This window comes from Panthera leo, chromosome B2 (assembly GCF_018350215.1).
Source record: "Panthera leo isolate Ple1 chromosome B2, P.leo_Ple1_pat1.1, whole genome shotgun sequence".
NCBI classification, from domain to species: domain Eukaryota; kingdom Metazoa; phylum Chordata; class Mammalia; order Carnivora; family Felidae; genus Panthera; species Panthera leo.
In genome coordinates this window covers 121,166,863-121,311,041 of record NC_056683.1, presented here as the reverse complement: position 1 = coordinate 121,311,041, position 144,179 = coordinate 121,166,863, and the positions used below count along the sequence as shown (strand labels likewise).

Here is a 144,179-nt window from a genome sequence, read left to right as displayed (position 1 = left end):
TGTTACAAGACATGGGCTTTCTTGTTTTGCTTTTGGTATCTGACCCTCCAAAACAAGGATTGTTGCATAGGGATGCTAAAGTTATCAAAACCCAATATGGTCTCTGTGAATACCCACTTTGTTTAAGTCAGCATAGATCTCCATCACACTGACATTTTTTGTAGTGAGTTTCTTAATCACTCTCTGAATGTTGTAAACATCTAATAATACAAATCAAATATCATACATATTGATTGCGAAGTGAAGTTGGAAATCTTACAATAGAGTCAATGAAATCAGCGAAAGCGGTGATGGAAAAAGATTCCAATTTATATATGAAGCTATTGACAAAGGAGGACCTGGTGGAATTAGATCAATTAATAACCAAAGAAGTAATAATCGACAGGACTAATAACACACTAGGTATTTCAGAGACTTATTTGTATATCAGTGTATTAAGAGAACATCTTGGAAAAGTAGAGCTCTTGAATAATTTTTCATGACTCTTACTGTGATCATTTGGCAAAACTCAAACAGGTAGTGAATGGTATATCCTGCTAGCCTTTATTTTTGTCAGAAAAGTTACCTTAAAAAGAACCAATGCTTGATTCATTCTGTGGTCTCATAGTTACTGCATAGCTACAATTTTAACTTCTGTAAAATACAAGATGAGATACTGAGTTTTATAAGTTTTGGTTACATTTTTTCAAAATAAGAAAATCAAACCTTTTATTTACTCAGTACATGACATTTCTTCTCTATTTTAAGTAGATTCGCTTTAAGTGAGCTTTTTGCAGGACAAATAATCCTCCAATAATGAAAACCTGCTGTCCTACAAACCATTAGTTCTGCAGTTGCGGCAGAAACTAGGAAGAACAAATTGAATAAGACACGGGCCCTATGCTAAAGAAGTATACAATTCAGCCAATGTACATCACATTGCCTCGTTTTCTTACATCTTTCATGACTTGTACATTATTTTGAGAAGGAAATCAAGGATTTTTTTCCTTTATCCCCTTTCCTTATTCCCAACAGAGCTAATTGTTCCAAGACTGTGGAGATAGTGAGTTTAACAATTGCAAATTTGAGGTGGAATTTTCAACACTTTATTAGACAAAGGCTGTTTATGTTTTCTTGTTTGCATTGTATAAAGATTCTTATCTATTCTTGTTGCTATGTGACAGAAAAACAATGTTTTCTGCTCAGATTTTTTTTTTCCTCCAAATAATGATGATGTAAACAGAGGAAAGTTGGCTTTTCTGAAGAAGTTTTATTATGATGTTTGAATATGAAGAGTGCATTTGAAGATTTTTCTTTCTCTATTGGTCTGTTGAGTTCCTTTCTTTTCTTTTAGAACTTGTTGTGGGAAAGAAAAAGAGGCTTTTACTATAGCACTAAAATAATTTAGCTTTTTATCTGTAAGAGTGAAAATAAAAGGAAAAATTCTGAATGTCTATGACATAGATGAGTTGTTATATATTTATACACACAACTTAGCCAAGGTAGTTTCAGAAATGATCTTCCTACCTTCCCTGATTATCAGTGCCTTTTAAAATATGTTACTAGCCAGGATTTTATTGCTACTAGTAGAAATTCTACTCTCTACAGAAGCTGTCAAGACGTATTTATTTTATTTATCATCATAATTTTTCTCTCCCCTTCCACGTCCGTCTTAACACCTATGTGAACAGAAATAGTTGTGCAGGTGAAGAGTAGCTATAATCCATGTGCAATACAACTGCAATTTCTAAGTAAGAAATCATGCTTGCAGTCTCGCTCAAAGAATGATCTTTAATTTGATCTTTAGAATCTCAATTAGGACTTAGGATCTCAACGTGAGGACTAGATGTGCTGGTCTGCTTTCTGTACAAAACAAAGTTGGCTAAAGTGAGCAAAACCAGAAAGATTGTGACCCAGGAAAAATACACCAAGTTTGCAGTTTCTGCATGAGATTAAGAAAAATAAATTGAAGAAAATCAAAATTCTATTGATTAGAAAAAAATTATTTTTATGAGACTGTGTGTATCCACCTTTTAGTGGTGAAAGAAGAGTCTAAGGAGGATCAAAGAAGCTTCATTTTTCCTTCTGTTCACTTGGTGACCATTTTAGGTCTTAAACTCAGAAGGATTATTCTCTTTCCTGGCCTTCAAGGCTGCATATTCAATCCACATGTGACTCCTTAGTCATTCTGAACAGAGTGTAATTTTTTCTTAGCCCCACATGTTGCAAACTATCTGGAAGAGTGCTGTCCTCCAAATATCTCCCTCTACAAATCCTAAACAACAGCTAGACAAGGCCTTCTTCTCTCTCATTGCTGCTGTCCTGGTTGTTCAACTGCCCATGTGGCTCCCTTCTATCTAAGTCTTAGAAGGGCCACCTGAGGCCCTCCAGTCCCGTTTCTAGATTCTGGCCACGACAGCCACCCAGCAGCACAGATGCAACATTATCTTGACACTCTCTGGAGCTTCTTCTTTATCCTTCACCAGAACTGCTGTCCCCACTGCCCTCTTTGTTATGAAAAAACTGGTCCCGGCCATAACAGGGACTCTCTTTCAGTGATGCAGCGATGACTCCTCTGCATTTCTGCCTTTGGTAGAATGCTAAAAATCAGAAAGCAAAACAAAACAAAAACAAACCTTTGTCTCAAGGGCATACGCTTTCAACTTACCTGTTGTCTTCTCACAGTTGGAACAGAGGGCTGAAGTCAGTTTTTCCATTTCTCCCATTTTGCCCCATGACAATGTGAGATAGCCAGGATGCAGATGTCCTGACAGAAGTGATTCTTGTTCTCCCTGATCCCCTGCTCGCTCCATGAGAGGAAGCAACGTTTCACAGACACCTTTCAATTCAACCGTAGGAGCCCCGATTCTCTCTCCTGATTCCTCACACCCGTTTTCAACAGTCACAATAGTTCAGCCTTCTAGAAAAAGGGAGATTGATTTTTCCACCATGATGGTCCCTGGCCAGTAGCCTTAGTCTCCGAGAGCACAAGCAAGCCCCTCATGTGATTTTTTGGGGAGTGGGCTGGTACATAGTCTGCTGCTTATGCTAATGTGCATTTTATACTTTAAAAATTTTTTTATTTGAAAAATAAAAATGTGTAATTACTTAAAAAAAATTAGCACAGATTTTTATAGTTCATCAATATTCATTAAACATTTTCTTGTGTCAAGAACTGTGGTATAAGTTTTATTGGAATGCTTTACGGTAGATATCCAAAGAAAAGAAAAGAACAGGGGGAGAAATGTAAAGGAAAAATGAGAAGCAGCAATCATGAGGTTGGCCAATATCTTTGACTTTGTTTTTCATTCTGCCTTATGCTTCTTAATAGGTGGTGTCTCCCTGTTTCCACTTCCCCACGGCGGCTTGTCCCAGATGGCAAGTGGGGGTCCAGGAGCAGGAATTACTCAACTTTGAAAGGTTTTCTCAACATATGGATGAATGGATGGGTGATCATGTGTTTACCTTACCATTTTTAATGTTTTGTTTCTGAAGTTAGATTACAGGCAGCATAAAAAAGTTAGGCAGTCTTTGGCCAACAGATGTCTGTTACTAACTCCTATTATAGGGTGAAAAACAGAAACAATATGGCAACTATCAGTTCTGATTGGTGATGCGACAGACCAAATCATTTCTCTACTTACAAGCCTCCACTTTCTTTCCATCTCAGAACACAACACAACAAAACAAAATGAAATACCAAATCCTTTGTGTGGTCTACAAAGCCCCACATGATCTCACTTCTACTTACTATTCTGACTCTACCACTCTCTCCTTTCTCCCTACAACCTAGCCAGCCACATTAGCCTCCTTGCTCTTTCCTGAACATGCTAGTATACTCTTATCTCAGGACCTTTGCACTTACTCCTCCTTCAGCTTGGATCTCCCTGCCCCCAATAGGCACTAGACTTTTTCCCTCACTTGCTCAGATCACTGCTCAAACATGACCTTACAGAGAGACTTTCCCCAACCACCCTTTCTAAACCAGTTCCCCTTTCCTATTACCATAATAAGTTTTATTTTTTTGTAGTGATTACCGTCTTTGGTTATATGTTTATTGTCTCTCTCCTCAATCAGAATAGAAAACTTCATGAGTTTGGATTTTGTTCTTGGCCTCTATTCCCAATACTAAGAACAGTACTTGGGGAAAAGCAGGCACTCAAACAAAGCAGATGTTATCAGTGTCCTCCCTTGTACCGTTTAAGCCAAACTCCAGCTGTGAATATCTGCATCTTCAAGTCAGAGGATGCTTTCCAGAAACTGCAGAAGGCCATTTTGCCTAGGCATCAGGCTTGAGGATATACAACTCCACCCCCGCCAAAGAGCACCCCTCAATCGATAATTCTCAGCATTTGCTGTACAAATATTACAGCTCCCTTGTCTTTCAGTGGAGGAGGGGTGGGGGTAAGGGGATGGGGGAAGGACCTTCCCCCCTTCGTAACAGCACACTGTTTTATTGGCTACCTTCCCCTCCCAGTATCACTTTCCGGCTCCCCTACCAGCTCGCACCATTCAAGTAAATATTTACCCTCAAATTCTTGTCTCAGGGTCTGTTTGGAGCGACCCAAGCCAAGATGACAGATATTTGTTATCGTTGAATGAATTATTCACAGGGGGTTCTAGATACATGTTTAGAAACAAGACTGGAGAGGGGACAGCTGCAGCAGAGTTTCATGGAAGGTGGAAGGTTAGCTCAGCAACCAAAAGATGCGGCTACCACATCCTAGGGAGGAGACAATATTACAAAAAAGAAAGAAGAAAGAAAGAAAGAAAGAAAGAAAGAAAGAAAGAAAGAAAGAAAAAAGGAAAGAAAACGAATTCGTGGCAGCATCTGAGAATTAGCATCTGCAGCTGAGTCCTCAGAAATCTATAAGGTTGAACACAGAAACAAATATACATAATGTTGACTTCACAGGTGTGAACCCTATGTGGTTGCACAGGGCTCCATGCTCAGATGACCCTGTACTTGGTTTGAAGCTCTGCTCTTGCCATCTTCAAATTCTTAATAGGGTGTTTTTTTTTTTTTTTTTTATTGACAAGGAGCTCTGCACTTTCATTTTGCACAGGGCCTCACAAATTATGTAGCCAACCCAAGGTACACACCATAGTTTCTCATTATAGTTGAGGAAGAGGAATAGAATATCAAGGGTTTAGAATGAGAGAAATAGATTTTATAGAGCTAGGTGGTAGGTCCTAAGAAATTCTAAGGATCTTTTCATAGGCTGCTTTCATTAGGAGTGCTCATTTCTTATTTCAGATCATTGTAGCAGTCTTGAAAGTAGAAATAAATGATCTAGCAATATTTCATGATACTAGTGCTTAGTATAAGTCATTAAAACATTTCTGGATGGACGTAATATACATTACTACTTCCAGTTCGATTTATACAGAGAAAAATACAATTGATACTAATTAGACAAACTATGATGGAATACTTACAAAAAGGTCATATTTGTCATCTTAATTCACCTGTAATATTTTGTTTGTGTGGTGTGTGTTCTATTTGCTGCTGACTTCTTAACTGATCATTCACCTGACTTTCCAGTTGGAAGGCTGCCAAGTTTTTGATATTTCCAGTCTGACAATTGGCACGTAAGATACTATTTTTAAAATATGCCATTTTGTTTCTTTCCCCTTAAAACAGTGAATATTTTAGAGGTGGCTGGGTGGCTCAGTCAGTCGAGGCTCAGACTTCAGCTCGGGTCACGGTCTCATGGTCTGTGAGTTCGAGCCCCATATCTGGCTCTACGCTGACAGCACGGAGTCTGCTTTGGATTCTCTATTTCCCTCTGTCTCTCAGCCCCTTCTCCACTCGTGCTCTCTCTCTCTCTCTCTCTCAAAAACAAATGAACATTAAAAAAAATAATAAAATGGTGAATATTTTAAATGGTACATTTAAATACTAAAAAAAAGCCTTTTGATATAAAGAAGTTACTTGAGAAAAAAAACAATTATCCCTTGTGAGAAATTTTGGTTTGTGGATTTTCAAGCCGGGTGGCAAGTAAGTCAAGTATTGTAGCGTTTTCCACTAACTAAAAACAGATGTCATGTGATGATGGGTGTTACATCTGCAGCTGACACCCACTTCAAAGAACAGGTGCCTGTAGATGTTCAAAAAAGAAAAAGAAGCTCTTGTACCAGTCTACAGCAGCCTTCAGGAAGTGATGAGTGGGAGCACTGGGAAGACTGGCTCAGTGGCAGCTTTCGGTCACTGTGTCACAAAGATGCATCAGGGCGCTTAGATGTTCATTGCACTTTCTCCTGGGTAAGTCTTCAATGTCAGAGGTCAAATTGCTGGGTAATAACATTTATTAAAAAGTAATGACTTCACATGTGAAAGAATGAAGTTGGACCCATACTTTCCATCATATACAAAAATGAACTCAAAATGGATGGAAGACTTAAACATAAGAGATCAAAACTATAACACTCGTAGAAGAAAATGGAGGGGGGAAAGCTTCATGACATTGGATGTGGCAATGATTCCTTATATAGAACACCCAAAGAATAAGCTACAAAAGACAAAATAGATGAAATGGACTTCACCAAAATTGAAAAGTTTTATGCATCAAAGAACACAACAGAGTGAGAAGACAACATTTGCAAATGTACAGAAAACATTTGCAAATCATATATCTGATAAGGGATTAATGTCCAGAATATATAAAGAACTCCTCCAACTTACCAACAACAAGAAATAAACAACTGTTCAAACTGGGCAAAGGACTTGAATAGACTGTTCTCCAAAGAGTATATACAAATGTCCCAAAAACACTTAAAAAGATAATCAGCCTACCTAATCATTAGGGAAATGCAAATCAAAACCACAAAGAGATATCACTTCATACCCATTAATGTGGCTTCTATCAAAAACCAAGAACAAAAACTGTTGCCAAAGAAGTGGACAAATTGGGATCGTGCATTGCTGGTGGGAATGTAAAATGATATTACACTGTGGAAAACGCTATGGTAAAATGTTAAGTAAATTATTATGTGATCCACCAATTGCACTTCTAGGTATACGCTCAAAGGAATTGAACGCAGGGAGTCTAACAGATACTTGTACACCAATGTTCATAATTGCATTATTCACAATAGCCAAAAGGTGGAAAAACCCCAAATGCCCATACACAGATAAATGGGTAAATGAAACGTTATATTTTTATGCAATGGAACATTATTCAGTCTTAAAAAGCAATGAAATTGGCACATGCTACAATATGGATGAACCTTGAAAATACGCCAAGGGAAACAAGTCAGACACAAAAGAACAAAAATTGTATGATTGATTCCATTTAAAAGAGGGACCTGGAATAGGCAAATTCATAGAGACAGAAGTAGAATAGTTGTTACTAGGGGCTGGAGAAGTGGGAAATGGGCAGTTATTGTTTAAACGTACGGAGTTTCTGTTTAGGATGAGGAAAAAGTTCTGGAGATGTATCACATTGATAGTTGCCCAACACTGTGGACATACTTAATGCCACAGATGTGGACACTTCAGTATGATTAAAACTCTAAGTTTTACACTAGGTACACTGTCTCACAATTTTAAAAAAGAAAAGAAATCTGTCAATCGGTCAGAAAAACATGATGATTTTTAAAAATTTTGTTAAAAGTTGGAAAGAATAGTTTTGATTGAAGTTGAGTTGATATACACTATCACATTAGCTTCAGGTGGTATTAGGTTTTTTTTAAAAACGATAACATGCATATGAATTTTAGGCAAAAGAGAAAATTACCAAGTGGAAAACAACAGGTTTTCTAATGGCCTGGCATCATGGTGAATATGTTTTTAGACATCTCTCTTTGCATTTCTTTAAGAGGGTTGAATGAATGAATAAATGAACTGGCAGTTGCATGGGCTGAGATACAGAGCATAAGTAATTTAATAAGAATGAGATCATACTATACATACTATTTTAGAAATAGAGATGTTGTATTTAATTTGACCTAAATATAACACAAGGATAAAAACTAAAATAAAACTAAATAGCTGAATGAATTACTGAAATTCAGAGTTTTGTTTTGTTTTTTTCCGAAAGAAGGTGGTTAAGACTGGTTCCAATTTAGATTAGATCAAACATTTTTTTAAAGCTACATGCCTTAATTTCAGACAACATGTGAGCTGACTCCATGCAGGTAAAGAAATGTCATGTGATCAAGCTCTGCATTGGGCTCAGCGCTGAGCACACAGCCTGCTTGAGATTTTCTCTCTCCCTCTGCCCCTCTTCCCCATTCGTGCTCTCTCTTTAAATTAAACAAACAAACTTTATTCATTAAGTTTGTTGAGATGCTATTTCAAAGACCAAATTATCTGTATGTTGGATAAATTATTTCTGTATTCAATTTACCTAATTCTCTTTGTCCTCTATTTCCCTGTTATTTTAATTTCTTTCTTTATCTTTTGGATCCACAAGGAATATTTCAAGCACCTTTCATTCAAATACCAGGTAACTCAAATTCATATGGATAGCCATGCATACCTATTTAAATATATTCTGTTTCTTGTGGCCTATAGACATTAAAATCTATAACAGTATAATTTTTATTCTTAGCTTATTTCATTGCTTGAGAGCAGCTCAATCTTTTTCCGTGAAGGATCAGAGAGTAAATACTTTAGGCTTGTGAGCCACATACATTTCTGTCGCATATTCTTCATTTTTTGTTTTTACAATCTTTTGCAAATGTAAAAACCAATCTTAAATTGCAGGCACAGGCCATACAAAAATAACTGTAGTTTGTAGATCCCTGCTCTTAGAATCACTTTATCATCTCATTCTGTGGTTTATTAGCTCGATCTTCTGTTCTTTATATCAAATCTATACATTTGTATATTATTTTATGTAATAAAGTGCTTGAGAAATCTGTCTCTTTGTTATTTTTTTCAACAAAGTTCTTCACCTAATTTTGCTGCTAATATACTTTTCCTTCCTCTCAGTCTCCCTCCCTCTTCTCCCTTGTGTCCTTTCTTTTCCTTCCTTCCTTCCTCCCTCCTTTTCTTTCTTTCTTTCTTTCTTTCTTTCTTTCTTTCTTTCTTTCTTTCTTTCTTTCTTTCTGTGTTTGTCTAGTTGCCATGATGTTCTTTCCCTCCTGTTCATGTTTTATTTAGATGACTTAGTTCAAACACTCTGCCCTTTGTAATATAGTGTGGGTGTGTTCTCCCTAATTTTCTTCCCACTTACTGCTGAGACCTATTTATTATTTTCCCTCTGGGCTAATATTTGAGGGTAGTTTTATTCTTTCAAGCCACTTTTTCTGTTGCATAACAACAAAGAGGTGAGGGAAAAGAAAGAGGGTGAACTTAATTTGGGCTTATACAGTCCTTGCTGGGAAATCTTATTCTGCAGGGTCTTTTAGGATGTGAAATGTCCTATAACCCAGTCCAGTTAGCCAGAAACATATTCCATTTATGAGTTTTGGCTTACTACCCTAAGATAGCACAGCACCCCATAGGGTGATAAGTTCTGATAGCCTTCTGCCTCAGTCAGGCTTCTAAGATAATTTTAGGTGCTTCTACTTTTGAGGAATTTCTCTAGACTTTTCCCACAGCTACTAGTAGGCACCCTAGCCCTACTCTGAAAGACTTTTAGTTCATCTTTTTTATTCCTTGCTGGTTATGTCCATGGAAGAATTAGAAGCTAAGCAATGCCAATTGTGCCCCATCAAAAATTTTTGTCCTCCTACTCACCCCTTTCCTAACTTTATAGTTCAATTTTACTTGCTTTTCCTAGTATGTTTGGAAGGGAAATTCTGCAATCCTGCTTTGTTCCATAATTCCCCCCCAGAAGTCCTTTAAAAAAAATCTTTACAGTAAAAATTCCTATATGATCTATACACCAACACAATGCCAATGATTGTAGGCTAATTATAAAAGCTATGATCTTTTAGATCAAATAAGTGTCATAAAACTCAAATACCAGTGCCAAATTATGATGAAATTATGACAATTAAGTTGGTAGCATAATCTTGAGGAAATCAAAACAAAAACATGGAATCACAGGATTAGAAATGGCCCTCAAAGGATACATTTTGACTGTATTGTCTGTGGGACACTGGGCTGATAGAGAGTTTGCAATCTGCTGTAGAGACTGGATACATCTGGCACCACGCATACACACACACACACACACACGCACGCACGCACACACGCACGTGCACACACATCCCCCCACAACAATAAAAGGCAGTACATATCAGGAGATAGTCTGGCAGCAGTTCTCAGTAAAGAGAGGACTCTAAGGTCTGGAGAGAATGGCGAAGTCTTCCTGTAAGAACGCAAATGTGATCTGAATCTTAAAGGAAGCATAATTCCTTTCATAATTTTTAAATAAAAAGAAAATTATTCTTAGCCTCAGACTGCACCATTTTAAACATACCATGATTCTGGGCCTGAATCACATAGGTCTTATTATTAAGTAGAAATTGGTCCAACAGCTCATTTGCATGTTTATCTTCATCTAAGGGCTACCTTAGAATTAAAGTCATGGAGAAATAATTCACAGCTTTCACCAGTGTTGTGTTCTGTTATCTACAACCTTGTTTTCTTCTACTAGTCAAAAGTATTGCAATTTTAAGCATCTTGTGGAAGAACAATGTCTTGCTAGGTCACTAATAGACAAAAAGTGGACCCTCGGCTGTAAAAATATGTCAAAATAAATTTTACATTTATTTGGAAGAAAATCTGAGTTACGCTTGCTAAGAAATTTTAGAAAATGAAAAGCAGGGGCACCTGGGTGGTTCAGTCAGTTAAGCGTCGACTTCAGCTCAGGTCATGATCTCACGGTTGGTGAGTTCAAGCCCCCTGTAAGGCTCTGTGCTGACAGCTTCGGATTCTGCTTTGGATTCTGTGTCTCCCTTCTCTCTGCCCCTGTCCCCACTTGTGCTCAGTCTCTCTCTGACTCTCAAAAATAAATAAAACATTAAAAAAAAAAAAAAAGAAAAGAACGAAAATGAAAAGCAAAGGGAGAGATGTGTCCTATGAGTTTTTAAGAAGTAACATAAGCCCACTTTAATTAAAACAGTGTGGAATTGGTATAGAAATGATCAGACAGAGCAATAGTTTGGAAAGTCCATAACTACAACTGGAAATGAGGATATAGTATGTGAACAAAATGGCATTTCAAGTCAAAGGGGGAAAGGATAGTCATTCAATAAATGGCTATTTGAGGGAGAAAATATAAAATGTGTACTATTTATATCCTTTTATACAGGAGTCTCTACGTATGTGTATATACCTACCTCAAGGTCCAAAAACAATATGTTTTTAAATGTTAAAACTATAACCTTTAAGTGCTAGAGAATAACTGTTAATATCTTTACAATCTCTGGCTAGAGTGAGAATTTCTTTTTTTTTAATTTTTTTTTTTTAATGTTTATTTTTGAGACAGAGAGAGACAGAGCATGAACGGGGGAGGGTCAGAGAGAGGGAGACACAGAATCTGAAACAGGCTCCAGGCTCTGAGCTGTCAGCACAGAGGCTGACGCGGGGCTTAAACTCACGGACCGCGAGATCATGACCTGAGCCGAAGTCGGCCGCTTAACCGACTGAGCCACCCAGGCGCCCCTAGAGTGAGAATTTCTAAGTTTCGTGCCAAAGATAGCAGATTAAATTACATAAAAATGAAAACATTAGTTTTTTTTTGGTAAAAACATTAAAAATTAAAAATCAAAGAAAAGAGACTAAGGAAAATACAGCTGTTTTTATAGTAAAGGACTATTACATAAAGAGTACACAGAAATAAATAATAAAAATCGTTCAGTATAAAAATGATTACATGCATAAATACGCATTTCACAAGAAGAGAATATAAAATGAAAGACAAATATATTTTTAAATTAGGGTATCATTAGTAAGCAAAGAAATATAAGGTTTTAAAAGGCTGGCAAGATGTTATTTAAATAAAAACAACAACAAATGTATAAAGATTGTTTAAAACAATTTTTTTCATGTTTTTTCATTTTTGAGAGACAGAGAGAGACAGCACAAGTGGGGGCAGGCAGAGAGAGGGGGAGACACAGAATCTGAAGCAGGCCCCGGGCTCTGAGTTGTCAGCACAGGGCGCGATGTGGGACTTGAACTCATGAGCTATGAAATCATGATAGGAGCCTAAGTCAGGCTGTTGCCTGAGCCACCCAGGCGCCCCAAAGATTGTTTTTAATGATAATATTTATTGTTGATAAGGTTCACTCACTGCCAGAAGCACTTTGGCAAGCATTAAAAATGTTTAAAACCTTGACCAAGGATTCCACTTCCAGAATTCTATCTTAACAATTAAACTGTATCACAGGAATCTTCATAGCAATATTACTCATAATAGTAAAGAAATTGTAAACAAGCACTTGTTCAGTAAAGTAAGTTATTTTGTATCCATAAAATAAAATCCCACATAGCCTTTTAAGGTGATGTTATATAAGGGTATTTAATGACATGAAAGACTGTTCTATTACAGAAGTAAAATGCAAATTACAAATATTGCATACACTTTATTTTTTTAAATTGTTTAACGTTTATTTATTTTCGAAAGAGAGAGAGACAGAGCACGAGTGGGGGAGGGGCAGAGAGAGAGAGGGAGACACAGAATCTGAAGCAGGCTCTAGGCTCCCAGCTGTCAGCGCAGAGCCTGACAGTGGGGGGGAGGGGTGGGTGGGAGGGGGGTTGGGCTCGAACCCATGGACTGCAAGATCATGACCTGAGCCTGGAGTCAGATGCTTAACTGACTGAGCCACCCAGGCGCCCCTATTGCATACACTTTAGAACAGCTCCATTTTTTCCCACAGGCCTGGGCTTTTCTCAGTGAAGGAATTTCTGGAGATTTTTTTTTTTTATTCTTTTTCTTTGCCTTTGTACTTTCTAAATTTTCTACCATAAACTCTTATATAGAGAAAAATGTTATATTTTTTGATGGTGTCAGAAGTTTTTGCCAGTAAGCGTCTCCTGAGGGAACCGCCCTGATAACATTTTGTGGTTTTGATATAATAACATCTGCTTTCCAGAGTGAGTTTCATCCTGATGTCGTGTCAGTAGTGTTCCTTAATCAGAAAGACCAAATTGCTTTGTTCTCCTTCAGCATTGCAAAATTATTTCCACAATTGGGCTTAAAAACAGTACTTAAAAATGGGGTGCGTTGGAAGTACGATGGTGGTATTCGATGCGTGTCAGTTATTTAATTTAATATAACCCCAAATAACCCTAAATAACCATAGAGGAGAAGAATAAGAGTGAGTGTTTGGACAGGCCGGATTGGAAATCTGAAGACCCAGGTTCTAGTTCCATTTGTTCCACCAGCTTGAGGTGTGCTTTCGAACTAATGAGATAATAATAATAATTACAGGCATTATTATTAAGCCCTTGATTACCATAGATCGCTTTCTGCAGCACTTTACTGTACTATCTATCTCTAATTCTCATAGCTTCTTTCTCAGGGTGTGAAGTATCCCCATTTTCCTGATGAAGAGAGCAGCGGAGGTTCTGAGGGCGGGCTTGCTGACTGTTACCCAACCTCTAAGTTGCAGAGCAAAACTGGGATGATACCTCCAGTTTATTTCATTCACTAACGCCCTATTGCCCCAATAAACATCCATTAGAAGTAGCGGCTTTGGTTTACTTTGGTGCAGTGGCTTGCACAGAAAAGCTCAGCAAACGATACGGACAAAAACCTTCCACTGCTGTCGTGATTCTATCCAGCAAATACTGAATAAATGCTTCTCCATACAACATACCCTGTTAAGTATGGCAGGAAGTGGTCCTCGCTCTGTAGAAGCTCAACATCCAGAGTGCTGTGTTTGGATCCCAGGCCCTTCACTTACTTAGCTGTAAGGCTTTGGGCTTTACTAGCCTCGGGCTTTGACTTCTGTGTATCCCAGCTTCTTCATCTATGAAATGACAACAGTAAGAATACCTGACTCAAAACGTCTTAGGAGGACGAAGAGAGTTACAAGTGATATGCTTGGAATAGTGTTTGGTACCTTTTAAAGTACGAATATGTATTTATTGAAGAATTAATAAACAAGCAGTCTGGTGCCTAATTATGTAATGTTAATGTGTTCGGTGGTAGAACTGCTTGCCTACTTCTTTGAATTTTGTGTGTAATGTCATTCCCTCTAGTTACATCCATTTCTCTTGAGCAATGTTCCTGTGCATACACCGAACTAGCATGCCTTCCTCTTCTTGACTACAGAATCGAAAAAATAATATCAGTAATACTAGCAAAGCCATTGGTTCATTGGCGAGGTTGAAGATATTTGAAAAGATTTTGCACTACAAATATGTATTTATGACTAGTATGGATCAGCCAGTTGTCTTTCTCAGGAGCTTTCTTTAAATACAGAGGTTAAAGAGAAAACTAAAGAACTAAAAATCATAATTAGGGTCAGATATAGAATTCACTCTCATAACGTGATAGTTAATGTCTGAGATGCTGTGCCTGTTAAATATGCATCAGCTATTTCATGACACAATATGAATATATGTTTTCCTAAAACTTGACAGGATTCTGTGAGGAGGTGTTGGTGTACGTCTTGTTTTAGTATTTTAATAAGCTTGGACACTAGCCTTTTAATGAGTTTGTGACATCATACAAAGTTCGGATTATGTATCCCTGCCTGGGTTGGGAGGTACAAATATACATTTACAAAGTCAGAAAGACAGTCCTATTTCATGAATGATGAAGCAATTCTTAAACAAACCAACATGAGGAAACAAGGAGTAAGTGACTTGGTTAAGCACATGGTGCAAAGTCGTAGCAGGGCTAATTGATTAAATAATGAAATTCTTGGCAAAGTAGTTTTGTTCCCACTAAGTCAGATAGATTGCTGAAATACATATGTAGAAATGCACACGTCCTCTCTCAATGTAGTTTATTTTTCTATGAATTCATTGTAATATATACATATATATGTATACACACACGCACACACGCACACACACACACACACACACACACACACATATATATCAAACAACAAATTATGACGTGCCAAGTATCATGGAAAATGTGGAGATGTGCAAAAGAAAACAAGGACCGAGCTTGGGAGGTAAAGTGGTCTTTGGAGAACATACTTTTGCTATTCTTTTGAGCATTTCAGGTTATTTCCTCATTCATAAATTATCAGGCATTTAAAATACACATAAATTCAATTACTTAATGGAGAGCTCAGTTGCATCTGATCCACCCGTCAGACGAATTCACTCATTAATGAACAAATGTAGTAAGAATATCTTGAAGTGGTTAGTATCTCTGAAGATTTTCGGCCTCAGGCCAGGCCATTTTCACTTAAAATGTAACCATAATCATGCACATGTCCAAACTCATTTACTATGAAACTGATATTGGTTTTGAAATAGGTTAATGCTTGTTTAAGTATAGGCAGTAAAAATATCTCAAAGATTTTTTTCTCTCTCTCTCTCTTCCTTTGTTTATCTTTAAGTGCTCAGTGTTTGAATACAATGAAATAGCATTTTTATAATCTTTGTTTTAAAATTCTACTTTATAGCTAACTTACAATTTTAAAAAACCCCTTTTTATTCTTTCAAAAAATGATCTAGAATGGAAACTCAAATACATCCTGTATTACAAAAGTGTAACCAAGTCTCATGTTAGACTTGAAAGGCCTAGAGTATTTAATCTTATTTACATTAAACAATGGAATAAAAATCCAACAAAGGCTCAAAGGTTTTAAAAAATTGTTTTTGGAAATAAGAAAACCTAATTTAAGCAGTAAAGATAATTATCATGCTCAAAAAAAATAAGTAGCAGTGAATCACCAAAGACCATTTTACTATGACTCATAATGATATGTGGTCAGAGTCTTTAGTAGGTATACTTTTTTTTTTTTTTTTTTTTTTTAAGAATACCCTTTGGTGGTTTTCTTCTGCCTCCAGATTTTTCATAATTTGGCATTGCTTTCTGGGGCTGGCAGTTTTCATCTCTAGAAGATTCACTACACTATAAATACAGTTCTTGTGGTTCACATGGTACAACAGAGTCGTTCTTACAGATGAGTCCCCCTCAGTGTCACCTGCTCAGGTCCTTTCTCCACCCCCTGCTGTCGCATGTGCAGACACATAAAGTGTTCAGTTGATAAACAGGATGGCTTAAGGTGAAAGGTGAGAAGGAAAAAAGGATAATACGAACTTTTTAAAGGGCGGATGTATTACCTGTTTGTATCCCCCTTTGTGGCTAGCATAGTTACTCTGCCTGTAATAGAACATTAATAGATATTTGTTGACAGAATGAATGGATAAAAGAGTAATCTTTGAGGAGAGTTTGTAGCCTCTTTTATCGTATTTGGGAAAGTGATTTAATTGAAACAAAATCGTAAATAAAGACACTGGAATACTAATAACCTATGTTAATGGTACTTTATAAAGCGTATAAAACACTTTCACATAATTTATCTCATTTGAGCTTCCCAAAACTCTTGTTAAGGAGGCAGATGTTATTATAGGTGGAAAATATAAGGTTCAGGATCAAAGATGACAGTGTTTTCCTTCAATATCTCACTAACAAAGCACCAACCTCTGGGAGTGTCTGTCTTCTGGATAGCATATCATTAGTTGTGGTCATTGTGGTAAGCAGCAAACCATTCCAAAGATTAGAATTACACCAGCTTAGGGATGAAATAATTAGTCTAAAGAGTAGCCTTTATGTAAATGTGGATGCAGTGGCGGGGAACGAGATGGGATAGAAGCTTATAAACTAATATTATGCAAACAATAAACATTTAATGAGGCCTTACTACATGCCAGGCACTTCAGTAGGTTCCTTCTTACACATTTGCTCTATTTGGCAAATGAAGAAATTGAGGCTTTTAGAAATTGAGTGACTTTCCCAAAGCCACACCACAAGTATGTGCCAGGAGTAGAATTCTAATATCCAAAAAGCATGATAAAGGTTCTTGTCTTAAAGAGTTTAGAATTTTGTTTGCAGAAAAACTGTGAGTTACACACACCACTGGATAGAAATAGAGCACAGAACAGACTCACTTCAGGCAAAGTAAAACGCATCAGTAAATTGCCAAGGTAGACATAAGCAAAACAGAGTCAAGGGACAATACCAAGTTTGGGAACATTTTCATAATCATTAACAACTGACATTTTATGTGACTTAGGGCATGGTGCTAGATACGTCAGAAAATTTGGGGGCCTTAGACACTTGATACAAGGGTGAGAGGGGGTGATCAAGGACTGTGTTGGTTGATAAAGTTCTCATGGAGTAGCTGAATGTTCAGCTCAATTCTAACAAAATCTTAGCACTCAGATATGCGTAGAGGAGGAAAGTGAGACCAAAAGAATGCTTTTGGTATATACATACTGAGTTTACATGCGTTTTGGTAGAGCGCCATGTTGTTATGGGCCTTGGATGCCACAGTAAAGGGTTTATGCTTTTTCGGTCAAAATTTAGAACCATGAAAAGTTTGAAGTTGCCTGTCAAGAAAGACAGACATAGATATGACTTTGGTTTATTTGTTTTTGTTTTTGTGTTTTTGAAAAATTGGCCATGTGCTTGTTTATAAAACTGACTTAAGGAGAAGAGAAACAGCAGTTAGGTTTAGAGCCATTTTTCCAGTCCGTAAAAGAAGACCTTGAAAGGTTACACCAGGACCTTAAAGGCCAGGCAAATAATGCCAGTGAGCATACGGGTTGGTAGTGAGGAATGGTAGGGACTGTCAAGAACTGAAGAGCACAATCCCTCCCCTCCACATTTCATAGCTTCTCTTTGTTCCCATTAGAACATTTCCGAAACTGTAGTGCATCTTACAATTCTGTCACTGTCAGTGAGAGGGCAGTTGTAATACAGTTGTCATTGCCTGTGCATGAATGAACTTGGTCATAGCTGTTTGTATTATGGCCGATTCGATTTAATTACATGCATTACTGATACTACCCGTATTGATTCAAATGGTCATAATAATCTTTTAAAAACGTATGCTATTATTTGTCACTGAAAGTAAAGGTAAGTAGGTACTCCCAAAAAGGCATGTAAACAAAACAGGGGGGCATACGTTTGATATTAGCTATATTTGTTTTCTATTGCTTCCCTAACAAGTTTACACAACCTTAGCGGTTTCAAACAGCACAAATTAATGACCTTACAGTTCTGTAGATCAGAAGTCTGATGCAGGGTTTATTGGGCTAACGTTGAGGTGTCTGTAGGGCTATCCTCCTTTTTGGAGACTCTAGGAGAGAATCTGTTGCCAGTTTCCAGGGGCTACTCACATTCCTTAGCTCATAGCTGTCTTCTTTCATCTTCAACACTAGCAACAGGGGGTTCACTCCTCAAATCACATTTTTCTATCTTCAGTATTCCATACATCTCTCTCTGACCCTGATCTTAGCTGGGAAAGTTTCCTGCTTGTAAAGACTCATGTGATTATGTTGGATCTACCTAGATAATCTTCCTATCTCAAGGTCCTTAACCTTAATCTTTATGTCTTTGCACCTATAAAGTTCCCCTTTTCCATGCAAACTAACATACTCACAGATTCCAGGGATTAGGATTTGGACATCTGTGGAGGCCATTATTCTGCTTACCACATTGGTAAAGAAAAATTCATCTTTTGAGAAATGACCATAGCTCCATATTTTCTTGCAAAGCAGCAACCAATATTTAATGAGACCCCAAAAAGGAAGTTATTGCAAAGTAGATGCAGCTGTTGTATTTTGTTACTGAGAAATAATACAGATTTTATTACAAGCCAACCAGATGAAGGAAAAATTGCCCAGTCCCTCAGAATGAATATGAAATATTTCAAAGCCAAGAGGCTTTCCTGATTAGATACTTGCAGTATCAGAGATATAATAGACTGTTTAAAATCTGAGCCACATAACTTCTCACTGTTTTAGTGCCTAAATTAGCTCAGCATTCTTTGCCCAGTTAAGTTCTCATATATTTAAACTATGTTGATTTTACATATATACATATATAGAATATATTGAACTATATAGAACTATGTCATCCTCTCTTTGCCCCTTGACCCCTTTCTATATAAGAGTAAAAGAACGAGACAAGCTTCACAAGTCAGGGTATGTGTTATTCCTAGGTGAGAGTACGTTAGTGACAATTTCCAGTGTGGGTGGACTTGAGCTTCTGAAGGGTGAATATTTTCCAGTTTGCCTTTCTATCAACATCAAAGACTCTATTGTCATATCTGCCCCCATTTACTGCCTCAATCTTGTGCCTATTATAAATGTTCTCAACCTTAAGATTTTTTTTACAGAGGTCTTGTTTCATAAATTTAAGGTATAGTTAATTAAATGGAAGCTTTTTGAGTACCTACCTGTGCCAAAAACTGCTATTCAATCATTCATTCATTCATTCATTCATTCATTTATTCTTGGCTAATGTTAATCAAAGAAGAAAATAAATAAATGAAAAATTCAGATGTTGTAAGTGCTGTGAAGGAGAGATATGTAGTATTACCAGCCTGTTGAAGAGGATTTGACCTAGTCAGGGAAGGAAGGAAAGGCTTTTGTAAATGATGATTCACAAAGCTTTTAAAGAACAGCAAGATTTAAATAGACAAAACTAAGGAAATGCATAGTACTTGGCACACAGTAGGTAGTCAGTAAAGAGAAATTATGGGTAAATTGTGTCCTGCTCATGTACTGAAATCTCTGTTCAACTTTGATGGCAATTTTCTGGGAAACCTGGTTTTCTTTCCATTTCAAAGCATATCACCCCAGGATGACAGCTGATGATGTCTTTTTGACCCCTCTGTAGTCTCTTTTAAAAACTGGTTTTCAGGGACCGTTAGCACCTGTTCACTGGAAGAATGCCAGCTCTGTTTGAGATCATGTGATAGGAGAGCCATGGCCTTTAGCTACACACGAACCACACAAGTAACTGTGGTTTGCCTAGTACAAAAAAAAAAAAAAATTCTACTTTAGAAACTGCCAGCCTATGGAGTTGTTGTGACGCTGTCTGTCTTCGTGTCTGGCTGTTTGGCTGTTTGTTCCCATGTGTACTGCGACTCATGTTCTGTCCTGTCCCTTTGCCACATGGTTCACAAAGGTTAAACTCCCTCAAGGAAAAAAAAAAACCACAATCACACGATCATTTTAAAGTAGTGGGACTTAGGTTTTGAATCCATTTGTAAGTGGAATGTCAGTCGAATGTCTTTTGCTTAAAAAAAATAAAACATAGTCATAATATAGATCAAAGTGTTTCTTTTTTGATGGTGAAAGGTCAGTAAGGCATGGAAAGGAGGCAGGACACAGGTATCGTTTGGTGAAAACATTGGTAACATGCTAACTGGGACCTGTTTGGGGAGATCCTTGCTTCCCTCATACATGAAGGTACAAAGTTCTCACAAAAAGGCACGGGGTTCTGGGATTTATGGGTTGGGAAGTGGAAGGAGAGAGTTGTCCTCAAGCATCTGGTCCAGCTGTGTTCATTCAACCATGGCTCTTCTGATGTTTAGCCCTCAGCACCCCCAGCTCTTTGATTTTCATCGAGTCTCAAATGGATACATAAGTTTTTGTCTGAATTCCTATGACCATGACAATCACCAGAGAAGTCAAAGTCTTTCTACCCTGGTTTAGTTCTTAACCTCTGTCAATATCATGAGCAGGAAGAGACTTTTCTAATACTAACAGCACCAATATATAAAGTGCGTCCTGGGTGCCGAGGCTGAGGGTTCACCCATAATGCTGTAATCCCCATAGCAATTCCACGAAGGAGTTACCATTTCCATTTTATCAAAGAAACTGAAGTGTAATGATGTCACCAGCTTAACAAAATGCACTTACCCAGGGATGTGTGTCAATGTGCAGCTCTAAAGCCTGTGCTTTTGTTTATTATTCCAAAACAGCATTTTTGTTACTCTGGTTTTTGTCCTTTTTTTCCCCCCCAGTCTAGTCATCATGGACAAGAATCTGGAACAAATTATTTAGTGGCTCTTTCCAGATCTCAGACTCATTTTCTTTAGTTTCAACAACGAAGTAACCATAATAATATTGAAGTGATGGAGTTCAGAATAAATTTTCTTATCTTCTTCCAGATGTGGCTGAAGTGAAATACAAATAGGTGTCATTTTTTTTTTTTTTTAACACAGCATTTGAACATAAAGATCTTTAAGGGTTTCTGAAAGCTGGGATATTCAAGTGAACCTTATCTGTGCTGACTTCCTGTTGATGGAAAATTCTAAACAGAGACACTGGTATTGACACTGTGATTATCTTTGAGGCTTGAAAATCCAGAACACAGAGCCACAACAGGTAGTAACAGACACAAGGTGTATAATATAGAAGCACAAATTTCAGAGCGTTTACCGGATTCATAATGAATTTAGAACCCAGTCAATCTAGAGAAAATTCTTATATTAAAAAAAAAGAGAGAGAGAGAGAGAAAGCATTAGGAGAACTACCTTGCGTGAAAGCAGTTGAATTTGTCTTTCTATAGTATGATTGCATACACAGAAACACATTAAAGCATTGGTCTCAATTAGGTGAACTGAATCAGAGTATCCCTAGAGAGAGTCCGTGAAGCACATCCTTCTGTCTGTCTGCAGCCATGGATAATGCCTGCAAGAAATGTACTGGGGTAGGTAAGGGGAAATGATAAATCAACACGTGCCATCCCAACTGCCCCCTGCTGAGGGGCTCCCCTGCTGGCCCCAAGGAAACGTAAAGTAAATCTTCTGAAGTTGGCTAGGAACTCTCAGACCTAAGCCAAGAGGTTAATTTTTAAAGTATTCAGGACACTTTTTAAAAATTTTGTTAATGCTTATTTATTTTTGAGACAGAGAGAGACAGCATGAACGGGGGAGGGTCAGAGAGAGAGGGAGACACAGAATCTGAAACAGGCTCCAGGTTCTGAGCTGTCAGCACAGAGCCCGACGCGGGGCCCGAACTCATGGACTATGAGATCATGACCTGAGCCGAAGTCGGATGCTTAACCGACTGAGCCACCCAGGCACCCCTAAAGTATTCAGGACATTTGAATGAACATTAGCCCATTAAATGAATAAAGTTGTGTATATACTAACAATGTATATTGTTGATTTTCCCCCCAGTATTTGACTGTAGAAAGGTGCATTTCTTTTTATATGGATCATCCACCAAAAAAAAAAAAAAAAAAATTCCTCTGGAGCTTACATTCAAAGGCAATTTGATTCAATTCTTACATTAGTTGAAAGTAATTTTAATTGTGTTTTTAATGTTTATTTATTTTTGAGACAGAGAGAGACAGAGCATAAATGGGGGAGGGTCAGAGAGAGAGGGAGACACAGAATCCAAAACAGGCTCCAGGCTCTGAGCTGTCAGCACAGAGCCCGACGCGGGGCTCGAACTCACGGACCATGAGATCATGACCTGAGCTGAAGTCGGACACTTAACTGACTGAGCCACCCAGGCACCCCAGTTGAAAGTAATTTTAAAGCCTGGATTGTCTATTTGTAGAGGAGGGAGGCTTCCCAGTTTGACTCAAAGTCATATACCAGTGTTGCCATTTTGAAAATGGGTTGTTATCACCAGCCTCTACCTCCTGTTTATCCTGGATAATCTTTGCTCTGACAACTCAGGGTCAATCGCACAGATTCTTGTTCTTTTTTAGGGTTTTCTTGGTGAAATTTCCTATATAATTTAAAAAAAAAATTTTTTTTAACGTTTATTTATTTTTGAGACAGAGAGAGACAGAGCATGAACAGGGGAGGGTCAGAGAGAGGGAGACACAGAATCCGAAACAGGCTCCAGGCTCCGAGCTGTCAGCACACAGACCAACGCGGGGCTCAAACTTACGGACCGCGAGATCATGACCTGAGCCGAAGCCAGCCACTTAACCGACTGAGCCACCCAGGCGCCCCTTTTTACTCCCAATTATTTTGATGATTATAGCATCTTCACTATGTTCACAAGATTTTTCACTAATTTTGATCTTTTCTTGAAGACCATGCTTTAAATTTGTAGCATATATTTCCTTCTCAACAGATTAGGTAGAGTCAAGGCTGAATTTCAGAAATTTCTATTTATTCCTTCCTCCTTTCCTTCCTTCCTTCCTCCCTTCCTTCTTAATATTCTTCACCAAATTATGGTTTCCTATATTTGACTAACACTGTGAACAGTATTTCTAATGTTTTTATGGCTACACCATTGTAGATAAAATGTATTGATATTCAGTAAATATTTGTTAGGCTTTTCTTTGGAATAGATGAAGGGTTGAGCAGCTATAAATAAAACCTTCAAAATACTGAAGGAAATGTTCATTTTAAGCCAACACACTTATTGAAATTAGCTGGTTATACTAATCAAATGTATGAGAACACTCAATAAGATTACTATTATATATTTCTTTCACAGCAGGAAACAAGATAACATCTTTGGTAATTAGACTAAAAGGCCACCTCGTGTATTATTAGCCCAGTATAGAATTCTAAGAATTTTGTGCACCCACAAGAACACCTTGTAGCCTAGGATTGCTGAAGGAGAGTTATTTATCTCTGAAGAATGTACCTACCATCAATTTTCAGTTTATTCTTACATGAAATCTTTGGTTCCTGGAAAAAGATGAGGAAATGTAATATTCTGAGATCTGAAGCAATCGTAGCAATTCGAGACACTATAGCAGAATAAAGACATTTCAGGCAAGAGGGTATTAGATAAAGAAAAAAGGAAAGCAAGATTTTGTTATAGCTTTTCAAAAGCTATATTATAGTATAGCTTTTCAAAAAATAGAAAAAGGAATAATCAGCATGTTTCCCCCAGTCCATGCTGTTTGTCCCTCTCTAAGCCTGACAAGGCCAGGCTTGGAGCCCCCATTTGAAGGATTTGTCACTGCTTCTGACTCCCTCTCTTCATGTGATATTTCAAATGATTTCTTTATAAGAGCATAGACCATATTCTCTGCAGTTAATGACTATGCACAAGTGGCTTCTTTTGAGTTTCTTTATGTCTTTGCATTTTTTCTGTCTGCTAGGTCCTGCAGATAGTAGTTGTTCCAAGAATCTGTTATAAATCAACCCTCTTGTATGTCAAGCCTTAAAAAGATAACCCTGCTACCCTCCAGATGTCCTTGAAGAAGATCTGATCATAACATCTCTTTGCTTCTTTACTTTTACTTTTATGAGAAAAGTATTTGTGTATTTCTGCAAAGGGTAAAAAAGTCTATATAGCAAAAAAAAATAGACATTTAATATGATATAGAGTGATATAATGAATAGTTTCTGATTGCATCCAACACTAGAGGTATGCATGAATGTAGACAGAGAAATATGTGAAAATCATGGTAGTCTCATCACATCAGAATTAAGTTTTCTTTGTTTTTGTTTTTCTATTGAAGAGAGTGATAATGAAGGAGAGATAGAAGCCAGAGTTAAAAAAAAAAGTAGGTTAAGTAAATATATTGCTGATTTGAGTACATTTTTTGAATAAATTATGAAAATTCTTTGGCAATTCAATAAAAAATTAGGTAGCTGTGTGTCCATTATGTAAATTCAAAAGGAATGAACTTGTTTTCCAGACTATAGATACCTATTCTCTGAGCAAGACAAAGCTTTAGAAAGAATAAAGAATAAATACTGTTTTACTGAACAGTAATAAATCTTTAGAAGAGTTTCAGCAAATATATATTCTCATCAGTGAGATTGCTGAGCTAAAAATATATGTATAATTTAATTTAAAATTGAATAGATGCAATCAAAATGCTTTCCAAAATGATGTTAATAATTTATATTTCCAAATACAAATTCCCCGTGTCCTCACCTCAGTCAGTAAGCATAGATATTTTAAAATATTAGTCTTCTATCACAGGTATAAAATGAAATCTACAAAAAATTACTGGAACTTATCAAAGTTGTAGAATATAAGGTCAATATACAAATATCAATTCTGTCTTTATATTAGCAATAAACAAATTGAACACACACAGATTACAATAGCATAAAAGCATGAACTACTTAGGGATACATTTAATAATATATACACAAAATCTGTATAATGAAAACTACAAGATAATTCTCCTCAAATTGGTCTCTAGAACCAGTACAATCCCAAACAAAATATTTACTTGGTGGTAGTGGCTATATTATAATGTTAAAAGTAATTTCTCACAATCAGATTGTATCAAAATGTTAAAATATAGTGCCTAATTTGCCCTAGGAGATAATAGCCAAATACATAATACAAACTAAATTGTTCAAAATACCTAAATATTTCTCTGAAAAGCAGGGTGATCCTACATCCTGTAGCAAAAGACATTTCTGACTTATGCCTTTTGTCCTGACATAATTATTAATAATGTCCTCTGGAACTCTCAAAACTACTTTGATTTTGATAATAAATTATATGGTCATCATCCCCCCCCCCTTCCATTGTGCTATTAAAAGCCTATCAACACAGTTACATGATTGTTATTTATACAATTGCCCTTTAAATCAAATAGGAGAAGAAAAAAGTTATTAAACAAATGCATTTATTCTATTATATTCACTTATATATTTTTTCCACTGGTGCTTTGATTGTTTCCTGTGGATTCAAATTACTGTCTAGTGTTCTTCCAACTTGAAAGCCTGCCTTTAGTGTTTTTAGTATTTTGTTTATTTTGTAATGCCTTAATTTCTTCATTGTTGTAGGATAGTTTTGCTGGATATAGAATTCTTGGTTTACAGTCTTTCTCTTTCAGCATTTGGACTGTTATTACACTGCTTTCTGGCCTTCAAGGGTTCTGATTAGAAGTCAGAGTATTACTGCTACTGAAGATCCCTTGTACATGTTCACTTTTCTGTTGTGCTTTCAAGATTCTTTGTTTATCTTTTTCTTCCAACAGTTTGTCAATGATTTGCCCAAGTCTTAATTTCTTTGAGTTTATCCCACTTAGCATTTATTGAGTTTTTGAATGTGCAGATTAATGTTTTTCATTAAATTAGGAAATTTTGGGGGAGCCTGAGTGGCTCAGTCAGTTAAGCGTCTGACTCTTGATCTCAGCTCAGATCATGATCTCACAGGTTGGTGGGATCGAGCCCCACCTTGGGCTCTGCACTGACAGCATGGAGCCTGCTTCGGGTTCTTTCTCTCCCTCTCTCTCTGCCCCTTCCCTGCTTGTGCTCTCTCTCTCTCTCTCTCCCGAAATAAATATATAAACATTTAAAAAGATAAAGTAGGAAAGTTTTAAATAATTGCTTTTTCAAATATTCCTTCTGCTCCTTTCTCTGTCTCCTTTCCTTCTGGGATTTCCATTATATTTATCTTGGTATCATTGATGTTGTCTCACAGATCTCTAGAGCTCTGTTTATTTCTCTTCATTCTTTTTTTCCTCCATGTTCCTTAAACTGGATAATCTCAGTTGATTTATCTTCAAGTGCATGGATGCTTTCTTCTGTCAGTTGAAATGTGATATCAAGCCCTTCTAGTAATATTTTCACTTCAGTTATTGTACTTTTCAACTCCAGATTTTCTATTTGATTCATTTTTTAAATAATTTTTACTAATTTATTGGTATGCTTTTATAATGAGACACCATTCTCATACTTTCCTTAATTCTTTAGCATGGTTTCCTTTAGTTCCCTAAACTGGTTTAAAGTCTTTGTCTAAGCAATCCAATGTCTGTGCTTCCTCAGAGACAGTTTTTTTCTGACTATTGTTCTCCTGTGTGTGAGCCATACTTTTCTGATTCTTTGTGTGTCTTTTAATTTTTTGTATTAGAAATTGGACATTTAAAATAATATGATGTGGCAACCTGTGGAAATTGGAAACCCAAGGGTTTGTTGTTGCTTATATTGTTCGTTTATTTGGTGACTTTTCAAACGAATTATATAAAGTCTGTATATTTTGCGGTGTGTGGCTACTAAAGTCTCTGCTCTGTTAGCTTAGTGGTCAGCTAGTGACTGGTCAGAGATTTCCTAAAAGGCTTTCAACTAGTAAATATTCTACCCTTTGCTGAGGGACTCTGTTGTGTGTGTGTGTGTGTGTGTGTGTGTGTGTGTGTATGCCTGTATGTACATATGTCTGTTGAGGCACACTTTCAACTCTTAGGGAGACAGTTTTTATTATATAAAAAAGAAATTGTTTTTATACCATATATCTTCAGTATCTTCAGTTAAAAGCAATGTAAAAATCCATGAAACATTTCAAATGAACAACATTCAACACCGCTTCTCTGTAGACTATGGTTTGTCTTTGTTTTCTAATTTAAAAAGAAATGACTGTCTTCCTGTGCTCAGATATCCCAAGGACCATGTGGCAATGCTTACAAACACCTTCTTTCTACAGCAAAATACTTGCTGTTCACAGAAATAAATGTGTGGGGCATACATTAGACTTAGACTGTAAATAATTGAGCAGGCAGACGTCTTGAACAGATTGTCTGCTTAAATATCATTGTTAGTATAAAACGTGTTACAGTGAAACCATGCTTCCAACAATTATTGCAATACTGCAATATGCCCTCCAGCATATTGAGTGGCAATGTTTCAGAACGTTTTTAAATGTTCTGTTACATTTGACGTCTTTTTATGTCCACCCCAAAGCATGATTAGACATTTAATGTTCTTTAAATTAATAAAAATTCTGAATCCATAAAGGCTTACTTCCTCTAATTTAAGATTAAAAGATTTTAAAGGGGGGAGCCTGGGTAGCTCAGTTGGTTAAGTGTCTGACTTTAGCCCAGGTCATGATCTTGTGGTTTGTGGGTTTGGGCTCCATGTCAAGCTCTATGCTGACAGCTTCGAATTCTGTGTCTCCCTCTCTCTCTGCCTCTCCCCTACTCTCTCTCTCTCTCTCTCTCTTTCTCTCTCAGAAATAACTAATAAATATTAAAAAATTAGGAAAAAAATAAATAAAAGATTTTAAGGGGAACTCATGGTTAGAATTTGATGGCACAGCTTCCATGTTTCTTTTTGGGCATGGTAGCACACACTTTTTATAGTAAAATAAATGCTCAGTGCATGGAAGTTGCTGGCTTTTTTGGTTCCCTATGTGAGAGACTACATGGGGAATGGTAAAAAGAGACATGATATTAAATTACCCTCAATATTTGTGACGTGTGTTACCCATATTTCACATAATTAGTAATACCTAACTTAATTCACACAGTTTTAACTGAATCAAAATTTCATGGCAGGGATATGTGTTATCAATGGAATGCACAAATATTTCTGAATCTCACCCCAATTTTGTGCTTTAAGCTGAAAATATCAATAGCTATTCAATGAACACCTCACCAAGACATCAAAATGTTACTTCAAAATCCATTTGTACAGTAGACAACTATGAGAGAAGAATCTAGCATTTGTGGAAGAACTTCTGAGTTGCATCTTTAACTGTTCCCTATCGAACACTTGCATTTTTCTGATTTTCACCATGACAGTGGTAGCACTCTGTGCTGAGCACCGCCATATGCAATTCAGCTTTTATCATGTCAAATGACACTGAGTTCTCAGAAACTGGGGGACAGAGCACTCATTTCTTACAGTTTGTGATATACTCTGTCATGTGGAAATCTAAGAGACATTACTTGTGTTTTTCAAAGACTTTCAAGGAAATGATCTCTTAAGCCTGATTACAGTCTCTCTCTCCCTCTATAAGATTCTGAATTTGTCAGAGATCAAGCTAGAAATTAAATGCCATGCTGTGCTCTTCATTCACCAATCTCTTTAGGCACTTGGTCACTAAAACTTATTTCCTCCTCTTTGAACCAAAACAAACAAGCAAATATATTTAGATATTCATGAATCACAGCAGTGGACATAAGCTGGCTCAAAACTGAAGATTCCTTCTCTACATGCTATACCAGCCAGACAGCACCCCACTTGAAGGTCTGGGTCCCAGCTCGGTGAACTTCCTCCTCTTAACTCCTGGGGCACCAGCACCAGCCAGGCACAGCCCCTCCTCAGAGGCCCTGCTGAGTCCTTCCTGTAGGCCTCTAGGTTCTGATAACTCCCACATCTTCCTTTTTGCCTTTGGGTGGTAGCCGCTTCCTGGGGTTGCTTAGCTCTGTTTTACCTCAGTGGCCCCTTTTGCTTTTCAGTTCTTTAACACTCGTACAGTCTTTCATTGTAGTTTCTGTTTTTCTGACCAGACCCTAGTGGTAACAGTGTGTGTGTGTGTGTGGGGGGGGGGGGGGGGGGGGAGGGGCGCACTGTGAGGTTGACAGGACACAAGAAACTTGGCCTCTGCCTCTTGGCCTCTCTGGACGAGAGACCTTGGCTGAGGCAACACCAACCAGAAAGCAAACAGGAAGGAGCAAGTCTTTTCTTCAGCTCCAGCCTCTCTGTTTCCTTCTAGTATCTTCCATTGGCTGAGCCTAGCCGGGAGGCAGATGGCAAAAGAGAAATGTGCTTCACTTAGTCTCAGCCCCAGCATCTCAAAACAGGGTTTAGAGCTGAGATAATCACTTAATCAGTGCGCGTAGTTTTGACCATTGCTTTCCAACATAAGTGATCTCAACTGGACTTTTGACAAGTGTTAGAGAGTCAATGTACTGTGCTAGGCATTAGGAAGAGAGGCATTCCACAATATACACAGCATTAATTTTTTTGTCTTGAATAAATATATAGAAATGTACATTTTTATTTCATTACTAACAACTTCCATTTAGTAAAAAAAAAAAAAAAAAAAAAAAAAAGTGAGCGTGTGCCCATCCTTTCCAAGATAATCTAAAACTAGGAATCAGAAAGTGACAAAGATGGAGTTGTAAAACTTAAACTTAGCTGTGATAACACATTGTGGAAAGACTTGAAAGTGTGTGTGGAGCCCCAGTAGCAGGGAGCGAGTTATAACATTGGAGTCATGATCCTATCATGTCTTCATCTTTCCTTTAAAAAATATTTGTTATTTTACTCACCCTGTTTATTAAATAAATAAACCGTAAAAAAGCTTTTTTACGGTTTATTTATTTTTGAAAGAGAGAGAGAGAGAGAGAGAGAGAGACAGAGGGTGAGTGGGGGAGGGGCAGAGCAAGAGGGAGACACAGAATCTCAAGCAGGCTCCAGGCTCTGAGCTGTCAGCACAGAGTGCGCGCGGGGCTCAAATTCATGAACCTTGAGATCATGACCTGAGCCAAAGTAGGATGCTTAATGGCTTAACCGACTGAGCCACCGAAGTGCCCCAATAAATACACCTTTTTATTTACACATGTTGAACTGCATCTATTCATTCATTTGCTAATTCAGAAAGTATTTATTGAGCATTTAGTATGAGCCTGGAAATGTGCTCTGTAATAGGAATATAGTAGCAGAAAACAACAAACAAACATGTTTCTGTGTTAAACTTCCCAAGATAGACATCAAGCAAGTAATATAATAAAATGGTTGGAATTTATTATAAGGAAAAATTGCAAGTCCATAGCTGGTGTACCTCACCAAGTCTATGGAGTTGGAGAAGGTCTTCCTGAAGGAGTGATGCTTAGGTTGAAACCTAAAGAAGGAATAGAAGTTGAACAGGTGATGGGGAGTGGGGAAGGGAAGGAAGGATGTGGGTCAGTGCGAGTAAAGTTGCACTGGGAAGGAGTCAAGAGCAAGGAGAATGGGAAGAGTATTCTAAGTAGAGAACACTTCATATTCAATGACAATGTTGCTTTCTCTAGACTGTATTCTCCTTACAGTTTTATGTTATTTTTCTTCTTTTCAGTTTGTATGTCTGGTTTCTAATGAAATGTTTGTCATATAGTAGGTGTTCAATAAATGATTGAAAATGTGTGCATGAATGTGTCTTCCCTTTTCCCAAAGTATAGAACCTCACTGATTTTTCTAGTGACCAAGGTGCCGACTACTAGGCACTTATCCCTCTAAGTTTAGGCATTTTGGTTTTAGGAAGCCCAATTTAAAGTCCAAAGATCCCACTCCTAAGAAGAAATAATATATTGGGTCATATTCAGCCAATAATAGAAAATTTTGAAATGATACTAGCATTTGAGAGTTCACGGAGGCACTAGAGGTTCAGGACCTCAAATAGGAAAGCAGGTATTGTCATATTTTAGCTCTGCCTAAAACACTCAAATATAAAATATCAATAATATTTGGTCAGTTCTTTAAAATGGAATTAGAAAACATTGCATCTAATTCATTTAATATTTTTTATGTTCACATTTAAATGAACATAGGAATAGAAAACTATTCATTAGTCTGTATATGAAGTTTTCTAATAAAATTCTTTTTTTTTTTTTTTTTAAGTGGGCTTCATGCCTAGCATGGAGTCCAACACGGGGCTTGAACCTAAAACCCTGAAAGCAAGACCTGAGCTGAGATCAAGAGTCAGATGCTTAACCGACTGAGCCACCCAGTCATTCCTCTAATAAAATTCTTTTCTTTTTAAACGTTTATTTATTATTGAGAGACAGAGAGAGACAGAGCATGAGCATGGGAGGGGCAGAGAGAGGGGGAGACACAGAATCCAAAGCAGGCTTCAGGCTCTGAGCCGTCAGCACAGAGCCCGACACAGGGCTCGAACTCAAGGACTGTGAGATCGTGACCTGAGCCGAGCCAAAGTCGGACACTTAACTGACTGAGCCACCCAGGTGCCCCGATAAAATTCTTAAAGATGTGAGAAGTGAAATGTTGTTCTATGAATATGATAATAAAAATAACATATGAGTTCTTTCACAGGTCTATATAATCAAATTTCTAACTAAACAAATAAGCACAAATACACAATAACCAACCAAAGAGTATTAAAAAGAAAACCAAAACAGGTGCTTTAGTTAAATTCCTAACCTTTTAATTAGAGTAAGTAACAAGAAGCAGGGAAGGAAGGAAGGAAGGAAGCAAGGATAACTTCTATTCCTGCCACTAGAGTCATAATAAAATAGTAAAGTCAAGTCAAGGTCAGGTAGAAGTGAGAAAAGTTCACTTAAAGAGCAATTAATTATCCATTTACAAAGTAAGGATAGAGATCCTAATTTGCTATAATTAAAAAAAAATTTAAGTCCCTGGGAATACGAGGGTATCCAACATATTAAATTATAAAATTTTGTGTGCCTATGTACTCATGGATCTGGTTTCTGTGGTAGGGAGGGGCTGGTTGAAATAATTAGGAAAATGTAGCTTTTTAGAGCTGGACTTTGCAAACATTAAAAAAATGGTCCTATCATAGAATTGTTTAAATTGTTTTCAGAGAAACAGTTTCTCATGTGAAATTGGACATAGTTAAATTAAAGTGCTCTGCTAAAGTATTAAAGAATGCACAGAGGACAACCTTCATTTTCGGGTATAGGCTATTGAACTCGGCCAATATTTTCTACAAATAAAATCATATTACAATATATTCACAAATAACTGAAAAAAAAAAAAAGACTGGAGCAAGAAAATTGAGAAACTGGGAAATGGTGGGGAGTTAGAACGTATTTGCTGCAAATGAAGTTAAGAGAAAGCCCTTCTCCTCACTAGCATATGAAATTAAATACAATGTTTGAAGCATAGAATAATTATATTCCCAATTTCAAACATACCATTTGAGAATAAGTCAGGACAATATGCATAATCTCAATTTTAAAATAATGGTAATGGCCAAAGTAAGTAAAACCTCTCTTAAGGGGCGCCTGGGTGGCGCAGTCGGTTAAGCGTCCGACTTCAGCCAGGTCACGATCTCACGGTCTGTGAGTTCGAGCCCCGCGTCGGGCTCTGGGCTGATGGCTCGGAGCCTGGAGCCTGTTTCCGATTCTGTGTCTCCCTCTCTCTCTGTCCCTCCCCCGTTCATGCTCTATCTCTCTCTGTCCCAAAAATAAAATAAACGTTGAAAAAAAAAAAAAAAAATTAAAAAAAAAAAAAAAAAAAAAAGAAAAAAAAAAAAAAAAAAAAAAAAAAAACCTCTCTTAAGATTCACTAATTTTTCAAGCAAATTGACACTTTGTCTCTTTATACTCATGTAATAAAGTCTAAAAACCTTATTAGACAGTATTTTGCCTGGAACTTGAAAAAAATTTCTTCTTTTCATCTCGTGGCTAATGTTTTCCTATTATCAAGACTTTGCATGCTTTTAACACCCACCCAACCCCATCACATTATTATTTAATTTTGGTTGAGGTCTGAGTGACAAGTACATTGATACAACTGAATCATCCTTCTGCTGGCATGTTCTTGTTATCAGATTGGTTTTCAAGTAGATTTATACATTTTAAAAGTGCATCCGTTGAACAAGATTAGTCTTTGCAAGATATGACATTTATCCTAGCAATGGGTAATAGAATTTCATACTTTAGGCCTGTAAAGCAAACGAGATAGTAAGCTGACATATTGTTAAGTAGTTCCTTTCTTTCTGGTTATCAGATTAAACCACCAAAATGAAGCTGAAAGAGTGTTATCATTAAAGTTCATTGGATTAGGGCCAAGTTTCCACCCTCCTATGATGCCAGGATTTTCCAACAACCAAGTCAAGTTAGGTCTTGCCCTAATACAAAGGAGAATTTAGAAAAAGTGACAGCTGAGAGATGAAATGAAGAAGCAAGCAGAAGCTGATGTTTTCTTGGATTTCTATGGTGAGTCCAAAAAGCATTCCAAAGAGAACTGTGTAAAACACAAGAAAAGCTAGACGTTGTTTTCTATCATGCGTGTAATTTTAGGCAAGATAACACATTGCTATATAAAAATGATCGTATTAAATTATATTCTCTAATTAGGATGCTCTGTAAACATATATTAATAACATAATGGAAGATCTAAAATGTTAGTGTTAGGCAAAATGCTAGCAACTTCCATTTAAAGAGTCCTTTTGAGGGATATAAAGAGTTTGTGGACTTTCAAAAATCCAAGAATCCCATGATACCACATAGTGTAATAGTGTGAACAACTCTAGACAAGTTTTATTAGCTTTTAAAGAAGTAAAATGAAGTATGATTTCCCTCAAACAGCAGAGGATTTAGGTAGGGAGAATGAAATTATTTGACTTGGAATTTGACCAGGTTGTGGGGATATTAGCATACATTCTTCTTGAAGTAGTGTGTAATCTTTAATAAATACAAATGTGCAAAGAGCTCAAATTTTACTTATTTTCTGGAAGAGAATTCCCTTTCGGTTGATGGAGAAGTAAAAAAAAAAAAAAAAAAAAAAAAAAAAAAAAGAATTACGTGTAAATTCTGCAGGTCCTTTGTAAAGCTCTCTCCTTAACCTTCACTCACTAAACTCACATCTCCCTTTCGATATATTTTTCCCGACTTCTCATCTTCATGTTTCTCCTCCACTATATCTCATTGGCCTAAATTATGCAAAAATACATGGTCAAGGATTTAGCCCATGTCCTGGTCTTTTCCTATCTAAATTGCTACAATCCTAAAATCGTTGGATGCCTGACCTAATTTTAGCACTGGGTATGGTGTAACAGTTATTATCTACCCTTTTCTATGGCATCAAATTGACTTTATGATTTGTTTCCTTTTTCCTCTTATTAATCTGTCAACTTCTGGTTGCATTTTGGATGTAGGCCCCAACCCTCACCCTGAAGGTCAGTGTTATGCCTGGCTAAATCTATTTACTCATCTTGTCTTTTTTTATTCCATACTCTGTTTTTTTTTGCATAATTCTCCATTTAGAAACCTATTACTTTCCCAAAACCAAGGTTTTTTTCAGTGTTTATTTATTTTTTTTTTGTTTTTTGTTTTTGCTGAAAATGTTTTCTTGGCTTTGTTTACTATTCAATTAAAAATAGAATCACAGACTAGAGATACATTAGCTCGTGCAAGGACATGTAGTCCAATCTCTTCCCAAATGAAGAAATATTCTTAAAAATTTCCCAACAAGATATTTTCCATAATGGGAAATTCACTGTCTCTGAAGACACACCATTCCATGGTTGGAAAACATTGTTTAAATTGTACTTATACTCAACTGAAACTTTCCTCTTTGTAAATCCCACCCTTCTAGGGCAACACAAAATATGTTGATCTGTAACCTACAGGGCATTTCTTAACATATTTGAAAATAGCAGTCATATCTTCCTTTGGTCTCCTTTGTCTAGGCTAGATAGCTTCAAGCCATTCAATCATTTTTTTCTAAAGCATAGTATTCACATTCTTGTATTTAGTCCCCAACTGTCTCTCAGTCTTCATGGCCCCTATGTATAATCCTGTGATCCCCATGTTTCCCTTTCATTAATTTCCAGAAAGCACTTATTTCAATATTATTTGATATTGAATTTTGATATTGAATAAATTTAATATTTATTTGGTTGTTTAACATAATTTTTGTGTTTTACTCATGTTCTAATTTGTATGTATTGACTACGACCAATTGTAGAACAGGGACTATACTGTTTTTTTACATTTCATTTGTATAGCGTATATTAAAAGACAGAAATGGGCAAATTTTTCAATTCTAAAATCATTATCAAGGTGGATAATCAAGATGAGACATTTCAAACAGCTTTTTATACGTGGAAATCAGTGCATTAGTATTTGCTGTAATCTATAAGGATGTCCTCATAGAGTTATCAGGTCATACCAGGATTAAGCATTAAAGCTAGAAACTTGCTCTTATGTTCAGATCTAGTGAAGAACACTATATATATGCTTGTTTTACACTCAGAGATGACAGAAGTTGTTGCTGTTATTGAAAAATCGTAGAAATGTTAAACTGGAAAGAAACTTAGAGGTCATGTCATAAAACCTACTTAAACACAAATAAACAAGGGAGGGTAAAGTGGGTTACCTAAGATGCACAGTGACCTTTGAGTAATTACTGGGACAAAAGCTCCTAAAGGATGGTAAGTTATTCTTTCTTTGCACCAAGTTGCTCCTTAATAGGAAGCACAACAAAGGAGTCTCCCCATGCATTTCTTCTTGACAAAGTTTTCTCTAGTCACTGCTTATATTGATAAGTATAACATATTGATAAGTATATTGATAAGTACTGTACGTATGTCCCCTAAGACCCATGTTAAATACTGGGAATCTGCTACAATGTAAAGGACTCCAGAATTCAGTTCTACCACAGCTCAGGATAATCTAGTTTCTTTCTAAATCCCCCATTTATCACCTACTCTAGAGTGCCAATAGGAAGGCACATGAACTATTTCTAGATATCTCTCTTTCTTAAACATCTGTTCACTCCCAAAATGTTTTTTTCCTAAAGCAGAAGGAGCCAGCCAGAGGCAAAATCTCTATACAAGCTCAGAATTTAACAAGCCAATACCCCTGGGTCCAATGCTGAGAAGAAGAAGACAGAGAGGCCAATGTAAAGATTAGCCAGTATTTGGCCCTTTCTGTTGGGCTTGTTGGCCAAATTTTTTTAAAAATCATAATTTCAACATCATTTTCCTCTCATGCTTTTTATTGTTTTTCTCTTCTTTTTCATTGACTGTTATCAGGCTATGATTTACCTATATTTACCTATACATTAAAACAAATGTCTGTATACTAATATGTTCTGAGTGTGGGAAAAACATGATCTCACTTTCTGCCTAATCTAAAACACCTGGAAGGGGACAATTCTTTTTTTTTTTTTTTGTTTTAACTTTTTTTAATGTTTACTTATTTTTGAGAAAGAGGGAGACAGAGTTCAAGCAGGGGAGGGGCAAAGAGTGAGGGAGACACAGAATACAAAGCAGGCTCCAGGCTCTGAGCTGTCAGCATAGAGCCTGATGAGGGTCTCGACCCACAGACCATGAGATCATGACCTGAGCTGAAGTCAGACGCTTAACTGATTGAGCCACCCGGGGGGCCCCAGGGGACAATTAATTCTTTTTTTTTTTTTTTTTTCCAACGTTTTTTATTTATTTTTGGGACAGAGAGAGACAGAGCATGAACGGGGGAGGGGCAGGGAGAGAGGGAGACACAGAATCGGAAACAGGCTCCAGGCTCCGAGCCATCAGCCCAGAGCCTGACGCGGGGCTCGAACCCACGGACCGCGAGATCGTGACCTGGCTGAAGTCGGACTGCGCCACCCAGGCGCCCCATGGGGACAATTAATTCTTAAGCATCTTGAAGGATTAAAAATAGTCTTACAGAGAATATTGTGTATTGAATTTTATTAAGACTCTCTTGGAGATGTGGTTAATTGTATGCTGCTTAATTTCCTGCCATTCTTCTCATTCACGAATCAAAAAATGACTTAAGGAACAAACAGTCCTTGAGATAAATCTGAATAAATTATTAACACAATCAAAATGTAATAATACTGTAGAAATATTGTTTAAAAAAGCACGAATGGCCCACGTTAATATTACTTGAGAAAAAGACATTTTGTCAAAAGTTTCTTTGTCGAGTTGTGGTTTTTTAAAAAAGCATAAACCTTTGAATAAAATATTTGTTCCTTAAAGCTTTTCAGGCAATTAATGTGTTGGGTAACATGTTAAAGAGTGGAAACTACAGAATCTCATAACATAAATTTTCCAGTTAGAAAATCAAGTCCTTGTTACACTAGCCTTCCTAAATAATTTTAGTATAAATTATCAACAGAATGGAATAAAACGATCTTTTGTGATTATTCATGGTATACCTAGGAGGCAGCTTTCATAATTGTGACTAGTGACAAAAATTAAAAAAAAAAACTCACTTAAAGCAAACTTTCTAAACTTTTATTCTTTGTCATAGAAATGATCATAATCAATAGTGTTTATCATTAATTTTATTTAAACACCATTAGCATTTTTATAAATTATGAGAGTTCCTAGGCATGGTGCTCTTTTAAAAAAACTTGGAGATATTTATTGATGTCTCCTACTGAACTATTTTTGGGGTGATAATTATTCTGGCTATCTATTGCTACATAACAAATCACTCCAAAACTCATTGGCTTAAACAAAGACATATATTTTTGTTCATAACTCTGCAATGTGAGTAGGATTAGTGAGGACAAGTTTTTTCTATTTCACTCAGCATTAGTTGGGGTAATGGAAAAGCTGGGGACTGACATCATCTGAAGCTTCACGGTTGTGGATGCGGGCTGTCATCTAGACTCATCTCAGGCTAATGCTGGAACACCTACCTACACGTGGCTTTCCCATGTGGCTGGCTTCTTAACAAAATGGTGGCTGGGTTCCCAGGGTGAGCATCTCAAGAGGAACAGGTGGAAGCCTTATGACCTTTTATGACTTAGCTTGGGAAGACACAGAATGTGGCTTCCACTGTAGTCACAGATCCATCCAGTTTTAAGCAGGGAAATATAGACCCTCATCTTTCAATGAAGGAGTGCCAGCATCACATGGTAAGCAAAGCATGCTGGATGTGGAATACTGATGTGGACATCTTAGGAAAATATAACCTACCACAATGGTGATGAGAACTCATGAGAACTAATTGTTACTCAATGTTCTACTTGGAAAGGACTAGTGCTTATGCTGTTTATGTAAATGCAAATATGGGTATAAGTCCTGTAGTCACACCAATGTGATTATGTAGATCTCAACCAAAGTCAAAGGAAGTCTTGCTTACTTAAATCATATCTGAAAATCACAAATCAGTATATAAGAAAAATGTTTAAAAATAACCAATCACATTGAATGTTTTCCTTAGGAGCCATTTAGGAGACAAAAGTCTTCTAAATGACCTTAGGTCAAGTTACACAAAAGTAATCAATATTAAGTGTCCTCTCTCAGTGTGATATTTTTCAGAACTGCCGACAAATTTTATGGGATAGTCTACAAAATTTGTGGTCCAAAATACTGGCAACATTGTTGTGTGATTGCCCCATATCCTATTTTCCAAGATGACCAATGCCTCCGGCCCTACACCTATAAGGAAATGAGGAAGAGAGAAAAGCTTCCCTTCTATTTTCCTCATTTTCCACCTTTCCCCTCTTACGGAATTCTAAGAAGAACTATCCCAAGTAGTTTAAATGGTTTGGATTTATATTGTCTTAATCTTGTCTTCTCAGAGTTTTTCCAGATTTAGGTTCCTAAACAATATATCCCATCTTCTGCCTTTCCGAAGAAAACATAGTATGACAGGTCAAGGAAGGGAAATTCCTCAAGCAGTTCACTGCTTTAAATGACTTGGAATGAGAACCTATTTTACCTTGTCAAACCCTACCTTTCATGTTTAAGCTTTTTTCTCCTTTAAATTTGATTTGCAAATTTTCTTTGCTTTGAATTTTCCCTTGGCATTTAAAATGCTTTGCCCTTTGATTTGTTATTAATATTCCGTTGATGCCTTGGAGCATTTTGTATCATGGATCCATCTCTTTCCCATGGCTAAGGAGCCATGTGTATCCCTAAGTTAAAAAAAAACACGGGCAGCATTCAAGATGATACACAGAAATGGACAGTGCATAGATCCTACAGGAAGTTGTGTATACACTAACAATGTATGTCCAGCAAGCCTGGATTTAAACCAGGATGGACAAATCCACATTGCATCTTTTCACTGAAATATTCCCACCCAACATTTTTTTTTTTCTTTTCCAACGTTCTTCAACGCTCCAATCCAAACGACTACATTTCCCTTGGTCATGCTTCTTCCAAAAAGACAACAATCGGGTACCATCTCCCTTTTTTTTTATTTGGTAGATCCCCTACTACTTCCACATTATTCCTTGCGTAAGAAACTGCATCCTTTTAAACTGTAGCTGCTGACTGATGTTGAAGGGGAGGAAACTGGCATGTTATTTCAGATTATTTACCTGTGACTTTTCTCACTAAAGTAGATTCAGCTTTGGTGGAGTCTGTACCTTACTTAATTTGGGGGTCCTTCTTTAAGAAAAGAAACATGAAATTATTACAAAATTATTTCAAAAAGTAAGTATGTATTTAGATTGAGGAAAAGAATCTCAAAAAATTTGTAAATTTATATTAAAAGCTGACACATATCATGAATAGAATAAAAATCCATAAAAATAAAAATAACATATTTAGGAATTAATGGTCTATCATGCTTCTGTACTGCTTTTCCCTACATCTTGGCCTGCCTATAATTTGATCTCTCCTTCCCCAGACAATGATTTTATAATTTTCTGTAGAAGGAATAGAAAGGTAATTCCATAAGCATAAGCTGACTGAATTTTCTCTTTTTAGTTTTTTTGTTGAAGATCCAGAAAAGTTTCTTTCAGTTTCACATTGCATAGTGGCAATGTCACATGATGCTCCATGGCACTGGCAACATCATGGAAAGTTTAGGACTAAGTAAAATCTGGGAAAATTGAACTCAGGTTACTTTCATGCATAAGCTGAAAGGTTTCAGTGCATTTTGTGACTTCTTGACTGATCTTCAATATCCTTTGAAGTGACGATACAATTCATCACCTTATTGTATCCTCCTCGTAAAGTAGAGGTGAGTGTGAACAAAATAAATACGTTTCACAAGACTCCAGTAAAGCTATCCCCGTCTCCATTTTCCCTTAGCCAGAACCTAAAAATGTGTGTGGCCACATCATTGACACCTAACATGAGAGGAGTTGTGTTGCAAGGAAAATTGAAGTGAAGAGACACAAAGACACCAAGTGTGAGTGTACATGTTAGTTTTGAAATTTCACAGAACGCCACAGCTGTGTGAACAAGCTCATGGGGCCCCTCCCACGGCCTCAAGGGAGGAGTTCATAGAAGTTAGGGCTTCTGAAGCTTAATCTTACTGGTTTCATGGTAAACCCACCTCTGTTCCTCTTCTAATACTTGTAGGATTTTTTTTCAGTAAATATTTAAAAAAGTCTATAAGGTGCCTGGCATCATGGAACACAAATACGAATTTATAGCTTGGGTGTGTTCAGACTTCTTCAAAACCTACTTTAAATCTTGATTTGTTGGCATTTTCGGGATTCTTTCAGCATGCATCTTTCTTTTTTTTTAAGTTTTTATTTATTTATTTTGAGACGGGAGGGAGCACAAGCAAGCGAGGGGCAGAGAGAGGGAGAGACAGAATCCTAAGCAGGCTCTGCAATGTCAGTGCAGAGCCCGATGTGGGGCTTGAATGCACAAACTGCGAGATCATGACCTGAGCTGAAATCAAGAGTTGGGAGCTCCACGGACTGAGCCACCCAGGCATCCCTCAACATGTGTCCTTCAAATGCATTTGTGCTTCATAGTGGAATCCCACAGGTCTGATTAAATGCATCCCCCTGTCATAAGCCAGTGAAATACACTTATTAACTATTGAATACAAGTACAAAATAATTTTGTGTAAAATGCATTTAAATACTAAGCAAATACCATTGGAAAGTGAATTTACATAAGAAAAAAGTCTTGGAGTTGTTGTAAGGGAAGTGACAGGCATGGACCGAAGAAAAGGGTTGAGGATGATGGGAATGAAACAAACAAAATACTGCAGAGACAAGTTTATCAAGGCCTGTTATGCATTTGAAGAAATTGGAGTCCTCAGAAATCAAGTTACTTGCTCAAGAGTCTATCACTTCTAGAGAAGGAACAACTTCTAGCAGCAGTGTGTTACTATGTGGTTTTAAATGTCTCCAATGTGGTTTATTAAATCTGAACACAAGCTAAACCAATGACATTGTATAGAAAAGCAGTGAATGGTAAAGGAACTATTTTTTTCTGAGGAATAATTGATATACAACATCACAGTTGAGCCTTGAACAATGTGGGGGAAGGGGTGCTGATACCCCACACAGCCGAAAATTCATATATAACTCTTGACTCCCCCAGAACTTAGTTACTAATGGCCTTGCCTTGACTGGAAGCCTTGTCAATGACATAAACAGTTGATTAACACATATTTTGTGTGTTTATATGTATTATACACTGTATGCTTACCATAAAGTAAGCTAGAGAAAAGAAAGTGTTATTAAGAAATCATAAGGAAGGGGAGCCTGGGTGGCTCAATTGGTTACGCTTCCGACTTTGGTTCGGGTCATGATCTTGTGGTTCATGAGTTTGAGCCCTGTGTAGGGCTCTGTGCTGATAGCTCAGAGCCTGGAGCTTGCTTTCGATTCTGTGTGTGTCTCTCTCTCTGCCCCTCCTGTGTTTGTGTTCATGTTTGTTCTCTGTCTCTCTCTCTTTCTCAAAAATAAATTAAAACATTAAAAAAAAAAAAAGGAAAACATAAAGAAGAGAAAATACATTTATAGTACTGTACTGTATTTATTGAAAAAAAAATCCACATTTAGGTGGACCCATGAAGTTTAAACATTATTTCCAGATGAGCAATATAATTATTTTATAATTATTCTATATTTGTGTATAATGTGAAATGATCACTACAATAAGCCTGGTTAACATTGGTCACCACACATTGTTACAAAATTTATTTTCTGTGATGACAACTTTTAATATCTATTCTTTTAGCAACTTTCAAATATGCAATACAGTTATTATTGACTATAGTCATCATGCTGTACATCACATCCCAAAACCTTTATATTTTATAAGTGGAAGTTTGCACATTTCAACCACCTTCATTCATTCCACCCCCTCTTCCCTCTGCAACCACCAATGTGTTCTCTGTCCCTATGAGCTTGGTTTCTTTTTAATGATTCTACATGTAAGTGACATCATACGGTATTTGTCTTTCTCTGACTTATTTCACATAATATAGTGCCCTCATGGTCTATCCATGTTGCTGCAAATGGCAAGATTTCATTCTTTTTTTGTGGCTGAATAATATTCTAATGTATAAATATACCACATTTTTTAAACCATCATCTGTTGATGGACAATTAGGTTGCTTCCATGTCTTGGCAACCGTAAATAATGTTGCAATGAACACAGAGATGCATATATCTATTGGAGTTAGTATTTTCATTTCCTTTGGGTAAATACCCAAGAGTGGAATTGCTGGCTCATATAGTAGTTCCGTGTTAAATCTTTTTGGGAAACTCCAGCCTATTTTCTATAGTGGCTGCACAATTTACTTTCCCGCCAATAGTGCACAAGGGTTCCCTTATCTCCACGTTCTCAGTAACACTTGTTATATCTTGTCTTTTTGATAATAGTCACTCTAATAGATGTGGGGTAATATCTCATTGTGGTGTTGATTTGCATTTCCCTGCTGATTAGTGATGATGAGTGCCTTTTCATGTACCATCTACATGTCTTGTTTGGAAAAATGTCTATGCAGATCTTCTGCCCATTTCTAATCTTTTTTTTTTTTTGCTCATAAGTTATATGAGTTCTTTATTTATTTTGGATATTAGTCCTCTATCAGATACAGATATGCCCACTTTTTGGGAGCTTCTTATTATGCCACCTTTATGAAAGACCTACGTTAGTACCTGTTTCATTAACTGAAAGAAATAAGAAGAGGATTTTCGTTTTCATGAAAAAGGTGAAATGCAAAAATAGTGATCAGTGTTTGTTCTGCAACAAGCCACTAGAGAGGCAGAGCACATGCCCAGCAGTGAGAGTGACACCGCCATGCTGCTTCCCCAGGAACTATGCTCACCATCTTAGGACCAAGCCGCCATAATTTTGAATTATGTCTGTGAATATCTGTGCTTTATCTTAATTTATTTTATGTATTCATTAGCAAGATGTGTCCTAAGGTATCAGAAAAGCCTAAGGGAGGTTTTTGGGTATGAAAATGTTCAAAAAATTTTCCATATAAATGAATGGCATTTTGGCTTACAAATTTTTCATAGGAGCGCTCTACTTTGGGATAGCAGAGGAAAGTGGTATATAATTTTGCAAATATTGTCTCCCATTTGGTAGGTTGTCTTTTCATTTTGTTGATGGTTTCCTTTGCTGGGCAGAAGCTTTTTAGTTTGATGTAGTCTTTTAAAATTTTTGCTTATGCTGCCTTTGCTTGGTATTGAATCCAAAATCATCACCAAGACTGATGTCAAGGAGCTTACTGCCTATGTTTTCTCCTAGGTAAATGGTGATTTAAAACAAAATTTTTTTTAATGTTTATTTGAGAGAGAGAGAGAGAGAGAGAGAGAGCAAGCGGGATAGGGGCAGAGAGAGAGGGAGACAGAGAATCCGAAGCAGGCACCAGGCTCTGAGCTGTCAGCACAGAGCCCAACACGGGGCGGGGGAGCTCGAACCCATGGACTTCGAGATCATGACCTGAGCCGAAGTTGGATGCTCAACCGACTGAGCCACCCAGGTGCCCTGGTAAATGGTGCTTTTAAAGCACATGTTGCAATGCCTAAAATATGGCAGGTGTTAAATAAATGTCAGCTATCTTTATTTCACTGATAATTAAAACAATAATTCTATCATATAACAAAAACACATTCAGAATATGTCCAACTTCCTTGCTAACTTTATGGTCTCATGTGTCCTTTCAAACTTTGTCCATACACATAGATAATCTAAACATTATTATAGTAATATTGACTAAATTTTTCATATGAAAATTAGTTTGGAAGAACAATGAATATAAATTTAAATTTAAAACCAGAAACCTATGTTCAACAAGGATTGTTCTCTTCAACTTAGTGGGAGCTGTTACATTCAAGATTTCCAGATGGATTGGATAAATTCAGGAATATTGGGAACTGTGCTCTGATTTTTTTTTGAAGATAGTCTGGAGAGGCTGAAAATCCCTCAAGAAAGCCTCCTAGACATTGTTCTGAACCCAATGTTGAAAGTTGAGTAGCAGGTGGTGCAGTATTACCTTGATGGGGACTAAGAGCCCTGACTGAGGACAGACATACTGAGTCTCACCTGCTGCAGCACAGAGCTGAGAAAACACATAAGAGTCATTAGCCCCGTCAAAGGACCAGAAGTACTAAAAGTTCCAATGGACCAAGAAGACTGAAGTAAGGATGGGAAGGCCTCATGGAGGCCTTACCATTGGAGGCAGTGGTAAAGTTCAAAAGTGTTGGTGGTGGATGTCAGCACCAAGGCACAAAACTATACCATTGCCATCTCAGTGGGGACCAACACAGCATTCAAGGGCCAGATGGGCTCTGTCCCTTCAAATTGGCTGAATATTTATTTAAAAGAGATAGAATTTCACCAAAAGAGCCTCTTTTTTTTTTAATAGCAGCCTTACTGATATATAATTAACATATCCTATAATTCACACATTTAAAGTATATAATTTAAAAAGTGGTTTTGGTATATTCTCAGAGTTGTGTAACCATTACCACATACATTTTAGGCCATTTGCATCATCCTCAAAAGATACCCCCTGCCCATTAGCAGTCAGTCCTCATTTGTCCCCTACTTCTTTATCTCCATAGGTTTATCTATGTTGGCATTTCATATAAATGGAACCATGAAGTATATGCGTTTTGTGCGTGTGTGTGACCAGCTTGTTTCAGTTAATGTAACGTTTTCAAGGTTCATCCATGTCATAGTATATCAATACTTTGTTCCTTTTTATTGTCAAATCATTTTCCACTTTATGAGTATACCACATTTTATACATCCATTTACCAGTTAATGGTCATTTCATTTGGTCCTACCTTTTGATTGTCATGAATAACGCTGCTATGAACATTTGTGTACAAATTTTTGTGTGAACATGTTTCATTTCTTTTGAGTTATATAAAAGAGACCGTTATAGTCTGGAAATTTCTATGCACATCCTGTCTTTCTATATTACCCACCCTTTCTCTCATTCCTTGCAAACAATTTTTTCAGAATCCTGTTGATAACAAGGTCTGCAAAGTCATGAAATTCTTCCACCTTACAAATATATTTTATATATTATAAATTTTTCAACAATCACTCAACAAAATATATTTTATTTATTCCAGCTTTGTACTAGCCACTAATTTGGATGTTGAAGATACAAGATAAACTAAAGAGTGTCCTGCTTTTAAGGAATTTATATTTTGTTAGGGAGGTGGAGGTTATAGGCAAACAGATAATTAGAATATTATTAATATATTTTATAGCTGAGACTACAAAGGGTACTTTGAGTGCACAGAGTAGGGGTGCTTATTCCGTTAGAGTCAAGGAAGATGTCACAGAATTGTGATGCTATTGAGGCTGTCCTTGAACAATATGAGAGAAGGTATGAATACAGAAGGACATTCTAGGCAGAAGGAATAGCATGTGTATGTGTCTTTGGGCAGGAAGAGCGTGGCTGGATTTGAACTCCTAACGGTAGGAGATGTGGTATAGAGTACCTCAGGTAGGGTGGCGGACGGGTGGCAGATAAGGTGGGAAACCAGGCAACAGTGAAATCACAAATGGATTCCTATATCTTTCTAAGGATCTGGACTTATTTTGTAAGTAATGTGGCTACACGATTTTATTTTATTTTTTAAGTTTATTTATTTCGAAATAAAGAGAGAGTGCAAGTGGGATGGGGAGAGAGAGAGAGAGAGAGAGAGAGAGAGAGAGAGAGGAGGGAGACTCTCAAGCAGGCTCCACAATGACAGAGCAGAGCCAGATGTGGGGCTTGATTTCACGAACCGTGAGAACGTGACCTGAACTGAAATCAAGAGTTGGACTCAACCAACTGAGCTTTGGTGCCCCGAAACTCAAAGATTTTAAACTGGAGGATTAGTCACTACTAGGATATTTAAAGCAATATGAGCTCTTAAAAAAGTGAATGTTATGAAGAACACTTGAACCACAGTTATTATTATATTTCACGGTAAAATGCTTGGCAGCCAGACAGCCCAGGATAGGCGGTTGAAAGAACTTACCTGTGAAGGAAGAAGGTTTCGCCCAGGCACTATTGTTTTGCGGGTATTCCCCCGTTTAGTAGTTCATATCTACATATAGAGTTCTTTGACTTCTATTTTGTTCTCATAGGGAATTATTCTGCCTTATGAAGTTCATGACCCCACCATTACCTTTCCAAGGTTTTGATATGTTCTGCATTAAGCTCCATAATGCCACACAGGAATTAAAAACCAACCACTGACTCTTCTTTGAAGATCTGTCTCAGCTTCTCTGAATACCTTCTTGTTTGTTTAGTTGTGCTCTCAATACTTCTGTCAAACATGGAATCCCGGGAGGGCCTCAAGCTCTCTGGGGGCAAAGTTTTGTCCTGATGAAGTACCTATTCACTAGATCTTGCCAATTTTCACTCAACTAACTTTATGCCTTCAAAATAAAAGAAGAAAAAATGAAAACAGAAAGAATAATATATGAGGGAAGTCAGGGGAAATTCCATAGAGGAGGGTTAGAATATCATTAAGTCAGACAGAGGGTTCTAGAACTAATTTAGGTCAGGAGAAAAATTAAGTAACCTCTTTACAGATGTTACAGATATATGGCAATAATAGTCAAGATGAATAAATTTATATTATTAGTTTATGATCACATTCATAGAATTGTGAAGGACCCCAAAAGTATCCTTCCAGATATCAGTGTCATTTTACAGTTTGTAGTATAGGCCACATTTTCTTAGGCATTTAATTAGAAAACTCCAGAACTTTTCTTATATACTGTGTCTAATGTCACAATTACAACTCTTTCCCCTCCCTCTTCTTTTCTTAATGATTATGCCCATTTCTTTCATTTCTGTTTAAGAATTGTGGACTGCAGACGTCACCATAATTTATTGACCAAAACTCCAGAATAGCTGAGTATTCAACTGCCAAAAGTAGTGCTATTTCAGCAGAAAAAAAAAAAAAAAAAAAAAGTCTAAATGGATGGGTAATTGCCCAGTTTGGAATAGGAAATGGAAAACAGATTACACTCCAGGAAATACTGATACATTGCTGAGTGAATTCTAACCCAGATATATGAGTTCTTAGCTTTTATTTATATCCTTAAGACAGGACATTATGAAGATTTCTTAAAGGAAACACTTGAAAACTATGTAGGTTTTCTTTTATTCCACATCAAAGATAATCTCGAAAATTCCATGGATTTCCCCCTATTTTTCTTTTTATTTATTTTTATTAAGGTATAAAAGCTGCATGGATCTTAAATGTACAGCACAAAAAATTTACACATGTATAAAATCTCCCTTGCTGCTTTTCAATGCTGTGTAGCTTCCTATTAAATGGATATGTCACAACTGATTATTCTGCTGTTCATAAATATTTGGTTTGTTTACATTCTTGGACTATTATGAAGAAAGTTACTACAAACATTCTTGTACACAAGCACTAATTTTTGTTGAGTCTATACCTAGGAGGGGAATTTCTGCGTTATAGGGCACATATATGTTCGGTATTTAGTGATACTGCCAAACGCTTTTCAAAGTGGTTGTCCCAGTTTGCACGTGCTCTAGTTGTTCATGAGTTGCTCTATATCCTTGCCAAACCTACTACTAAGTTTAGTCATTCTGGTAGGGATATACTCATTATGATTTTATTTGCATTTGTTTTTGATGATTAATAGTGTTGGGGACTTTTCAAATGCTCAATGCCCATATGGTTATTCTTTTTTGTAAAGTGCCTATTTGGGACTTAACCATTTATAATTTTGGGGGAGGAGCAAATATTTTGAAGGGGTGTAGAGGTTTCTCTTCATGTTCTAGACATGAGTTCTCAGTGAGACACATGTGCTGTAAGTATTTCCTCCTAGACTGCAACTTGCCTTTTTCTTTCCTTTAAAATTTTTTTTAACAATTTATTTTTGAGAGAGAGAGAGACAGAGTGTGAGTGGGGTGGGGCAGAGAGAAATAGAGACATAGACTCTTAAGTAGGCTCCAGACTGAGCTGTTAGCACAGAGCCTGACACAGGGCTTGAACTCACGAACCACTAAGTCATACGCTTAACCAACTGAGCCACCTAGACACCCCCTGCCTTTTTATCTTCTTGATGTTGTCTTTTGACGAACAGAAATTCTTAATTTTAATAAAGTTCAATTTATGAATATTTTCTTCTGTGGTGAGTGTTTCTGTACCTTGAGAAACTTTGCCCATCTCATGGTCATATAGGTATTTTCCTATGTTGTTTTTTTTTTTCCTAGAATTGTGATCAAACTATTTATTGACAGGGCCATTCTCTCTCCTTGTGAGCTGCAGTGGTATCTTAGTTGTAAATTGGATGATCACATGTGTGAGCCTGTTTCCAGACTGTTGGTAGTGTTTCCGTGGTGTCTCTGTCTACCCTTGTACCAATATTACACTGTCTTCCTTACTGTTACCGTTCAAGCAAGTCTTAGTGAGAGTGCAAGTTCTTCAACTTGAGAAGGACATTCTTTGTTGAGATTGTCTTGATTATTCCAGAATCCCTGCAGTTCTGTTTAAATTACAGAATCTGATTGTGAATTTCCAGCAAAGAACTGCTAGGATCTAACTGGGATAATATTGAATATAAATTCATCTGGGGGGATTTGACATTTCTTCCAGTTAACATGACATGGTATATTTCTCCATTTAATGTGATTTCCTTTATTACTCTAGGCAATGTTTTCTGGTTTCAGGTTAGGCCTTATACATGTTTCCTTATATTTATCATAGGTATTGAGGATATTTTTATGCTCATGTAATTTACTTTTACTTTTTATTTTTCTACTTTGTTCTTATCACACACAGGTACAGTGTCTATGGCACTATTAACTTATTAATTTTAATAGTGTAATTATGTACCTTTTCCTTGAAATTTTTAAAATTATTATCTTTGATAGAATAAATATACATGGAATAATTAGAATTAAATTATCAAAAATTGTGCAAGACTAGTCACTGCAAAATGGCAAGCACTATTATTTTTTTAATTATTATATTTTCTTTTTTTGAGAGAGCAAGCAAGCAGGGGAGGGCTAGAGGGAGAGGGAGAGAGAGAATCTTTTTTTTTTTTTTAATATTTTTTAATGTTTTATTTATTTTTGAGAGAGAGAGAGTGTGAGTGGTAGAGGAGCAGAGAGAGAGGGAGACACAGAATCCTAAGCAGGCTCCAGGCTCTGAGCTGTCAGAACAGAGCCCAACACAGGGCTTGAACTCACAAACTGAGATCATTACCTGAGCTGAAGTCGGATGCTTAACCAACTGAGCCACCCAGGCACCCCTAGAGAGAAAATCTTAAGCAGGCTGAGTGCCCAGCGGAGCCTGACTCAGGGCTTGATACGGGGGAGGGGGGGGGGGTGGAGAGGAGTTCAACATGGGGCTCTATCTAACACCATGGATCATGACCTGAGCCGAAAATCAAGAGTCGGATGCTTAACTGATGGAGCCACCCAGGCACCCCTTAAGGGCAAACATTTGAGGGAAGTTAAAGATCTATGTAAATGGAGAGACATATGATGTGCATGTGTTGAAAGAGTACATATTTTTAGCGATGTTAAAATATCAATTGCCCCCAAATTGATCAGTAGATTCAGTAAAATATCAGCCAAACTCCCAGCAGGAATATTTGTAGTAACTGATCACCTCATTTAAAAATTCATGTAGGGGCACCTGGATGGCTTAGTTGGTTGAGTGTCTGACTTCGGCTCAGGTCATGATCTCACAGTTCATGGGTTCAAGCTCCACTTCGAGCTAGCTAATGTCAGCACAGAGCCAGCTCTGTCCTCCTCTCTCTCTGCCCCTTCCCTGCTTGCGCTCAAAAAATGAAAAAAATTCATATAGAAATGCCAAGGACCTAGACTAGCTAAGAAAACTGAAAGTAAGAAAGTTGGAGGATTAACACTACCTAATTTGAAGATTTATGAAGCTACAATTATCATGATAACATGGTATTGATGTCAAGCTAGATCAAAAGGATGGAGAATCCAAAAATAGATCACACATATATGGACAACTGAGTTTTGATAAAGACACAGATGAAATTCAGTGGAGAAAGGACCTTCTTTTCAACAATGGTGCTGGAACAAGTTAAAATATATATGTAAAAAATGAACTTTGATCCAAACCTTACGTCATACACAAAAATCAACTGAAAATGGTAAAAAGTATAATTGTAGAATGCCACACTGTTAACCTTATTTAAAAAATACGAGAAAAGTTTTGTGACTTTGGGTTAGGCAAAGATTTCTTAGATACAACATCCACAGTATAATCCATTAGTTAAAAAATTGATGAATTGAGCTTCATCAAACCTAAAAACTTCTGCTATTCAAAAGACTGTTAAGAGAATGAAAAGACCAGTTACAAACTGGGAGAAATATTTCCAAATTGTATCAGGTAAAGAAGTTCTATCCAGAACATAAAAACGACTCTCTAAAGTAACAAATAAAAAAACAAACACCTCATTAAAGGTAGATGAGAAGATTCAAACGGATCCTTCAGCAGAGAAGCTATAGAAATGTCAAATTAGCAGGGGCACCTGGGTGGCTCAGTCAGTTAAGTGTCCGACTTTGGCTCAGGTCATGATCTTGCGGTTTGTGGGCTCTGTGCTTATAGCTCAGAGCCTGGAGACTGCTTCAGATTTTGTGTCTCCCCTTCCCTCTGCCCCGCTTATGGTCTGTCTCTCTCTGTCTCTCAATAATAAATAAATGTTAAAAAAAAATTTTTTTTTAGAAATGTCAACTAAGTACATCTTTAGACCATAACAAGTGACCAGCAAGGATGTGGAGAAAATACAACTTCCCAGATGGTGGGAACATAAAATGTTACCACCACTTAGGAAAATGGTGGCAGTTTCTTAAAAAGCTAGAGAGAACCTGTCATATCATCCAGCCATTCCACTCCTAGGTATTTATTAATCTAGGAGAAATCAAAGTTTATGTCCATCCAAAGAGTTGTGCATGGATAATCATAGCGGCCCTATCTGTAGTAGCCAAAATTGAAAATGACCCAAATAGCTAACAATAGGTGAAGAGAAAAACAAATTGTGGTATGTCCATACAATGGAATCCCCCTCTGCAATAAAAAGGAACGAACTATTGATTAGAGCAGCTATACGGATGAATCTCAAAGTTATTATGCTGAGGGAATGAAGACCTATAAAAAATACATATTATATTATTTCCTTATATAACATTTTAGAAAATACAAACTAATCTATAGTGACAGAAAGGAGATCAGTTGCTGTCTGGGGCTAGGGTGAGGAAGCAGAGAGGGGCAGGGGAGGATTATAAGGTACTTGAAGAAACTTTTGAGAATCTAAGTATGTTCATTATCTTGTTTGGGTTAATGGTTTCACTGGTAAATACATTATGTCAAAACATGTCAGATTGTATACTTTAAACATGTGTAGTTTATTGTTGTCAAGAATTTTTCAATAAAGGTATTAAACTTTTCAGTAATATATTTATTCTATTTTCATTTATAACTTTCTTCTTAAATTTTTTAAAATGTGTATTTATTTTTGAGACAGAGAGAGAGAGAGAGAGAGAGAGAGAGAGAGAGAGAGAGAAACATGAGCAGGGGAGGAGCAGAGAAAGAGGGAGAGAGAATCCCAAGCAGGCTCCATGCTGCCAGTGCAGAGCCCGATGCAGAGTAGAACTCATCCACCTAAGCTGCAATCAAGAGTCGGACACTTAACTGTTGGAGCCACCCAGCCGCCCCAAGAAGCTTTAAAAAAATTATTTTATTTGAGTATAGTTGACACAATGTTACATTAATTTCAGGTTTACAACACAAGGACTCAACTTCTCTATACATTATGTTGTGCTCCCAACAGAGTGTAGCTACCATTTGTCACCATACAACACTATTAGAATATCACTGACTGTAGTCCCCATACTGTCTGTGCCTTTAATTCTGGTGACTTTTCATTCTCTAACTGGAAGCCTGTGTGTCCCACTCCCTTTCACCCATTTGCCCATCCTCCCTTCTTCCCCTCCGGCAACTCTCGGTTTGTTCTCTGGATTTACACATCTGATTCTGCTTTTTGTTTGTTTATTCATTTGTCCCCTCCCTATACCAGGAAGAGAAAGAATCCTTATCGTCAGAGACTGGAAATTGATGCTGAAATGGATCTGTACAAATTTACTGAAATAACCCTTGTCTGCCACTTGTTTTGCATCCCTTTGCCCCTACCCTACATTTCCTAGTTTCTTCCCCACAATTTACTACTCATAGCCCATACCCTTTTTTCTTAAAAATTCTTGACAAGTTGATTGTTTTTTTGTTTAAAAGGTATCGAAACTTCCTGCTCTGGTCACTTAAGATATTCACTCTCTCGTGAAGGCTCCCATGCACGTGTAAGAATTTAAAACGTGTATGCTTTTCTCCTATTAATTTGTCTTATGCCAGCGTAAGTGAGACCCAAGGATAGTAGAGAATTTTTCCTCCCTTACAGAACTTATTATTGAACACCTACTTTTTTTTACATCCATCACTTACTTTTCACAAAACAGAAGACATATCTTTTTATACCCATTTTACAGATGAATAAATTAAGCCCAAAGAAGTTAATGGAAAGTGGCAGAACTGGTCCTGAAATCCATGTTTGACTGATTCCAAAATTATGGTACTTTCCATCAAACCACAATACAAGAATCACAGGTAAAGAGTTTGGGGAGGGGGCACGTGGGTGGCTCAGTCGGTTAAGTGTCCAACTTTGGTTCAGGTCATGATCTCACAGTTTGTGAGTTCAAGCCCCACATCCGGCTCTCTGCTGACAGCTCTGAGCCTGGAGCCTGCTTCAGATTCTGTGTCTCCCTCTGTCTCTGCTCCTCCCCTGCTCGTGCTCTGTCTCTCTCTGTCAAAAATAAATACACATTAAAAAAAAAAAAAAAAAAAAAAAAAAGAGTTCTGGGGGCAGAGAATAAAATCCCTAACTCTTTCTGAGGAAGTCACTGATGACTTTGCTATTGAAGAAACCCTATTACTTGAGAGGTAGTCAAGGCTCTCAAGTATTTAGAATGTTAAGAGAGTGCATTATTGATGAACCAAAGGCAAATTATACACTATTCCTCAGGCAGAAGTAATGTTTTCTTCCCGATTGCTTCTGTAGTGCAATTTATAACTCATCTATTTCATATCTCAGTGAGTTACACTGAAGCTTGTAATTGACAATTACAGTGGACTAGAAGCTGCCATTTGTATTTTAATAATGCCTAATATTTTAAAGCACCTACTGAGATCTGTGTGAAATACTCTTAAAAAGATACTTTATTATTTACAACTCCGTGAGTTAGATACTATTAACTATCTCCATTTTAGAAGAAACAGACTGCAACATAAAAATTATCTACAAGTGTAAAATAAAGAAAACCCTTAAGCCATATAAAATTAGCAACTATTTTTGTGTATAATTTCATCTTGGAGCTACATTAAACATCAGTGATAGTTAAGAACAAACACTTGGCAGTTAGACACACTCAAATGCATGTGTAAATTATATTTCGAGCCACTTACAAATACGAATTGCACTGGTATTATTATCTTTTTATTATGTATAATAAAGTTGAGTAAGCTTTCAACTCATTTCTAGAATTTGATGTAAAGTAACACCATTTCAAAAACACAGGTTAAAACAAATGTAGTTTGTTCGGTACGATGTTAGTTTTTTTACATGGCCTTACTTTGTGTTCTTGGAGATGAGGATACCTAAAGCCAATGTTATGTCTAAAAAGCTATATTTAATACTCTTAGTATGCTGCACATGATTACGTGTTCAATGAATGCTTACAGAATTCTTCATGATGCTGATCATAATCCTCTGCATCGCTAAGGGCAGACAGCTGTTTACTAGAGATTAATGCAGGACGGAGCACATACGTGAAACAGTAAATAACACACGAAAGTATGGTGACCTCTTGTTCCAGGTTCTCAACTTAACCATATATATTCATTTCAACAGTCCTTTTTTCTGCCTTCTGAATCTTGAACTAATTCTTAAACCAAACATGTACAAGTTTGGGAGTGTCTATCATGTCCCTACCTGGGCCTCAAAGATGAAAGCTACACAAGCTTCCTGCTCTTATTGGGCACACAGTCAGCTTCATTAGCAGAAACCAGTTTGGGAAATAACCTGGAACGCTGGCGTAGGTCACGAACTCACGCTCCAAATTTTTGTTCCAAATCGACAAAAGGTAGGCGCTGGGATACCCGCCCCCTGAAGCCCCTGTCAGTCAACCTGTCTGTGGGCGGGGCACGCCCAAGAGCTTTTTTTTCGTGAGCATAACTGCGCATGCGCTCCGGGGAGGCGGGTGACCCTGAGAAGTTGCTGTCGCGCAGTGCGCGGCTTAAGACGTAGCGCGTGCGCAGGAGCTCAGCGCAGAGGCCTGCCGGAAACTAAGATGGCGTGTGTGTGTTGTCCAGGCCGCAGTTGGCGCCTTATCAGTATCTAAGCCGTGTGTTTTGTGAGGGGCTGTGGCAAAGGCCCGTTCTCCCGCCATGGCCCGGCATCGGAATGTTCGAGGCTATAACTACGATGAAGGTATGTGGCAGGGTCTTGCCGGGACGTCATTGTCGCCGTTCCAGCTGGGATTCCAGCCCGTTGGCATACACTTTGATCTGTGAGTTTCTCGTTAGTGGTGCCAGGGTGGAATTCACAGCAAGCTCAGTTGGAGAAAATAACAGTTCATCTGAATGCCAGCGAGTGGCGTTGTTTTATGTCGTGATTTCTGCCCTCTGGGATTGGTTTTATTTTAGGGCAGGAGAGGTGCTGCACGTCGTCCTATGGGGAGGACATTTGCGGAGGTTGGGATTCGGTGATGTTTGTGCACGTCACCTCTCCCTCCCATTGTTTCCTCCCAGGTCGGGTACACAGTTGCCTGCTTCTAGGTATTTTCTTCCGACCCCACTTTAAAAAATGCCCACGAAATGATGCTCGCTTGTAAAAGACGGATTGATTTCATGCTTACCTTCAATTGTTAGGCTGTAACTATTAGATATACATGGTGAATCTTCTGTGTTTGTTCATGCATACATTTTGTGTAGAACCTGGCTTGAGCTAATTGAACTTATGTTGTATGAGTTTCAAGTTAAATTGGAAACTTAGGAGACGATAAAAAAGATATTAAAACGGCCTAATTAATAAGTGGATCACATGATCTTGAGGTGTATACTCCGTTCTTGGTTGATAATGCTCAATATAAATGTTTTTTGGAATGGGAAAAAAAGCAACACTAGAAGCAAGGGGGCTCCGGAAAGTACTTACTGATTTTTAAAAATGAAATAAAAAAATGTGCATATGAATGTTCTCTAGGAGTTTAAAAGGAGTTAGCATTAGTTTAGGATAAGTGGATCATCTCCTTGTAGTCAACAGTTCTAGGCATCACCAAGCATCATACAAACTAAAATTATAAACAAATATGAAGGACTGCAAAAAAGGAGTTAAGACCTGTTGCTTTTTAAAGTGCTAATAGTCTAAGTGTGCTTAATATGTTAGTGGTTGTTATTGGCACTGTCAACAGATTATTCTAGAACATCAGTATGCCCTAACCATAGTGAAGGGTAGCTAACACCCTGTACTGCATTTGGAGATTCACCTCGCCAGCCTGGCACATGTTAGGTTCCTGGTGTTCACTTCAGATTGGAGGTCGTTTTAAGTGTATGCAGTGGATTTATTGCATGTGGATCGCTGCTACCTGAGAGATGACTTTAGGCCCGAGAGATAGTTTTGCAGTTATGACAGGAAAAGTATGGATAGGCCTAATTGCAATGTACTCATTTCTTCAATAAGTATGCATAATCTCTTCAGCCAACATTAATTGAGTGCCTATTCTTCATTAATTGGGTGCTTGGAGTACTGCTCCAAGCTTTGGGGAAAAATAGTAAGATGTTTGAGGGACTGTAGAGGGGGAAATACACAAGTAACCGATGATTCGAGTATGACATGCTACAAAAAGTACTCCCAAGATGCTGTGGGAGCTACTGCTTAAGTGAGAACACCTTATTCCCGAGTGGGTTGGAGGAGTTTAAAGCAGGATTTCTGTGTGAACGAAGGCTTCCTGGTTGAGAGGTGCGGGGCCTGTGGGAGTGAGTGCTAAATATCTTTTCACCTGGGCAATCCCAGGTCAGGTTGTTTTTTTTGGTCTTGTTTCTTTGGAACAATTGATGACGTCATAAACAAGCTGTTCCTGTAGCATGGGAGGTTCCTCCCCATTTCCTGCTTATAAAAGTTCTACTCATTTTAAGGGTCCAGTTTATTCCTCTTTTTTTCCCCCTAGTTAATGTTTCCTTTGTATTACTTTCAAATAATAATTTGAAAATTCTCAAAAGTAATATAACTTTATTAGAGTATGTGCTTTAAAACCTATTGGTTCCTCAATTTAACTCTCACTTTGTTCTTCTCTGTTGTTTGGATAGTACCTTACATGACTGCCTTTAGCTAATGCTCAATTAGCTACTAATTTTTAATTTTTTTTTTAACGTTTATTCATTTTTTGAGAGACAGAGACAGAGCATGAGTGGGGGAAGGGCAGAGAGAGAGAGGGAGACACAGAATCGGAAGCAGGCCCCAGGCTCCGAGCTATCAGCACAGAGCCCGGTGCCAGGCCCGAACCCACGATCTGTGAGATCATGACCTGAGCCTGAGCCGAAGTCAGACACTCAACTGACTGAGCCACCCAGGCACCCCTCAGTTAGCTACTAATTTAAAAGTGCCAGGAGGGCATAGTCCATTCTTTATTGTTCTGTTTACTCTGTTACATTTACTCCACTAGCTGGTAAAATGCTTTATGTGCAGTAAATATTACAAAATTTTGTCAAGGAAAAGAACCACTTTACAAAAATCCTAGGACAGAATTCTCTTCATCTTTATTTTTTTATTGGGAAACAGAGTGCTAGCGGGGGAGGGGGGGAGGGAGGGGGGCAGAGAGAGAGAGAGAAAGGGAGAGAATGAATGAATCCTAAGCAGGTTCCACCCTCATCTCACAACTGTGAGATCTCTTGACCTGAAGTGAAATCAAAAATCAAGAGTCGCAGGCTCAACCGACCCAGCCACCCAGGTGCCTCTCTCTTCATCCTTTTATATTGTGGCACTGTTGGGGCGCCTGGGTGGCTGGGTCGGTTGAGCATCCGACTTTGGCTCAGGTCATGATTTCGAAGTCCATGGGTTCGAGCCCCCACCCCATGTCGGGCTCTGTGCTGACAGCTCAGAGCCTGGAGCCTGCTTCAGATTCTGTGTCTCTCTCTCTCTGCCCCTCCCCCACTCATGCTCTGTCTCTCTCTCTCTCTCTCTCTCTCTCTGTCAAAAATAAATTAACTTTATTTATATTGTGGCACTGTTAGGGTCACTTTCAGTTGGAAAACTAACCTGGTAAAAAAGATTCTTGCCTTTAATGTCTAATTTTTTTTTTTTTTTTTTTTTTTTTTTTTTTTGTAAATGACTCATTTATAAGTTGCTACCTTAGGATTGTGATCTAATAATTTATTGACTGGTACATATTTTTATCCAATAGTTGTATGTGTCTAATTTTTCTTTGCCATAAACATTTGGTTTCAGCATTTGAACATGCTGTTCCTGATACATAAATACCCTGAGAAACTAGGTACCTATCCTTTGGAGTTAGTTTCAATACTACTTTCCTGGGGATCTTTCTCTAGCCACCGCACTTCCAGTTCTGTTTTTGTTGTTCACGTGTGTGTTCCCAAATCAGTCTGTATTTCTCATGTCTCAGACACTTGTCATATAATTTTTTAATTGCCTGTTTTTTGTGTTTGGTTCCTGTTAGAGTTTAGGTTCCTATAGATCTGGGAATGTGCCTGTCACTCACTGTCGCCCCTCAGATATCTTTATTAGTCCTTGGCATAGTCTATCATGTGAATAAATACCTTTATGTAAATATATTTATGTTTCTTGGAGGTTTTAGTTTTAAATTGTTTGATTCATTACTTTATAATAAAACAAGAATTAATTTAGTTCCAAACATGTGCTAGGTAGTTGGCTAAGACAAAGCCTTGCCCAGAAGGAGCTTGTAGTCTCATGGAATGACACAGATGTATAGTGCTTTGAAGACAGACAGTTGGAGGAGTGTGCTAGAGAGTACAAGTGGTAGGGGGCTTGCTGCTCTACGGGAATGGTCAGGGAAGGTAGTTGTCAGGGAAGATGTATGCAAATAGGTGACATTTGAGCTGGAACCTTAACTAGGAAAAAGAAGCAGCTTTAGGAAATCTGGGCAAAGTGCATATTCTGGTCACTAGGGAAAGAAGTCCAATTAGCGTGAACAGAGCACAAGGGAGTTTAGGATAAGATGGTTTTTATAGAAATTAGCTTGACGTGAAGAAAATCTGTTTTCATGGTCTGATTGTAAACCCTGTGCTAGTCGATTGTATGGGAAATAAATGCTTAGGTCATAGAGCGCACTTGGTGAAAAAAAATGAATGGATGGCTTATTTCAGGTTTTAACACCAGAGAGACAATTCAAATTTGTGGCCTGTGGTGTTATCATTTTTTGATTGCATAAAGTGAAAACTTGGAAAAGCTTTAATGAAACCCAATTAGCTTAAAAAAATGAAGAACTGTGTATGTCTTTTTAAAAAAAAAATTTTTTTTTAATGTTTATTTCTGAGACACAGAGAGACAGAGCATGAGTAGGGGAGGGGCAGAGAGAGAGGGAGACACAGAATCCAAAGCAGGCTCCAGGCTCTGAGCTGTCAGCACAGAGCCCGGCACGGGGCTCGAACTCACAAACCATGAGATCATGACCTGAGCTGAAGTTGGCCACTCAACCAGCTGAGCCACCCAGGCGCCCCAGAACTGTGTATGTCTTTATGCATAAAGTCAGTAAGTACCTACTTTGTGGATAAAATTTTTAGAATTTTTTTGGTAAAGCAGACATTCCAAGTTCCTGTAATTTTGAGGGATAGTTTAGTTTGGAGAAAGTTCTGATGCTTCCTTGTTAATAACTAAGAATATAAAAAGAACTTGTAAATAAATTTATCTTTTGTGTTTTTATTATAGATTTTGAAGATGATGATCTCTATGGCCAGTCTGTAGAGGATGATTATTGTATTTCGCCATCAACAGGTATTTGATTTCCATTATTTGGGGGTTTAAAAACGTTAAGTAAGTATCATTGTCATTCTAGGACTAGAGTGTTCCATAAGGCTATAATATTATGTAATGTTTAAATTGTATGTTAACTTTTAAAGGTGTGTAAAATCATTTCTTTACCTAAGAAAAGAATTTAAAGTATTGATTTCATCATTTAGCTTCCAACAACAATTTGAAGAAAACTTTGAAAAGTATGTTTTTTCCAACATTCTTTGTAACATGCAGTTAATCTAAATTGTACTGAAATGGTAGTTTAGTCAATAATGAAAACCTAAAACTTTTGAAAGCAGATAGCAATTAACTTTCTATACTCAGGGATCTCTTGAATATTAGAAACATTGAGGTGTTACACATAGACTACGTTTCATATAACTTCAGTTTACTGTTATATAGTTTGTTAAATAAACCAAATATATGTAGTTCAGACTTCTGATGGAGCCAAAGAGTCATGTAGAGTTCATTTTTCAGTAGGACTGGGCATCAGTTTGTATCTCCTGCCTACCTGCTGAAAGAGGTAGGCAAAGTGGCAAAGGCCACTGTATAAAGAAAACATGAAACATTCATATATTCTTTTCAGCAAATACATAATGTTCGACCAGACCTTTTCTCATAATTTCCCTAATAATATATTTGTCTTCAAATTTCATTCTGTTCTATAAACAGTTAGTTAAAATGCCCTGCTAAATTTTACTATGCTGTGAAAGGGTAAAATTAAATACAGTTAGGTACAACATAAGTATAATTCACAGCACTCATTCTCTACAAGTTTAAGGGCTCTATATTAAGGGCTTAATATAATTAACATTCTATCAAAATCCACTTTGTCTTTAATCCCATTTAGTCTCTGAAGCTGCCCTATAGACCTGTACCTGCTTCAATCTCACTTTCAGTCTCTGATGACCAAATATGTCCCTTCTGACTTTTTAGAATTCCTCTTCCCTATAAAGCAGAGATACTCCACAACTTGTCTTAGCACCTCTCCTTATTCCTCTGAAATGCATCTAGCTCTTGATTTCTGCTTTCCTCATTTAGCCTTACTACTAATCAGGGCCTTTCCAATCTTGCTCTAGTGTTACACACTTACCATTCAGGATCCTGTTAGGAGATAGAAATTGTACCAGTCATTTTGCCAGAGAGTATTTATTTATTTATTTATAATGTTTGTTTATTTTGGAGAGAGAGAGAGAGCACAAGCAAGGGAAGGGGAGAGAGAGAGAGAGACACAGAATCCAAAGCAGGCTCCAGGCTCTGAGTTGTCAGCACAGAGCCTGACGCGGGGCTGGAACCCACGGACCATGAGATCATGACCTGAGCCGAAGTCAGACACTTAACTGACTGAGCCACCCAGGCACCCCTGCCAGAGAGAATTTAATACCAAAAATTGTTAACTAGGTTTTAGAGAACAAAAAAGTGCAAAAAGGGCGAGCAAAGTGTCAGGGAGGTGGTAACTTCAGGAAACATTTACAGTTCTGAGTTCCTGGAGGAGCACGTGGGCGAGGTCAGACCCAACCTTTTAGAAGCTCCTGGAGGTGCTTCTAGCTGGAACTTAGACCTGTGACAGGAGGGTGCTGCTTTGCTTCTGAAGTTCAGAGGAGGGGCTGTGGAACGGAGACTCAGACCTCTGAGGAGGGGGACAGTGCATGGTTGGTACCGGTGCCTGCAAAAGGACCTTGTGAACCTGGGATTCAGCCTTTTCAACAGAGAGTTCTAGTCAGCAGGCTGGTCAGGGTGTCTGAGGGATGTGGGCAGGGGCACACTGAAGCTGGTTCTGGGAGTTTTGGGAAAACTGCTAACTGGTACTAACTGCTGTTACTGCAGCGTGCAGTGTTGCTGGGCTGATGGGGGATGGACAAGAAGCAGAAAGGAAAGGAGCACGTGTCTTCCTCTTCTGACCTTCCAGTCTCCCTCTAGCATCTCCCCATTGGCTGATCCTAAAAGGGAGCCAGCTGTCAAAGAAATGAACTTCCTAGAGACTGCAACCCCAGCGTCACAAAGCAGAGTAAAGAAGACTGGGTTACAAGCTCAGAGATGGCTTAATCCTCATGCCTTTAGAGCTCCGTTGCTGGGATTCAAGACCACATTTTGTAGGGATGAAGGATAAAAGAAATTTCATTTTTTTCAAGGTACCTCTGAGACACTTGCCATTTGCAGTGTTAAAAAAACTTCATGGGTTAACCCTTTGGGGTTCCTGCGATATACTGTCACAGTCGACTAGGTGATAAAGTGATATCTGGTAGCATTAACTTTATCACTCATGTTTTAAGTGCAGTGGAGAGCATGGCATGTTCATGAAACTGAGAAGATGATGTGGGTGATAATTAGATTGGAGTATTTTATTTTATTTGAGAGAGAGAGAGAGCAAGAGCGAGAATGCGCACTTGAGCAGGGGAGAGGGGCAGAGGGAGAGAGAGAGAGAGAGAGAGAGAATCTTAAGCAGGGGCTTGCTCCTGGGACCCTAAGATCGTGATCTAAGCTGAAATCAAGAGTCAGACACTCAACCAACTGAACCACCCAGGTGCCCCTAGATGGGAGTTTTAAAAAAAATCTCTTACATAGTAGAGACTGGATTGAAGGTAGTACATTAGGGGATGTACATAGATTAGCTTGGAGATGGGTTTATTAATCTAGAGGAGATGAGGATATTTGAGGACAGTGTTCTCAAAGTGTGGTCCAGGTACCATCAGCATCACTGGGGAATTTATTAGAAAAGTAATTCTTGGCCCTGTTCAGAGGGGGGCACAGCTGCTCTTTTATTTAATAAGCTCTCCATAGTCTGTTGATGTTTGCTTTGAGAATCAAAGTTTAGGACGAGGGTGGTAGCATTCGATTTGGAGATAGATTCAAGAGATACCTTACAGGAATTAAGGGCTACAGGATTTGGAAGTTGGTTGAATCTGGCTTGCACAGTGTGGAAACCTTTGTAGAGAGAGAGACTGCCGAAAGACGTCTTAATCTTGCAGGCTAACACATTCATTTATCTAGGCTTATCTGGATAACGTATTCTTAATCTCGTGTAAGGAACTGATGGCATACCACGTCAGGCATTCAGAGGGTGTTTTTTTTTGTGTGTTCGTGGCCTCGCTTTCTTGAGGTCAGAGTTTATCCCTTTGTCTCTCATAGGTCTTGACGGTGTGTCTTGTGTGTGGTTCATTTTCAGGATAGTTTTACTCCTCGAGTTACTTCTGTACTATACGCCAAGAAGTCAGTGACTTTATTGAAGTGGGAGGTACAATGAAATGGTTTTGAGTTTTTTCTGTGACAAACTGTGTTTTTAACAAATGCATGTGGTTTGGGGACTTTTAGTTTTTCAAAACATGTATGCAATAGTGATGTTAGATCAGAAACTTATTTTTCTTTTTTAGTGATATATTTTCCAAGTGATTTTCAATAAAAAATGAATAGTGTTAGAAGGATGCTCTGTTCTTAAAGAAGCAGCCAATGTCATTGAAGAGCTGATCATATTCACGGTCTTATGAATTCTGATAATTGAGTGATTTTTATCAATTAATAAGAATTTTTCTAAAATTCATCAGCACATGTACGTTTTTGAACTCTAGGTAGGCACCGTTGTCCTGATGGAAAGGGAATTTCTAAATGTTACAGCTTTTTTTCCTTTGGAAAGATTGACTTTGATATTGCGTGTTGAACATAGTCAAGGAATTGAGGATGGCAAAAAGAGCCTATATATACAACTTTATTTGAACAGTTGTGGGTTTTGTTTTGCCTACTGTAATTGGAAGTGTTAAAGGATAAACTGAGGCATATTGCAATTAGTAAGAATTTATTCGAACAAACACCAGTTTGAATCAGGCAGCTCCAAACTGGAAGTGGTTACAGCCCCCCCACCAGATTGGACTAAGGGACAGGGTTTTTATAGAGAAGATAGAAAACAAAGCAAGGAAATTATTTGATTGACAATAGCTTAAAGGTTGCATTATTTGAGAAAGCCTAGTTGGATTTTTGTGATTGGTGGTTCTTTTTAAAAATTTTTTTTAATGTTTATTTATTTTTGACAGACAGACAGACAGACAGACAGTGCAAGTGGGGGCAGGGCAGAGAGAGATGGAGACACAGAATCTGAAGCAGGCTCCGGGCTCTGAGCTGTCAGCACAGAGCCTGACTTGGGGTTCGAACCCACAGGTTGAGTTGTGATATCATGACCTGAGCCTAAGTCTGAAGCTTAATCAACTGAGCCATTGAGGTACCCCTGATTGGTTGTTCTTCTTAATCCTCAGGCTTAGGAGTTGACTCTGGCTTAGTTTTCCATTTGTTATCAAGGCATTGGAGCCACTCAGTCAAAAGGCCTCCAATGATTGCTTGAACAGTAGTATTCATTCCATTCCAACTCAGAATCTTTATTAAGCATCAATTAATGTATAAGAAAAACCCAATTCTAATAAATTTATGAATTAATTTGGTATAAGGAAGTATGTTAAATGTCCTCTTCAAATGTGCCAAAGTGGTATGGTGGGTGGAACATTAGTCCTGCCTGAAGGGTCTGGGAAGGCTTCTGGAAGGACTGGGACATTTGGGAGGAAGAATGGCATCTTAGAGGAAACAGTAGTGCTTGAGCAGTGGCCTCTATGTGAGGCTTATTTGAGAACACTCATTTGCAGCAGGAAAGAGGGCTGGGAACGGAAATAGGCAAATTCTGGAAGGCAGTTTTTAATTTTTGGTGTGTCGTGTCAGCTTATTGGAGGTTTTTGAATAAGGGGTAATATTTTTGGAAAGGAACTGGTGACCATATACAAAGTGGACTACAGGGGGATTTGTAGGCCAGTTTTTCCTAACTTTCCCTGATATCAGTCATCTGGGAATAATGTAAAAATACAGATTCCCTGGGGGTGCCTGGGTGGCTCAGTTGGTTAAGCGTCAGACTTGGGCTCAGGTCATGATCATACAGTTCACAAGTTCAGGCCCCGCTTTGGCTCTGTGCTGACAGCTTGGAGCCTGGAGCCTGCTTCTGATTCTGTCTCTCTCTCTCTCTCTCTCTCTCTGCCCTTTGCCCACTCGTACTTCGTCTCTGCCTTTCTCAAAAATACATAACACATTAAAAAAATACAGATTCCGGTCCCGTTTCCAGCATCACAGAATCAGAACCTCCAGAGGAGGAAGCTCAGGCAGTTGTATCATTAATGAGTGCCTCTTACATGATATTCAATTTAAGGTGTTTAGGGAATAATTTGAGGCAGTTTAGGAGTCAGGTTTTGAATTCTTTGAAATTTCATATATGTTTAAATGCCTTAAGTTTTAAAAGTAATTATGGGTGTTCCAATTTTTCAGAAAGCATTTCCATCAAAGTTTGTGATTTAAATTTAGAAAAGAATAGTATTTTGTATTTATCCTTTTCTCTCCTCTTTCTTTCTCTTTTTATTGTATTTCTTGCCTTTTGGGTTCTCACTTCAACTTCAGAGATTTGGACTGTTTCTTCCCCACTAGTAGCTATTTTCCCTGGGGACTTTTTCTACCTTCTTTCCCGCCCCAATTCCCAGCAAATCCAGCCAACAGCATTTCTAAAACAGTAGCCACAGTGTAGGTTTCTGAGTTGGATTTGTGTGTAGGTTGGGGATAAGAATCCATCTGCCTCCCCCCCCTCCCCCCGCCCCAGAAAAAAAATAGTTCCTCTGAGGTTGAGTAGCAGCCTGGATATTGACAACTTCCTTTTCCCTGTCAATATTTCCTGAGTGAAAATTGTTGAGGGAATGATCTGATTTTTTTCCTTACTTAATTTTTGATTTTCCTCAGGGTTTTCCTCACAGTTGAAAGATAAGAGAAGAAGTTAGGGAAAGTTTTTTTTTTTGTTTGTTACTTTTAGGCTAAACTGAGTAGTTTATTACAGCTAGGAAAATAATTTATAAATTACCAGGCACAAAGTGGTCCAGTTTACATTTCTTAGTACCCCATTTATTATTAATTAATTAATTAATTACTTTAATGTTTATTTTTGAGAGAGTCAGGGAGGGGCAGAGAGGAAGACAGAGGATCCCCAACAGTCTCCATGCTGTCAGTGCAGAGCCTGATGTGGGGCTTGAACTCATGGACTGTGAGGTCATGACCTGAGCCAAAACCAAGAGTTGTATGCTTAACCAACTGAGCCACTCAGGCATCCCACCCCATTTCATTATAATAGCAGTGCTCTATTCTCCTTGTACTAGAGGGAGATAAATAGGGGTATATATGCAACATAATATGTGTATTATTAAATAAAAAGATTTTTTTTAATGTTTATTTTTGAGAGAGAGAGAGAAAGAGAGACAGAGCATAAGTAGGGGAGGGTTAGAGAGAGAGGGAGACACAGAATCTGAAACAGGCTCCAGGTTCTGAGCTGTCAGCACAGAGCCTGACATGGGGCTCGAATCCAGGAACCATGAGATCATGACCCGAGGCAGTCAGACACAACGAACTGAGCCACCCAGGCACCCCCATAATATGTGTATATTTTTTTTTAATGTGTGTTTATTTTTGGCAGAGAGAGAGACAGACAGAGCATGAGTGGGGGAGGGGTATAGAGAGAGGGAGACACAGAATCTGAAGCAGGCTCCAGGCTCTGAGCTAATAGCTCAGATGTGGGGCTCGAACTCACGGAGTGTGAGGTTATGACCTGAGCGGAAGTCAGACGCTTAACCAACTGAGCCACCCAGGTGCCCCTAATATGTGTATTTTTTGAAAACCTTAGGGTCTTCAGAATTGTATACAAAAAATAACAGAACTGGGAAAGAATAGGATCGTGACAGATCACTCAGCCTGTAAAGTACTGCAAAAACAGTAATGAAAATGCTTGCACATTTGAAAAGCTACCTTAACTTCCTAATAAAGAAATATTCCAGTAACTATAAAACTTTAAATTTTTAAAAAAGGTAAAAGCTTAACAGAAATGTGAGAAAGAATTAAACTAACAAGTCATGTTGCAAAGGCAAAATGCTCACAGATCTTGGAGAGTCAAGAAGCAGTAGGCATGCACAAAATAAGTCACAGGTCCTCCAAACTGAGCCTAGAGGAAGAATGTGGCGCTCTCTGGCTTTATGGTACGGTCACAGTTACGGTGTAAGCTGTGGTAGACGTTACTTTGTACCTGCTGCTTTTAGGTGATGATGCAAAACATCGAAGTGGGGGCAAAATCTCATAACCAAAGCGACTTGAATGTTTTACCCTCATCGTTCTCCTGTTTACCATCTGGTGTGAGTAGGTTGTGTTAAGGAAACACGCAGTATGGCAGAATAGCCGCACTCTCTCTCTTACTTGTTCTCTTTGTCCCAGGTGTCTTCCACCTGCTCCTCAGTTTTTCTGATGTTCTTACCTCATTTTGTATAATCGCGCCAGTCTTCAGTGACTGTGCCTCTGTAGCACTCATCTGTACTACTCATTTGGCTTTTAAAATGCATCATTACGTTTTTTTCTTTGCTTTTACTACTAATCTCGAAGGCCATCGTTTATATAGTCTATGAATAGATAGCACTTATGCCACAGCTCTCTGAGTAGGGGTATTACACATAAGCCATAGCATTATCTAGTGTTTGTATGTGCATTATTTATATGCGTTGGTTATAGACTTTATGGTTAGTTTCTCTTTCTTTCATAGGTCATGCCTTCCTGAAAACACGCACAAAGGTTCAATGTGGGAACACTAAGCAGTAGACTTAAGTGTTATGTGCTCTTCCAGAAAGCTAAATACTATAAAATCCCTAGGAACACTTTGCGTGTAGAATACTGTATTTCTACCCTCTGTCTTTGTAACTTTCTATCTTTCTTAACTTATTCTCTAATTATATTTCTTCACAATTGAACACAAGCTGCAGGAATTGAGGTCAGTGGGCATCCAGCTGAGGTGGAAGAGTCAGCCCTGGGGGCGTTCATGATGATTTTTCTTCTTTGCTCACTTATGTTTGGTTGATGATACGCAGACATATATTGACACTTTCATACTTTGGCTTTCCTCCTTTTAATGAAATATACAATACCAGTTACACATTGAGGGATGACACTGAGTGCTATAGAATGGCACAGGCTGATGTCTGAAAGTCAGAGTTAGGTATGTGATGCTATTATGCAGTGTAGACAATGCGTGATTGAAAGGAGGTTTTCAAAAATTAAGGTCTATGATTTTGATCAACTGTTGGGTTCAGACAAAATTAGCGATTCTCAGAAAGTGAAAATTAAGTTTTTAGTATTTTCTTTTTTTTAATTTTTATTAAAAAATTTTTTTAATGTTTGTTTATTTTTGAGAGAGAGAGAGAGACACACACAGAGCATGAGTGGGGAGGGGCAGAGAGAGAGGGAGACACAGAATCCAAACCAGGCTCCAGGTTCTGAGCCATCAGCACAGAGCCTGACATGGGGCTTGAACCCACGAGCTGTGAGATCATGACCTGGCTGAAGTTGGATGCTTAACTGACTGAGCCACCCCTTTAGTATTTTCTTAATTGTACAAATAAGCAAGTTTGGTATGTGGTTTGAAATATTTGTTCCAAAGAAGAGAATATGGCAGGGAAGATGGGGTGGTAGGCAGGGATGAGGTGTTAGGAAAGGTAGTGTTTGAAAACCGTGGCGAGTCAGCTTGGTGAAGGTTTTGGAGATAAAAAGGAGGATGATTGTAGAGGCCAGTGAGTAGTTAGTAAGGACGTCTGAGCAGGATTTGGAGTATGGTGTGTTTTGTCCCTGTTTTGTTTTTAGCTATTACTACAGAATGTGGGTAAATAGCTGTAGGTGGTTGGTCAGCATCTTTTGTTTTTATTTTCACTTTAAAAAAAAAAGACTTACTGGAAAGTGGCTGTGCTACAGCATTCTTCCATCATTTTCTGTTCTAGCTGCTCAGTTTATTTACTCGCGACGTGACAAACCTTCACTTGTTGAGCCTGTAGAAGAATATGATTACGAAGATCTGAAAGAGTCCTCCAATTCTTTTTTGAACCATCAGCTAAGTGGAATTGATCAAGGTATAGTAAAAAGTAGTTTATCCGTGCTTCGTGTTTGAAAATGATTGGTAATCAGTATACCAGAATTTTTCAGTTTTCTTGTGATTGTTCATGATCGTGATGGTGGGAAGGAATGGTACAAATATATCTTGTCTCGTCAAGGGAAATTTACATTTTATTAAGTATATTTTATGAGGAATGTATGGTTAACTGTATGGCTGAAACATTGGTTGTGTGGCTATTTAACTGGAATTTTTGACTGAGATCTTTGTTTTATCTCTTCAGGAGAGAAACTTCAGTGATTTGTTTTCTTGTAGCAATATTTATTATTTCATAAGCTCTAATAGGGAAAGAGATATATTGTGGGTAAAAATATAATCATTATAAATAATTTTTGCCAAGGAAAGAGGAGAGTTGTACATCCTAATATAGTTTCAAATCCCTTTTTTTAGTTTTCAAGATTGAGTGTTCTTCCATGGCACCATTTAAGTACAGCCTTTTAATTATTTTCTGTTCTAGCTCGTCTTTATTCATGCCTTGATCACATGAGAGAGGCACTTGGAGATGCCGTGCCAGATGACATATTGGTCGAAGCAGTTCTGAAGAACAATTTTGATGTGCAGAAGGCCTTGTCACTGGTTCTGGAGCAAGATAAAATGCAGAATTTGAAGGTCAAGAGTGAGGGAGCAGCATCCACAGGGAAGACTGCAAAAGGTATGCTTTTCCTTGTTCTCCTTTAGTGGTTTTACAGCTAATGTTTTAAAAGAGGCACTGATTTGCTCAGGCTGTTAAGAAATATGGGCGGAACATTTTGCATGTTACAGTAATCCTGATTTTCATCAATTGATTTTCCACTTTGTGAATTTTTAAGCTGAGCGCTTTGTTTTCTTCCCTCTGTTACAGCTTGTTTTTTCATAATTTCCCTTTGTTTTGTAACTAGCAGGATATAGGGGAAATAAAATCAGACAAAAACAAGCCACTTGTTGCTTCTTGTCAGTAGCTTAGAGAGCTTTTTAATTATTGTTGTTTTTCTAACTCTAATGGGTCAGGAGGTGGAAATTAATAGCCAGACGATTAATTACAGAAATCCCTTTATTTTTATAGTATTTATAAATATGTTAGTTTTATTGAAATACCATAAGTATCATACTACTGTTTCATTTCAAAGCCAGATCTTTAATTTTAAATTTATAGAATTTGGGGTTAAGCTTGGAAATTGAATTGGCATAAGAAGGGAACTGAGGTACCTCTGTAATAATTGGTATGGTATCTGTCAGTACGACCATGGTGATTTATTAACTGGGCTGGTATTTCCTGTAACCTGAGGACTAGATTTTTTACCACATCAAAGTCGTATGCAATCTGTTACTATGAAACAAGGATGGGTTTTATTATCTATTTAAATTAAAAAAAAATTTTGATGTGGAGGCACTTGTAACTGACCCTATGAAAATGAGTCTTTAATATTTCATCTTTATTAATAGTTTATCCCAGAGATGACAGGATGTTATTTGTTTGCTTGTTTTTAACACATTAAAAATATAGGAGAAGATAAACCTAGTTCTTTTCATTGGTCTTTTAATTGTTTTGAATTTGAGATAACCATGACGATAATTTAAGTACATTAAAACCTCACATTATAAAATTTGTGAAAAGTAGAATATTGACTAACTTGATATTTACGTTTGTATATATTAGTGAACAAAGTATGAAGGTCACTGTAGATGGTTAAAGGAAGGTAAAATTCCTTTATTATTGTTTTTTTTAGAGTGTTCACTTATTAAATAATGATCAAATATTTGATCGCTTTATTCATGCTGTAATCATAAGAAACATTTAGTAATTAAATGCCTCATTTCATGTTTCCTTTTGGTTGCTGTGACTGTCTTCTGCATATGTCAACCTATTCATCTGAAAATTAATGGCTTTTGTAAGGTAAGGAGTCTTATTATCTTCCTCTCAAGATTCAGCTGATAATGTTCAAAGCTCTTGTCCTCAATCCGCAAACCATTTGGATTGTAGTAGCAAACCCTCTGATTTTTCTGGCCCACTAGCAAAATATGGATTATATCATAATTCCTCAGTTGTACCAAGTCACTCTTTACTCCATAAAAAAAAGAAACCTGACAGACCTAAAAGTGAAAAGAAACTAGAATCATGTAAGTTAACAAAAGAGCTTTCGCTAGCTGACCTCATTGATGATGCGCCAAGAGATTCTTGTAAAAGTCAGCCGTCAGTCAGATTATCATCCACGGATGGTCTGGAAAGTCTGTTTTCAAAGAATCTAGGTGCTGATCTGTTTAGACCTCATGAATCGGAATGTATTTCCAAAGATGATTCTGCATTCAAAGAAATACCAGATTTAAAATCCTTAATGATAAAGAGCACAACGCCTAGTAACTCTTTATGTATTCAGAATAATTCACTTCCTGCTATCCATAACATTCCAGTACAGAACAACTTAGGAAATTTAAATAGTCCTTTGCTCTTAACTAGCTCATTGGAAAATATAGCTCATGATAATTTAAATACTAGTAAAATGACTGAAGTTGGAAGTGTTTCTTCAGTTGAACAGAGTGCCAAGAATTACATTTTAAAAGATGACAGTCTGCAGTTTGCCGGGTGTGAAAGTCCATCCCTAGCTGAACTGTTTCAGGAACACAAAGAAAATAATCCAAGCCAGTGCTTTACTTTATCTGATCTTTGTAACCAGTCATCTGCCAGTTTCACAGATCTCAGTTTGGGATCTTTTCCCTTGTCAAGGCTAGCAAATCGGTATCCATCTTCGACTGGAATATCAGAGTTAACAGGATCTCTGTCATCTTTGGCATTTTGTAAAGCTTCTCCTACAAGAGACCTTGAGAATTTGTCACTTTCTGATTTGATTGCAGAAACAATTGATGTAGACAACTCTCAGTTTAAGAAGGATTCCTTTAAGCTCAGTGTATCTGAAATGAGTTCACCTGGAATAGATTCAAATATTGATCTTAGTGTCCTTATAAAAACCCCTGATTTTGTTCCAAAACATGTAGTAGACCAATCAGTTGCTTCAACATCAGGAACTAAAGTTTTAAATTCGAAGTTAGGGAAAAATTTCAATTCTGCTAAGGATAATAAGAGAACCAATAAAGGCTCTTTGACTAGGAACCCACCTTTTTCTCTCTCTTGGACCAAGGCTCTTGCTGCTAGACCTTCAGCTTTTGCTTCTACACTGTGTCTTCGTTACCCATTGAAAAGCTGCAAGCGACGCACCCTTGACCTCTATAAGACTTTTCTTTATAGTAGACAAGTTCAAGACATAAAGGACAAAGAAATAAGTCCTCTTATAGCAATAACACCATTTGACTTCAAATCAGCATCTCCTGATGACATTGTAAAAGCTAATCAGAAGAAAGCTTTCACTAGAGAATAGTAACAGGAGAACTTGATAACTGTTGTAGAGTTTTTGTTTTAATTTAAAATCTTTATAGGATTACTGTATATTATGGGATGAGAGTTGTGGTTTTATATTAAAATTGTCTTAAGTCAGTTGATAACTTTAGTTGATAATGTATTTTTGCACTGAAAAAAACTTTTTTTTACTATATTTTCTTTTAGTGATAACTGGCTTTATTTAAGTTGATAGCCTAAAGTGGGTGTATATGTTTACAAAATGCATATGGAAACTTGATATTGTGAAATCAAACCTCAGATATTTTTGTTTGAAGCACTCAACTTTATAAGTTTTTATAATGAGACCTTTTCTTTTGTAAAACATTTTTGTGCTTCATTCTTAAATGAAAATGCCACTTGGGATTATTCTAGTTTAGAGATAAAGATTTTTCTTCTGATATGTGGCATAGCATAGGTGAGACATAATTATATTTTAAAATATTAGTGATATCATTCCCATTCATTATTTTTCTGTAGGTGGATAAAATTTTTCTATTAGAAATTTTAAAAACCCTGACTTTTAAGAATACTGTGGAGGTTGTTGAAATACATTTTTGATGATAATAAAATGAAAATCCTTTAAGGGACCATGTACATATTGAAGTTGGATTAGTACATAAATTATTTTTATACATTTTCGAAACCATTTGTCCTAAATGCACACTTTGAAATAAATATGTAGAAAGTGTTTTCAAGTATGGTTGCATGCTGTTTGAATAGATAATTTTATCAGATCTCTTTAGCTTTTTCTTATGTAAGTAATAAAATGTGTTTTCCTCTGATACTGACAGTGTATGTGCTACCATGACCAAGTTTCAGCAGTGTCAGACCAAATCAGAGCTCTTCTAGGCAGTAGAACAAGTATGTAATTCATCCCTGAAAGCAATGGTCCTCAACTAGCGATCAGAATCGCTAGGGGAATTTTTTTCAGAACAGATGCCGTGGCTTCAATCCAGACATGGTCAGTTAGTCTCAGAGGGATGACATTTTGGGACTGTGTATTTTTAAACAAGTCCCCAGGTGATTTTGATGTGTTACTTTTACTTGAGAACTATTGCCTTAGGGGAAGAAATCAATAGAATGGAAAGAATTACTAATGCTAAGGATAGCACCTGACCAATGTGAATTTATATTTTATAGTTTTTCGTAATCAGAAATACCAAGGAAAATTGCTAATTAGGAATTATAGTCTTGCATAAGAGGATGCTGATACTGTATCATTAGTATTTCTTGCAGAAAAAAGTAGGATCTAAAATGTTATTTCTTAATGAAAATAAAATAGCTGGCCTTTTCCTAGTAAAGACCTACTTTCTCTGGCAGCTACTTCAGAGTGCTTTTTATAATTTTTCTTTTTTGTATTTCTTGTTTCAGTTTATTTTCAGAATGACATTCCAATATTTTTAGCTGTGTATGGTGTTTTTATATCCACTGTTTTGGTGGGAAATCTTAAGCTAGAATTATGTTTTCCTTATTCTTGACCAAACACTTTTTTTTGTGATGCCTTCAGGTTTTGTTTTTAATTGTGTATTTCAGTGTATATCATACTGATACTTACGAGATGATATAAATTAGGTTATATTTTATGGTCAGTTTTAAAGTTTAAATTACCCCAACTGCTGATTTTGTTTTCCTAGTCTTATACCTTGATGAAACATTTTAGTACTTTTGCAAAATTAGTGTATGACTCATCAGCTAGATTTATATATGGGCCCTCTCCAACTTAGAAGTGAATTGTATTCTATGAGTTTGGAACTGACAAAATTCCTGATAGATTAAGTGTTAATGCAAGTGTACCCACTTTGCACGTGAATCCACAAATATTTATGTAACTCATATTAAAGTTGAACAGTGGTACTATTATTTTACCATCTTTTATAACAGATTTTCAAGTGGAAATGTAATACTTTTAAGCCATTAAAAGTAGATTTTGTAGTGAACTAGATTTCCCTTTGTTGGCTCATTAGGATTGTAACTACCATTTATAAGGTTATTTCTTTAGGGAAAATCCTATACTGCAGGATGATAGGAAAGGCAACAATTTTTAAATAGGTCTCCCTGCCATTGTCATGGCTCCTGGTCCATCAGGCAAGTACATGACATGTACTTGGCTTTGTTGAGTAAGGAATTGTCAGTCTCTGAGATTCAGAGAGTGGAGCCGAGAAGACCCTTTGCCCTTTCCACCCTTGGCCTTTGGCCCTTGATAAAGCGACCAGTGCCTGTTTATGGATACACCTCAGTGACGATGATTTGCTCGCACTAAATGCGTACTCTGCACCAACTGCCCGTTTTTGACTGCTGTTTGGTAGCTCAGGTATGCTAAGTGTTTTGATTTATTTTCCAATTCTAATACCAGTTTTATAGTGCAAAGTCATTTTTATTTGCATTATGATCAAGTGCATTAAAATTTTACTTTAGGAATAGATATAATGTTGTAATTATGTTCTAAATGATACAAAATACAAAAGATATTTAAAATTACTAGTTTTGGTCACGTTTTTTGTCCTTAAATGATCTAATGTTCATGGATGTTTTGTCCTTTTGCATTCTCAAGTCTTTGGTTGGCTCTTTTGGTTATGATTCTTCTTTCCATTAATTGGCAAGAACTAGGGTTTCACTTCCTTACAGAACACTTTGCTTAACTTTTCTTTTTTGTTTTACCTTTTTCCTATTTCCAGTTTAATAATTGGCATTCCAACCTCCTTCCCTCCTTTGGCTTTTAATTCTTCTTTCTTGAACTTTCCTTTCATCCTATTGTCTTCTCATATAAGTAGTAATAAATAGCCCAAGTGTGTTATATTTTGTTTTTAGTGTTCGGTGGGAGGTCATACAACTGATTTTCACATCAGAGATAAAACCAGTATAGTGCTTTTCTTTGTATGTAAAGGGAAGCACTGTTAAGATAAACACAGTTGAGAGAAAATAATGGGTTCGTATGTGATTACTTACCTTTTAAATTGATCCTGAATTTATATGTGGACCACTACAAATAAACAAGTGCACAGTTATACATGGAGGAAGAACTGTGTATCAACAAGTTTTTTTGTCTTGTATTCTTACAAGTATGTATTTGCTTATAGAGTCAGATTTGTAGTAGCCTAAAAATTGTTTTCTATTACTTGTGTGAACAAAGAGAATGTTGACTAAACAGGGAAGGATTGATAGTAATTTCTTTACTAGTTTTCTTTTAAAATTATATAAGACTCAGTATATGCAATTATACATTGTATTTTTAATTTTTAAGGTGTAAAAGATGTCATTTTGAGTGTATATATACATTTTTGTAAAAGCGACGAAATAAATTACAATTCTGAGGTTCTCCAAAATCAAGTAAGAAAACAACACAGTTTATCTATAGGGATTTTTAGATAAGCTTGAGCCTTCAGAATGGAATTTTAATAATTTATGCTGAAGGTACTACTTTTATGTTCCTGTAAACAAATTAAGAAAAAAAAAAAGAACTACCTGTTTGTAAAGAATTTCCTCTAAGATATTTGCCATTTCAAATTCTTGCCTTCCAAAAGGTAAAATTTCGTATGTATTTACTTTTGAGGACTTAACATAGAAATCCTATTAAAGTATAGGTTATAACGAATATGGGTATTGTAATTGCAAGGATGGAAGTAGAAGGGGAAAGAATTGACAGAGTGCCCATTTCTGATGTTGACGTGCCTGGTTTATATTATATGACCGAAAGGGAAACATCACATCATTTTAGTTGCAAGAGATATCACAAGGTGAACAAAGCAATGATTGTTAACCTCAGATGGGAGGGGGGGTTGTGGGTACTTAAACACATAATTATATTGATTGTAGTGTGGTAGTTACATGTCTTTACACTCGCCAAAGCTGACATCTTTGCCCTCCTGATCTAAGCTGCTGCCTCCTCTGTTTCCTATTTTTCTTAGTAGTGTCTCTGTCTTCCAGTTGCTTAACCCAGAAACCTAGCTAACATCGTCCTTGATTTCTCTCCCTCATTTACTTACAATTGATTACCGGTCCTATTTTTTCTGCTTTACAAATAAGTAAAAACATCTGTGTATGTACAGTTGATTGTCGTTATTTGTGGTAGTTACATTGGATAAAATCACAAATTAGTGAACGCTGAGTGCAGTATGCCAACACTGACTTCTCAAATGCTGAAGCATTGCTCTTACAGGAAATACAGGGTTAGGTTCCTTTCATCTTCTGGTCACAACATTTTTGTCAGTATGTAACCTTACTTTATGTATCTATTAAAAGACATTTGTTTAAAATGTATTATTTACATATCATTAATTCATTAACATTGAACTCACAGCCAGTAGCTCTATAACTCAGGCCTGTACAAAGCTTATCGAACACATGGCTTTTATTTATAAGGCACGTCACAGCTGCCGTGTACTTAGGAACGCTAGGCAGTGCTTTAGCACTACTCATGGGGACCATTTTAAACAGCAAAGTAGCCAACTAAAATCACAGTGTGAAAAATGTGACACGAAATAGATCATAAAAAGAATACTTGTTTATGGTGTAAGAGCCAAAACAAGAAGGCAGGGTATCACCTTTTGACCCAGCAGGGAATGTGCATGTTGGGTGACTCAGATTTTTTGCTTCTCTGCATTTGTCTGGGAGTGATTGCAAAAGTGCCATAAATAGTGATTTGGGGGTTACCAATAAACTTTAGTGAATAGGTGAATTTCTAAATATGGAAACCGTCAATAATGAGGAGGCATTGTACATTTTTTGACCCCACTTTTCTCCATCGTTACTGCCAGTTTACCTCTTAAAAGGCCATTAGTTTTGAGCAAAATTACTGAAAAATGAACTGGTTTCTTTACCTCTCATTTTATTTTGCCCAAAACACTTTCTACATTACAACCAGAGTAACTTTTCTAGCTCTAATATTCTGTCCTCTGTATAAACCTTTTAAATTATTTTATAAGACTTTTTCTGAATTTGTTTCTGTTTTGTGCGCCCTCTCTCCCTTCCCTCCCCCCCCCCCCCCCCCCAGAACAAACCTACCTGAGTTTCCTCTGCTTCTGTATAGTGCTTTGCCCCTACCACCACCCCCATTTCTCCTGGCTGATCATCCTTCATGTTGTAGTTTATATATCACTTCACTCCCAGTCCTGGGGAGGGGAACCTTCGTAGGCACCCTAGTTCATTGCATTCCTTTTATTACCTCTCCATGTAAAATTATACCCCTCTGTACATATAGTCCCTTTCCCTTGTAGTCCTGTTGAATTGTCCCTCACAGCACTTAAATCATCTGACATTGTGTGTGCGTACAGAGTTATTTTTATTACCTGTCTCCCTACTGCTCCCCATGGCCCCCACGCAGCTTCTATGGGGGCAGGTATTTTTTGTGTTCACTGATGTCTCTTCAGCTTAGAGTATGTCTGGCACATAAATGTAGACAAGGGTTTAAAGTAGAAAGTGAGTCTTGCTCCCACAGTCTTGTTCCCTACAGGAAGCTGTAAATAAATCTGTAAACAAATCGTTTCTTTTGTATTATTCTTCTAGAAACTTTACTTGCATATCACTATGTGAACCTGCATGTATATATTTAGACAAATGGGAAGATGCTGTAACACTTCTCTATCTGTACCAGTTGTCAAAGCCTTTTGCAGACTTTACTGTTTATACAGAGATCAATCTCATTCTTTTCAGAAGCTGTGTAGGATTTCTTAATGTGGTTGTACATTAAATAGCCCTTGTTGATAAACATTTTAAGTGTTTTCAGTTGCTATCACTAATGACCCCAAAATGAACATCCTACATTTTTAGAAGTTGAATTTCTAGGCCAAAAAATATGTACTTTAAATTTTTGATAGATGCTGCCTAATTATCTTTAACAGAGATTGTACTAATTTCCTTTCTCACAGGTTTCTGAGTATTTCTGTGTAGATTCTCACAGATATGGTTATTACTCTTTCTGGTATTACACCAACCTGATAATTAGAAAATATTTTTTTTCATTTATTTATATGTTTTTAATAGAGTGAGGCTAACTGCTTTATCGTATATTTAAATCTATTTGTATTTCTTTTTCTTGGAACTGTCTACTTTTAATCTTTACCCATTTTTCTGCTCGTTGTCTTTCATAATGACTTTTTGTGTGTGTATATATACAATGTGTGTATTGTATATATATGTGTACATGTACTTAAAAGTAAAAAAAAACATTAGTCCTTTGTTGTATGCCTGGAAAATACTGTTTTCTGATTACCAGCTTGTTATTTTTATAAGATAGAATTTTGATTTTCGTGTATTGAAATGCGTCAATCTTTTCTCTTAAAGGTTTTTGTTTGAAAGTTCCGTTCCAGCAAAAGATAATTTTTTAAAAAATCATTCATTTTTTCTAATACATTTGACAGATTTTCTTTTCTGTTCTGTTCTTTTCTTTTTCTTTTCTAATACCTTTTACTCTTTGATCTAGCTGCCATTACGGAGGAAGCTAGGAATGCAGTTTATTCACCAGCATCTTTTGTCTTTCCAGCAGTTGGATTTGTCACAGTACCTTTTGTTTAATTACATGTCCCTTTTCTCTTTTAACCTGATTTGAACCTGCCGTCTTTGACATACACTAAATTCTTTCCTATCTCTCTATATTTTGGGACTCTGTACTCTTCCATTTCTTTGTCTTGTTTTATGCCAGTACCAGATCGTTAGTTACCGTGGTAATTCTTACACAATTTTGATTTGGTTTTAATGTTTGTAGGCTATCTTGTTTCTTCTTTCCTTTTTCGTAGTTTTCCTGAGTTATCTCTCTTGGTTTTTTTTTTTTTCCACATGAGCTTTAGAAACAAGCTGGTCAAATTATCTGGGGGAAAAAAATCCAGTTCTAATTTTTATTGAGATATTTAGTGTTTTCAAAAATGTTTGGAGAAAATATATTGTCTTTATCAGAGGCAAAAGGCTTTAGACATTACATTATTAAACATTAAACATTATAATTTTAGTAGATTTTCTAGTAGACTTATAATGTGGAACAATCCTAGTTGATCATGGTAGTTTATTCTTTTAATATGATGGATTTTATTTGCTAATATTCTGTTGATGGTTATTCCATCTATTCGCAAATTTAATTTATACTTGTGTATATGTGTGTGTTCTTTCAGGTTTTAATTTCTCTTTGTGATGGTTTTTTTTTTTTTTTTTAATTTTTTAAATGTTTATTTTTGAGAGAGAGCAAGCATGAGCAGGGGAGGGCAGAGAGAAGGGAAACAGGATCCAAAGTGGGTTCGGCAGAGCCTGATGTTGGGCTCAAACTCAAAAGTGGAGATCATGACTTGAGCCTAAGTCAGTCGCTTAACCAACTGAGCCACCCAGGCGTCCCTCTTTATGATGCTTTTATAGAGAAGAGTTTTTCTTTACCCTTAAGTAATTTAAAGAGCATTGAAATTATTTGTGTCATCAAAGGATTTATCTTTTTCAATAGAGAAATGTTCTAGAGTCAGTTTGAATGTTTTATTTTTCTTAGAAAACCATCCATTTCATTCAGGTGTATTTGTTTAGCATTATAGCAAACATTGTCATTATTTTTTTAGATTCTTTTATATTTAGTTAAATCTCCATTCTCCTTCTTCTTATTTTTTTTTTTTTTTAGTTTTATTTAATCTCTATGCCCTACATGGGGCTGGAACTTATGACCCCAAGATCAAGAGTTGATGTTCTTCTGACTGAACCAGCCAGGTGCCCCAATATCCATTTTTATTTTTTTATTAAAAAAATTTTTTTTAATGTTTATTTTTGAGAGAGAGAGAGAGAGAGAGAGAGCACTAGTGGGGGAAGGGTAGAGAGGGAAACAGAGGATCTGAAACGGGCTCCACTTGGACAACGGTGAGCCCAATATAGGACTCGAACTCACGAACTATGAGATCAGGACCTGAGCCAAAGTCAGAGGCTCAACTGGTTGAGTCACCCAGGTGCCCCTCCATTTTTATTTTGTTTTCTCCCCTCCACTTTCTTCTTCCCCTCTGCCAGCTTTGTTTTCTTTTGATTTTATTACTTTTAATTTGTTTCATTCTCCAAAGATTGGCTCTTGGATTAATAATTAGTTCTACTGGTATATTTTTTCATTAGTTTGTGAGTAATCTGTTTATTATCTAATCTGTTTTCCATTTTTTTCTCTGCCTTTCTGAGTGGAACATTTAATTTAACTTAAATGCATTTTCAATTCTTTATTATAGAAGTTAATTTTAATTTATGAGATTGCAAACACAGAAAAATTAAGAAAATAATATAACAGATACTCATGGACCCACCATTTAGTTGCAGATCTCTCTCTCTGTTGTGCGAAATAAATTGTTAGATTGGAGTCCTAGCTCCACCTTTTCCTTATTTCTCCCCACTGCTTTGTAGTTGATACGCATTGTTTGCATTCTGTCTTATTTACCTAAGTCTCTGTAGTTCTATTTTTCCTGTGGATACTATATTTGCTCATGGGTTCTTTTAGAATCATTGTTATTTTCTGGGTTCCTTTAGAGTTACTGCTATTTTCTGGATAATTCACAATTTTTATTTTGATTTCCTTTTTAAGCCAAGAATCTGAAAGTCTTAAAATTTCCAGGTTATTGTGGGAGTTTCGTTATTTTTGTTAAGATTACTGATTTCACTGTACTGTTAGAGAATGTGGTCTGTGCCCTTAGAAGTTTACTGAGGTTTTTTTTGTTTTTTGTTTTTTGTTTTTTTTTTTTTGAGGCCCAGTGTAGTTTTAGAATGGTTTCATAGGCACTTGCCAAGAATATGAATTCTGTCTGAGGAATACAAAATATGATACATTTCTGTCAGTTACTTTTTAAATTGTTAGAGGGTTCAGTGGGCTGACTTAAAATCTGTTTCCTTAATTGTAGGCTGAGAGAGAGGTAAGTTAAAATATAATACCCTTCTATTTTATTTCATCTTATTACTTACAGATTTTACCTTATGCCTTTTGATATGTAAAGATACATGATCTTTCTGTGGATTTGAATTTTCCTTAATGTAAAGTTCCTTTCTGATTTGTTTTATGCTTTTTGACTTAAATTCAATTTGCTTAATGTCATGATTGCTTTCCCTAAATTGGACTTGTTCATCCTTTTACTTTCAATGTTTTGAGTCACTTTGGTTATTTGTGCCTCCTGTAGATATAATTGCGTTTGTCAGAGTCAAAGGATAGGCTAGGTATAATACCTTCTGTGATACATGGTCTGTATTTTGACTTGGTGTGTACTGTTTGGTAACTTGGAGATTTGTACTATCTTTGTAACATAGTAACATACTTTAATTTGCCAGCACTAAGAAACAGGTTGATCTCTCATTATGGAAGATGAAGAAATTAATTTATACTTCATCCCCTCCCTATTTCTCATAATTTTTGTTGATATTTTAAGTTCTTAGTTAAAATATTTACCTTTATACCTTTTATGTTGACATTTCTATTAACTGAACTATTAACTTTAAACAGTTAATTTAATGAGTCCTGGATTTAAAAGTTGAGCTCATCAAAGTTACAGTTTCTTATACTTGCCCCCTCTCTCTTTTTGTCCTGTATTTTTAGTTGTATTATTTATTGCCAAGATGTATAGCATTTTTATTTTATTCTGTACTCAAAGCTTCCTTACTTTCAAAACAACCATAGTTCATTTTAAAATAGCATTTTCATGATTAGGCTTCTATTTGTCTCATTTGACTGTGACATCTGGTTTGACCGCTCACCATCCCCTCCTTGCAAAATACACATGTGTGAAATATTTCCCAAGTTGTTGAATATTTGAAAAGGATTCTGTGGGCCTATATTTGCATGACCAGTTGACAGGTCATGGTTTTAGGTCCCTCTTGCTTTTGTGGAGGGCTTTGCAGATACTGGTGTACTGCTCTCTATTATTGTATGTTGCTAGCTAGTCTGATAATGCTGCGTTTAATGTGGCTTTTATTTCTCTAGTGTTACTCCCCGGCCCACATTTCTCTGGAGTTCTGCTGGCTTACTTTCCAACTTTTTCTCCTGGTGTTTTTATCATTTTCTCTTTTGTCCTTAGTTCTCTTTCTCCCCTCCCCACACCCGCCCCGTGTATGCGTTTTGGGAGAAAAATAGGGTAGAAAGTGTATAATTTGTCTTAGAGCATTTGATCATATTAAACACCCTCTTTTCAGCTGTAAAACTAGACTGATTTGAGAGGCTTGTCAGTAAGGCAGACTGTAGCAAAGGTTTAAATGCTTAGGTATAATGATTCCACTATCCGTATCAGCCTGACTTAATCATGACATAACACTGAACAGTATAGAGAGAAATTTCTTCTATTTCTCATTTAGAGAATTTTTCAGTGTTTTTGTACTTTTGGAATTTTGGACTGAGAACTTAATACCTATGTGAAAATTAGCCTTTTATTATGGCATAATTAACTAGAACTCTGATGTCTAAAATAATGCATTAAATGTCAATGTGTCTCCTTAATTTAGATAACATTTTAGTTCAGTTTTTTAGCATATGCAAAATGGAAAATCAATAGCAAATACAAATAATCTTTGAACAGGTTATTGTGTACTTTTGTTACGCATTCATGAGCGGACTGCTAAAAGAACATATATTTAGGCAGTAAAATCCTGGGACAATCTTGTAGTTTTCTGATGGTGTTTTCCTTGCCACTTAAACCTACCAAAGGAGAAGATACTCCCCAAACTGAGTAACACAGACTCTTTTTTTTTAAACAAAAACATCCAGAAATTGAAATACATGTACTATTGTTTGAAAGGAAAGTTCTTGGCAGAAAAAGTCTTACTATTTATGTTTATAAATGTATAGTCAACCTAACTTGGAAGAAAGTAATTTCCCACACAATGGATATTATGGTGTGAGGTGAGGTTTAATTCTTGATTGCTTTGGAGGCTTTTTCTAACATTGGGTTTATTTTGATTCTTGAAAAATAGTTGACCTAAAAAAAAGTAAGTATTAAGAAAAATAGTTGGTCTGCAAATCTGGAAAAGGAATCTTATGTAATCTAAATTGAACATTTTTTATAGTTCTTGAAATTGATACTGCTATCACCTTACAAGTAAAGTAGCCAATAATTATTTAAATTAATCAGATCATTAAGAGAACTTATTGTTGAGGGGGACCTGGGTGGCTCAGTCGGTTAAGTGTCCAACTTTGGCTCAGGTCATGATCTCACAGCGCATGGGTTCAAACTCCACATCAGACTCTGTGCTGACAACCCAGAGCCTGGAACTTGCTTCAGATTCTGTGTCTTCCTCTCTTCCTTCCCCTTACCCACTTGTGCTCTGTGTTTCTCTCTCAAAAATAAACATTGGAAAAAAAAAAAAAGAACTGATTGTTTAAAAGTTTTGGAGACTTTGGAGAAATATATTTTAATAGTATACTTTACAGTTGAGCTATTTTTGATAAGGTTTGTCTTAATATTGGCTTGCTCATACTGTTTAGAAATCTATTCATTTTCCTTTCCCTTTGAATTTCATCTTGTTTTCCCTTCATTTAGAAAATAAACTCTAATTGTACATAGTGAGGATATAGTTATTTTCTGTATCTTATTATTTTCTTAATAAGTCAATTAAGCAATCTTCATATATATAGTATATCTGTATTCTATTTGAATGTCTGAAATATTATAAGTATGCACATAATGATTTTCATATTCTTGAGTCTTAATGGTAGGTTGTTCACTAGAGAAGGTGTAGGGAATTGAAAAAAAGATAAAATTGTAAGAGTTGTAAATGCTTGCAACAAGATCATTTCTATTTCTTTATTGTGTTTTGTTTGTCTCTTAAACATCACCCAACGAAATGGAAGAGCAAATGACATGAGAGTTTTAGGAGGAGATGCCACCCTTCTTTCTTCTCAGGTAGAGCGTGTTGTGAGATTTTAACATGTCCTGGAAATAAATCCCAGTATTAATTTGAAAAGTCTATATTACAGTGAAAAATTGTTAATATGAGAACACTTCTAAACACTTCTAAACATGAACTTTTAGTAAAGTGCTTAAAATATATTTCATTTTACTTTAATCCTTTTTTGTAAGGAGTTTAGGCATATTTAATATTTTTGATGTCCCCTGTAAAATACCTTTCTCTTTGAAAAATTTTTTTCACTAATTTATCACTGAGTAATTTTATTCAAGCAATTAGAAGTATTTTATACTTGTACAGAAAACTTCAGAGTTCATTGACTTTCTGCTTTAAAATTATGTGGGCTTTTGAAAGGAAGTGGTTTATTTCACTGAAAAAACTCATCTGGTTCAGAACGTTCTCAGATGGGTCTTAAGATTCTCTTTGTATGTACACCTACACTGGAAAAACTTAAACACTAATTGCTTAATTTAAAAATAATTTGCTTTAACCTCTCAAAACAGCTTATCTTTTTCTTGCTAGAGCCAGTACCATATAAGAATTGCATGAATGCCAAATACAGAGTTTTCTTTTAGGCTTGATTACTTTTTTTTTTTTAACCATAGAAATTATAATCTGATTATAGCTATATACTTTCATGTTTCATTCCAAGGCAATTATAAGTTCTTTTGGTATATTTTGAGTGCTTTGTGTACATACTAAGCATTGTTAAGTAGTTCAACAAGGAATAGAGTGGAAGCAAATGACAACATTCATTTTAGTTATTTCATACTCACTTTTTATCAGAAAAACATGTGGTAGCCATTGGAGACCTAGATTGAGGTCACAGACTTTCCTGTAGAGCTTTATAGTAGCCCCTGAGGGCTACATATGATTTACTGGAAACACCATATGTAGCCAGGTGCTTTCCCTCTGAACATGTTACCTGTTTCTTTTTCTTGGCTGTATGTAGTGTTCTGTCTGGGAGCCGCTACCTCTCAAGAAACGATAGGGAATAGAATATATTGAAATGTAAACTGTGTTTCAGGCTTTGTATGTATTGTATTTAGTCATTCGGAGAATCTGTGAGTTAGGTGGAAGAAGCTGAGGCTTATATTAAATACATAAATTGACTTCTTTCACATGGGTGTTAAGAGGTAAATTGTAACTCAAATGGAGTTTTTTTGAACTCCAGTGCCCTTTTCATTGTTAAATAGTACTTGCAGCAAACTTTTATATTGTAAAATTTAACCTTGTTTGGTATTTGTTGATAAATACCTTAAGGATAAAATTAAATCCCTTGCCAGGGAAACCAGTTTTATCATTAGTGAGGTATTCAAAAATTACTTTCAAGCATTTTTTTTTTTTTGATAGTATTAACTTGGCAAGAGACTTGGCCTTCATGTATAGAGAATTGGTATCAATTTCCAAGTCCTTGCAAATGAGCAATCCTAAGAAATGAAGTCCTTTTCTAGTTTATTTAATTTAGAACTACTTTGTGGTCTTCCATTTCTTGAGCAACAGTTCGGTTTGGTTTTAAGTCTTGAAAAATTTAATTTTTTTTTTTTTTTAATAGTTGATAGCTTGGTACCATTTTAAGGCAAAAGCTTAAATAAATAATAGTGTTTATTGAGTAAAACTAGAAAATTCAAATGAACCAATGGAAGAAAAAACATGTACCTTAATCCTATTATTCAGAATTTAGAACTATAGCATTTTGATGCATTTAAGCAATAACAGTAGACAATATTAATGAACACTTATATGTCAGATATTGTACTAAACATTGTCTTTAATCTGTTATCTCCTTTAATATTCAATAATCATAAAGAGGAGGGATTATTTTTATCCTAGTTTTACAGTTGAAGGATCTGAAGCTCAAAAATGGCTAAACTTCTTGTCCTAGGCCACAAAACTAGTACATGGTGAAACCAGCATACAGAATAAGATGCCTCTAATACCAATGTCCTTCTTCTTATACATTGTGTACCTATTTCTGTATATATGGAGAATATTAGTTTTTTTTTAAATGGGACCACACATCACTTTTTAAATCTGTTGTAATTTTGTCATGTACTACGTATTTTAAAAGTTTCTTAAAAATTTGTTTAATTTTATTTGTAATTGTGGTAAAATACATATAACATGAAGTTTACCATATTGACCACTGTTTTATATGCACTCCCATGTTTATTCACAATAACCAGGATATGGAACCATTATTCACAGTAACCAAGATACGGAAGCAACTGTATTAACCATTTTTTAAGTGTATAGTTCAGTAGTGTTAAGTATATTCACAGTGTTTTGCAGCCGATCTCCAGAACTTTTTCATCTTGCAAAACTGAAACTCTATACTCATAACACCTCTCCATTTTCCCCTGCCTCTGCCCCTAACAGCTATCCATAGACCTTTATTGTATGCCAACAATTATTAACATAATACTGTTATTTAATCAGACACTTTGCAAACTTAAGTTTTTTAGTTGATTATTCCAGAAAATGCTACAGTAAATATTTTGTACATTTGTGTGTTTTTTCAATTATTTGATAAAAGATATTGTAGAGTAGTATTGGATAGAGTAGCTGGTTAAAAAGGTATGGGCATTTTTAATGCAATTTTAAAGCAATTGGATGGATTGTGCTAATTTACTCTTACATTTAATTGTTATCCATAATAACATTTGTAACATTTTATAAAGGATAATTATATTTCAGTGATGGATTTTGTATTTGTATTGAAGTTTTCATTCATTAATAGAGTGGATAAGCATCAAAGGTGGTGACTTTTTTATGTCATTTTTGGGTGGCTTGTTGAGGTGACAGTCACCTACGTATTTCTGAAAATTGTATCTGTGTGCTGCACTGTGTGTGCTGTTACAGAGGTTGGTATTGTCTAAAATACCAGTTACTCATGAGAAAATGGTACCTAACTTAGAAGTTTCTATAAAGAAGTAAAATAACGTATGTGATGCTGTTGGCAGTGTTTGGCACGTAGAAAGTGCTCAACAAGTGATAACTGAACTTAGTTCAAAGAAATAAAGTGCTCTTTTACTACCAACTAAGGAACAGGTGCAGTTAAAACATGATTATATTAAAGTGTAATGCATTAGGGTGCTTATTAAATGAGTCTTGACTTTCTGAGGCCTATTTTAGTCATTCATGATGTTTTCTTGTAAGCCCCACGTGGCTCTTCTCCCCACTTAGCCATTTTTAGATTCGATTCTTCCATATATTTATTTATTTCCACATAATATATAAAAATAGACACTCATACAGGGGTTTTTCATTAATGTTTTATTAAAAAATACTATAATTTCACATTCTTATAATCCATTGTCAACTAGAATATTTTCAACTTATTCAACTTTTGGTGATTATGTAATATTCCATGATAATGTTATACTACAATTTATTAAAAATTTACCATATTAAAGGACATACATTTTATTTCCAATTTTTGCTTTTATGAACAGCACTGCTTGTAGAACATCTGTGTATATATATCCTTACAATCTAGGGCTTTTGATTTATGAGATTGATTTCCTATAATGGGATTACTGTGTTGAAAGGCATATTGTTTGCTTTAAATAGATATGGCCAGTGCTTTATGAAAGTTATGGTTCATCCCTTCTCCAGCAGTAGGTATCATTACTTTTCTTGATTTTGGACAGTCTGGCAAGTGAGAAACTGATGTGTCATTGCTACTTTAATTTGCATTTTTTGTGATCATTAATGAAATCGAGTATGTTCATATATTCATTTGTTATTTGAACTTGTTCTGTGGATTGCTAATTGTATCCTTTGCCCATTTTTAATTAGGCTGTCTTTTCCTTATTAATTTGAAGTCTTTATATTATTGATACCAGTTAAAAGTGGTTATTGGAGTATAGTGGACATACAGTGTATTAGCTTCAAGTGTCCAGTATAATGATCGACAGTTCTATATGTTACTCAGTACTCACCGTGATAAGTGTCATCAGCATCTGTCACCATGTGATATTAGTAACTTTATTCCCTGTATTGTGCTTTTCATCTCTATGACTTGTTTATTTTATAACTGGAAGTTTGCACCTCTTCATCCTCTTCACCTGTTTCACTTATCCACCACCCACCTTCCCTATGGCAGCCTTTGTATTTAAGAGTCTTTTTTTGTTTGTTCATTTGTTTTTTAGATTCCACACATAAGTGAAAACATGTCTTTTCTCCTACTTCGTTCACTTAGCATAACATTCTCTAGGTCTATCCATATTGTTGCGAATAGCAAGATTTCATTCTCTTATTATGGTTGAGTATTATTCTGTTTGTGTGTGTGTATATTTGTGTGTATGTCACATCTTCTTTATCCATTCATCTATTGATGGATACTTGGGTTGTTTCCATGTCTTGGCTGTTGTAAATAATGGTGCAGTAAGCATCATTTTGCATAAATCTTTTCAAGTTGATGTTTTTGTTTTCTTTGAGTAAATACCTGGTAGTGGAATTACTGTCTCATGTGGTATTTCTATTTTTAATTTTTTGAGGAGCCTCCATACTGTTTTCCACAGTGGTTGCACCAGTTTCCATTCCCAAATACTGTGCACAAGGGTTCCCTTTTCTCCACATCCTCGCCAACTCGTTATATCTTGTCTTTTTGATATTAGCCCTTCTGACAGGTGTGAAGTGATGCCTCATTGTGGTTTTGATTTGCATTTCCCTGATGATCAGTGATGTTGAGCATCTTTACATGTGTCTGTTGGCAATTTGCATGTATTCTTTGGGAAAATGTCAATCAGGTCCTCTGTGTTTTTAATCAGATTTTTTTTTTTTTTTTTTTTTTTGGTGTTATGGGTTCTTCATATATTTTGGACATTAACTCCTTATCGGATATATAATTTGTAAATATCTTCTCCCACTCAGTAGATTGCTTTTTGTTGATGGTTTCCTTCACTATTACTTTGGTGTAGTCCCAATAGTTTGTTTTTGTTTACCTTGTCTGAGGAGTCATATCTATAAATATGTTGCTAAGGCCAGTGTTTAAGAGAGAATTTTTTTAGTTCTACGCATTGTAAATAGTTTGCCTAGTCTTTTTCTTTATGATCTCTTTTTCTATAGAAAAATTTAAAAACTTTCACTCTATCTGTCTTTAATTTACTGGGTTCGAGTCTTGGAGTAAAAAACAAAACAAAACAACTCAACCTCTAGGTTATACATATTCTAAATTTTCTTTTGAGAGAATTATATGAATTTTTTATGTTTGACTTTTTTAATGTCTGACTTTTAATTCTTCTAAAATTTACTTTAGTGTGTAAAGAAGGGTAAAACTTTACTTTCTTACAAAATGTCAACGCATGGGCTTGTATGTATCATAGTATGTATCAGTAGTGTGTGGGATCAGAGGGGTGGTAGCTCTCAAATTAGATCAGTGTTTTGCAAACTAGCTCTGTCATTTGTTACCTGCATTGGCCTTGCTAAAGTGACTGGATTTGAGACTTCTTTTCTTCTTTAAAATGGCAATAATGCTATCTACTTCAAAGTGTATTCTGATTTACTTAACCCAGCTTTTATGCTATAGTAGTCTCTTAAAACCGTGTTGGTTTCCCTTATTTTCTTCCTTTTACTGATTGCTTTAAAGTTCATTACATTTGTTATTAGGGAGTTATTTCTGGATATGGATAGTGTTCAATATTTCCAGGTCTTTTTAAATCATTTAGGAATGACTCTTGGTCCCACATGTGAATTCAAGATGATATGTGCAGATAGTGTATATGACATTTTGTGTGTCCTTTTAAAACTTAATTTTATTTATTTATTTTTTAGGATTATTCAATGCAATAGCCTCTTCCTGTCTTTGAGGCCATGTTCTTGAAGATCCCAAAGATAGAATTAAGGAAGGAAATTGGGGACTAGATGGAAATATGGATTAGGTTGACCTATGTAGGCCTGTGTCTGTGCGCATATGTGTGTATTTTACAGTCACTAAAATAAAAGTGTAAATGACAGCTAGATAATGAGAATATTAATGAAACTTAATGCCTTTTAAATTATTAATGCAGTTTAATTTTTATTTATCTCTTTTAAAGTTGGCACTCTTTCTTGAAGTTTTCAACAAGGTTCTTGTAAACTTTTTTTCTTACTTCAGCTCATGTGCATGCTATGAGCCTTTTCCTCTATGCCTTTTCTCTATCCAAATGTTTAGTGTTTCTCTGATTTTATGACTAGAAGTAGATTCTCACTGCTAGTGCCCACAGTAATTTGGAGAAGAGCACAGTTACTTGTGTAGATTGCTTGGATTTATATTCCAGTTGAACCACCTGTTAGCTGTGTGCCTTTAGCAAATTCCTCAGCATTGTGTGTCGCAAATTCCTCATTCAAAAAATTAAGATAATAATAGTTCTTATTTTTTAGGGTACCTATAATGTTAAATGAAGTTATATGTTAAGCCATTATGGCATTTCATGGCACATAGTAGGAACTCATTAAATTTAGGTTATCCTGCATTGTTGAGGAGGTGTTTCTCAAATATGCATTCATGCCTAAACAAGACATGAAGTATTAACAAAATTTGTTAGGAAGTTTCCAAGGGTGGGTAATCCCAAGGATAGGAATATAGACGAGATTTCTTCAGGGCGGGTTTAGAATAAATGAAACAGAAATCTAGGGAAGAATGGTAAGGGACACCAATGTAGTTTTTGAAGGGTTTGATATATATAATTTTATTCTATAAAATAAGAAGGTTTTGTTCCATTTCTGGTCTAACGAAATTTTTATCCCAGTAATATTAACAAAATGTAAATGGGTTTTTCTTAAAGAACATTATTAGTAATGTAGTTTGCCCTTGTTCCTTAACTCTTGAAATAGCAAGAATGTTTAATTGCTATAGAATAAGTTACAATACCATAATTTAAATTCATTACATACATTAGATTATAAATTTTGTGGATACTGCTTGAAGGTATATAATGTAATATACAGGTTGAAATCTGTTCATCTGAAGTTTTTCAATTTTTAAAGATTTCTGGCTCAGTAATGTCTATAAAAATTGAAATCTGATTCCATGAAAACTTTTTTCTTCTGTGTCATAGCAAGTGGTGGTGCATGGTGGATTTGATGAGGCAAATTATGCTATATAAAGGATGTTTTAAAGTGAAAAAATAATTCATACTGAATAAATCACAGTCAGTGCAGCTGTAATATTGAAGGAAGTGGTTTATTCTCTGTAACCTAGCTGATGTACTTTTTGAATGTACATCTGGTAACTAGAATTTAAAGATGTAGTCAGATTCACTGAAATGGTTTCATATTTGAAGTAGTTGTTTTTCATTGAAAATTTAACACTGGTTTCTTTGAAATTATGAAAATCTTATTTTTGTGTGTGAATACCTGTACGTACTGGGTATATTTGAAACATTTTTGCGAACAGTGATGATTGATGGCAAAAAGTATACTTACCTGGAACTCCCCTCTACCCCCCCTTTCTTTCTAAATAACCTTAAACGTTTCTTAAACTTAAGGTGTTTTGATCCAAATTACTTTAAATTGTAAATTTTTCTTACATTAAGAGTCTGTTGTAAATTTAGTTTGAAGGTTTTTATTTTAACCTTATAAATATTTTCTCCTTTTCTTTAAAATCACCTATTAACCTATTCAGTATCAAAGTAGTAATATTCTTAATGTAGAAGAAGGGGAAAATCATTAATGATTATCTTACCCAAAGACAACAGTTTTGTTTTTTGCCATATTTTTTTCAACTTTTTTCCTATGCATATTTATTCTTTATCTCAAGATTTTTTAATACAATTATTATACATACAATTTTGTATCCTATATTTTTCTTCTTTATATTTTATACTTGTCTGTACACACATTTTTAAATGTAGAATCAATTTTTACACCCCAGTGTGTTTCAGAGAATACTTTAAAAACCTAGATTAAAGATGGTGAAAAGCATTTTAATTTAAAACAAAACTAGTGTTCTATATTAGTGTTTTTACATCTTTATAGGTATTATTCAAATTTGAAATTACTTTAATGCCATTAAGTAAACAAACCCATATTTTTGAACATCCCCCTTGTAATATTTCTCATGTGTAGTTATGAATTTTATATAGGCAAAACCAAGTACACCTTAGTTATTTTTAACTGGATTTAAGAGTATTATTTCCTAGATAACAGTTTTCACTAACTAGTACCCTATTTGATGTGGATGATAGTATTAACATGTTAAAAAAATATTGTATAGTTGATGTTATTTAGAAATTAATGGTATATATGTGGGGAAGAGATTCTCACTGAATAGGCTAACTGGTTATTTTTAAAAATAGGATTATGAGGGCAGGAACCTTAAAAGGTCATCTGAACTAATTTCCTGACTTGAGGCAGATCTTCAAACATCTTTTTAGTTATGAACCTGAAACCAGTCAACAAGAGGTAGGTTATAATTTGCAAAGAATGTTAATCTGGGTGGTCAAATTGTTTAACTTAGATGAACTTCACTCTTTCATTTATAAAAATATTTTTATACCAGATACGTCATTAAAAAATTTTTTTTTAATGTTTATTTATTTTTGATAGAGAAGGAGAGCAGAGAGAGAGGGAGACACAGAATCCGAAGCAGGCTCCAGGCTTTGAGCTGTCAGCACAGAGCCCGGCGCAAGGTTCAAACTCATGAACCCTGAGATCATGACTTGAGCTGAAGTCAGACGCTTAACCGACTGAGCCACCCAGGCGCCCCTATATCAGATATGTTATTTTGAGTTATTTTTCTGTCTCAGGACATCTGAAAGATAATAATGCTTTGTCAGCATCAGTATCTTCCAGTGACAAGGATTTTCAAAGGAAGAGAGGCAGAGATGGCCTTGTTTTTTTCATCTACCTCTTCTCCCAAGCTGAGAATCACTGGCTTTTTTCCATATATAAAATTATATAATCTTTTAAAATATTTGAGTGCCTGGTGTGTACCAGGCACTGGACTGGATGTTTTGGAAAACAAAAAATACCCTTCTGGAGCTTGTAGGTTGGATGGAGAGGTAAGGCACATACTTTATATTGAAATTTTACATTATAGTCAGAAAACAATATATGTTTTATGAGAATATACAATAAAGGTTTTTGACTTCCAAGTCATATCATTTTGGTCTGGAGTTATCATTGTTAAGAATTTGGGAGTATCATTTATGACCTAAAATTGATAGCCTAATGCTGTGATGCATGCCTTACAGTCTAAATGTCACTTTCCCCTCCTAAAATCAGCATGAGCAGAAGGTAAAGGAGTTAGTATTTATGTGTTTGTTATTAGGGGAACTTAGCCTACCCATCCAATTTCCCATTGGAAATTAAAATTGTGTCAAACAGAAACTTCTTTGGTAAGCAGAGACTGATGTAACTACTAGGCTCTAACCAAATAGATTCTTTGGAGATTTTGAAATGCAAATACTAAAAGAAATCATAATTATTGATTTTAACTTTAACTGTGACCAGAAGTATCCAAATAGGTACTAATGATTAGCCTCACTAAAATCACAAAATCATGATCTTGACAAAGCATTAACATTTTATAGAGACACTTGATTGAGCAGTTTTCGTATACATTTAACTTCAAAGTAAACCTGGTTCAGTAATCTTGAGGAAATCAGCCCCATGAAGTCTGGAGGAGGTGCAGACGGAAACAGTGGAAAGGGGAGTGTGCCTTGGAAGCAGCCTGGACAAAAGAAGCAAAGTTCCCATTAATTAAGCATGTGATCTTTAGAAATCTGCTTGAAATTTTCATCTGTAAAATGAAGGACTGGACCAAGTGACTTCTAAAAATACAGCCCACAAAATTGCATGATTCCATGACTCTAAATTCTTGTAAGAACTCTACAAGGAATGTGAATACTTATTTTCTGCCTGTCTCTTTATTAATCTGAGTTCCTCCATTGCCTGCCCTCTCAGCCTTCATTTTCGGTAAGCTACCTCATCCATTCCCAGGTCTTAAGTTCATGTGTTTTAATGGTGCTGTCATTTCTTTTCCTCTGCAAACATGATTATCCAGATTTCTATCCAATTTCTCTTTGCCTTGAAAGAATCTCAGACCCAATATGTTCTATATTCATATCTAATTTAGAGTCCTAGGGATTAAGATCTCTATTTTCTGCCTCTGTAACATTTAATTCATCATCATGATGTAAGAGTGTATTTTCCTCTCCTGCCTGTTTCCTCTTATTCCCTGTGCTACGGTTCTTGCTCATCTGTAGTCATAGCGCTGTCTCCTGCAAAATTCTCTTAATTTCCTTGCCTGTATTTTCTTTCAGTCTTGTCTGTCTTTATGTCTGTGTCTGAAAACAGAGACTGTTATTCATCTTTGTGTCCCCAGTGCCAAGAACATGTTATAATTTAACTTGCAAAACTCTATAGACCCAAGATTGTATCTAAACAGTGGTAAAAAAAAAAAAAAAAAAAAAAAAAAATTGGTGGCAGTCCTCGTCTATGTACTGCTGTAATTGTGCACTTGATGAAAGGACCCATACAAAGAAGCAAGACCCTGACTAGCAGATTTCTCTTAGTTCTCTGGAATGTGTTTTCTATTTGGTAATGACTTAACCATCTGCTCATTCTTCTTTGCTGGAAAGTCCGGGAACTTTTACTTCTCTCACCTGTCTACATACATCTAGGTATTATGGATTCCTAATTTTACCCTGTAATAGCTTGGATATCCCTTTCTCTGTCTCTGTCGTTCATATCTTAGGTCAGCCCGTAGAATTTCTTACACGTGTTAGGACAGCAGTCTTCTAACTGCTCTTTCTCCAGTCTCGCCTTCAGTCTATTTTCCATGCTGTGGTCAGAGTAAGTTTTAAAAGCTCTGATATTTTACTCCAATGCTTTGATTCTGTTAGTGGTTCTTCTTATATTTCAAAATCAAGTTAAATGTCTTAATGTTGTACATGGCCCTAAATGCATTGCCTGCTTTTCTATTCTTATGTCTAACCTACTTACCCTCTTTGCTTGTGTCCCAGCCATGCCAATCTACTGGCAGTTGCATTGTTTCAGGCATTGTGTCTTATTTCCCAATCCCCTTATCCTTATTTTTCCCTCCAAGATTCATTAGAAATATTTTAAAGGAAACCTTGCCTAATTCTTCCAGTGTGGGTGGGTCGTACCTTTCTGATGCCTGTCTGTGTTATCATAGTTCACATTGTAGTATGTGTGTTATCTCTAGTAGACTTCTGTCTTTTGATAGGAATTATGTCTTATTATTTGATCTGTTTATCCCATTGCTTAGTACAGTGTTACACAGTTGGCATTTTTCTTCTCCCCATCGTGAATTAATATGTGATTGCCAGAGAGTAATTTGTAACTGTGGATTCCCTGGTGTCAAACGAGGAAAAGGAAGTTGGTATTTTGGTGATCTCAGAGACTCACAGACTATGCCGCTTTCTGTCATTACTGTGGAGCACTGAGTATTTAATATATGTCAGGTGTTGCTCTAAGTGCTTTACGTGTATTGACTTATTTAAATCTCCTAACATCCCTGTTAGGTAGGTTCTCTTATTGTTATTTTATAGATGAAGAACCTAGGCACAGAAGTTAAATAATTCACTTGAAGTCACATAGTTAGTAGCAGAGCCTGGATTCCACCAAGGCTATGTTGAAGGGGAGTCCAGGTATTACCTACTTTACCAAACTCTGGTGAACTGGAGGATTTTGACATGGAGTGATTATGGGGGGGTTCATGAAAGTATGCAAGTGTATCTCTAGGTTCTTTATTCTGTTGCCAGTTACACAGGGGGTGGGGGGGGGTGGGGAGGACCAGTGTTTATACCTCACAGGCTCTCAGTAAATCTTTGTAGAATGAATCTAAAAGTCTTTGATCATAGTATATGGTGCTGAAGTTGACCTCTGTGATTCATGCATTATCAAGAAGCCTTGGCTTCCTTATATTAATAATTTGCATGAAAATAATGGGATTTTCATGAACATGGAAATAGCATGGGCCATGGCCACGGATGTGAGAAAACAAGAATGTGTATGCCAGAGAATTCCATTTCATTTATGGGAATGATAGGGAAGAGATGAGTCTTGAAAGGTAAATCAGGCATGGGGTTCTATGGGCTTGACCTAAGTAGATGGGAAAGGAAAGAAAAGGACAAATTTGAGGAATGTTTATGAGGAATAGTAAATACAATTAGTTTTAATTGGATATAGACGTTTTGAGAAAAAGGGGAATCAGAAAACAGTGACTTTGGGATTTTTTATGTTTGGACAAGAAAAAGCAATTGATCATTTTGTGGGCAAGAGGATGAGTTAGGAGATGATCTATACATTTGAGGTAGTGATTATAGGGTATATAATATGTATTTAGTGCTTTTTCTAATAACTGTAGAGCAGTCCTCAACTGGCGGTGATTTGGGGCCACAAGGACACTTGGATGTGTCTGTAGACAGTTGGGGATGCTGCTAAACATCCTGTGATGGGGAGTCCAGCTCCCCACAACAGAGAAATATCCTGCTCAAAACATCAGTAGTACCAAGGTTGAGAAATCGTGCTCTAGAGAATATGAGGCGGGCGGGATAGATTTTGCCATGACCTTGTTCAAAGAAGTTCACATTTATAGTTCCTTTTTAGTTTTCACCCTTATTATTAGAACATTGAAAGAGCTATCATGAAATTATTTTGTTCAATTGAGCAGTCATGTATCAATGATGTACATGTATCAAATATTTAGGTTGCAAAAATAGAGAAATCCAACACATGGCAGTCCTTGCTGTCAAGGAGCTTCAGAGTTTAAATAAGGGGGTTGCATAATCCAAAAACCAAAACTCTTCAGAGCATTACTTTCAGCTTCATAGAGCATGCAGAATATAAAGTTGTCATTGAATGACTGATTGGATGAACTTGGCACTCTTGTTTCCAAGCATGAACTTTTCAGTGGATGTTTTCAGTAGTATGTGGTATTCAAGATCATTGATGGGAAGAGTTTGGGTTGTGGTAAGATGATTCTAAGTGTTACTGTCAAGTAGTAGGATTTTGCTTTATGAACTTATAAGAAAAATCAAGAGCATCTCAAGAATAAAGTTGAGAGGAGTTTTTAGTGTTTTAAAGTGCTTGTTTTAATATGTATGCTTTTCATTTAAACATGTTTAATTATAAAAATAATATAGCATAGAAGTATATGAATTTTGAAAGTTATTTTTTTTCTTGATAGCACACTGTAGATGTAATCACTTTTAAAAGTTCACTTCCATTCCTGTGGACTTTTTAATGCCATTAATATAGTGATACAGCACCTTTACTATATAATATTACAGTGCTTTCTTTTTCCACTTAATGTGTAATGGTTTCCTTTTCATGCATGTAGGTTTACTACTTTTATATCTGACGTGAACTATTCCATTGTTTAGATGCATCATGATTTGTTACCATTCCCTTATTGATGTCCACCCACAATTTTTTTTTGTTTTTTTTTTTTTTTTGCCCTATAGGCAGCACCATAGTAAAGAATCTTGTTTGTATACTGTTGCACAGTAATGTTAATATTTCTGTAGAACACATTCCCAGAAGTATAATGTACTTAGCATTTTCATTTTATCGCATTCCTCCCCACCAAAAGTTGAACCAGGCTGTGCTCTTGCCAACAATGTCAGATAGCACTCTCTTTCCCCTTTAGCTTGGCAACACTAGCTGCTAATAAAAAAGAAGTACTCCTACCTATTTCTCTGCTGGCTCTCCCCCTCTGTCCCTCGTCTTCCGCCACCTCCCTTTTTAGTCCTCCTTCCCCTATATCCCCCTCCCATTCACGTCTCCCCTGTGCTCTGCCACACCTTTCTTTGACTTGTGTAATTTGACTTGGGTTGTTGTTGTTGTTGTTGTTGTTGTTGTTGTTGTTTTTAATCTCTCACTTTTTCTTTCTGAGTTGTTTTCTCTTAAGTGGTTTGTAGGAGCTCTTTTAAAATTTTTTTGTTTATTATTTTGAAAGAGACAGCATGAGCGGGGGAGGGGCAGAGAGAATTCCAAGCAGGCTCTGCACCGTCAGCACAGAGCTCAATATGGGGCTCGAATGCACGAAATCATGAGATCATGACCTGAGCCGAAATTGAGAGTCAGAGGCTTAGCCACCCAGGTGCCCCTGTAGGAGCTCTTTTTATTATGTAGATTAACCCCATATATATATTTCCCCAGATACTTGATGTTCGCTTGTGGTATCTTTAATCAGGGAGAAATTTAAAACTTTTATATAAAATTTGTCAGACTTCCTCACTTGAAGATTGTAAATATATTTTTATATGTTTCTCCTTTATGTTCATTTCCTTGATCAATAAGGAATTTATACATGATATACTTATGTGATACACCATAGACATAGGATAGAACCTTCCTCTCAAATGGCCAATATTCCCAATACAGACAGTATTGAATACCCCATGCTTTTCCTGGTGATTTGAAGCATCACTTTGTATATACTGAATTTCTATCTATAACTGTATGTGTATTCTTATGTATTTTTTCATTACTCAGTTCTTACTCTTTTTTTCTTCCCAATTCTTATGTATAACAAATACAAATACATCCTGTTGGTTCATTTGCAGATGCTCTATTCTAATTCATCAATCTATTCTCATTTTAGTTTACTCCAACTTAATAGGAGTTCTTGATATCGCCTAGTTTGGTTCCCCTATTATTATTCTTAATTTAAAAATGTTATTGGTCATTCTCACTTCTACTCTTCCAAATGAATTTCAGCATCAATGTGGCTTGTTTCTCCCCAAAATAGTCTCTGGATTTTTACTGCCAGATCATTCTTTTTGTTGTTGTTATGTACTCTTGAAACTTACTTGCATGACACTTAAGCAAATTAATAAAACGACAACGACAACAACAAAAAAAACTGGGCTCAAGCTAAAAGTAGTAACACGCTTTTGTGTTACTGTCTATGACTAGGCCCAGTTTTTTTCAGAATTTTTGCCTGGTTGACCTTTAAATATGTTTTTTCTCATGTTATTTTTCTTTCTTTTTCAGAGTCATGTCAGATCTCATTTCATTTAAATTTTTTCTAAATAGATGCATACTTCGAATTTTCTTCTTGTTTCTATAACATCTCTACCACTTTTGTAATTATCTCTCAGTTTATAGTATATAAACTCTCTGAGAATAGCTACCATGTGATTCATATCTTTTTTCTTTTTTTTTTTTTAATTTAGTTATGTCACAGGCCAAGGTTGTATAGCCTTTGGAAAATCAACAAATTTGGACCTCAGTTTTCTTAAAGTAAAGTAGGTATAATTATACCTACTCTACACCTACTCTACATGGTGGTTATAAAGCCAGAAGAGCTTATAAAGCACCTGCCAGGAGAGCATACTGAGGTGCCCATAGCAAGGCCAACGTGGCGGTCTAGAAAAGCAGAAACATTGGGTGGCTGGTATTAAGTGCAAGAAGTAGGTAGAGAGTAAATTGAGGTTATTGTCCAAAGAAAAGGTGGAGGAAAACTTGCAAAAACAAGAGATCATCTCATGTTTTCAAAATGTAAACCTTTAGGGGTTAATCACTAAACTCTATTGAGTGCTTGTGGGCAGAGCACCATGTCATGTGCTGTCGAGTATGTGAACATATGTATACGGCAGTTTCTATGCTCCAAGAGCTAGTAGTCTAATATTGAAGATGCTTTGAGACCAAAGAAATGAATCAGAGATGGGTGAATCATGTGGATGGATATGCACGCTTAGGTTGTCATTAAATTCAGCAAGAGAATGACATTTGGGTGGTACTAGGGAAGCTGAGCTGTGTATCCTTTACAAAGGCATACGTGTTGAAAAAGATCTTCAAGACGAGGCCTGGATAGTTTCGTACTTAAGAGAAAATCTAGACACTGCTATTTAGATCTTAGCCAAGAAAGGAAACAGTGGAGCCCTGGAAGAAGCAGCCCATCAAGGAGTAACTGCAGGGAAAAAGGAGGCTTTGCTTGAGAGCCAGCTGGGAGTATGAGAAAGGTGAATTGGACAGGTAAGGTAAGATGATTAAGTGTTGGTCCTGCCACTTGACGTGAAGTCACTCAACTTCTTGTCTCTTTTTCTGGTCTGTAAAACAAGCAGGTTAGACTTGGTCAGCTGGATAGCTGTCATTTCTATCCGAATGAAAAATCAAAATGATGATCGATTCTCCTCCACTCTACTAGAGACTGAACACTAGTCACTAATATGTGAATCTTCGGAATGCATATTTTTTTGGTAACCATGATTTGGTCGCTGGATTTTACATGACTTGAGAGAGGACATCCTTTTCCTCTAGAATGGCACATTTTACTTTTACTTCCTAGTGGGCTATTTGATTTAAAGATCGTGTTAGTGGTTTAGGAGTCATAGACATATACAGAACTAGAAATTATTTAATTTATTTCATTGTGTACAGATGGTTCCTCACTTACAATGGGTCTACTTAGATTTTTCGATTTTACAATAGTGCGGAAGTGATACGCATTTGGTAGAAACGGTATGTTGAATTTTGATCTTTCCCCGGGGATGTAATGTGGTGTGATCCTGTCTCATGATGCTAGATGGTGGCAGTGAGCTGAAGCTTCCAATCAGTAACCTGATCGAGGGGTCAGCAGCCAGTATGCTTACAACCATTCTGTACCCATATAGTCTGTTTTTACTTTCATTAAAGTATTCAGTAAGTTACATGAGATACTCAATACTTGACTAAAACGTAGGCTTTGTGTTAGGTGATTTTTTTCCCCAACTGTAGGCTACTGTAAATGTTCCGAGCACATTTAAGGTAGGCTAGGCTAAGCTATGACGTTCTGTAGGTTAGGTGTATTAAATACATTTTCAGCTTATGATCTTTTCAGCTTAGGCTGGTTTATCAGGACATAGCCCCGTGGTAAATGGAGGAAGGTCTGTAGATGAGGAAACGAGCTAGCGAGATTTAGGGAGCTGCGTAAGCTGGAAGGTAGGTAATAGCTGAATAGTTGCAGAGCAGGAACCAGAGTCCAAGCTTCTTTTTTTCTATGCAATAGAAAATTCATTCCATGCTGACGTTTTTTTGGACTTTATGAAAATTTAATGCTGTTTTTTGAGGTTGTTATACAGTGAACGAATTTCTAGTTGGTTAGGGAGGATGGGAGAACACAGTAAACATTTTACACTTTTCTGTGATGGATTTGAATACTCCTTTGAATACTCATGTCTCTTAGTGATCCACAACTGGTTATTTTAGTTATTCATTCACTTCTGACCTATTAGTAGGTTTTGTCTGCCATCTGATTATGAGGGGAATTTTGTAATGTGGTTGGATAAGTGGAAGTGTATCACATTGCTGTTGACAACAGCTCAGTGGAAAATTTGCTGAATGTATCTTTTTTCTTTGACTTTGGATAACATCAAATTGAAATTAACATATTTCCAAAATAGCCTGAGTCAAGTTTATCTCTCAAGGGGAAGGTTCTAGAGTTGGAATTATTAAACCGCTTGAAATCGCATGCAAAATTTTGTGTGTATGGTGCTTTTTTCTGTCAAGCGTGTCCCATTGTTTTCATGAGTTTTTTCAAAGGGTATGTGACCTAAATAAAAAGATTTCAGAACTACTGCCTTAATGAGTGATAATCAAATCTATAATACTGGACTCATTTTCCTGTTAGAAAAAAAAAAAAAAGACTTTCACTTAAATGACTGAATTGTTCAAATACTACATCTTGGGTTTGATGTCTGATAGATAAGAATCACCAGAAATGAAAGGGATATATATTTATTGCATCTGCAGAAATATTATAGGATCACATGTTGTGATTTTTGTGCTTAAGACTTTCTATGCCATTTTATGACCCACCTACTTAAAAAAAAAAAAGTCAAAATTACAGTTTTTCAGTGTATTAAATGTGTAAGTGGGGTCAACGTTTTTTACATGCAAACCAGTTGGAAGTTATTAAAATGAATTGTAATGGGAAGTGGGAATTAGTCCTGTATAGCCCGGATTGAGACATTTCTGTGCTTTATGGGTCTTTCCCCTATTCATTTGACAGAGGCCAAAATTCACCATGCCTCTTTTCCATGTCTTAGGGTCACCTTCCAACCTACACACACCCCACCACTGCCATCATCATCATCATCATCATCATCATCATCATCAGTATCAGTGCTCTCAGTTTCCTCCTTATCCCTCTCTCATCTCTCACTCCTCTCTACTTTGCTATAATCTGAAACTATTTCCCCCCCCCCCCCCCCATAAAAGTCAAATGCCTCTGTAATCCTCAATCTGTTTTCCTAGTGGTTTTTCCACTCCTTGGCTTTACTCCACTTATAGTCTCTCAAACCTCAGGGTCTGGAATGTCAGCTTTGTTCTCTTTGCTGCCTTTTCCAACACCGTTATTCCTTCATCCTTTTTTTTTTTTTCCTTATGTCTCTGCTCCTCTGAAATTCCTGTCTTTTGCCTAAGCCACCTGTTTGTTAGTCCTTAGTGAGCAAGCTCATGGCTGCTTTTCCTTATTCACTGGCAGTTGGTTTACAGTATTCTTCACCCTCAGCTTCCGATGATCATAGCTTACCTGGGCATCCGTGTGGAAAAACACCAACAAATACCATACCTGGACTTTGAGTTCATTGGCCACTTGATTTCCAGTAACTTTCACCTCATCAGCAATTCACTATAATCCACCTCCTCCAGAATCACATATTCACATCCTTATTCTGACCACAGCCACCTAGCTGTGCCTCTCAAATCATGACCTTTTCTTGACCTTTGGGCCTCTCTCCTTTATTCCCAGTGTATCGGTAGTCTTCCTTCTACATTTTATTTCTTTAATCCCACCTAGAATTCGTGATTTATAATTTCAATAACTCCCCCCCCTCCTTTTTGCGAATACCTTTAACTTCCTTGTTTCTCTGCTTTTTCTCTTTGCACCTGTTGGATAGAAAGTTAACACCGAATGAAGCAGTTAATGTCTTCTCTGTGTCTGTTCATACATGGCTGAGCATTGCTAGAAAAAGTCACAAAGAAAAAATTGATTCCTCTATAAATGTATTATCACAGATATTTATTTATTTGTTTGTTTATTATTTTTAAGGTGGACTTCATGCCCAGTGCGGAGCCCATTGCGGGGCTTAAACTCACGACCCTGATGTCGTGACCTAAGCTGAGATCAAGAGTCAGAAACTAAACTGACTGAGCCATCCAGGCATTCCTCATAAATCTTTTTATTTATTTGTTTATTTATTTTTAATATTCTTAAAAAATTTTTTTTTGTTGTTTATCTGTTTTTGAGAGGGAGAGAGAGCACAAGTGGGGGAGGGCCAGAGAAATGGAGACACAATTCAAAGCAAGCTCTGGACTCTTAGCTGTCGGCACAGAGCATGACACGGGGCTTGAACTCATGAACTTACTGCAATGATTATTGAAAACTCTTTGCTTCGCCAGTTTTTTTACTTTCCTCGTTCAGTCTCAGTCTCACTAGGTCGCTGGCTGCTTTGTTATGGAGAGAATAGAATCTAACCATTAGGGATTTACATCTTCCAGCTCAACATACGTATCTGCCTCCTGTTACAGTAAAAACAGCCTTTTACCTATCTTAGTTTGGATTCTGCCTGTGCTTCATATCCCATCCCTTTCTGCCTTCTCAGAAATTCTAAAATATCTAAATGTGGTTCTTGCTTTTCCTAATACTGTCAGCCAGTCCATCTCACTTTTATCTTTTCTGTCAGCTGACCCTTTTGCTACCATTCTACCATAACCCTCCCTTTCCAGCCAAACTTTTTAAAGAGTCATTTGCATATATTCTCATCTAAAGCCCTTCAGACAAGATTTGACTCAGAAATCAGATTTTTTTTTTGGATTTAGAAAAGCATCGACATGTACGTACTACCTAAGGTTGTGATAATCTCAGTGGGATGTGGGGCAGCACCCTGTAATCATCACCTTGTTGTTTCTGACCTGGACATGCATGGCTTTACACTTTAAGTGGGATAAGTAAGGACTATAAATAGTTTCATGTTAGTCCAGGTCAGGTTTTGTTTTTGTTTATTTTAAGTGTATTTATTTTTAGAGAGAGAGAGAAGAGCGTGGGAGGAGGAGCAGAGAGAGGGAGAGAGGGAATCCCAAGCAGACTGCACTGTCAGTGCGGAACCCGACATGGGGCTCCAACTCAGGAACCGTGAGATCATGCCCTGAGCTGAAATTTAATGACTGAGCCACCCAGGTGTCCCGGGTCAAGTTTTGCTTCCAAATTAAAACAAAACAAAACCTTATTTTTTCAGAGCTCTTGGTTTTGGAATTACGAATAGATTGTGGACAGGTATTGCCGCCTCTGTTTTTTATTTAGCTTCATTTTTTTTTTTTTTTTTTTTAACCCATCCCGGCTTCTCCTGTCCCTTGTCTCAAATGGCTCTTGCTAATTCTACCAGTGACCTTTATCCGAAGAGATCATGTCTAGAGGACTAGTGAACATCTTCACATCTTCAGTCCTCAGACTCTGGTGATGCCAGATCCGTCAAACTTCCCTTGGCTTCCTCGGCCACCTCCCCTCCCTGTCTCTTCCCTGTCACCCTTTTGCAGGCTCAGCATCCTCTATCTTGTGACCAAAGGCTGGGTTTCTCGCAAGGCTCTGTCCTAGTACCGCTTCTTTTCCCACCCCCGGTTCTCTCGTTTTGTGATCTCACTTATGTCTGTGCCTTCAGCTAATTCTGTGCTCATGAATCACAGACAGATGCTCCAGAGGAGACCTCTCCTTAAGCTTGACTTCTTATCTTCTCCCCTGTCTCTTTCCTCTTCTCCCTACTTGCTCACATCATTTTGGTGGCTTCCAGTTCTGTTAGGATGTTTGGCATGGCCTAAAGGCTCTGCATGGCCTGGCCGCTGCCCCTACTTCAGCTCCATTTAACTCTGTTCCTTTAACCTTGTGCTTTTACTTCCTCTGAGGTACTGTGCTGCCTCCCACAATGCAGTCACTGTACCAGCTACTCTCTCTGTTTGCAGTGCTCTTCCTTCTGGGTAGGTCATTCCTACTCATTTTTACATCACTGCTCAACTCTTAACTCTCCTGTGGAGGCCCTCTAATTTGTGTGCCCTATCACCATATCTTATGACACCATGTATGCTTATAGCACTAATAACAGTTTTATTTTTGTTCAGTTAGTATACCTTCTCCACTAGATGTGAGCCCTTTCAGCCCAATGATTACATCAACTTTTGTTCACCATCATATTTCCAGCATAGTGCTTGGCATCTAGTAGGCAAATAACAAACGTTTTATATGCATTCTGTACATTAATTTATTTCTAATTTTAAAAGTAATTTATGTATGTATATTTACCAGTGAAGCATGTGCAATTTCTGCAGTTTTAAGTGGACTCAATCCTAGTGGTAATACTACTAAAAATTATAAAGATACATTGTAGAGAATTCTATGAAATACCTGTATATTTTTTAAAGGATCAAATGCATGAAAGCCTTACTTTGATCTAACTCATAATTAATTTTGTTCTTCACTGTTTCTCTGTTGATATCTTCCCCAATATTCTTGACAGAGATCAAATATCTTACCTAGCCTAATATTGTGCCCAAGTAAAATATATGCAGGGTCCAGCACAATCCAGCAGACTCTTAACTTGCTCATCAGTTTATAGGTACCATGGGATTAAAAATAGCTTAGCCATCTGCTAACTGACCAGACAATTTTAGTAGTGTGAAAGGGCGTGGTAGGAGAGAGGGATCTAGGGTCTAGGTGTTCTGTCAGAGCAAGGCTCAGTGCAGAAACCACCTTGTGACCTCTTAATACTGAAACTTAAGAGTCACTTCAAAATTAGGAAGAGATTTGGTAGAGGTTAAGCATAGCATAGTCCCAGTAGTAGGGGATTTCCCAGAATGTAGGGTGACAAAAGAATTTCAACATTTTAATGTTCCACTAAATTTTTTTAGAGAAAAGAATATGTTTAAAGATATAAATTACATAAAACTTAATTACCATATGATATATTCATATAATATGTAATGTGTAACAAATATTTCTAGAAATCAACTTTAATTAATTAGTCTTGTGTATTTATTCTCTAATTAGGAAAATCAGTAGATTCCCAGTCATCTCACAGTGAATCTGAAATTGTGCCAAAAGTTGCTAAAATGACCGTGTCCGGAAAGAAGCAAACTATGGGATTTGAAGTGCCTGGGTAAGGTTTTTAACCCTCCCCCACCTTTTTATTTGAAATTGGTACTGTCTTGTATTTGACTGTAAGAGAACTATTTTAATTTTGCATGATGTGTCATTAACATTGAAGTATCGTGCGTTCTCAGAATGGCATGGTACAAAGAAAAGGGATTGATTCTAAATTATGTATATGACTTAGTCTATCTCGTTGTCAGTGTCCTCATGTAAACTAAACGATTTTTAGCTACTTAACATAAAAAAGCATATTTTGTGAAATCTAACACTGTGAGATACGGAATCCTTCTGCCACTAGATGGCGTAGGTAAGCAGTGTTTGGGAATTCAATGTCATGGAATCATGAATTTAAAAAGTTTTTCTGACTATGATATTTAAACTCTTTTAGATTTTCAGGTTGACTAAAGTGGGCCACTAGAACAAGGGCATAAAATATGAAATGAAACATACCTAGAATTTCAAATCTGGTGAGAAATGATAAATCCTATATTAGTAGCACTCATTTATCACTGTCTTTAGGATTCTCCCAGGAGTTTTTGTAGAGAAGGGAAGTTGGTTGCTTGAGACTTAATAGCACAGTTTAAAAACATTAACTTTAATAGAGCCTCTTTAAAATTTTCTTAAATCTATTACTTATAAATTGTATATGTTTTGTCTGCCATTTAGATAGGTAAGATTTGCTGTTATCAAATGTAAACAAAGAATAGAGGATTTTTTTTTTAATTTTAAGAAATATAAACTAAGTAGCCTCAATTTTTTTCCCTTAAAACATTCTTCTATCTAAATTAATGGAAGTTTCATGAGTCTTAGTTGTGAAGAATCTTAAATTGATGAACTTATTCTAATTCAGTGCAGGAAAGAACTCCATATCTAGGACATTGGATGAATGAAAAAGTTACATTTTAATTTGGGTAACTTCAGTCACTTAAAATAATTTTGAATCCTGATTTAGTTACCAAAACCTAAATGTATGTCTTTTCTCTCTGCATTGGGGTTGGGTTGTTGGAATCATAAATTTCTTTTTTATCCTTATGTCTTGGGAACCATTTAATCCCATTATGGGATTATTTTCATTGAGAGAGGAAAAAAAAACCCAGAATATGCAATTCTTATTCTAAGGATTTTATAATCTTAATGCAGAATGTTTTGGAAGTCTTAGAAAGCAACATGTAAATAAGCCCCAATTCACATTAGAAGTAAATGCATAGTTATCTATGGGAATAATTAGAGGAAATAATGGATAATAAATGATCAAGAGAAAAATAGTAAATACAAGTAAATAATTATTGACAGCCTAACTTTGTATTACTTTACAAGTGTGATGCAAGCCTTTCAGACTATATGCTTCATGAGGGCAGGGCCATTAATGCTCATCATTGTATTTCTTTCATAGAATAGTTGTTTAAATATTCATTGATCAGAGTCCTTGGGGAAATACATTTTATTTTAAAAACAGACTTGGAAATACGTAAATATGTAAAGGTGAAAAAACAGCCTGTGAGTTAGTACTTTGATATAGCTCTATAAGAGACATCATCAGAACATGAAAGGTCTGTAGGTACAGATCAGGTTACTCACAAGTACATAATATTGCTTAAGGACCAAGCTATATTTGTTCAAATACTTATATAGGACTTGTTAGGGATTATACTTAGGCTGTTATTCTGATTTGATCTTGAGAAAGCGCAGAGAAACATAAAAAAACACTTCTGAGTCGAGATTTCAGCAGCATAAATATCGACACAGTGTGATTCCCAGTGACGGCTTGTAAAAAAGGGTAATGCATTGCTTAGAAGAAATGAGATAGCAAACTTTTTCTTCACTAATATTAAAGATGGTAAATACCTCTCTAGACAAAGCTTATTTAAGTATAAATGGTTTGAACCTTGCATAGAGGACAAATACTCTTAAATCTAAATTATTAGCTTCCTAGTCTCATTTAAATAACTCAACGAGAAAGAAAGCCTCTAGATTCATGTAGAAATATTCCCACTTTTGGAAAGATGGTTTAGGGAAAAAAAACCCAGAATAATCATATGATAATAATAGGTAAGTTTACAAAATTATATCAGAAAGCACCTGAAAAAACATTCAGCCAACTTATTCTTTCTTTCATCAGTCAGTAGTTACAAAATTGGTCATTTAAAAAAAAAAAATTATTTATTTATTTTTGAGAGGGAGGGGAAGAGAGAGAGAGAAAGAGAGCAAACATGAGCAGGGGAGAGGCAGAGAGAGAGGGAGAGAGAGAATTCCAAGCAGGTTCTGCACTGACAGCAGGGCATAATCCCATCAACTGTGAGATCATGACCTGAGCCAAGATCAAGAGTTGGATGCTTAACCCACTGAGCCACCCAGGTGCCATCCAGAATGGTCATTTTTAAGCCTCATCTTAGAGATTTTTCAAAATCTTAAAAATACTGACTTTTACTTCGTGATAATAAACCTTCAGACGGTTTTCCTGAGCACAGACTTACCTAGGATGCTTTTCTGTTTACTTTGGTCACTTCCTTCTAACACTGTACGATTCAGTGACCTGATTTGCATTTTACCTAGGATTTACTTGAAAGGGACTGTTTTTGTGAAACCAAGAGAAAAGCAAACCTTTCTGTTACTGAATCGTAAAGGAAATGTTCAAGTCAGACCCATGTTTTGTGAAGCTCTTCCTGTGCTGGGCCCACTGAGCTCTGCCAGCCATAGCCATTCTGCTTGGATCTCTTCTCCATACAGGAGTTAACGTAAGCTTTCCTTTGAAGAAAAGCTTCTGTAACTACAAACAGAGATTTGAAACGAGAAATTGTGATGCACAGTTGTCATGTTTTGGTTTTAGAAGCTGTGGTCATTCAAATGTTTGCAAATTATAGTCTAAGATTTCACTTAATTTAGCCTGTTGGAATCCTTCAAAAGAACTGGAACCTTTTCCACAAACTTAAATTTTTTTGCTGTGGTTCAAGATGAAGCTAATCTTTCTAAGCAGTGTTAGCAAATGAACACCAGAATTGTTAGTAGAGATTTCAAAAGCAAGAGAAAGTAGGAGTGGATGCGAGGTTTTAGTAAAGTTGCAAATATAACTAATGTGACTCTTTCCTGAGGCCTAGGATGAAAGGTCAGCGTTGAGCATATAAAATTGCCCTGAGTCGTTTTTGTTACAGCGTGCAAGAAGAAAATAGATTTACTATTCTCACATAAACTGCTTACTGTGTATAATTCTTTGCCAGTTCCAAAGTGAATTGGATAGAGTTGGTCTCATTTTTAATAACTTGCAATTTAACTTGTTCTTGGTCCTAATTTTTATCTATGTCATTGAAAGGAACGTTAAGTATAGCGTAGTCTGGTTGATTAGATCGTGTTGCTTCTAGATGCCCATGGGATAGCACTGGATACAGTTTCTGTAGATAATGGTCAAAGAGCTAATGAACTAAGATCAGTGTTTACTTGTGAGGGTATCATCATTATCAAAGGGAAAACAAGTTATGCTAGGTGGCCTTGTTTCTACCTTATGTATTTGAGTCCCTCACTAGATGGTAAACTTTTGGGATTAGTAGATCAGTTTCTTATCTGTATCTTTTCTTTTCAACATCAATGCCAGTTGTGAGTTGTAGTTTTTAGAAGATCAGGTATCTTGTTGAATTAATGAATTAAAAGCTTCTTTGCTGAAAGTATTAAGAAAATGTAAACATTCAGAAACACCTCCTTTAAAGATGGTATTTGAGTGAAACAGATGGTCTCTGTCCTGTTGGAAGAATGAGTTAGGGATAAACCCAATTTTTTTTTTAATACTACTTTAGGAATACATTTGATGCCAAGTTTTACAAAATATCTCCTTTATGCCATCTGTTTTGATAGGATTATATGGCCAAGGCTATGGGCTTGAATTCAGTTATTTTACAGGATATTTTCTTCTTACCTCAGTTTTTGATAGACTCTTTCTCTCCTGGGACCTTCCAAGTCTGTTTGTGGGCTTTGGGTCTAGCTACTTATCATTTCCACCTTCATTGATTGGCCACTTAGCGGAGATCATTTTTGGTCTCCAAAGGTAAGAAATGAGAACAGACAGCTTCTCTGCCCTTCTGACATTATAGGATGCCAGTTGAGTTGGTTTAAATACTTTTTTTCTGTCTCTGCTTTCTGTAGAGTAACTGAAGAAAATGGTCATAGTTTCCACACGCCTCAAAAAGGCCATCTTAGTGAAGAAACCGGCATTGCTCCTTCTGATGTTCTTGACACTGTTTCTAAATCAGTTCTTCCATCCCACACCATTCAAACATCAGAAGAGCAGAGTTCAGCACCAACACCAGTGAAAAAGTCCGGCAAGCTGAGGCAGCAAATAGACGTGAAAGCGGAACTGGAGAAGCGGCAAGGAGGGAAGCAGCTCCTCAACTTGGTAGTCATTGGTAATGCCCTTTGTTCCTCTGGATGGTTGGTCACCTCTGCTTCGGCCCGGCAGCTTTCTGGTGGCAGCGTGCAGACTCATTCCCAGTCTGAGTTTCTGTATGGGTGTAAATGGACCTAAGCAGGGAGGCATTGCATCGTAATGCTTGCTAGTCACCCCGGGTGACATAACGCCACATCACCAAGGAGGTCCTTAGACTTGCTTGTGGCACGTTCGTTTTGTGAACATTTTGAAAGTGGCATGTCTTATTGACAGTTTAATTTCCAAAAGTCAAGGAAACGTCCCCCCCTCTCTAAAGAGATGCTCTTTTTTTTTTCTCCATTTATTTTAACTATCCTTTGATAAAACTTGGTACTTACTACTCTAAACACTGACATGAGCTATCGGATTACATATTCTTGCAATGCCTCTATGTGAACAACATCTGGAAATTGTACCTAGTATTAATCTTGAATCAATTTTCCTTAGGTCATGTTGATGCTGGGAAAAGTACTCTGATGGGCCATATGCTTTATCTTCTGGGTAATGTAAACAAAAGAACTATGCATAAGTATGAACAGGAGTCTAAAAAGGCTGGCAAAGCTTCGTTTGCATATGCATGGGTCTTGGATGAGACTGGCGAAGAAAGGGAAAGGTAGTCACTATATTTCAAAATTTTCAGTTTGAAATGATATACATAATCTTTTAAATAAGTATGCGATATGTGTTGAATATGTGTGGAAAAAAACATGAAATACTTTAGAAACTTTTTTTTAGAGAAAAGCTTTTAATTATCAGGGAAATATTTTTATGATAGCTTTCATTGTATCTATATACATTTTCTACTCTTCCAAATTCTATGAGAATAGTTTAAAAGGATGTTTATCAAAAAATTAAAAAGCAAACTCAGAAAAAGGCAGTAAGAACTCTTAGCTACTTATTCTGTGAGAGAAGTTTCAGTTGTCACTTCCCTCAGTGTATGTCAAGTTGACTTGATTTTGAATTAAAATTATGAATAAAACTGTTAATTTTATATCAAGTGACTTTAAGGAAAGATAACTTTTTGTAGTAAACTGTCTTCTGTCTCAAATTAAAATGACCAGTAAGTTTAAATTATCACTTTAATTCATCTTTATACTTTCTGTACTATGTTTTTATGAGATAGAGTTAACAAGTAATTAAATCTATCTCCTACCTTGGGATGAGCACTGGGTGTTGTATGGAAACCAATTTGACAATAAATTATATTATAAAAAAACAACCTATCTCCTACCATATAGGTTTAATCTAGTCAATTACTCCTGTATCTGTTACTGTGCCCAATGCTAACTCTGCAGGAGAGAACAGCTACTCATAGACTTCTGGCCAAAGTATTTCTTTTGAACAAGTCTTTTTAGAGTAGTGATATTTATCATGTTAGAACTGTCAGGGATGAGGGGGCGCAGTGGCATCTTTTTCAGGAAAGAAAGAGGACACCTAATAATTAAGTGAAATGGCGAGATTATCGACTGTGTCAAAGTAATGACTAAAGACTTTGAAGTCCTCTGAAAGTCCTAAATCAACAAAGAAATTATTGCATGTTTCCTATCTTCCTTCTGAATATCAGAGGATATATTTAGATTTTCATACTTTAAAAAAGTGCGTATTTATTTTTTCGGAGTCTTGAATAGTATGTGTTATAATATAAGGCAATTCTTAATAAAAGGAGTCACAATATTCCGTAGCTCTTTTGATAAACAGAATTTTATACCATGGTGGGTTTGTTTTTTTTTTTTTTTCCTGGTAGGTATCTTTTTTATTCTATATAGGGTCATAAGCTTGTTTTCCAACCTAATAAGAAAAATTGGAAAATGAATATTGAAAACAGTGGCACTTTTGTATGATGTCAATGTTAGAAGACTAAATAATTTTCACTTATCAGTTTATGAAACATATTGTTAAAATATATGGCTTTTTAGTTGTCTGTTGCTCAGTATGATGCAATTTTAGAGTATTCTTTCATTTTATATGTAGATAGCGGATGCTTCTAGATACATAATGAGAGTTTAACTCACTACTGTGAGTTAAACTCTTAACATTAATAGCATTTCAAAAATACAGTGTGTTACTTATGCCACCATGTTAAATATTTATAAATCTTCTGTTCTGATCTAATATTGAACATAAATGAATTTTATATCCTTAGTGTGACAAATGCAGACCAGAGCTGGCTCAAAGGAGTGTATTCTGCTGAAAGTCTAGGCAGGAGCTCAGAATAAGTCTTGGTTCATCAGTATTCTAGGCAATTATTTGAGGATTATTAGAACTAAGCATCATTTTTACCACGTCAACAAGCCCATGGTTTCAGATTAGACTAGAATGATATGATCAAGGAGACCCACAGTTACCTTACTGCTATGCTAGGGTGGACATATAATTTATTATAATCGTCAGAACCCTTGGTAGTAGGGTAGTGCTCATTCATTATTCTGAACTATTTGGGGCAAACCAAGATGAATGATTACCCAGTTTATTGCCCACCTGATTTCCCTTTCCTGACATCTGGAAAGACTCAGTACCCACATAGACCCTCCGTGGGCTTTCTTAAAATCTGAACCTACTGTTTTATAGCTAAGAGGCACCGTGTTGGTTTCCAAGAAGGATGAAATGTGATGTGAAACAAACTACTATTTATCTCTCTTGATTTTTTGAAAAAATTGCTATCTCCTTTGATATTTTCTTTTTTCTAAATGTGTAACATACTGACCTACCTACCTTGCAAATGAAAGTTTTATAAATTTATAATTAGTGAAACATCTACATTAGAAGATGAGGAAAACTACCTCCTGATAGTGGTCATTCTTAACTTTATCTTTTCTCCTGTTCAGTATTTATTGTTTCATTTTCCAGAGATGTCCCCACATATCTTTCTTTGTTCACAGTCTGCATTGTCTCTTACCAAAAAGGGGGTGGGGGCAGGAATGGGAAATACCCAGCATTTTGATTAAACTTTGCTGCGTCCACAACCTTATTTTCAAGCTATACAAGTGTAATTGTATTATAGCAGAAATTCTAGTCCCAAATGATACCTTGATTAGTCAAAATAATAGACTAGGTAATAAAATTCCCATTGTTACTTAGGAATTTAGACTGTCATTTAGCCTATATTATTAAATAATTTAATCCGTGGTAGCACTGATTATTTCTATAATGCATTCTAACCATTTTGATTTCTTTAAGGGGAGTAACAATGGATGTTGGTATGACAAAGTTTGAGACCACAACCAAAGTTATTACACTAATGGATGCTCCAGGCCATAAGGATTTCATTCCAAATATGATTACAGGAGCAGCCCAGGTACGAGATATTTCCTGAATTATAGTACACCGATTGTATATAAAATTTCCTGATGCTGAGGTTATAATTCTACACTCTCTTAGATATAGAGAACAACTGATGGTTATCAGAGGGGAGGTGGTGGGGGATGGGTGAAATAGGTGATGGGGATTAAAGAGTACACTTACCGTGATGCGTGTAGGGTCATGTATAGAAGTGTTGAGTCACTATATTGTACACCTGAAACCAATATAACCCTGTATGTTAACTATACTAGGACTTAAAATTAAAACAAACAAACAAAAAATATTGTAAATTAAAAATTTTTAACTTTTGGAAAAATTTGAAAAAATAGAGACATACTGTATTTTTATGATCTTATTGGTACTATATAAAACCTTTTCTAATTATGATATAGAAGCAAGTGTATAAAAGCTGTGGATTTCTTATAGTAAAAATAATGATAAAGTGTTAATGAGTTATAGCTTTATATCATATTAATAAATTGGAGTGAATATTTAAGTATCTGCCTTTTTACTGTATTTATAGTCAAGGCCTGTATCTTCTTAAAGAGCTGATTTATGCAGAAGTACTGAAGCTTGGGAGTTTTGCCCTGCGGTTTATTTATTTATTTATTTATTTTTGAAGTTTATTTATTTATTTTGAAAGAGAGAGAAAACGAGCGGGGAGACAGAGGATCTGAAGTGGGCTCTGTGCTGACAGCAGAGAGCCCAATGAGAGGCTCGAACTCATGAACCATGAGATTATGACCCGAGCCGAAGTCAGACTGTTAACAGACTAAGCCACCCAGGCACCCATTTACTTTCTTTACAGGATTAAACAACCATTGCAATTTATAGAATTACATGGTTCTTAAGGATACTGAAAAAAATCAAAGGTAATATCTTTAAATAAATAATTAAAACATTGGGAATAACCCTGCACATAGAGGCCATCAATTTTTTTTAATAATAGATGATTGTTGGAAAATATGAAGAGTTCAGAAGTTTGCCTGTCACTTGGTAAGCATTTGGCCATTTTCTGAGTTCTTAACAGCTATTTAAATGGAATGTTAATATGAGCATTCGTCAACCTAAAAAGGATTTTATATGAATAAATTTGAATATATTTGAAGATAAATGAGAAAATACTCTGGTTTAGAAAGTTGAGATATAATTTCAGAATATTAATTTAAGGTCTGTGGACTGAACAAGATAATGAAGATTGAAAAATAATTATTACTCTGGATTGAATACCAAATATGGGCTAGACACTGTATTAGGTGTTTTGTATGCATTTAGTTTAATCCTTACAATAAAAGTACACATCCTCCCTATTTTATATTATTTTTAAATATTTAATTTTTTAATGTTTGTTTATTTTTGCGAGAGACAGAATGCAAGTAGGGGAGGGGCAGAGAGAGAGAGGGAAACACAGAATCCGAAGCAGGCTCTAGGCTCTGAGCTGTCAGCACAGAGCCTGATGCAGGGCTTGAACTCACGAACTGTGAGATCATGACCTGAGCCAGTCAGACGCTTAACCAACTGAGCCACCCAGGCATCCCTTAAAGATTTTATTTTTAATTAATCTCTGTACCCACCGTGGTGCTCAAACCCATAACCTTGGGACCAAGAGTTGTATGCTCTGCCAACAGGAGTCAGCCAGTTAACCCCATCCCTGTTTTAAAGTAGTGTAGATCATGACCAAAGAATACAATATATTTTTCTCTTTACTAAAGGATACAATATATTTTTCTTTTTGTTTCAGTGTGTGTGTGTGTGTGTGTGTGTGTGTGTGTGTGTTTCTTTCAGTGCATACTTACTGAATGCCTACTGTGTGCCAAGCACTGTGGTAGGCAATATAGGGATATGATGAACTGCAAAGCACATTTTGATAGTTTAATGGGAAAGGCAAACATCAAAACAAGTGGTTACAGTAAAGTGTCTTTGAATCCTAGAATCTTGGAATCCAGAATAATCATAATGATCATTTATTCCAAGCTCCTAATGGAATTAGGATAGGAAAGGACTTCAGAAAGTATCTAATCGAATTCTGTTATATGACAAATGAAGAAATAGACTCAAAATATTAGGTAACTTAGTGTGCAAAATACTGGGGTCGGCTTTTAGAGATACAAAGAAAAATATGGGGTATGCTGCCTGTCCTCAAGGAAATCACAGTGTAGGAAGGTAAACTTTGTAAAGACAAAAGGCTAACACAAATGTACTACAAGAAGAATACATGCAGTATACGTGACGAGGGAAGATCTCTTTTTAGTGCTGGAAGGGCTTCCTTGAAAATGTAGGGGCATGTGAGCTCCCCAAAACAAGCTGTTGCATGAAAGAAGAGAGAAATTGCCCCCCAATTTTTTGGAGATATGTAATAGAGTGAATTAGGAAGAATACTTACTGCCTTAGATATCTTCATGCTCATTCAATGAATTTCAAATTTTAACCTAAGAAAACAAATAAAACTTGACGGCTGGTGGCAAAACCTGATTAGAAAGAGATTTACAGTTACTGAGCCTAGGATTTGGAAGGTCAGGGCTGGGTGCTTTATATATTACCCTTCAGTGTTTCTGTGAAGGGAGTAGATTTTTTTTTTTCTTTTTTTAAAGTTTTTATCTAAATTCCAGTTAGTTAACAGTGTAAAATTATTTTCAGGTGTACAATATCGTGATTCAACACTTGCATACAAGTAAATTGACCCTTGACAAGATTAGACAATGTTTGCCTGAGGTGGGAGACCTGTTAGTGAGTACAGATGAGTGAGAGAGCTGGTTTTGACATGAATTGCTCTGGCTTGTGCTCTTAAACAAGAATCCTTGTTCAAAGAACTGGATCTCATTGAAGAAATTATGGGTCCGTATTTTAAGTCATGAAGGATTGGAAATGAATGCTGCACTTGAGAGGAGAAGAAGGGCAGAAGTAGTTGGGTAGGAATAAAAGGAAGAAGAATAGAAATCATAGTGTAAATTGCCCCCACCAAAGTATGTGCATGATACTTCTAATTTCATTATAAAGTTCTGCTCAGAGCAAAGTATCTGATATATTTTTTACTCACTTTATGGCCATTTTATTTCTCATTGTGAGGATTATATGGCAGTTCATGTGAAATTCTTTAAAAACTGGGTAGCATAAACAAAGTGTCATTGAGGAAACAGCAAAGAGAAATGCTATTGTGGACTCTGTTCTGACCCAAAGGCCAGAGCGTTTCATGTGGACGGAGTGTAAGAGGACCCTCGAGAGAGTGCTTATCAAGTACCTGTCTGAGGTAGCTCAGGGGGGTACTGTCAGAGTTAGTCAGTCTATCCTGGGTTAGAGAAGACCAGATCTCTGTTAGAACAGGTAAGCCTGCAAAGGGGAAAAAATGAAAGAGTGTTCCTTTAAAGAATGTCCCGACAATGCATTGACAGAAATAATTGATGATAATGAATATGGAGGAACACCTATGATTGCACAGACTTTCCTGCAAATTTTCAGAGACTGCATCCACGTGATGCAAGTGGAGACACAGAAAGAAGCATCAACACAAAAGAATAGTGGGAACCTGTAAAACTAGTGTTAATTTAAAGCTAGAGGAAAAGGAGCTAAGGCTGAGGTTAGCTTTTTCCCTTTTTTTGTGTGTGTGTGTAAATGGCATATGAGAGGAAAAAATGTCTTTCACCTGATTCCCAAAATACTGCAGAAAGGTTAGGAGACTGTGCTAAGTCAAGGTTCTTTTTCTTGGCCGTAGAGGGTGAATATGCTATTTTTGGTAATGCGTTTATTCAGTTTTTCATCATGATAAATAGTACTCTGATAAATATCTTTGTGTAGATTCATAATTACTTCTCTAGGATAAATTCCTACGAGTGGAATTGGCAGGAAGCAAGATATATATAATTTTAAGGCTCTTGATACTTAGTGTGAAAATGCCCTCCAGATTGTTTGCACCCTTACACAGGCACTGCATAGGAATGCCTGTCTAATGAGACACCCTGGCCTACAGTAAATCGTTCTGTCTTATAAATCTGGCCTAATGTGATTTCTAGAAATAGGGAAGGAAATAATATATTGATGTATTTTTAAATGCCCTTTGTTTGTTTGTTTATAGTGAATCTGAATTAAAAATTATTATTATTTTTTAAATATTTATTTATTTTTGAGAGAGGGAGAGTGAGCGAGCCAGCAAACAGGGGAGGGGCAGAGAGAGAGGGAGATCATGACCTGAGCCAAAGTCGGACGCTCAACTGACTGAGCCACCCAGGCGCCCCTGAATTTGAATTTTTTAATGTTTCTTGGCCATTTATATTTCTTCTTTAGCAAATTGCTTGTATTCTTTATCTAGTTCTCTGCAGAGCTATGTCTTTTTTTTTTTTTTTCCTATTTTAGTAAAGGCTTCATATTAAGATTATAATTTTTACCAATACCTATCCCTGTTTACTTATTTTATTATTTTTTTTTACATTTATTTTATTTTTGAGAGGCAGATAGAGACAGAGCACAAGTGAGGGAGGGGCAGAGAGAGAAGGAGACACAGAATCCGAAGCAGACTCCAGGCTCCGAGCTGTCATCACAGAGCCCGATGAGGGGCTTGAACTCACAAACCGTGAGATCATGACCTGAGCCGAAGTTGGAGGCTTAACTGACTGAGCCACGCAGGCGCCCCTCAGTTTACTTACGTTTTAATTGTGCTTATGTTTTCCCTCCTTTGTCTAGATATTTTAATTGTTATATAATCAAATATGGGAATTTTTAAATTCTTTGTATCGTTATTTTTGGCCACATGCTAGTTTTTTTAATATTTAAGTTTTAATCCATCTATGTAATTCTTTCGTTTGATTTGCTTTAGGGTTTGGTGTCAGGTTAGAGTCTGCCATTAAAATCTGACCACAATTAAAAAAAATAAATAAAATCTGACCACAACTAATTGACTAATTTGTCCTTTGAATTAAAATGCTGTGACATTATTTCTAATTTTGATTATTTCTTTTTTCTTAGGCGGATGTAGCCATTTTAGTTGTAGACGCCAGCAGGGGAGAGTTTGAAGCTGGATTTGAGACCGGGGGACAGACACGAGAACATGGCCTCTTGGTTCGTTCTCTTGGAGTAACTCAGCTTGCGGTTGCAGTCAATAAGATGGATCAGGTATTTGAAGGCGACTGAGAATTCATTGTAGACGTTAACTAAAATGTTCTTCTGCCGTATCGATGACCTCGGATGTGGCTAGTGTACATCTTACTAGTTTGGTTACCATAGTTAAAAAAAACGCACGATCCTGGTATTAAATAAATGAAATACTAGTGATTTTTAAGCAAGAAGATGTCTTCTCATTTTCGGAGATAATTTTAAAAAGTTAAGTTTTTAAAATTGTTTTTGGTTAAAATAATACACAATGAATTTAGTGTAAAGAAACCCAAAATAACCCATATTTCCAACTCTCTTTTTTTCCCCAAAATCTTTTAACTTTTCGTTTTGTGCATCCATCCAGTTTATTTTTATAGATGAAAATATTTTTCTTCATAACATCGTGTTATTTTTGTTAGCTCCTTTTTAAAAAAATTGATAATGTTCTTGTGCATGTTTCTAAGTAATTAATTTTTGTATAAACAGCTTGTTTTTATAGCTTTATTCTAGTCTATTTTAAAAAAATACTATAACTTGTTCAAATAATCCCCGACTTTTGAATATTTCCGTGTGTGTGTGTGTGTGTGTGTGTGTGTGTGTAGTGTATTTAGAAATTGTTTATTTTATGAAAATGTTTGGGCCTACGGGCATATGCATTTTTAAGACTTGCTATGTATGATCAAAATGCCTTCAAGAAATCTTCTGGTATTTACTCTTGGCACATATGGTGTAGTCATTTTCCCAAACTCTTATCAACACTGCTGTTATTAAATGATTATTTTCTAATTTGATATGCCAAACATATTTATTTATTTATTTATTTATTTATTTATTTATTTATTTAATCTTTATTTATTTTTGAGAGAGAGACAGTATGAGCAGGGGAGGAGCAGACAAATAGGGAGACACAGAATCCTAAGCAGGCTCCAGGCCCTGAGCTGTCAGCACAGAGCCTGACGCGGGGCTCGAACTCATGAACTGCAAGATCATGACCTGAGCTGAAGTCAGATGCTCAACTGACTGAGCCACCCAGGCGCTCCTAAATTTATTTTAATGCTTTTTTTTTTTTTTTTTTAAATGTTTTTGAGAGACTGAGAGAGCACAAGCAGGGGACAGGCAGACAGAGAAGGAGAAAGAGAATCCGAAGCAGCCTCCAGGTTCTGGGCTGTCGGCACAGAGCCTGACACGGAATTCGAACCCACAAACCTTGAGATCATGAGCTGAGCTGAAGTCAGACGCTTAACCAACTGAGCCACCCAGGCACTGCCAAACATGTTTTTTGTTTTTTAACCTACTCTTTAGTGAATGTTAATAATATTTAAATATACTTTGTATATTTATTAACCATTTATGGTTTTATTTTGGGAATTATTTATATAATTTGCTTATTTTTGAAACATTTTTTTCTTACTGATTTTTATGTATAATTTACTTATATAGATATTAATCCTTTATCTTGTCTTAGGTATTTTTCCCAGTTATTTTACTTTTCAACTTATTTATGGTTTATTTTTGACATATAGTCAAGTTTATAAGCATATTTTTTTTTTTTATTCTTTATGCTTAGGTATTTTCTTACCTTGGGATCAGATACTTACTTACAATTTTCTACATGGTTCTTTTACAGTATTATTGTTACACATACTTTTTATTTTTCCCAGTGTTTTAGTACGAAAATTTTCAAATGTAAAGATTAGGAAAAAAATAGTGGAGAGAGTTTTACGATAAATACCATACTATACCCTCTACTTAAGATTCTCCTACTTACTGATCTCATCTTTGTCTTATCTACCCCTGTGTCTCCCTATTAATTCATCTTATTTTGACAAGAATTTCCAAGTAAGTTACACACGTTGTTACACTTACCTCTAAATACTACAGCATGCATATTGTTAGATAGAGTTCATATAACATACATTTTTAGTCTATTTGGCTTGCGGTGGGGGTGCATCAGTAATTTTATTTTACATCAGCAGTTGGTCTGAGCATAACTTAATGAATCCTTCACTCTGTCTCCCCAAATTTGAAATCACTTATAGCTATATACAAAAAATTCTATATGTCTTGCAGTTTCTTTCTAGGTTTTCTGTTGTAGGGAAAGTTATTTTTAGATCATATTAATAGTAAGATCTGATATTCCAAGTTTAAATTTTAATAGATTTCATATTTAATAGATTTTATATTTTTATTTTGTAGTCTTGACTTTTTAATATTTTGTTGCAGAAATTTAAATTTTATTTATAGCATAATCTGAAGCATAGTTTTAAAAATTGAATCTTTGTCAGGTTAATTGGCAACAAGAAAGGTTTCAAGAGATTACTGGAAAACTTGGGCACTTTCTTAAACAAGCGGGTTTTAAGGTAAGATAAATTTAAATTTATTTGGTACCTTAAGTCTCATTTTACTGATTGCTCTTGTCTTATTAAGTATGTTTAATTCTGTTTGTTTTTATTTCTGCCTGGTCTTTTGTATATCTTATATTCTTAGGATTACTTTGCCTTAGAAAATTGCACATATTTTATAACTTGGCTTGGATTTAACATAAGTAAAAGACTTTTCTCCAGCTATTAAATTAGGTGGATAGGTTTAGGGAGGTACCAGAGGAGTGGAAACCACACTTCCACTGCAGTGGAAACTAGTGGAGAGGAATTTCTCTAGCAAAGCGTTTGTTGCCCAACAAAAGTGCTTGAGTGTTTTGAACAAATTTGTAAGTTTCTTACAAAAATCAAAAAAGTTGAAAACTGTTGGATCAGATAACTTCAAGGCTGTAGTTCTGTGATTTCTATTACTAAATGTTTGAGTGAGAAAGAGCCAGTGCAGGCAGGGGAGGGGTAGAGAGAGAGGGGGGGAGAAAGAATCCCAAGCAGGCTGTGCACTGTCAGCACAGAGCCCATCGCGGGGCTTGGTCCCACAAACTGTGAGATAAGACCTGAGCCAAAATCATTTGAGCCAAAGGACATTTAAGTGACTGAGCCACTCAGGTGCCCCTCTATTACTTTTTAAAAAGTATGTTGTTGCTTTTACAAACTTGGTGCAGCATGGTAATGGTGGGTCTCTTACCTTTTGAAAACAGTGTTGTATTAAGTTTCATATATTCAATCTTTTTTAATAGGAGAGTGATGTAGCTTTCATCCCTACAAGTGGTCTCAGTGGTGAAAATCTAATCACAAGATCTCAATCAAGTGAACTCACAAAATGGTATAAAGGACTATGTTTATTAGAACAAATTGGTAAGAATTTAGTACATTATAAGCTTGATGTTGTCATTTAGAGTTCTGGATGGGAGACAAGTGATGTGTGTGAAAAAGCATAGGTTTTATAGTCAGAAGAGCTAGAGTAGTAGTTTTGAAATCCTCTGCAGTATTTCAACTAAATTTCAACTCCATTTCCCTTATTTAATTACTGAGGTTCGTGCCTACCTAACCAATAGATGGTTGTTGACATTAAATGAGATAACGTATATGAAAACATTTCATAAACCACAAAATGCTAGATGAATGAGAGTCAATTTGCTATTAGTAAGTATAAAAGAAAATTATTTTCTAGGAGACATGGGATGACAATGGGCCGACTAGACCTGAGTCAAGAATTACTTTTAAATTAAACCTTGGTTTTTACCATTTTTTTCCAGATTCCTTCAAACCGCCTCAGAGATCTGTTGATAAGCCTTTTAGATTATGTGTATCTGATGTTTTCAAAGGTAAGCGCTGCCTCCCTGGTTCTTCTTTAGTACGGTCCCTGCTTTTCCATTTTTCCCCTGACCTCTTTTCTTAGACGAAATCATTGCATTGTCTTCATATTCCCCCTTCTTTATGCCAGCGTAAGGATCAAGGCCCAATAAATCTTGAAGTGCATAGTTCTAGTTATTTAATGCCCCTCCCCAGAAAAATCTTCAGTTTACTTCACCTTACATCGTTTCCTCAGCTCATACTCTTCTTCCAGGTGTGAAATCTCTTGCCCTTTATCTTTCTAGCCTCATGGTTTTTTTTTCCCTCTCAATAGATCTTTTTAGTTTCTGTATCCTTCAACCAAACTGGATTGTTCACTATTTCTTAACCAATACAGAATCTTTGTTACCACTATGTCTTTCTCTTTTCTTGCCCATTTCGTACCTATCTGTAGCAGAGTCTGGGTCCAATCAGGAGAAAGATACCATCCATAGCTGAAAAGAGAAGTTTGAGACAAAGAATTATTAATATGATAAAAGAGTGATTATAAGATGTAAGGAAACTCTATATGGTACCAGAGGGCTGAGGAAGAGGATGCAAGGAAGGGCAAACTTAGAAGGCCATGTTGGAGAACGTGTTGTATTAAATAAATACCCAAGAATACATCCAGTTTAATGTGTACAAAACCCTATTTCGAAAACTATAAAATAGAAATGAAATAAAAGATATTAATAAATGGAAGGGTATAACGTAATTGTTGGAATAATCATTACAGTAAAGATGTCAGTGGTCTCCCAAATCGCCATTATCATGGAATAGGCAGTGCAGAATGGATTTCGAACTGAGCAGCAATAATTTGGTAACTGATGGGCTCACCCATCATGTACCCTAAGGTGTCCTTCTGTGTTCTCAGTATCTTCTGTCAGTGTATTGTTCAGTCAGTAGTGTAATTGTTTCTGTGCTTTTTATTGAACTTAGATTGTGGAGTCCTTAAGGGCCAGTACTGTCTCTTCTGTATCTTTATCTGCAGGACCTAGCTCAGTGCAGACTAGTGCCTCCCACGTATACATGCTTAATAATTGTTTAATAAATGAAGGTGCTTCCCAAAAAATCATTCAGTGAAATTAAAATGAATCATTATTATTACTAGCTTTCCACATTCTAGTAGCAGAAGAAATACCGGTAATGCTTTTTAAAATGCCTGTTATCTCTTTAACACACAGAATACAAAAATAGTGTTTTGAATAACAGTGTTTGCTAACTCTACCTCTTTACCTGCTATTCTCTCTCTCTTCTCAGGCTGCTTCCTGGCTTCTGCCTACACTACTCCCCCTTAGCATGTTCCCGCTGAGGTTACCAAATGACCCTTTGGTTGCCACAGTCCCTACAGAGTTTTCAGTTCTGTCTTTCATCTTACTTGAATTTGGCATTACTTCTGAAGCTGGTAGCCATATCCGCCTTGAAACTTTTCTCCCTTGGTTTCTGTGACCCACTTTCTCTTACTGTCCTGTCCATTTCTCAGACCTCTCTGTATCTTCTCTGTGGGCTCCTCTTTTTCTGACTCCTAACTGATGTTCTGCCTCAGTCTTTTTCTTACTTGACGTGCTGTTTTCAGACAGACATCCATGACTCATCTACCTCCTGTGTCTTGATGCTTCCCAAGTCAGTATCTCCAACCCAAACCTGTTCTCACTTTCCGGATACATGTGGTAACTGCTACTGGACATCTCCACAGGGAGTGTGCTCCCAGGGTCCCATTCTCATGGAATTTGATGTGATTGGTGCCCCCTGGAATGCATTGTCTCCACCTGTATGTCTGGTAGGCACTTCAGATTCACCAAGGCTAAAATGGATCTTGTTCCTTAATTTCCTATCTCACATTTGATGCACCATCATCTTAGACTTCCCCTTTTTGCCTTTATCCCTCTTCTACCTCATCACCTTCAATCTGTCATAACTTATTCCCAAATTCTTGAGTTTGCTTCCAGTCTGCAGTCAGTCTCCCCTCCTCTCTGACACCGAAATACCATCATGTTACTTCTCTGTTCACATTTCTTTACCGGCTTCCTATTCCTTCACTGAAGATGAAATTCAAGCCCTGAGTATGATTTATGAGGTCCCTTTATTGTTTGCCCTTTGCCTCCCCCTGTTGCCTCATGTGGTGCCATAAGCATTCCTTATACGTGACACACGGGTCTTCGTACATCTCACATTTGGTTATGACTCTGCCTTTGCTTATATAGTATCCTGGGTCATTGGTGTTTTCCTTCTTTCCCTCCCCATATACACAAGGACCTTATAAACTCTTGTTCTTTCCCCGAGTGCCCAGCTAACGTGCAGTCATTCCCCCTCATCATGAATTCTTCGGTGTACCTCTTTCTGTTTTCATTGTACATCCTAAGTTATACTTGTCTCTGGACAGTGTAATTGTTTTTGTCTTTCTCTTCACTAGAGTAAAACCCCTTTACAGGTAGGGACTTATATTTTCATCTCTTTATTCCTAGAGGCTAGCACATTGCTTGGTACTTGGTAAACACTAAATATTTGAAAGAGGAATGAATCTCCCTTTTTGTAACATGAATATTTTTATTTGTAAGAAGATATAGAGTAGAATGTGGTATGTCTTATTTAGTAGATAATGTTACAAATTCTGAAATGATCATTGCTAAATGTTCATTGAACTACTAGTTTTATATAACCTACTAGGGAACAAAACGTAGCTAACAGCTTGAATCATTAGATAACGTGGCTACATGAGTTGTAAGATTTGGGTGTATTTTGCAGATCAAGGATCTGGATTTTGTGTAACTGGTAAAATTGAAGCTGGCTATATCCAGACCGGTGACCGACTACTAGCAATGCCTCCTAATGAAACTTGTACTGCGAAAGGTATTCCTCTGCAAGATTCTTTTGCTGAAAACCTTTAAGTTGAGACAGCAGATTTTTAAAAGTAGTTTAGTTATTAACTCCTAAGTAAATAACCTCTTAGTGAAATTGTAACTGACTGTCAAAATGATACTAACTGTTGAAGATAAAAATGTGAAAACATTAAACGATTTTTTCTGTTGTGACTATGTGTGTATAAATGTACACAGAACATTCTAACTGTGGTAGCATTTCTTTTTTTTTTTTTTTTTTTCCTGACACTGATTCTAAAAGCCTGGTTAGGATCTAACCAGATGTATAGACACCTGACAGATACATTGAAAATAGTATTCAGCAGCAGAAATTAAATTTAACCCCATCCTGGCACTAAACAGTCAGTAACTAGTTGTTTTGAAATTTGTATTTCAGAATTACTATCAGTTAACAGTTTAATCATGCTTATACCAAAAAAAAATTGTTTTTTGCAGAAAGACCTAAGAAAATAAGATGCAAATGCAGAGAATCCTAATGTTAAAAAGAGAAATTGAGCTAACGTGCCAGAATTACTGCTTTCCCACATGTAATATGTGACCTTTCACACTGACCAATAACTATTTCTATTTTCTAATCTTTTGACTTTACAAGTGTACTTGTTGTTCTGAATTCTGCTTAAAAGTTTATAATTCTGTACTTACCTTAATCTAGTTTCCAGCTAAGCCTCCAACTTCAACATAGACCTGACATTCTGATTTATACTTCAAAGTAACAATTTATAGCAATTTTAAATTACAGTATACTGAGAATGTTAAAAGTTGTTAAATTTCAGTACTTTTCTCTGTTACTCTTATTATAGTTTATATCCAGAGTTGTACCTGACTGGATGATAAATTTGAATGTACATTTTTAAAAATTAATTTGCTTACTTTAAAAGCAGATTTCTTAGAATCTAAGAAATTAATGAATATCTGTTTAGGTAACAATTTAGAACAAATTTAAAGATGAATAGGGGAATGAAAGCCAAAGTTATTTCCATTTTGCTTCTTTCTTTCTGCTGGTTTAGGGATCATGAAAATTCTATTTAGATGACAAGTAATGCACGCTTTTTTAAAAAGAATCCTTTTCCATTGATCTATTATTTGCAAGTTCAGATCTCTTACTGTTTTTTAAAGTGATCAAGAGCAACAACACTTTTGAAATACTAATTTCTTTGTAGGTTAATGAGCTTTTTTGAGATAGGAAGTTTTAAAATAATCAACAGACATGAATTAAAACTAAAACCATGGTCCTAAAATTATCATGGACCTTACAGACTGGCTCTTTTGTGACCTCCAGAATCATAATTTACATCTGTAAGTCCCACATTCTTTCCCTCTCTTCTTCCTGTCCCTTCCCCACCAGAAAAACTCTAATCATTTATCTTTAATCTTAAAGGAAAGCTGTGTAAGAAGTACCTGAGATCATACCCTACTCCTTGATGGCTACTCTTGTAACCCAACTTGGAGGTTCTCAGTCCTCAATTTCTTTTCTTTTTTTTTTTTTTTGGAATTTTTATTTATTTTTGAGAGAGAGAGAGTGTGAGCAAAGGGAGGGCCAGAGAGAGTAGGAGACACAGAATCCAGAGCAGGCTCCAGGCTCTGAGCTGTCAGCACGGAGTTTGATGCAGGGCTCAAACTCAGGAACTGTGGGAATCATGACCTGAGCTGACGTCAGGTGCTTAACTGACTGAACCACCCAGGCGCCCCTCAGTCCTCAATTTCTAGCTCCGTTGCTTTTGCTTGATTTACTTAATTGTTCAGTGCACCCTTCTATCTCAACAGTTCTATCACTAACCAGTAACATCTCCTAAAAAGAGAGAAGTGACTAAATCTGCTACCAAGAAATGGAAGTTCTAAATTGTGTTTTCATTTTATTAACACATCGAGTTTTTGGAGTGTTAAAAAAGTACTACTTTGTGTGATGTCTGTCTCATGAAGAAGGTCCTTAAGAAGATGAGTATCATATATAGGACAGTGTAACATATTTGGAGGGAGAAAATCAGATTATAGATTGCCTCTACAAAATTTTATATTGCGAATTAAAATTCTAGTATGAGAGCTCTTCAAAATCCTGAACTAAAGGCAATCTCTTTGTAAGTGGCCAGCTCCTGCCTTCAGTTCCACATTTCATAACAAAAATCAGATGTGATCACTTTAAGTTTACATTTAAAAAAACCTTTTTTTTTAATGTTTATTTATTTTTGAGACAGAGACAGAGCATGAACGGGGGAGGGTCAGAGAGAGAGGGAGACACAGAATCCAAAGCAGGCTCCAGGCTCTGAGCTGTCAGCACAGAGCCCGGTGCGGGGCTCTAACTCACGGACCATGATACCATGACCTGAGCTGAAGTTGGACACTTAACCGACTGAGCCACCCAGGTGCCCCCCCAACCTTTTTTTAAAATTTTTTTTTAATAAGTTTACATTTAAAAACTAAATTTAATTAGTTGAAAATTTAACAAACATTCCTTAATATTATAATTGTTAAGTTTTTGGAGTCAAGAACCTCTTTGATGCCTTGATAAAAGTTATGGCTCCTCCCAGACTAATGCAGGTATATACATACATAAAAATTTCAAATAAAACTCTAGGTTGTCTCAGAGCTTTTAAAGTTGTCTTTGAACTCATAAAAAGTCTAAAAGAAACTTAAGAGTTTCTTAAGTGTATGCTACATGGGAAAAAAATAGTATTTTGAGAAAGATATGGGTGAGTTATCATTTACTAAAAATATGTCCATCAAGAACTATTTCACAGTGGTTGGCCTATGCACTGTCTTCATCAAAAGGTTCAAGTTCTAGTGGAAAGGAGCTTACTATTAGCCCATTAATTTGCCCCATAGAATCAGAAAATATGAGATACCTTTTAATAGCTTTTGAATAAGGTAGTGGAGTAATGCCCTTTGTAATTGTTCTCCAGGATTATCCCTCGGTAATAAAGGTGTATAGCAACACCTGGGATCATTTTTAAATTAAATTTCCTTACACTTTTCTTATAACCAGTTAGCATTGTGGATCTCTCTCTCTTTCTGGGAAGCATTTCTTTTGAGCCAGGAATAGTGAAGGGGCCTGTCAAGAGTACCATCTGACTGAGCACTGATGCCCTAAGGGTTACTGGACACCTCCCCTAGTCCCATATTTTATGTTATTAAGTGATTTGAACTGCGTTATTATGCCCGCATCTATTAATATAAGAGAACTGTTTGAATGGGGGCATGTTTAATAGCTGTATAAATGAGTTATAAAATGAATTGTATAAATGAGTTTTAAAACCTTGATTAAATAAGCAGAAATCAGCCTTTTTTGGACAAATACAAGTCACTTTATGTTTAGGGTGGTGTTCTAGAAGAGTCAAGTCTAGAGGAAGTGTGTTTTCCTCAACGCTCACAGTTACACTTCTCATTCTCAATCCATTCATATTGAAAATGATGAGTAGTGACTGATGAGGCATAAATCAGCCAAGCTCTCTTGGTTGTTATGGTTTGATATTGAGGTGTTTCACTGTATGCTTTGGTTCTTACTCATTTCCAGGAATCACTCTGCATGATGAACCTGTTGATTGGGCGGCGGCAGGTGATCATGTTAGTCTTACGCTGGTTGGCATGGATATCATCAAGATCAAGTGAGTGAGAAAATGAGTTTAAGCGACCCTTATTTTGGATGTAGGACCTCAAAACATAGATTTTGCAACTCACCTACTGAACTGAAAGAATGAGTATTAATTTCGAATTTCATTTGGCCAAAAATAGGCACTTGTAGAAATGTAAAAATGATGAGCAAAATCTGCTTAAAACTGAAATTAATACATGTCAGCACGTGTACTCAACACGTTCTTTGAGTGAAAGCTGTAACGTATGAAAATGGTGGAAGGTTAATAATGGTATAAGCTTTGCCTTAACCCAGAAGGGAGTATTTAGAAAAGTCCCCAATTTACTTGATTGTTTTATTTGTAAATGGTTTTAGAGATACTCCTATTTGATGTGTATTTATTTGTTCTTCAAGTACCTTCTCTCCCCCCTCCCCCCCACCCCGTCTCTGTTTTTTTTCTGTTACAGTGTTGGCTGCATATTCTGTGGCCCCAAAGAACCCATTAAAGCTTGCACTCGTTTCAGAGCTCGGATCCTCATCTTTAATATTGAAATTCCTATCACTAAAGGATTTCCTGTAAGTTTCAAAATGTTTGTTATTGTTTTTATAAATTTAAAGTAACTTCATCTTAAAAAGTGTAACTTACTTTACAAGCGAGAATGCTATTATAGTTATTTTCAGCTAACCTCTTTCTACCCTAATCCAGAAAAACATGAAATTAGACTTTGAAAGTCATTTGCATTTTTTCATTTTGGTCCTTGAGTCTGATGATTTTTTCAGGGAGGCATTAAAAAGAAATTTTGTAATCAACAGGATACAAAGTAAGGATAATAGTAAAATTCATTTAGGGAAAATGGTTGATGTTTTTTACTGTGTTCTAGAGGCTACCTGACTAATCTTAGATTATGTCTTCTGTTCTGGTTTTAATATGCTTATTTATAGTGTTTTTGATTATAAAAGTAACACATTATTATAGAAAACTTTGGAAAACACACACATAAAAGATAAGAATACTCTGTAATTGCATACTACATAAATATCTCTACACTTTACATTTAGTGTATTTTTATGTGTGCGTGTTGTCCACCCATTGGTATTTATGAATACGTTCTGGGGATGCTTGACACAGGGTTAACTTTAATTGGGCTGAAGCAACACATTTAGACCCTGCAGGCTGTGAGGTTTGTTTGTAGGTTATCATTTACCAGCATCATCTGAACATGCACATTTATGGGAAGGAGAGGAGTTTTTCTACTCTAATATTACTTGGCCAGAAGATACACTGCCTGTGAATTGCATGGGTTTCTTCTTTTATGCGTAATTTTTTTTCAGATGTTTGGGGCCATCCTGTGTTTAGAGTTTGATACTTTGCTTTTGCCACTTAACAGATGAAGTTTTTCCTATTAGACTTTTTTTTTTCTTTCTTGGTCAGCTCATATAGTACAGATTTGCACGACAATAAAATATTTAGTGGAATTAAATGGCTTGCCTTTGAAAATATAAACAGATCGTTTTCAGCATTTAATGCATCTTTGAAATAAAAATAAGACAGTAGTAGTAATTGACCTTTAAGCTCAGTTTAGTTAGTGATCATGTTTTAGAGGTTGGGAATAAATTTATTTAGCTTATTTAAATTCATTTTATACTTACACACCTTTGAAATAACCATGCACTTTGATTATAACTCTTTGTAATTATTGCTATGTAAATTTGGTCATATAAAAAATATAAGATACTGTTCAAGAATTTTAGTTTTAATCATATACCATTTCTCCCAAATGCTAAAAAAAGACTAAAATTGTTTCTCCAAAATAGTTGTTATAGTTGAAAATATTTAATTTTTAAATATTCAGAATTCTTCTTTAACAGGCAAGAAACTGTAGCTTAATTGCTGTGAATGAATGGCACTCGTTCTTAGAAAGCAGTATGTCCAGTGGGGAGAAACTGGAGAGGTTGGTTACGGCAAGTTTTTACTCATGCAGCAATAATTTTTGCCATTGGAGAGGTAGAGAGGTCAAGAGGTCAGTAGTTACTTTGAATAGTAATACTGTCTTCCTGTCTACAGTAGTTTCTTAAAAATAAGTATGAATTGAAAGTTTGTCCGTGTTCCTTTATGAAATTACACCGCGTATATTGATTCACGAATACGAGGATGAAATTTGTTTTCAGAATAAAACAGTCGTGTTTTGTCATTTAATCTGCCCCTTGTGGGAAGGAACCTTCAGTTTTTGTTTGTTGGTTTATTTGTTTTGTTTTTAAACCGAGAAGAGGCTTCCCAAGCAATTAAAATTTTGCTATTTGGGGACTCATTTCTTAACACTACATAAAGTATTTGTGTCTCTTTGTATGGTAAACTCTATTTAAGAAGAAAAATAGAAGAATGGGTTCGACTTTAACTAAACTTATGCTTTTTTACTGTAAAATATTTTGTAACATAAAATTTACCATTTTAATCGTTTTTAAGCGTACAGTTCAGTGGCGTTTAGTACACTCACGTTTTTGTGCGACCGTCAACACAACACCATCCATCACCACAACTTTTTCCTCACCCCCTACTGAACCTCTGTATCCTCTACACAAAAACTCCGTTACTCCTTCCCTTTTTCCCTTGGCAACCGCTATTCTACTTTCTTTCTTTATGAATTTGCCTATCTTACGTCCCTCATAAGTGGAATCATACGGTTTTGTCCTTTTGTGTCTGACTTACTTCATTTAGCATAATGTTTTCAGAGTTCATCAGTATTGTAGCACATGTCAGAATTTCATTTCTTTTTAAGGTTGAATAGTATGTGTATGCCATGTATCGTTTATCCGTTCATCCGTTGATGGACCTTGGGGTTGTTTCCATCTTTTGGCAATTGCGAATAATGCTTCCTTGAACATTGGCATACAAGTATCTGTTTGACCCCCCCCCCCCCCTTTCTTTTTTCTTCAGTTTTTTTGAGTGTGTATCTAAGAGTGGAATTGCTGGATCATGTGGTAATTCTGTGTTTAACTTTTTGAAGAACCGCCAGACTATTTTTCATAGTAGCCGCACCATTTTATGCTCTTTCTAGCAGTGTGCAAGTGGCCTCTTTTCTCCACTTCCTCACCAACACTGGGTAGTGTGTGTGTGTAAGGGGCGGGGGGGGGCGGTGTGGGTGATTTTTTTAAGCTTCTTTATTTTGAGAGAGAGAATCCAAACAGGCTCTGTGTGCCGTCTGCGCAAAGCCCGATGTGGGGCTCGAACTCACAAACCATGAGATCATGACCTGAGCCAAAAATCAAGAGTAGGATGCTTTTAACTGATAGGCAAACTAATGGTTGTGAAGTGAGTGGTATTTCATTGTGGTTTTGATTTGCATTTCCCCTAATGGTTAGTGATGTTGAGTATCTTTTCAGTACTTTATGTATTTTGGATATTAATCCCTTGTTAGATATGTGATTTGCAGATATTGTCTTCCATTCTGTGGGCTGTCGTTTTAATCTCTTAATAATGCTGTTTGATGTACAACAGTTTTTAATTTTGATGAGGTCCCATTTATCTTTTGTTGCCAATACTTCTGGTGTCATATATAAGAAATCATTGCCAGATTCAACATCAAGGAAACTTCCCTCTCTGTTTTCTTCTATGAGTTTCATAGTTTTCATTCTTTTGTTTGGGTCTTTGATCCATTTTGAATTAATTTTTGTACATGGGTAAAGTAAGGCTTCATCTTCGTTCTTTTGCATGTGGATTACCCAGTTTTCCCGGCACCATTTGTTGTAAGGACTGTCCTTTCCCTATTGAGTGGTCTTAGCTTTCTTGTTGTAAACTAATGGACCATATATGCCTTGATAGTTTTAAAATATAGGTCACCTGGAAGTGTAAGGAAAATGATAATTTGACTTATTTTACCACCTAACAGATGATGTAGCTCATTACAGTCTTATAAAACACTGCATAATTTTATTTTCCCAACCCCACATGAAGTAGAGTCCCAACCCTTATCTGAAACTCTTCAAGCTAGTGTGTTTCAGAGTTCAGAAATATTCAGATTATAGAAAGGTGATGTGATGCATGCATGTTATGTAAAACCCCTAACAGATGATGGGGCAACACCCTGTAAGCAAACATACTAGTAATTCTGCGTCACAGCTTGTCAATGCTAAGTAGAATAAATAAGGACTGTAAATTGCCTTACTTCAAGTCCTCTTTTGCTACTTAAGTGGGTTATCGCAGAATTAGGAACAACTTAGGTTTTCAGTCTTTTGGGTTTTTGAATTGCAGATAAGATCGTAGACTTGTGTTAGTGTTGTCTGCACTTCCAGGTGAGGAATTGGAGACTCGGGTGTGGTGACTGTCCGAATAATGAGTGATTAAGCCCGGACTCGTAGTCAGTACTTTTCACTTTGAGATCCTTTTCCTTTTACATTATGCTGCATACTGGTTTGAATTATAGATGACTTGGGTTATATGTAACATGAACTAAATGTTAATATAATATACAATTACTTTCCACTTACTTGGCATGTAGATTTTTTCACTCGTGTTCCGCAAGGGTTTTTTTTGTTTTTGTTTTTGTTTTGTTTTCCTGAGCTACTTACCTGTAAGATACTGTGGACATAAAACACACACACACACACACACAGACACACACGCACACACTGTACCCCAAACTGCTACGACCCATTCTTCATCCACCTCATTGGGTGGAACCCGCACATAGCTCACAGAAGTTAGAAGAAACTTAAGTGGGTTCGTGTGCCTCTGTTCTTTCAAATTTGGCGAGCCTTGGATGGAGACTGGTATTGATTTCTTAGTCACACCTGAGCCATGTAAGGGGCTTTCTGCTTATTTACCTGTTTGTTGCAAAAGAAATGTTTCTTAGATTTGTAGAACTACGTTTATGTTACACATTGGTGCTCTTTGACCCCTGACTGTGTCGGATACACAAATGTAACTTTACCATGTGTTGTGGAAGGTTTTTTCCCCTGGTAAGAGTTGGTCATTAAATTTTTCTGGAATGTTTCCAGTTTATAATGGTCAAATGCCATTGATAAAAAACAAAACAAAACAAAAACTAATTTGCCTTTGTAGAATAATGGAGGTTCGGTTGTGGCTTTAAAAAAAACAAAGAAACAAAACCACATGACTGATTTCTTCTTGCACGTGTTGTAGGTGTTCTTATTCCTTCATTCTTACATTTATTTCATAAATACTTACTGAGTGCTGGTTAAATGTCTGGTACTGGTATACATAGTTCCTTGTGTCACAGAGTTTATATTTACATGGGATGACAGACACTTAAAACAGCAGCTGCAATAAAAGTGAGAGGTTATGTCGTGGGATTAGGGGACCCAGAGGAAGGTGTCTAGCTCAGACTAGAGGTCAGGCTTCTTGCAGGAGGGGACGCTTCACGCTAAGAGGGTTGGAGTAGCATGAGTAGGAGTTAGCCCAGTGAGGCTGCACAGGTGGAGGCTGTGTTCTAGCCAGAGGCATCACGTGTGCAAAAGCCTAAAGCTTACAAAGGGCGTGGTACATGTAGGGAGTGGAAGCTCTGTGTGCCTGGAACGGAGAATGGAAGAGACGATGGAGAGAGATGAGGCTGGAGAAGTGAGGGTCACGTTGAGAAGGGCCTTGTGCCTAGTAGTGGAGTTAAAGTTTCCATGGTTTTAAAAAGCAAGGGTGTATCGTTAAATTTATCTTTTAGAAGATCAGTCTGGTAGATTCAAGAAGACTGGCGAAGGGAGGGACAAGAGTGGTGGCAGAGAGACCAGGAAGGAGCCTGCACTTTAATTCAGATGAGAGAGGATTGTCCTGGACTGAGGGCAGCATTGTCCTGGGGAGAGAAGTAGACAGAATAAACAAAGTGCTGGTTGAAAGACTTGGGTTTTTAGAAAGTTACAGAGTCCAGGATTGTGCATCCACAAGTCCCCCTTGTATTTCTCTTTTCTGAATGTGCCGTCCCAGCCAAGAAGTCCCATAGTAGAAGTGTCAGTGTTTTTTCAAGCAAACAGCATAAAATGGTCAGACCACTTAAACTTTGCCAGCTTTGCCACTTGCTGAGTATTTGGTCTTCCCACTATACCCAACTATAGACATATTGCACATTTAGTGCTTGTCATTTGAATGAGGATAGCCAGTGTAACTCTTACTCTAGTTGATCCCAGCATATAAAATTCACCTCTGAGGGGCGCCTGGGTGGCTCAGTCGGTTGAGTGTACAACTTCGGCTCAGGTCATGATCTCACAGCTCGTGAGTTTGAGCCCCGTGTCGGGCTCTGTGCTGACAGCTCGGAGCCTGGAGCCTCCTTCAGATTCTGTGTCTCCCTCTGTCTCTGCCCCTAACCCACTCACGTTCTGTCTGTGTCTCTCTCAAAAATAAACATACATTAAAAAAAAAATTAAAATTCACCTCTGAAACATATCACCATGGCCACATTAAGTTGCTTAACCTTTTTGATATTAAACTTCCTTACATATAAAACACGAACAATAATAGCTGAAATTTAAGATCATCAATTAACTGAATAGTCAGCACTTCAAAATAACATTATCTGATTTTTCTCATTGATAAGGAACCTGAGGCTGGAGGTGTTGGGGATAAAGGGCTTTAAAAGGACTTGCCCCAGATCACACACTTGGAAAGTGTAGAGTCAGGCCTGAGTTCGAAGACTGTCTAATAAAGTCCTATATAATATTTTATTCTCATTATCCAACAATGAATACATTAACTACTGCTGAATATCACATGATCCCCCTTCCCTCATTTTTGTGATGGAACAGTTTGCATCTGATGAACATCTATACCAGGCACTGTCTCTGATCTTGTTCAGTTCTCATCACGACCCTGTAAGGAAGGTTGTGTGATCTACTAAGGTTCGTTAAGTTAGTGGAGGAGAGACTCGAACTAGCTCCTGTGACCTTTTTCCCTTAGTAAGTGAAGGAACACCCTGATCGGAATGGTAGGACTTAGGAAGCAGCTGGAGACCCCGAAAGCTTCCGGCAGGAGTGCCGAGTGCATTCATATGGTGGAATGTGACACCAGGATAAACAGCCGCGGGTGCACGATAAAGAGTGTTTTGACAGGACCATTTTTTGTTTCAGGTGCTGTTACACTACCAGACTGTCAGTGAGCCTGCCGTTATTAAACGATTGATTAGCGTCTTAAACAAAAGCACGGGTGAAGTCACAAAGAAGAAGCCAAAGTGAGTATTTTAAAATTTAGCAAAGGGGTGCCTGGGTGGCTCAGGCGGTTGGGCGTCCGGCTTTGGCTCAGGTCATGATCTCACTGTCCGTGGGTTCGAGCCCTGCCTTGAGCTCTGTGCTGACAGCTCAGAGCCTGGAGCCTACTTCGGATTCTGTGTCTCCCTCTCTCTCCGCCCCTCCCCTGCTCAAGCTCTGTCTCTGTCTCTCTCAAAAATAAATAAACATTTAAAAAAAACTAAAATTTAGCAAATTTTTTACTGATTAATTCATTTTGACAGTATTTCTCTTTGTGATAAATGAAATCTAAATCTAATTTTACTTGTTCCAGAAATCTTTCTTTGCGCAGACTAGATTAAAATAAACACAGATCATATATTTAAGCTTCCGTCTAGGTATGAGTGCCGCTAGATATAATTTCTGTTATGGATGGTGGCAGTGGGGTGTGGATTGTGACTAAAGATATTAATGTAAATTTGCATATATGTGTCAAGCCCTAGGTACTGATGATGTAAAAATAAAGGCACTTAAAAAAGTCCGTTCTACGTTTTAAAGAATGAATTTCGGTTATGCCTAGCCACCAGTTCCAGATTACGCCTGAGTGTTGCCCTTCACTTTCTTGTCGCCTCCTTAATGAGAAGCGTTCCGTACTTTAAGAATACTCCAGGCAAAAAGTGTATTGCATACCCTGTAGCTTCTAGTTTTTTTCCCACCCAGAATTTTTCTTTCTGTTCAGAATCCACATGGAGCTTTAAGCTGAGGTGATCACCACCATGTCGTTTCCCTCTTGATTATCGTTAATATCCAGGCCTCAATGGGGACAATTCCCTTTGGCTGGGACAAGGTTGGGATTTTTCAAAGGAAGCGCTTCCTGAGAACCTGAAGTTTTTTACCCTAATTCAACTAAAGGCTAACTAACCACAGTTTGGCTTGGCTGCTTTAGCTTTGGGGTTTTCCTCGTTTCAACCCTATGGGGAATCCCACCCAAAATCCCCTTTTTTTCAGTCTTTGGGTGTTCCTCCTCATTTGCACCTGGGTAAGAGGCCCAGAGGTGGTTAGTGGGCTAATAGGTAGGGTGCAAGTGGAAGTGAGTCTTCACTCTGCTCTATGCCCATGCCCGCTTCTCCATCAGTTAGGAAGAAAGAGTTACTTAATCTCTCTTTCGAAGATAGTTCCTTAATAGTTCTTTTTATTTTATTTTTTTAAGATGGATTTTAAAAATGTATTGAAATATGGTTGACATGCAGTTATATTAGTTTCAGGTGTACAGCATAGTGATTTGACAGTTCTGTGCATTATTCAGTGCTCACCACAGTATGTGTAGTCACTGATACTTCTTGAGGTTTAACCTGAGTCTTTAAAGTCCATGATGCCATAATGTCCTGAGAAGTGTGAATAATGGCGAACATCTGAATGACCGCTATTTCCTAGGCTCTCTCAGGACTGCTTTCACGTGGTTTATATTCTCAGCAACCTTACGAAGCACGTACTATTTCCCCCATTTTTCAGATAAGGAAGCTGAGGTTTAAAGAAGTTATAGAACATGTTCAAGGTCACAGAGCTAGCAAGGGGGCAGAGTCAGGAATTTAACCTAGTCAGCTGGTTCACATAAATTATAGTATTTTTGGCAGGATCCAGGTTGTTTGACCCACACAAGTGATTGGGAGAATTCTCAATCTAAAATTGACTCATCATATCTAATTCTGAATTTTCCCCTCCCTGCTTCTGCTCCCTGCTCAGTGATTCTGGGTTCTACTATATTCTCATATTAATTTTTCCTGGCACCTAATTTGTAGCCTTTCTCTTACTTTACACCAGGACCATTTGGTCTTTCCTTCCTTTCCACCGCTGGCAAATTAGACTTGATTGCTTCATATGGATGGAATCAAGCTTTCTAGAAACAACATTAAGTACAAGTTATGAATATATTAGATACTCTCCTTTCTAAGGAATGGGACTTTGGACTGAAATTGTCCAAAGCCAATTTTTGGAAATTTTGGAATACTTTTTTAAAAACTTTTTTGGCTTATTCTGTCTCTGAACTAATCTTTCAGAAGGAGAGTTTATAATTGCTGTTTTCTTTCTAGAACACATCAAAATTAAATTAGAGCATGTTATCAAAATTAAATTAGAGAACATTTTCAAAATATCCCCTTTTGGGATCTACTCTTCCCGTAAGTTTGGGAGGGCCCATTGCATGAGGATTTTTGTTTATATTTGTATGGAACTGTTTATATGAAGGCTCCTGCCCCACCCCGTTCATTTCCTACAGACATCATACGGTGGGAAAATCTTATGTCATTTTATTTTGAACCCTTGTTAAAGAATTATTATTCCTATGTGAGAAAAGAGAGAGGAGGGAAGGAAAGAGAGAGGTTTAGAATAGTCTGTTGGCACTAGGAGATTTTGTCCCCTTTATACATAACTTCCTAACACTTCGTCCCCCCAATTAGAATTTTATATTATGTTCCTCTTTTAAAATGAAAATTCTTTACTTTCTTTATTAGATATTGAACCTCTCAGTTGCATGAGGGAATGAAAGGAAGGCTTTGGTGGAGGGCCCTTGAGCATTTTAGGTTATAGGGTCCTTCAAGAGTTGTATTTGGAAGATTGGTAAAAAAATACACACACACACACACACACACACACACACACACACACGTATATGAAATGTAGCTAATATTTCTTAAATCTAGAATTATTCCTCTCATTTCTTTCAACTGACGCAGAAAAATTCAAAGGTATATATTTTCATTTTAAAAACTCTTTAAGTTTTTGAAAGTTGATCAAATGTGAAATATACATTTTTTGGTTCGTTACCGCATTATTCACCGCTGCGGGCTATCCGTGTCGTCCCCGCTCCCCCTGTCCTGACAGGTTGCTGACCAAAGGCCAGAACGCCTTGGTGGAGCTGCAGACGCAACGGCCGGTGGCGCTGGAGCTGTACAAAGACTTTAAGGAGCTGGGGAGGTTCATGCTGCGCTACGGAGGCTCCACCATCGCCGCGGGCGTGGTCACCGAGGTACCGTGAGGGTGGCTACCTGTCGTGGCGTCTCTTCTCTACCTGCTTTGTGAGAATGCTCACTGAGACTTTATGGCTTAAGGGGAACACAGTTACGGTATGAGAACAAGATTTTAAAATTTATGTTCAAGTCTTTTTACATGATGGCAAGAAAATGTGTGGTTTTAGAACTTTTCACAGTGAGACTTCCAAACTATCTTCCCCATGAGTGATATTGCTCAAAATTAAGGTAACTTTTGGGACGCCTGGGGTTGGCTCAGTCGGTTCAGTGTCCGATTCTTCATTTCGGCTCAGGTCATGATCCCAGGGTTCATAAGATCGAGCCCCCACGTGGGGCTCTGCGCTGGCATTGTCGAGCCTGCTTGGGATTCTCTCTCTCCCCCTGTCTCTGCCCTTCCCTTGCTTACACATGCTCTCTCTCTGTCTCTCTGTGTCAAAAATAAATAAACGTTTATTAAAAATTAAAATAAATTCGGGGCACCTGGCTGGCTCAGTGGATTAAGCATCTGACTTTGGCTCAGGTCACGATCTCACTGTTTGTTTGAGCCCCATGTTGGGTCTTTGCTAACACCTCAGAGCCTGGAGCCTGCTTCAGATTCTTTGTCTCCCCCCATCTCTGCCCCCCTCCTACTCCTTCACTGTCTCTCAGAAATAAATAAATGTTAAAAAAAATTTTTTTTAATTAAATTTGTTGAAAAATAGATTTGGAACTATGCAATCCAAATTATGAGAATACAGACTTTAAGAGTCCAATGAATTTGGGGGAAGTGATTTCATTTAATAGAAGAGCCATCATTATTGTTTTTTCTTTAAATAACTGGTTCTCAGTGTTCTTTGAAATGATTCATTCAGAAAGTTCAATTAATGTTAATGAAAGGGACCTATTGTATAATGTAAGGTGCAGTTGAATTTTGGAGAAAATAGCCAGAACTGGACCAGAGAACTTCAGTAATTTAAATGTTCTTCCACACAATCATGATTAATGTAAATCTTAGGAATATTATTTTTTTAAAGGGAACTTCATTACTTCATTTGATCGTTTTCCGCATGAAAGTTATTCAGTTCATCGAATGGAGTGTCTACTTTGAACATGGGGCTTTCTGTTGCATCCAAATCCAGTTATACTCGCATCCTGCAAAAGGCTTTGGAGTCCAGCTGCCCAAGTTTGTTACTACCCCACTGACTCCTAGCAGCACAAGCACATTTCTCCTTCAGTTTATTCACCTGTAAAAATGGGGTACAGGAACCTACCTCCCAGCGTCGTGAAGTGAAGGTCTACACAAAACACTTGGCACCGTAATTGGCATTCAGTAAATGTTATCTAATGCACTGTCAGCAATGTTACACATAATCCATCAAAGCATTCTTTCTAAAAGAGCATTCTAGAAATAAGACACAGTGTCTTGTGGAACATAATGGAGAGATTGTAGTAAATCTCAGAAATAGCATGACTGGGGAAGGGGAAAAGTTGCAGGAAAAAAGAAAAGTTTCATCTTGATATAATGATTATTTCACTGTCATTTTCCTTTTGTTGTTGTTCTTAAAATGTGAATGAATAAATTATAGCGCCTTTTTTTGTTTTTTTCTTTTACAGATAAAAGAATGATGGGTCAGAATTTCTACCATGTTTCCAAATGCAGTGAAATAGCTAACCTCTGTTTTAAAGAACCCAGTTGTTCAGTTAAAGGAACAATGTGCAATTGATATTTTTTTAAATGAGAGAGAAACTTAAAATGATATAATCAACTACAAAGAAGTATTAATCAGCACTCCTGCGAAAATTTCAAGTTGCCAAATGGCAAAGAAAGGCTAATATTGCACTTTCATTTAAGAAAACAACTTTCCCTTTGAAATGTTAGTGAATGGATTTACTTTGCTGAGGTTTATGGAAACTATCAGAAATATGTATTAGAAGATGTTCAGTCATCATGAAATGAACTCTACTTCCAGCCAAACCACAAAATGTTTACAGTGTTCTCTTTTGATTTTCAACTCTCCTGCGCACATTTTGATGGAAAATAAACTAAATTGGTTGTTGAGGTAGTTAATATTTGACCTGAGCAATTTTTGTTTTAGTTAACTCTAAGAAAAGATTTGCTGAAAGTTATAAAAGAGGTATTTTGTGTGGAGCATAAGAATGTTCTTCCTCCAACAATGAACTTTTGAAAGCTTAGTTTGGAATTAGTGGAACTGTCCCTGTAGGTAACCAAGAGATTATTTAAGGTGTAAAGCCAGCTAATAAATTGCCTTAGTTTGAGCATAACAGCAGATCGTGTTTTGTTTCTTAGAGTCTGTTTATGAGGTTCTCTACCACTCTTGCTAAAAATGACTTGGGGATTTTATGGGATCTTTTTCACCTAAGTTTCCCGACACATGAATTCCTTTTTTTTTTTTTTTTTTTCCCTAACAGATTAAATTTCAACTCCTCCATTTCTAACCATAAATTTATTTCTCCTGTTCTCTGTTTTAGGACATACATGATGACTTTATCTTGCATACTTTATAGACTGTAAGTCCCCTGTGAGTAAAGCCATGTTTTTCTTTAAAGTTGCAACAGCAAACTCCAAGGTAAATTTAGTTAACGGGTATTTGTTGTGCTGCCTCCTGAGTATAAGTCACTTTAGGGTAGAATTCATCCTCAGCTGGGCCTGGGACTCTGATCTGATGGACTGTATGATAAACCTTTTTATTGGGAAATAGTGTGATTTGTATATCGGTGGCTTACCTTGTGTGACAACATTTCTTTTATTCTGTGGAATAACATCCATGTGCTAAAATGTACAGAGTGTAGATGTGCTGCTGGGTGAATGATCACGGAGCAAACACACCCATATAGTACATTTCTTTACTGAAGAGTGTTTGAGTAGTTGTCACTCCAGTGTAAACTTGCTAAGCTAAGAAAGTGTTTTATTTATGCATTATAGTAATCAGGAATTTAACAGATAGATCTGACAAAAACCTAACTTAAAGTGATGTAAACCAAAAAGAAAGACTAGCGGTAGCCAGACATTGACTCCATCTAGATGGAGCAGCTCAGTGTCAGCAAAGACTCATTCATCTATACTCGCCTTCTCCAGTGTTGGCTTTTCCCTCTGGCTCTGTTCAGAACCCCCTGCAATTCCACACCTGGATCCGCAGAGCCTTCATCAAGGTCAAGGGCAGGTTTAAAGAGCATTTGTTTTCCAGAAGTTCTAGAAACAGCTCACCACTGACTGTAATTGAGTTTAATTTCTTTGCTTGGGGCACCCTTGTAGTTGGGTGTGAAGTGGATATCACGCACAGCACGTGGCTGAGAATCATGGGAGGGTTGGATGGAAACTCAGGGTGATTTTAGGCAGGAGAAATGGATTGGGACTGGGCAGGGGTGCGGCCAGAACAAGAGACGTGCACTCAGTGTTGTATAAGGCCTTGATAGAATTAACTGTTAAGAATTTAGCATCGGGGCGCCTGGGTGGTGCAGTCGGTTAAGTGTCCGGCTTCGGCTCAGGTCATGATGTCACAGCTTGGGAGTTCGAGCCCCGCATCAGGCTCTGTGCTGACAGCTCAGAGCCTGGAGCCTGCTTCCGAGTCTGTGTCTCCCTCCCTCTCTCTCTGCCCCTCCCCCACTCATGCTCTGTCTCTCTCTGTCTCAGAAATAAATAAACATTAAAAAAAAAAAAAGTTTAGCATCAAAAAATAGTAGCAACAGTAGCAGAAATGAGTGTTTATTTCTCCCTTCTTAAATTGTGATAAAGTGCAGTCTTCTTATTTGCATTATGTGTACAATTGATTGTTGTTTAAGGGGGTGGAGACATTAAGGGGATGCACCCAGCGTGGGAGAGGTGTGGTGGCAGTAGGAGGTTGGGGTTAAGTGACGAACAGCAAGCATACACCAGCTTGGCTTTGGTGGAAATCTTCCCCCTGAAACTTCCATCCATACTACTAACAGTGCATCCATTTGGGGGCACTTTTGCTTCCCGTGCTGTTTTTCTTCTTCCTATTTATGGTTTCTCTGTTTCTGCACACAAGTGGCTTCTTTGTTCTCTGATCTCAGCTCTTTGTGAATCTCCACCGCTCAATTGCCTGTAGAATAACTGGCCTTAAAAACATGATAGATCCATATTTTGACTTGTTAGTGTTTTTTTCCATAGGTACATTATTTACGACAGTATTTGAGCCCTTCTATTTTGAGAGGTATTTTAGAAAACAATTTCTAGACATAGACTTTTTTTTCTCCTATGGATATGCAGATGAAAAATTAACCATTGTTAAAATATAATCTTTCACTTTATAAAATTTATAAAATACAGAAAAGTGGAGGGAAGAATAAAATTCACCCATAGTTCCATTGCCCAAATATTGCTGCTGCCAATATTTTGATACATTTCTTTTCTGCCTCTAGCACATATTTTTTTTATTTATTTTGAGAGAGAGTGCATGTGTGTGCACCCCTATTTTTTAATGTAGTTTTGATCATTACTCAAGATCTTTTTATTTTATACTGCAATCAAGATTTTTCAATAGAAGTATTAGTAGCTTTTAATAAATGATGTAAAGGGGCACCTGGGTAGCTGAGTTGCTTGACCTTGCAACTCTTGATTTCAACTCAGGTCATGATCCCAGGGTTGTGGGATCGAGCTCCCATCAGGCTCCGTGCTGAGTGTGGAGCCTGCTTGGGATCCTCTCTGTCTCTCCTTCTGCCCCTCTCCCCTACTCTTGCTTCTCTCTCTTAAAAAAAAAAAAAAAAGATATAAAAATACAGTCATTTGAATGTCCCCAGCACATTCCTGATTTGTAGGAATTCATCAGGATTACATGGCTAAAACACATACACACAAACCTTCCAGATAAGAAGACCCAACAAAAATTACTGGGTCATCATTTTCCAGTTTTCCTCTAAAATACCCATAGAAATACATGAATGGAAAAACATTCCTTCCTTCCTTCCTCAACATGAGCCTGCCATATTCTAGGCACAGGAGAGAGCCCTGGAGCACAGGTCTTCCTAGGGCTGACAGCCCAGCCCAGGGGGTTCTCTGAAGAATTAATATGGAAGCATCTAGCAAGAATGTACCTTAAGGACAATGCAGGGGGACTAGGTGAGGAGGGGAGCCATTATGATTCTGTTGAATCTAAGTAATTCAACTTGGAAATCACAGTCTCCCTCCTGCAAAATTAAAAATTGGGGGTGGGGGGCGGGGAGAGGGAGGCAGGTTTTGCTTTGGCAAAATCACCCAAGAGGGCAGCTTTTGGCCTCCAAACTAGCAACATTTTAAAATCCCACCAACAGTGAAAACCATTCTTTAGAACCCACCTACCTCCAGTAAGAAGAGCCACACCGAGGGGCGCCTGGGTGGCGCAGTCGGTTAAGCGTCCGACTTCAGCCAGGTCACGATCTCGCGGTCCGTG

At 36.8% G+C, this 144,179-nt stretch overlaps 1 protein-coding gene across 5 annotated transcripts; it reads left to right on the top strand.

The window, feature by feature from the left end:
- The first annotated feature begins 54,485 nt into the window (after positions 1–54,485).
- On the top strand, positions 54,486–141,054 carry HBS1L (HBS1 like translational GTPase). Of its 5 annotated transcripts, XM_042939888.1 has the most exons (18): positions 54,584–54,853; positions 59,324–59,389; positions 68,221–68,349; positions 68,848–69,042; positions 105,557–105,665; positions 109,790–110,049; positions 110,517–110,682; positions 113,247–113,364; positions 118,326–118,472; positions 120,737–120,811; positions 121,564–121,681; positions 122,083–122,151; positions 124,904–125,008; positions 128,546–128,636; positions 129,070–129,178; positions 135,671–135,771; positions 138,647–138,791; positions 140,386–141,054. In XM_042939888.1, exons 1-18 carry the CDS (start codon positions 54,811–54,813, stop codon positions 140,395–140,397), a joined length of 2,058 nt encoding a protein of 685 aa, XP_042795822.1. In that variant the 5' UTR covers positions 54,584–54,810; the 3' UTR covers positions 140,398–141,054. The 5 variants fall into 5 exon arrangements, with proteins under 5 accessions (XP_042795823.1, XP_042795822.1, XP_042795826.1 ...); XM_042939892.1 differs by lacking the exons at positions 54,584–54,853; positions 59,324–59,389; positions 68,221–68,349; positions 68,848–69,042 and adding an exon at positions 71,810–74,071; XM_042939891.1 differs by lacking the exons at positions 54,584–54,853; positions 59,324–59,389; positions 68,221–68,349; positions 68,848–69,042 and adding an exon at positions 83,398–83,576.
- Positions 141,055–144,179: the final 3,125 nt, after the last annotated feature.

Excerpts from the sequence above, each read along its gene's own strand:
- HBS1L (XM_042939888.1), top strand. The coding sequence starts at position 54,811 with ATGGCCCGGCATCGGAATGTTCGAGGCTATAACTACGATGAAG. Across the intron at positions 122,152-124,903 it reads TGTATCTGATGTTTTCAAAG|ATCAAGGATCTGGATTTTGT; the intron begins GTAAGCGCTGCC and ends TGTATTTTGCAG. Across the intron at positions 128,637-129,069 it reads ATGGATATCATCAAGATCAA|TGTTGGCTGCATATTCTGTG; the intron begins GTGAGTGAGAAA and ends TTTCTGTTACAG.